This window comes from Ochotona princeps, chromosome 9 (assembly GCF_030435755.1).
Source record: "Ochotona princeps isolate mOchPri1 chromosome 9, mOchPri1.hap1, whole genome shotgun sequence".
Taxonomy (NCBI): domain Eukaryota; kingdom Metazoa; phylum Chordata; class Mammalia; order Lagomorpha; family Ochotonidae; genus Ochotona; species Ochotona princeps.
In genome coordinates this window covers 35,673,449-35,816,139 of record NC_080840.1, presented here as the reverse complement: position 1 = coordinate 35,816,139, position 142,691 = coordinate 35,673,449, and the positions used below count along the sequence as shown (strand labels likewise).

Genomic DNA, 142,691 nt, shown 5'->3' with positions numbered 1-142,691 from the left:
ATCACATTGTTCCTCTGCTCAAAGCCTTCCTCTGCTTTCTTATGCTCCTTAGAAGGAATATTTAGTCCCTTGCTGTACCTCTAGAGCTTGTCCTGCTTACCTGGGCCTTCTGCAAAAAAGGATCACGGCATTGGTGGTTTAATAATCAGAAATGTATTTGTTCCCAGAATCCAGCACTTCAAGTGTCATCAGGGTTGCACTCCGTTCTCAGATCTCCATGGCTGCTGCTGGCAATCCTTGACCACATCTCTCTGCTCCCCCTCCCACTGGCTTCGCCTTTGTCTTCCAAGGAAATATGTGACTGCACATAGGGCCTGCCTGGATTAACTAGTGCTTCATCTCAAGATCTTAACTAAGCTCCATGTTTGCCATATAAGGCATGCATACATACGTAAATACCGCAGATTCGGATATAGACACAAACACATTGGGACAAGCATCACTCAACCCACTTTAGGGGCCTACATAATCGGTGCATGTCACCGCCATGGCCTGCACCTGTGTTCTTTAACCCAGTTCTCACCCTTCCCCTCCTGCTGGCCTCCCTGCTGTGTGTGATGCAGATCTGGCGCATCCAGGCTTCACACTTTCTGTATCCTCTCCTACTGTGCTGGCTCCTTCGCTCTTTCTGGTCTGCACTCCAAGGTTACCCTCTCTGTGAGGTTTCCCCTGGTCACCCCACATGAATTTACCTCCAAGCATTTATTCTAACTTACTGCCTGCTTGCCTTTTTCTCCTTAACAGTCAGATGTCACCATGCTGTCTAGCTCATTACAGATTTTACCTAATTGTTTATTGTCTGTCTTCCCTGATACTCCCTGTCGTTCTGGTTCACAGGCACATAGGATAATGCCAGGCACAGGTTTCTCCAATAAATACTCATTGTAAGAATGAAGGTGTTGGACTTTCCATGGTAGCCTAGTGACTAAAGTCGTCTCCTTGCACGGGCCAAGATCCCATAGATGCCAGTTTGTGTCCTGGTGGCCCCACTTCCCTTCCAGCTCCCTGCTTGTGGCCTCGGAAAGCAGTCGAGGATGGCCCAAAGCCTTGGGACCGTACACCCATGTGGGAGACCTGGAAGAAGCTCCTGGCTCCTGGCTTCAGATCAGCTCAGCTTCAGCCATTGTGCCCACTTGGAAGGTGAATCATTGGATGAAAGATCTTCTCTGTGTCTCCTCCTCTCTGTAAATCTGACTTTACAATAAAAATAAATAATATTTTTAAAAAAAGAATGAAGGTGTTGAGCACTAATAACTTGCTAGTGATTGTGCTAAGGATCTCATATATATATATATATATATATATATATATATATATATATATATATATTTCATTTTTATTTGTCAACAAAACAAACTGGGGAAAAATCTATTTTAGAGAGGAGACACTGTGACTTCTGGACTTAGTCACCCCAGGTCACATAGCCAGCAAGAAGCCCAGCCAGGATCCCAACCCACCCGATCTGACCCCAAAGCCTGAGTGTGGTGGTTACAAATACTCCTGGATCCAGCTATCAGGGAGAAGCACAGATGGGCAGCTGACACCTCAAAAGTCTTTCCAGTATTCTGGAAGCTAAAAGCCCAAGATCAAGGTGGTCAGCAAGATGTGGATGATGGTCCTTTCTTCACGCATGTCTTCACACAGTTCTCAATCTCTCTCTCACTCTCTCTCTCTCTCTCTCTGCGTCTTCATATCATAAGGACACCAGCTATTTTGATTTTGTCCCAACCAGATGATTCTACCTTAATCACATTTTTCAAGCTTCATTTTTCAAAATAGGATCCTGGGCCCGGGGCGGTAGCCTAGTGGCTAAAGTCCTTGCCTTGCATGCCTCAGGCATCCTATATGGGCACTGGTTTGCTCTACTCCCCTTCCAGCTTCCAGTTTAGGGCCTAGGGAGGCAGTTGAGGATGACCCAAAGCCTTGGAACCCTGCACCCACATGGTAGACCCAGAAGAAGCTCCTGGCTCCTGGATTCAGATGGGCTCAACTCCGGCCATTACAGCCAGTTGGGGATGAACTAGCAGAAGGAAGATCTTTCTCTCTCTCTCTCTCCTTCTCTCTGTACATCTGACTTTCCAATAAAAAGATAAATAAATCTTTTTTTTAAAAAACAGTGTCCCTTTTTGGAGGATGAAGGGATTGGATCCCAACATGGGACTTTGGAAGACACACACTTGGCCCATAGCTCATCCTCTCCATCAGCAGCTGATGGAAGACGCAAAGGACCCGCCTTATTTTGAATCCTTCACGCATGATTCATCTCCCTTGCTCTTCAAATATTCCTGTCTTGATTGACACCTGCTCTTCAGTGCACAAATAAAATGTTCCAATTACAAAAACCCCTTCAGTGTCCTTCCCTCCAGGTTTGTACCTTGTCTCCTCTTCACTGCTGACCATCACCAGAATCTACCAGGTCCTCATCTCAACATCTGGAAGGTTCCTCCTCCTCCCAAACTTTCTGCCCTTCTTTTTGCAAAAATTACCAAGTCCACTCTTGTGGCTTCAATGCAATGTTATTTCTCACCACAATCCACCCTTTGCCATACTTTCTCAGTCCGTAGCATGTGCTTAGCTCCAATGACTCTAACTGCTCTTCAGTTGGAAAAGGGGGAAAGGAGCCAGGGGTGGGGTAATTCTTGATTGTTGGGATAGAACAGAGATCTCTCCTTAGTGCTTGTCCTACTTAGGCTTACCATTTAGCACTGTTAGATAAAATGTAGGATGCTGTGCAGTATTTTGGACAAAACTATGCTAGAAACTATTCATTGCCTGCCTGGTATTCAAATGTAACTGAATATCTGGTTTCTTTTTTTAAAGATTTATTTTATTTTTACTGGAAAGTCAGATTTACAGAGAACAGGAGAGACAGAGAGGAAGATCTTCTGTCCAATGGTTCACTCCCCAAGTGACTGCAACAGCCAGTGAGGCGTTGATCTGAAGCCAGGAGCCAGGAGCTCTTCTGGGCCTCCCACATGGATGCAGGGTCCCAAGGCTTTGGGCCGTCCTCGACTGCTTTCCCAGGCCACAAGCAAGGAGCTGGAAGGGAAGTGGAGCCGCCTAGACATGAACTGTCACCCATATAGGATCTTGGGCATGCAAGGTAAGGATTTAGCCACCAGGCTACCACACCAGGTCCGTAATTGAGAATCTTACATTTTAACTTGCTTAACCTGGCAATTCTACTGCTATTTAATATTGACAAAACCCTATACCTGCAGTAAAGTTTATGTTTCACAGTCGGTTGTCATTTGAGGAACAAAAGACCAAGGTAGTGTCTTTTTTTTTTTAAGATTTACTATTCTATTTTTTATTTATTTATTTATTTTAAAGATTTTATTATTATTGGAAAGCCGGATACACAGAGAGGAGGAGAGACAGAGAGGAAGATCTTCCATCTGATGTTTCACTCCCCAAGTGAGCCGCAACGGGCCGGTGCGCGCCAATCCGATGCCGGGAACCTGGAACCTCTTCCGGGTCTCCCACGCGGGTGCAGGGTCCCAATGCATTGGGCCGTCCTTGACTGCTTTCCCAGGCCACAAGCAGGGAGCTGGATGGGAAGTGGAGCTGCTGGGATCAGAACCGGCGCCCATATGGGATCCCGGGGCTTTCAAGGCGAGGACTTTAGCTGCTAGGCCACGCCGCCGGGCCCAAGATTTACTATTCTATTTTTTATTGGAAAGTCAGATCCACAGAGAGAAAGAGAGACAAAGATCCTGCATCCACTGCTTCACTCTGCCAAGTGGCCACAATGACTGGAGCTGAGCCAGTTTGAAGCCAAGAGCCAGGAGCTTCCTTCAGGTCTCCCATGAGGGTGCAGGGTCCTAAGGCCTTGGACTGATAAGACTACCTTCTCAGGCCACAGGCAGGGAGCTGAATGGGAAGAGGAGCAGCCTGGACATGAACTGGCGCCCACATGGGATTCTGGTACATGCAAGATGAGAATTTTATCCACTAGGCTATTGTGCCGTGTCCCAAGATAGTGTCTTGAAAAGGCCAGGGTCTGAAAGTGGGAGAACAATCCAGGAGAGACTGCAGATTCAGAGAAAGCAATTGGTTTGGGAGAGGTAATCCCACACACGTACTCTAAGAGATCTACACTCCCTTGAGAGATAGCTAAGAACTGATCTCATGGGAATAGAGAGTAGATGTGGTTACCAGAGGGTTACTTTCAGGGGGATTCACCAGCATTAGTTACAAGAGATGCTGATGCCATCTTAGAATATTGTTAGAGCTGCTTCAAGATAACTTTTCATCCAAGTACTGTTGGAGAGGGAGAGCTAGGGCTTCAGGAATCACAAGAAAACATGAATGGAGGCCTTCTGTGGCACTGCCAATAAATGTTTGGCATTATTTCCTGGAAAGCTATGGGTTTTTTCCATTCAAAGATATGAAAGTACTTTAAAAAGTACATGCTTGATGATCAGAAAGCAACAGTATGACCCATGTACAGAACTCAGTATGTGACTGCATCAAGGATATCTTTTTTAAAAAAGATTTATTTATTTATTTTTATTGGAAAGGCAGATCAGATTTACAGAGAGAAGGAGAGACAAAGAGAAAGACCTTCTAATGCTGGTTCACTCCCCAGATGACCACAATGGCCAGAGCTGAGCCAACCAGAAGCCTGGAGCTTCTTCCAGGTCTCCCACATAGCTACAGAGTCCCAAGGCTTTGAGCCACTCTCTGCTGCTTTTCCAGGCCATAAGCAGGGAGCTGGGTGGGAAGTAGAGCAGCCAGGACACGAATCGGTGCCCATATGGGATCCCAGCACTTGCACGGTGAGGATTTAGCCTTTGAGTCACCATGCCAGACCCTCAAGAATATTTTAAAGCACACAATCCTGTGACGTGGGACAGTTACCCACCTGCAGACCCTCACCCAGTGGCACAGATCTTGGTCTCAGATTTTTTCCCACTTGCAGATCATTGTCTTTATAGTTTGCCCTTGGTCTCCAGCACCAACAGTTTGTGAACTCAATATTGCAGATATGGAGCCTGGAGCAGTAGCTTATTGGCTAAATCCTCACCTTGCATGTGACAGGCATCCCCTATAGGCACTGGTTTGTATCCCAGTGGCTCCACTTCCCATCCAGCTCCTTACTTGTGGCCTAGGAAAGTAGAAGAAGAAGGCTCAAAGCCTTGGGACCCTGAAACCTCATGGGAGACCCAGAAGAAAGCTCCTGGATCCTGGCTTCAGATGGGCTCAGCTCCAGCCATGGGCAGTAAATCAGCAGACAGAAGATCTTTCCTGTTTCTTCTTCTCTCTGTGAATCTTACTTTCCAACAAAAATAAATCTTAAAAAAATAAGATCCCAGATATGGTCTGTTCTGCTCTTTATAAAGTCACACTTTCGTTTTTTACCAACTCCCTGCAGCACCTGGCCACAACGAAGTGAGCCATCTGCCAAGTCTGCCTTCCATACCATCTCTTTCCCTTCAACATTCACACACAATCTCTGCTCCAATGATTTTGATGATCATTCCTTCATGGATTTCTCCAATTTAATGATGCTAGTTTCCTCCCAAGAGCCAGAACCGTCCCTTTCATCCCACCTTAGCTGCATCATGACATCTCCCACACAGCTATCCTCTCCCAAGTCTCCATTTATCAGACAGTAGTGGGTGTAAGTTGTCGTGAATAGGAAAATACAGCTTTTTGAGGGTCTAATGAAGATTATGAAGTTGGGTTGTGAATGTCATGCCATGCTGTCCAATACAAAATCATCATCCCCAAACTTGTTCCTTTTTTTTTTCCAGATAAACACATCACCATCTCACCAGACTTCTAATTCCAAGGTCGTGTCTATTTCTTCTTTCTTCCTTCATCCTCCCCAGTTCATTTTTACCTTCTTATCCTTGACCTGGTTCAGGTACCAATTGCCAGGCAACAGCATAGCAATATAATTGCAAGAAAGTTTTGCTGGGTTGGATTGAATTTGGTTACAATCCCTAAGTCTCCACTTTTTAGCACCATGGCATTTTATTAAGCAATCTTTTATTAGATGATCTTTAACATAAATTATTGTATTCAAAGAACTATATTTTGTGTTTTTTGACATTGTCATTTGTCTTATGTCTTTAAAACATTAGTCTTCACCAATGCTCCCATTTTGGGGATAAAGTTTCTACAACTTCCAAAAGCCTGAAGACCTCACCGTCTGGGAGACCCACACAAGCCGATGCACGGGGTCTGGTTTTTGAAGGCCAGATCTGAAGTAGGCAAAGAAATATCTTTGCTGCTTAGAAAGATGCTGATGGTGCTATTCAGGAGACTCTAAGCATTCCAGTTTTAAACAAACTCTAATAACAAAACGCTCCCAGCCAAAGGAGAAAGTTGATCTCCTGACATAAATGGTGCCAGCAATACCACCTTCCTGCCTTCAGCTGCGCTGCTGACGCTCAATGACGCATCTTCCACCCCATTTGCAAGAGAGCCAATCAGTTCGTTTTGAATGAAATCTTTATTCAGATGTTTCGACACCCCAGGGGAGGGGAGGGAGAGGACAGGAAGGTATTTCACAAACAAACGGGGACCCACAGGCCAAGTTTCTGTTCTTGTTACTGCTCAGGTTTTGGCTCAGGGAAGATAGTCTCAATTCCATGTTTTTCGTTCAACTGGTTTGTTTGGCAAACGTGAATGATAAATACAACACTCTTGAGGTCAGTCTCACCTTACTCAGAAAGCCACAGCTGGGGAGCTCAGCTTACTGTGGTTGGGAAACTCTGGAAGCCACTGATCTTCCATTGACAACAGGAGGCGAAGATATGGGCCAGATAGCTTTTGTATTACACACGTACAAATCTAGGACTTGCCCCCTGAAAAAATCCAGTGTGCAAGCTAAGCTTTGTGGACCCTTCAGTGTCAGCGTGAGGCAGAGAAGGCAGAGTGGCTGTTAGGATGGAGTGACTGTGTGCTGTAACCAGGCACAGCCAGGGTCTGCCCTTCTGTTGTTTATAAGCCAATGTAACAGACATTTGTCCCACTTGACCTAACCCGAGACTCACAGGCAGCCACTGTCCTCAAAGGGAGGCAGGGCCTGCTTGTTCCTCAGTCCAGCTGACACTGGCTTCCAGGGATGCATATCTGCTTTCCCAGTACTGCTCTGTCAGTCACATTTCCCTACACCTGCTTTCCTCCAAGTGGGTAAAATTAGTCCTTTTCCCCTTTCTCCTATTATTATTTCCCCTAAGGCAGAAATGAATGAATGTGAATGTAAAAGGGAATCTGCTAGGCCCAGTGCAGTAGTCCAGTGGCTAAAGTCCTCACCTTACATCTACTGGGATCACATCTGGATGCTGGTTCTAATCCCAACGGCCCTGTTTCCCATCCAGTTCCCTGCTTGTGGCAGTCGAGGACAGCCCAAAGTCTTATGACCCTGCACCTGCATGGGAGACCTGGAAGAGGATCCAGGCTCCTGACTTTGGATCCGCTCAGCTCTTGCCATTGTGGCCGCTTGGGGGAGTGAATCAGCGGACTTAAGAGCCTCTCTGTCTCTCCTTCTCTCTGCAAATCTGCCTTTCCAATAAAAATAAATCAATCTTAAAAAGAGAGAGAGAGAATCTGCTTCAAGGCTGGAAAGATTAAGGTCAAGATAACTGTTTCATTGTGTGTCACAGTCTGTGAGGCTATAAGGGGAGACATGAGTTAGTCTTACTAAGTACCAGGCAACATAATCCCTCGTGGGTATTTACAGATGACAGGAGAGACAGCCATAGCACACAGGTGACTAATCTAATGACACACGGAATACAGACAGTAGAGCTGATATTTGACAACAGGCAGAAGATTAGCCTGCAATGCAATGGTGCTGTCCCCTCTATGAACTTTTTTTATTTTTTAAGGAGTCTTTATTAACCAAACGTAGTGATAACAAGACCCATTAGAAATAGCAAATCACAAGTCCCTATAGCAATCCAGTCAATCAAAACCCCACAAGGAAGAAACGGTCATTACCCTGAAGTCCATTAAACTGAAGACCTATGTCCCAGCTTCCCAAACAACGTAAATTATCCTAAGAGACATGCAACTAATAACCTGGCACACTTATAAAGCTGCAGACATTCACCTGGCTTCTCTGCCTAACCCTCCATGAAATTTTGTTTTTAAGATTTTTTTTTTAAAGATTTATTTGTTTTTATTGGAAAGGCAGATATACAGAGAGGAGGAGAGACAGAGAGGAAGATCTTCTGTCCAATGGTTCACTCCCCAAGTGACTGCAACGGCCAGTGCTGCGTCGATCCGAAGCCAGGAGCCAGGAGCTCTTCTAGGCCTCCCACATGGATGCAGGGTCCTAAGGCTTTGGGCCATCCTAGACTGTTTTTCCAGGCCACAAGCAGGGAGCTGGATGGGAAGAAGGGCCATTGGGATTAGAACCGGTGCCCATATGGGATCCCGGTGCATGCAAGGCAAGGATTTTAACCACTATGCTATTGCGCCGGGCCCACCCTCCCTGAACTTTTAAAGGCATTTTTGTATTCCCAGTGTTCCATTGCTCTGAGGTACTCAGAGTTATGGAATTAAATTACTCAGACGATCTCATTTTTTCATGCAATCAAGGCGGTCTATCTTCTTCCTGAAACATTCGGTGCATCCAGTGCAGCCTTGGAGTCTGGCTGGACTAAGCTACCTATGTCAACTCACAGCAGAAATGACTGTAATTTGTGGTTACTGCCAGTATTTTCATAGTTAAAGAAAATGCATTTCTGGGTTAAGATTAACTTAACTATTTTCCAAGCTATCAGAGAGAAACCTAAAAACACAGTAATTCTACTTTTGTTTAACTTGGATATAATACTTCAATTTAAAAACAAAATTGTCAAACAAAAAAATGTGGATAACTACCTTTAATAACTCCTCTACTCTCAAACCCTTATCTTAGATTTCTGAATAAAATTCCATAAACATTTTCCTCCCAGAATAAAGCAAGTGACAGAATCCAGGATATAAACTCAATCAAGCCTCAGGACCAAGTTACAAGTTCAATTGTCAAGGTCTAAAATGTTGATATTTTGTTTTTTAAACTACCAAGTCATAATTAGAAACAGTTGTTCATCAGCAGATCAATTTTTCTTTTTCCTGATCCTCAGATAATTGTCCCACTAATGAAAGAATTAAAATGTGGGTCCCTCATCAGGTAAGTCCTGTATTTAGGAATCAGTTTGCAAGATAGCTGGCAAAAGCATAACTCCATTTCAGTGTGGATTAGTAAGAAAAGCAATCTGGAAAGGAAAAAAAAAGAAGAAACATTGCCCCTAATTACTGTTTTCTCTCTGGGTCCACTCACTCATTGTCATTTAATGTTGATCCAATGGGTAAGAGAAGGCTTAAAGCCCTGCACAACTCCAGAGGCTAGCAAATTACCCAGCTATCTTTACTTTCTTGATCAATTTTCAGGAGGAAGCACTCCCTACTTTGGTAAAAATATCTGATATGTCTGCTTTTATACCAGTTTCAATCACCAAGTTAAGTAATTAATTTGATAATTTTTCAACTAAGGACATTAAGGCTTGACCCTTACTCTGAAGGGCTATATTAGCACATACTGGTTATGTTGTCAACAAACTGCTCCCAGATCTCCCAAGGGAGCCACTGTCTGATAACTGGGTGCTTCATGTCACATTTAAATGCTGGCAGAATAGCAATGAGTCTGTAGTTGACAAGCTTTTTTGAGAGTCCAAAAGGTTTTATTGATGGTGACAATTACACCACGCATGGTAAAAGGTGAACAGTTTCCATGATATAGGTTGACAGAATAGTGCTTGTAGCAAGATGCATGTCGTTAAGAAGCAGAAAGGGAGATGGACATTGGGTGCAGTGGTTACGATCCCACTTTGGATGCTCACTTTCCATATCAGAGTGCTTGGGTTTGAGTTTTAGCCCCACTAGCAACTCCAGCTTCCAGCTAATCCCACCCTGGGAGACAGCAGATAATGGCTCAAGTACATGGATTCCTGATACCCAAATGGAATGCCCAGATTTAGTTTTGGGCTCTTGTCTGCAGCCTGGCCCAACCCTGGTTGTTGCGGAGGCTGCTGGTCTGCAGGATATGCTGGGGAGCATGAGAGGCAGGGCTTGGGGTGGACCAGTGTGGGCAAGGTTGCAGCACTTGTTAGCATGTGTGTGGGCTGGGTCTAGGGTCAGGCTGTACTGGGCCACGTCATTGCACCTGTTGGTATGTGTGACAGCCAGGATGGGATGTAGGCTGGGCCAGGCTGGGTAGGGTTGCAACAACTGCTGGTGATAGCTGAGACGGTATTGGCCATACCAGGCTGGATTAAAGTACCTGCCAGCACATGCTAGATCTGAGCCAGGAACGGACCTGGGAGGGGAACTTTGGGAACTCCCTTGCTGGACTCCTGCTCCCATAGTTGAGTGCAAGAGCTAGGGCTAGGAACAGAGAAGACTAGGCAAGGCTACAGTACCTATAAGCATGTGTGTGTGCTGGGTTTGGGGGCAGATTGGGCTGAGCTAGGCTGCAACACATAGGGGTGTACATGAGAACCAGAAGGGATGCAGGTTAGGCTGCCTAGGCCAGTATGTATAAAAATCAGAACTGGGGGCAGGTCTGGTGGGGGTTATTGATCACCCCAACTAGGCTGCAGCACCAGCCAGTGTGCTTGAGGACTGGGCCTCTGATGGCCAGGTCTGGGCCACAGCTCCCATTGGTTCAAATGAAAGGTGGAGCTTTCATCCACCAATGTGTATTTGGCTGGTGCAGGTGAAAGACCAACCTAACACCACATTAGCTGGTGCACCCAAAAGTCAAATCTGAGGTCACACCAGGTGACGTTTCTCGAGCAACTCCTCAACCAGATCACTTAACTCAAACTCCCACCACAGGGAAAATCACAATATATGTGGTCCGATCTTGGAATGCACGTACTAGGGATGGGCTTCCTCAGTTGGTGGTGCCTATGCAGTGGACTGTATGCCCAGATGCATATGGGGGACATTACAACCAACTCGTGTAGGCCATCAGTTGATATAGACTGCCTCGTCAGGATGGAAAGCAGAACAGGTTGAACAATTCTCTTGGCCAAGCTTTGCAACAAATGTCTGGCTCTGTGGATACACTAAGCCAATAGACTTTGAACAGTTTTCTCAGTCGTAGTGCAATGAAGCTGACCATGTGTCAGAACTATTGAAACCATTCAAGTAACACCACTGAAACATTTTTCCCTACATGAGGGTCTTTAAGGCATCATCAAATGGCCATCTCCCACCTCCAGGTACTGATCATACAGTAAGGCATCAAACCCTGCCCTTTCCCGCCCAGTGGGATGGAGAAAAAAAAAGAACAGAACTGAAACGTTTGTCCTATCCACCTTCCTCCATACCTTGACACTCTCCGATCTAATCAGAGTCCCGCATGGTTATGCATCCCTTTTAAATATAAAAACAATATTGAAATAAAAATTTAAAAAAATTTTTAGGAGACTCTCTGTTTTCAGATAATGGATTATATTTTTAAATATGGTAGACTGGCGCCATAGCTTAGTGGCTAAAGTCCTTGCTCGCACCTTGCACGCACCAGAATCCCATTTGGATGCTGATTGTAATCCTGGCAGCCCTGCTTCCCATCCAGCTCCCTGCTTGTGGCCTGGAAAAACAGTCAAGGACAGCACAAAGCCTCGGGACACTACACCTGCATGGGAGACCCAGAAGAAGCTCCTGATTCCTGGCTTCGGGTCTCCTTAGCTCCAGCCATTGCTGCCACTTGGGGAGTAAAGCATCGGGTGAAAGATCTCCCTCTCAGTCTCCTTCTCTCTGTACAGTGATTTTCCAATAAAAATAAATAAGTCTTCAAAAAAAGAAAAAAGAAGAAGAAGGTAGATCTTATGATGGGATTTTTACAAGTTGACTGAACTAAACATACAATATGTTGGCGAAATCACTTGGATAAACCTGGAAGCAGAGTTAATGTAATCTAGTAGTTAATGTAGTTTAGGATGCTATGAGAAATTAAAGGGAAATGAAATGTCTGTTTCAGAAAGCTGGGTGTTCTCTCACAGTTCAGTGTTAGTGTAGGACCCTCCAGTGACTGGTTGCAACATCTTGATGCTCCACTAATCCTGTCTTCATCCTGCTAATGTAGAGCACACATTTGAGACACTTGAGCTTAAGAGATCTCTCTCTCTCTCTTGCGTTACTGGGAGACATTACAGAGAGACTTAAATTTTTGTTTTTCTGCCATACCAGCATTATACCCTGTCTAAATTTTTTAAGGTTTTGGACTCTGTCCTCAAAAAACAAACAAACAAACAAACAAGCCACAAGCGCAGGTGCACGAGGATGCTCGTATACTCATAACAGCTCTTTTTGTAATAGCATTTGAATGGAAGTCACCCAAATGCCAAATAACAGGAGAGTGGTTGAATAAATTCCAGAATCTCCATAATCTAGAGGGTTATGCATTCCTTAAAAAGAATGAAGCAGTTTTGTACATACAACTTGCTTTATCATATATCCCCATTGGCTCAGGGCTCTCCAAGACTGCCCGTTGCTGTTCGGTAAAGTTCAGGCTCCTTCCCCTCATCTCAGTGACCCTTGGGGGGTAGCCGTTCCTATCTTGCTGGTCCCAGGGCCTCTGCAGTCTCTCTTCCTCCACTTGGATTCCACACAGCAACTTTCTGTCAGCCCTCTGTGGCCACCTCAGCTCATGGCTGTTCCAGGTCCTTTGTACTTGCTGTTCTCTTAGCTACAAATGTCCTTTCCTCAACATTCCTCCACCTTAATTGTACGTTAAAGCCATGTGCATGCAGAACCAGCTCAGAATTTCACAGGCAGCCAGTGATTTGGGGTTTGGTCCCCTGTTTATCTTAGGTTCCCCAGGTGATTCTCTGTGTAGCATGCTTGGAGAACCAGGGTGGCTTCACATGGTAGCTTCTCTCCAACATGCAATGCAGAGTTCAGAAGTCATCTCCCTGGAGAAAGTACTGCTGTAAAGACTGAAGATCTCATTTAATGGCTAGCATCTGGAAGAAAACTGTGAGCAAAAGATGAATGCAAAGTGAAATGAATTTGCAAATGTAAATGTGATTGGCATGGGCCAGCCAATTGAAAAGACAATATTAAATAAATATTTTATTGAAAAGACAATATTAAAATAAACCCCAAATAATGCAACTAAGGGAGGGGGGGCGCTAAGGCTCTGAGTAAATTTTGAAGACATGCAAGTGGCCCACAGGTAGAGACTGAGCATTCCTAAGCTGAAATCCAAAATGCTCCCAAACTTGAAACTTGTTAAGTGTCACATGACACCATTCATGGAAAATTCCACTGTGAAGCTTGGTTCCAATCACAGAATCATTTAAAAATTGTACAAATCAGAGCTGGTGCTGTGGAGCATCAGGTTAAAGCATGTAGTGCAGGTGTCCTATATGGGCACTTGATCAAGTCTGAGCTACTCCCCTTCTGATCCAGCTTTCTGCTAATGCACCTGGGAAAGCTGCGAGGTAGCCCAAGTGCTTGGGTCTCTGCACCCACGTGGGACACCAGGAGAGAAGCTCCTGGCTCCTGGCTCCTGATCAGCCCAGCCCAGGAGAAGCGGTCACCTAGGGAATGAACTAGCGATGGAAGATCTCTCTGTGTCTCTCCTTATCTTTCTGCAATTCTACCTTTCAGATAATAACCTTAAAATGTTTATATGAAAAAAATATATTTTAAAAACACATCAGTTGCCTTCAGGTTATGTGCATGAGGTATATATAAGGCATAACTGAGTTTTGTACTTGGGCTTGGGCCCCATGCTCAAGAGATCTCATGAATATAGATTTGGATTTTCCAAATTCCAAAACATTTCTGGTCTTAAGCATTTTTTTGTATCATGGGTAATCAATCCATCTATAAGAAGCTACCCATCACTAATGGCCATGAGAATGTATATCAAAAATTACTATGTGGATGTCACTCTTTTATTTCTAAAGATTTAGTTTTATTTTTATTGGAAAGTCAGATATACAGAGAGGATGTGAGGCAGAGAGGAAGATCCTTTGTCCATTGATTCACTCCCCACGCAGCTGCAATGGCAGGAGCTGCACCGATTTGAAGCCAGGAGCCTGGAGCCTCTTCTGGGTCTCCCGCATAGGTGCAGGGTCCCAAGGCTTTGGGCCATTCTCAACTGCTTTCCCAGACCACCAGCAGGGAGCTGGATGAGAAGTGGGGCCATCAGGATTAGAACTGGCTCTCATATGTGATCCCAGTGCATGCAAGGCAAGGACTTTAGCCGCTAGGCTACTGCCCTGGGCCCTGGATGTCACTCTTAGGAAGCCTTTGCAGAAAAGGCAAGAGAAGGCAATAATGATGAGGGAGTAGAGAAAAGAGAACCTAGTCTACTGCTGGTGGGTACATGAGTTGGTAAAGTCATTACAAAAAATGATACTGAGGTTGCGCCCAAAAGCAGAATTATCATGTGATCCTGTCTATGGCCATACCACTCTGAATGCACCCAATCTCATCTGATTTCGGAAGCTAAGCAGGGTCGGGCTCAGTGAGTACTTGGATGGGAGACCACTTGATCCAGCAATCTCATTTCTGGTCTTAAGCCAAAAGAAATTAAACCACCACCCTGTAAAGATACACTGTGGTGCTGTTCATGACAGCCAGGATATGGAAACAACCAGTGCTCCTTCAAGTGATGAACAGATAAGGATTTGTAGTGTAACGATGCAATGGCAGCCTTAAAAAGGATTGAGATAGTTCCATTTGTGAGAAAATGGATAAATTCAGTAGACATTGTGGTGGAATGAGATAAGCCAGTCATAGAAGGAAAACTGCCTTATGATCTCACGTAAGTGAGCTCTAAACGAACTTCGACATACAGGGACTGAGCGTAGAAAGGTGGTGACCAAACAAGGAGAAGGAAAAGGAGAAGCAGACCAAAGGAATAAAGTGATAATTACGCGTAGAAGTTTGCTGTACACATGAGGATTATTACACATTGGCAATTTGTTAAGCGAGTAGATCTTCAGTGCTCTTACACCCATAGAAAGAAAGTGTGGCGAAACATCTTTTAATTTGCTTGATTACAGTAATCATTTCACAACACCTGTGTGTATTAAAACATCACATTACACATCTTAAATTACACAAAGGAAACAGCAATTTCAGGAGATGGAATTTAAACTTTAATTTGCTTGCTTGCTAACTATGACCTTGGGCCAGTGACCTGATAGCTCTGAGTTCACCTTAGAGAATTTTAAAAAGAGAAATATATGAAACCGCAAATGACACACAGTGAACACTTGGTCCATTATGTTCATGACTGCTAAGTAACACGTGATGGATTGAAGCAGTCAGTGTTTCAGAAATTCCAAGAAAATAGAAGTATCAGCTACTTGGGGGCCAGAGAGAGTTTCTCCAGGAGAGTAGCATTACATTTTCATCTTAAAGTAGAGCTAGAATTCGGGCAAGCAGGGACAGTGGTGAGGGCTGTAGGCGGCACGGCAGGTGATGGGAACAGATGTCAGAAGAACGTGGCTGAGCGTGTTGGTGAAGAGGGAGTTAAACAAGAGGGACACTGTCCAGGAAGACCATGCTGCCATGTCAACATGGATGAGACTGCTGTTTTCCATCACATGGCATCTTTTTATCACTGCTATTTACCAGCACAAGTTGTGCATTAGGGCAAATCTCCGATTGGAAGCAGATCTGTGGTGGGCAGAGGCAGACAGGTGGGGGTTGGTAAGAAGCAGGCTCCGGAAAAGCTGTTCTCTTTCACGGTGTATCCTAGAGATGGACTCAGGGCCAGAAGTGAGCTTACAGGGTTTTCTAGGGACAGATGACAAACCAGTGCCAAGAAGTAGTTCTTGGTGGTCCCCCGAAAGATGTCAACCACTCCTGGCAGGAGCCCAGATCTGTTAGTGTGAGTCAAGATCCTGGCAGGAGATGGAAGCACACCCATTCAGGCCACCGAGGAATGCCCAATAAAGGGCCTGTTAATAGGGCCAGGTAAGGTCAAGGGGAGCGAGCTGCAGGGGGCAGCAAATGGCCGCAGGGGGCACGAGGAGGGGCTGTCTGATGGGAGCCATGGCTTTCGGTAGAAATGTAAGCAGTGACAAGCCATGACCAAGCAGGGAGGAATCTGGGGAATAAAGACCCCTGGCTTTCTCTTGTCTGTCTGCTCCTGCTGGTGAACTGTCTGCTTTGCCAAGCCGAAGCAAGGTTGTTCACTGATGCAGTCCACATAGGCCAGCCTCCCAGGAGTGCCAGGGTGGGTGGGGAAGGGCAGACAGCAGGTCTGATTACCCAGCACATACAGTCTAATGTAATGACCAGACACTGAAGGGGCCGGCCACCAGCTCGCACCCCCTCAGCAATTCCCCTCTTAGTATACCCCCTCCTCACTCCTTTTTCCCTAGCCCCACCTTCTGCACCTCTAATTGGTCATCTAGCCTTGCCAGCTGACCTCCTTGTATCTCTCCAACACTACACCCTGATCACAGCTGGAACTCCTTGTATCTCTCCAACACTACACCCTGATCACAGCTGGACCTCCTTGTATCTCTCCAACACTACACCCTGATCACACCCTACACCTTAATGATTTGTTTTTATTGTTCACAGTTACAAGCACTGGATGAAAACCTCACTGGGTATTTGTGCAACCTTGGAGTGAATGGAAAAATTCTCACAGACAGACCTGGACAGTAAAACCACACAGAATAAGGTTGACAGTTTGTAGACAACATAAAAATGGGAGACTTCCATTTGACAAAACCCGACTATGAACAAAAAGGAAAAGGAATAAAAATAACAGAAATAGCACTCAAGTAGCGAATAAGAAAAATAACATTTTAGCAGATTTAGGTAAAAGAGATACTATTAAAACATATAAAGGTCTTATACAAAGTGATAAAAATTGGCCCAAATTTGAAGGTGAGCCAGCTAAGAGGAAAACAAAAAGTAGTGGAAATAAAAAGACACCTAGGCAAAGGACATAAAATTGATGAAAAAGGCAAAATCACTTGATAACGGCATATGAAAAAGGTCCTGGCTACTCATTCCAAGAAATGCAGTTTTAAAGAAGAAACTCTTCTCCAAATTCCCAAGGATAATTTGTAACAAGAGCACTCTGAATGGTAGCCTAGCAGCTAAAGTCCTTGCCTTGCATGCACAGGGATCCCATATGGGCACCAGTTTGTGTCCCGGCCTCTCTGCTTCCCACCTAGCTCCCTGCCTGTGGCCTGGGAAAGCAAAGATGGCCCAAAGCCTTGGGACACTGCATCCGCATGTTGGAGACCTGAAGAAGCTCCTGGCTCTGGATTAGATCAGTTCTGGCCGTTGCAGCCACTTGGGGAGTGAACCGGTGGATGGGAGATCTTTTTCTCTGTATCTCCTCCTCTCTGTATATCTGCCTTTCCAATAAAAACAAACAAATCTTAAAAAAAAAAAAAAAAAAAAGGACGTACATCATAATGTTGAGAAAGGCGATCAGGCAGCTAAGCATTGGAAAACCATCAGTATCCACCTCCCCAGACCCAACACTCTCGCTTCCCAGGATCTACCCACAGGCTCTGCTGCTCACAGATGAAGCACAAACATCCCAACACAGCACAGACCTCTTTCAGATCGTCTCACCAGGGGACAGTTGTCACCTCTGTCACTTGCAGCATTTGCTGTTCGTTTCCTTCGCCTGAAAAACCCACAGCACCTAGGCTTGGTTGACTTCGCTCATTTTTCTTGAATCAGCTATATTGTCAGGTTTTCCTTAGTCAGTATCCCTTCTCCGTGTGTCCGCAGGGCCCATACATTTTATTACAATATACTAATTTATTTGTGGTCATTTACATAGTCATACAGCTAACTACATGTCTGTCTCCACCATCTTGGTTTCTATCACCTACATTGTTGGTGTTCAACTAGGGCCAATTTGGCTTCCCCAGAAAACACTGGACAAGGTCTAGAAATTTTGGATAGACACATCTGGGGATAAAGGGTGCTACTGGTACAGTCCCCACACAATGAGTTGTGTAGCCCCAAATTGCAACAGTGCTGAAGTTGGGAAACTAATCTACACTGACTTCTATTTGGTCTACGGAACTAGGGTAGAGTGATTTTTCAAAAAAGATGTATTTATTTGAAAGGCAGAGTTACAGAAAAGGGCAGGGGCGGGGGAGACTGAGGAGAGGGGTCTTCCATCCTCTAGTTCATGCCTCAAATGGCCACAGTAGCCAGAACTGGGACAGTCAGAAGTCACAAGTTGGTTCTTTCAGGTCTCCCAGATGGGTCCAAGCACCTGTGCCATCTTCTGCTGCTTTCCCAGGCACATTAGCAGAGACCTGGCTTGCAAGCGGTATAGCTAGGACTTGAACTCACGGCCATATAGAATGCTGGTGCTGCAGGCTTTATCCACTATGTCATAGAACTGGCAGTCGTAAACTGCATTTTTAAAACCCAACTCCTTTCTGTAAACAATGAGCATAATGAAACTGACATCAGAGTTTACAGGGACCATTCAGAGACAACATATGAACAGTACCTGATACTACGTCGTATCCCAGTTACACAAGGGACTTTAAAAAGTGTGCCTACAAACAGATCTAAAACTTTATTTTGGTGTGAAAACGTTTTGAAGCTCGTGTACTTTTTTTTACTGTAGATTTCCAGTCATTTAAAAAATTTTAAAACTTTTTCATTTTTTGTTCAAGAGACAGAGAGGGAGGAGGAGAGACAGAAAGAGATCTTCCATCTCCTTATTCACTTCCCCAAAGCCCACAACAGCCAGGGCTGGGCCAGGCCCACGCCAGGAACCTGCAACAGTGTAGAGCTGCCGCGTGGGAGACCAGGGAGTCACCTACTTGAACCATCACCTGCTATCTCCAGGGTGTGTGTGAGTGAAAGCTGGTTAGGAAATGGTGAGCAGCCAGGACTCAAAGACGCATTCAGTTGTGGGCTACGGGCACTCGGAGAGCAGCTAAGCTACCATGCCAAACTCCTGCCTTTCCATGAACTTTCCGAAGTGACTTTGGACTAGTACATCCCTGCAATAACACATGTGGATCAAACCATGAGCTCAGCTCTTGAGCGCTGAAATGAGTTGTAAAGGCTGTGTGGTCAAATCCCATCATTCTTTTTTTAAGATTTATTTATTTTTATTGGAAAGTCAGACATATCTAGAGGAGAGACAGAAAGGAAGATCTTCTGTCCAATGATTCACTCCTCAAGTGGTCGCAATGGCCAGAATTGAGCTGATCTGAAGCCGGAAACCTAGAGCCTCCCCCTGGTCTCCCACGCAAGTGCAGAGTCCTAAAGCTTTGGGCCGTCCTCGACTGCTTTCCCAGGCCAAAAGCAGGGAGCTGGATGGGAAGTGGGGTTGCCAGGATTAGAACCAGTGCCCATATGGGATCCTGGAGCGTGCAAGGTGAGGACTTTAACTGCCAGGCTACTAGGCTGGGCCCAAATCTCTTAAATTTTCAAAAGAGTTACTTTGTTGGAAAGGCAGAGAAAAGCAGAGAGACAGATGGGCTGATTTTCTACCTGCTGAATCACTCAAACGTTTGCAACAGCTGGAACTGGACACCTGGGCTTTCCCAAGGTATATTAGATCAGAAGTGGAGCAGCCAGGACTTGAACTGGCAATCAGAAGAAACTGGCATTGGGGGCAGTGGTTTAATACACTGTCCCCCAAATCCTTCATATGACAACCGAGGAACCCCAATCTACAGAGGTTAATGACTCACCAAACCCTTGACTTCAGATTGAGCATCCAGCTTAGTGGCAAACCACACTTCAAATGCATGCATTGGAATGAAGGGGCAAGTGCTTTTATTAAACATATCATTATCTCTTTTGGTTTGCTTTATAAACACAATTTTCATAGATATGTTCAAAAGTTTTCTTAAAAACAGAATACTAATAACAGAACACTGGTCTAATTCAATAATGTCATCAAAAGTTTCACAAGGGTTTATTTTAAAATGACATTTTTGGCATTTATGCAAAAATCAGCAAATTTATTAAAATACAAAGTTAAACAAATAATGCACTCTTCCTAATGTAGGAGACACAGCTGGAATTCAGAATGACAATTTAAAAGGTTTGTCACAAGCCTCTAATATTAACAGGCTTTCTGGCACCTATGCTGGAGATTAACTACCTTGTAGGATTCAATTCTTCTTCCTTGCTTAACTGCTAATACATACAATCAAATTTCTCAGCAAAACATAACTTAGGGGAACCATCCAATCTTAGATCTCAGATTCTAACATGTTACAGCTTTAATATGAACACTCATATAACTAGAATTTAAACAAATTATGGCAAATAAATTAAAGCATTTGGATTTTAACATCTATGGACTTTATTAGGTGTTCCTTATGTAGTCATCTGGTATGCTTAAAAATGGAGCAATCAAATAAAAGGAAATATGGTCATAACTGATTGAAGTAATAAAATCCTGAAACTAAATAACATCTCATAACTCATTGCACAGCCTATATTAGATTTCATTACATCAGTATATAGCTTAGTAGTAAATTCTCCTGATGGCCATAAACCTCTAAGGTGTTGTCATCCTAAAAAATGAAGGGGAGGCAGTTGGGGCCAGTACAGAATGGATAAAACTTCCACCATGTGCGCTGCCTTGGGGTGGTAATGTTGTGGTGCGGCGCCATCTAGTGGCAGAAGTTTGGGCCTTGTTCTAGTTCACGCGGCTCAAGTATTTCCTCCATCTTCTCACTGCTCTGCAGCTGCAGCTTTTCTAAAACAGGTACTGCCCATGCAGCGCACACACATCTGCTCTCCATCTGCCGTGATGTTGAAGACCTGATCATGACAGTTCTTACGTTCGCCTAACTTTTAAAAATTCCAAGTACTTCAGCTATTTCCAAAGCCACACATAGGATGTTTGTATCTTTAAAAAAAAAAAAATGCCATCCTGATTGTGAATTTGGAAGGATTATCACAGGTACAGGGCCGTTAAACTCTGGTCTTGTTTTTATTCTTATTACTGAAGGTCTTGGCAAATCAGCATTAGTGTGGAGCTAATGCTTTAAAAGGGTGTCCTTAAGTGATATGAAGTCCTATAACTGTAAGAAGCAATTTTTAAAACCTACACTTGGAGTTTATTGACATTCTGGAATTTAAAACAGGTAAATGATTCACTAACATTTTAGTACCACTGATTGAACATAATAGGTGGGAAGACTCAAAAGTTTCATGGAGAGTAGAATTGAGAGTTTATTTTGGTGGAAAACATTTGAAATCATTACATACAAGGCATCTTAAAAAATTTATGAAATTGCATATTATGAAAACACTGCATATACAATTTAAAATTTATTTACACCAAAATAAACATATTTATTCCTATTTCCCCATGAATCTTTTGAAGTATACATAATTATTCAGGCTACGGGAGCTCACCTGCTGAATCACTCAGATATTTCAGTGCATGTGAAATTAGAATCAGAGTCAGCATTTGGGGAGCTGAGTCCCCACCAGCTCTCACCTGCCTCCCACATAGTGACGCCATGAAGGCTGAGTGACACTGTGTAGTGCGCTCCAACTATGAACGTAAGCCGGTGTTCCTTCTTCTGGGTGGAATTGAAAAATACATAAAACAAACAGGGACATGGACCAACTCAGTCAACAAATCTGCTTTGCGTTGAGATCTAGGGAGGCCACATATTCCAAATCCAGACCAGTCTCAAACCCCAGATGAGAAAAATGGCTATCAGATATGCCAAGCCATACAAAGAAAATGGGCAGGATTCACAATGTTTAAAACATGACTCATTTTAAAAGGCAAAAGGAGGAGATGGCAAAATCTTAGTCTGGCTCTGCACTAACCCAGGCTGTCGTAGAGCCAGTTCCTCAATTTGTGTTGGGTCATGGGTCAAGGTCAGACATCCAAAGCAAGGACATAGGCCAGGCGTAAGACAGGATTCAACCTTAGCTACCTGTCACCCACGCACAAAAAGCAGCTCACCGTCCTTCTGCCACGCCTCCTGCTGAACTTTTTTCAAATGGCTCAGTAAGTGTCCCAATAGCCTATCTTTGACATTCAATTAAAAAAAGACACTACCCTGAAATCATGCAGTTTCTTTTGTCCCAGACAGCTAGACCTTCATTTGATATGGCTTTATACGTGACAAATGCATTTTTCTTTAATCGTCTAAACTTTTGATTGGACAAATTAACTTGAATTATAGTTTTAACAGTATTACAAATCAGAATAAAGTGTTAAGAGCCTGGCACAGTAGCCTAGTGACTAAAGTCCATGCCTTGCATGTATTGGGATCCCATATGGGTGCCTGTTTGTATTCTAGCTGCTCCATTTCCAACCCAGCTCCCTGCTTGTGGCCTGGGAAAGCAGTAGAGGATGGCCCAAAGCCTTGGGACCCTGTACCTGCGTGGGAGACCCAGAAGAGGCTCCTGGCTCCTGGTTTTGGATCACTCAGCTCTGGCCCTTGTGGCCACCTGCGGCGTGAAATAGTGGACAGATCTTTCGGTCTCTCTCTCTGTAAATCTGCCTTTCCAATAAAATAAAAAAATTTTCTGATATTTACTGAAGGTCACTTAGTAATACATTTCTATCAAACCTAGTTCTATATAACCAAAGGAGAAAATTTTCAATCAAGAGTCACCCAGAAATTCAGTGCTCTAATTACTTTCCCCTCAGAACCTTTTCAAATCAATCTGAATCCCACACAATGCTAATGGTTGTTATATTCACGTAGTTGGAAAATATTTTGGCAAAACTTCAAAAATTCATGACAAACTGGAATTCAAAGGTAAGTTATCTGGTGTAAAAGCAGTCTTGAAAGGTTCCTGGCTCTTGGCTCAGTGCTTCGCAGCTGTAGCCATCTGGGGGTGAAGCAGCAGACGCATGGCCTCCATCTCTCCCTCTCCATAACTCTGCCTTTCAAACACACAAACCTCTTATAAATGTTGAAATTCAGTTTTTCACAGTATGTATTTTCAGTGAACTACCTGAAGACCCCTATCCTAATGCTCACACAGCAGTGTTCAGGCTACTTCTTTTTATACAGGATGCAAAGTCAAATCCACCTGGAGAGCAGTGGTGAACAGGCTGCTTCCTGATCCTAGCAGATTACGGGGTGAATTGCCTTTATTTAGTAAAACATTAAAAATATCTAAGAAGTTTAGAAAGAACTCAGATAACTGAATTCAGCAGCTACTCACAATAAAGTCTACAATTAAAAAACTGGGCCCGGCAGCGTGGCCTAGCAGCTAAAGTCCTCGCTTTGAATGCCCCGGGATCCCATATGGGTGCCAGTTCTAATCCCGGCAGCTCCACTTCCCATCCAGCTCCCTGCTTGTGGCCTGGGAAAGCAGTCGGGGACGGCCCAAAGCTTTGGGACACTGCACCCGCATGGGAGACCCGGAAGAGGTTCCAGGTTCCTGGCTTTGGATCGGCGCGCATCGGCCCGTTGCGGCTCACTTGGGGAGTGAAACATCGGATGGAAGATCTTCCTCTCTGTCTCTCCTCCTCTCTGTATATCTGGCTGTAATAAAATGAATAAAATCTTCAAAAAAAAAAAAAAAAAATTCAGAAACTTCAGCAATGATTATAGTAGACATTTATTTAAAGTAACACATCCTTCTTGTGTTTCACATTTAACCAACATGGTAAAATGCTCCAGGACAGCTGCACCTACAGATGTCAACTATACAATTATTTCTTTCCCCATTCTTCTCTCTCTTTTCTTTCCCGAATAACCTCTTTCAGATATGGTTCAAGGTAGAATTTATCCTAAGGAAGAAATAAAAAGAAAAGTATTATATCCTACCATCACATAGCAATATTTTTCAAACATTTAATATGTCTCAAAGAAGCTCATGAAAGTGAACTGCTTTTTATTTGCAACTTTTTTTTTTTAAAGATTTATTTTTATTGCAAAGTCAGATATACAGAGAGCAGAAGAGGCAGAAGGAAGATCTTCTGTCCGATGATTCACTCCCCAAGTGACTGCAACAGCCGGTGCTGCGCCAATCCAAAGCTGGGAACCTGGAACCTCTTCCAGGTCTCCCACATGGGCGCAGGGTCCCATAGCTTTGGGCCGTCCTCCACTGCTTTCCCAGGCCACAAGCAGGGAGCTGGATGGGAAGAGGAGCTGCTGGGATTAGAACCGGCACCCATATGGGATCCCAGGGCGTTCAAGGCGAGGACTTTAGCCACTAGGCCATGCTGCCGGGCGCTTTTTATTTACAACTTTAGAATATATATTCCAAACCCAACTAAGAACTGTCTACTTCTTAAAATATAAAACTATAGAACAAAAATAAAGTTAAAATACAGAGAGAGAAAGAGAAAAACTATACAAAGATATTATAGTCAGTTGCCTTGAAAGGTACTGGGAGAGAAGTTTCTTGGGACAGAAAAGAACATGAGTGTCACAGGCTTTGGAGTAGTTTCAACACAAGTTCACTGTTTGCTTCATAGACGTTTTTCTTTCTTTCTGAGGGGGTGGGCACACAGCAGGCTGATCATATAAACACCAAAATCTCTTCATCCTAGCAGCAAAAGGGGTATGGCCTTGGCTGGCAGGATACTTATTTGACACTACTTGGAGCAAGCATCACACATGTAAACACAGTTCTCTTGTTTCTAACACTCATTGGCTGACACTGTCAGATACATTAGAGCTACTTTACCTCTTCATATTTTGTCCACTGCTCCTTAGGCAAGATCTGGTGCCTCAAGGTCAGGTCCAGTGCCCTCTTGATGCGAAACATCCTGTCATTATAAAGGTTCTCAGGGAGCCTCCTGATGGCTTCTTTCACATCTTCATCCTCGTATATTGTATCATCTCGCATTAAACCTAAGGCAGAAAACAAGAGTTAGATCAAATGTGCACTTTCAATACCTGGGATGTCATGCTACAGTGGGTAACACTGCTACCCTGACACCAGCAATCCCATAAGGGTGCTGGTTCATGTTCCAGCTGCTTCACTTCCAATCTAGTTTCCTGCTAATGGCCTAGAAAAACCTGCAAAGGGGACCAGCGGCATGGCCTAGTGGCTTAAGTCCTCGCCTTGAACGCCCCGGGATCCCATATGGGCGCTGGTTCTGATCCCGGCAGCTCCACTTCCCATCCAGCTCCCTGCTTGTGGCCTGGGAAAGCAGTCGAGGACAGCCCAAAGCTTTGGGACCCTGCACCCGCGTGGGAGACCTGGAAGAGGTTCCAGGTTCCAGGTTCCCGGCTTTGGATCGGCACAGCACCGGCTGTTGCACTTACTTGGGGTGTGAATCATCGGACGGAAGATCTTCCTCTCTGCCTCTCCTCCTCTCTGTATATCTGACTTTGTAATAAAATAAATAAATCTTAAAAAAAAAAAAAGAAAAAGAAAAACCAGCATAGGATGGCCCAAGTATTTTGGGCCCTGCCACCCACATGGAAGACCGGGATGGCTCCCGGATTAGTGTACCTCAGCACTGGCCATTTTGGCCATCTGGGAAGTCAACTAGTGGATGAAAGGTATCTCTTTACTCAGTCTCTCCTTCTCTGTGACCTTCAAAAACCAAGGATTTTAAAACATGAGCAAGATGCCTTGATTACCTAACTTAAAATGTGGGTAAAACATCAAGAGCACAGATCAACAGATATGAGGAAAACCCAATATGTTTCACAAATATAACAGATTATGTATTTCCAAATCATTATTTTAATTAATTTGAAAGGCACATAGGGAGAACCAAAACTTCTTTTACTCACTAGTTGATTTTCCAAATGCCTACAACAGTGAGAACTGGGTCAGGTTAAAGCTGGAGCTGGGAACTCAGTTCAGGACTCACGTGGGGGCAGGGATCCAGCTACTTGAGCCAGAACGTGCTGCTCTGCAGACTACACAGCACAGGAAGCTGGGATGGAGGGCGGAACTACCCAGGCACTTCAATACAACATGCAAGTATCCTGAGAGGCAACTTACAATGTGCCCAATGCCTACCCTGGGTTATTTCTTGAAACAATGTGAGCTCCTAAAAACTACAACAAAAATTCATATTTGTTCTAACTTAATGTTTACCTAGTTCTACACACTCACCAATAAACCACTCCTCTACTTTCTTGTATTTCAAATCTGAGATCAAAGTATGAAAGAATCTCAAAAATGATACTAAGGAACCGGTAGCATCTGATGATATTTCTACCAAGAAAAGGTGAAGTTCAGCTGGAGGAAAAACTGAAGCATTTATCTCACCCATCTTCCCCCCTTTACCCTAACTGGACACCCACATGGATCTGTGACTCCCTTACCTTTGTGATGAACATCAAAGAGAAAAAAAAAAAAAAAAAAGTCCATGGCAAATTGTAAAGTTCTTAAAAAGTGCAGGAATTATGTAATTGTAAAGTTATGCAGAAATTTTCATATTTGAAAAATCTCCATATAGTCTGTGTTAAAAGAACTTAAATTTTAGAATTTTAAGTGGAAGACTTGGGAGTAAGTACAACAAGGAAAATGTCCTGGCACCACAAACCATTCCCACACATTCTGAAGATTTCATCCCTCTCTTCTCAAAATAAATTTTTAAAAAACTGAAGTGGATTTAACATGACAATAAGATGCTGTCTGAACTCTAAAATTTTCTGATGTAACTGGAACAACTACTGTTTGGAATCCATAAAATTCTTATAAAAGCACTATTCTCAGAAAAAGCAAGAAAAGGGAAAGTGAAGAGAATCCCCTGACAGCTCACCCAGCTTGTTGAATCCCGCAGCATTGTAATACCACTTCCGAATGCCCTCCAGCCACCGGCCTGAAGCTGCAACTAAGAATTGTCACCAGTTAGTTTCTGTAAGTCACTTGTTTGAATACAGAGCTAGCAAGTAAGGGACATTTTTATTGCTATCTTGTTGGAAGGTAACACAAGCATAAAACAAAATTTCATTTTAAAATTTTTATATAGTAGATAAAAATTGCTTATTTATCTATACACAAAAGTATATGTAGGTAAAAAATAGGTAGCAAACCTAATGAGAGAGGAAGTGAAGTCAAGCACCTAAGGATTAAAGTGTCCACAGGTACAGTCCCGGTCACTCCCGCCTCTCCCGGTCAATCCCCCATGCCCTATGCCCCATCACCATCAGAACTGAAGGGTGGAGAATGGGAAAGGGATTCGCAAACATCTCTATCACACAGAGCTTCAGAAACAGATGACAGGAAATGACTTGCAGAATTCCCCCCACCCCAGCAGGAGCTAGAATTGTGTGAAAAGAGGGTAACAATGCAGGACAGGCTGGCAGGTCCTTCCTAAAATGGTTATTCTTCACTGTCATTATTGCACTCGGCCATCCTCTTTAAAAAACAGATCTGGCAGTCCTGAAACCATGAGTTAGTCAGTTAAACATTCATAAGGTAATGGTAAAGGAAGTTTATCTTCCTCTTCCCCCCAGGTAGCTCTTTTTATCAGCAAGAGGACAGATGCTCAAAAGTGAATGGGTAAAAAACAGGTCATGAAAAACTCTGGGAACTAGGCTGAGCCTGACAGGTAATTCAGTAGGGGCTAAGGAGAGCATAGTTCTGGGGAGATGGGGTGCTACAGAAGAGAAGGCCACAGCAAGCTCAACTCTTCTTTAAAACCGCTTCTGGAAAACAAACAAAAACCCGAGTTTCCAAGAGCGATCTCAACACGCTGTAGTACACAGCTTGTGGACACACTCGCCAGCGGTCACGGCCAGGTTCAGCTTGGTGTATTTACAACACTCCTGCCCCGCATGAAGAGGAAGCAGGATCCCACCCCGGCGTGAGAGCTAGCTAGTGGGTTGGGATCAGGTGTGCGTGGGGCCCGAAAAAAACACACGGCAGCGGGAATCCTGCAATGTAGTCCGCTTCCTTCGCCACCTGTCAGATTAGCAAGAAATTCTCAAAGGTCTTGGCCAAACCAGCGAAGCTCATGTCACACAGGGGAAGACATCTCCTTGGCACCTGTCTCCTACCGGCCTCACGGTGGGATGGGAAGGGAACGCATCGGGCTAGGAAGGTGACCGGGACAGGCTGGCCGTCGTCCTTCAACTCGGCTAAGGCCGCCCGGGACAAGGCTGCAGAGTGCCGCAGCTGGAACGAGAGCCCCCCGGACTCCTAACCCCGCAGCCCACCCACGTCCCAAGCCTCCAGGTAAATCCCGTCAGGGGTCAGCCATGGGGGCGCTCAGAGCATTAGCACGCCCTTCAGGCTGGACTGGAGCTGCCACCTCCCCTCACGCCGCACGCGCCTGCCATTTAGAGAGAGCAAAGGAAGGGGAGCAAGCTGTTTCGAGAACAAAAGGTTGAACGCAGCGACACTCACCAAGTGAGACCCCCCCGCAAGCCAGTCACTTACCAGCAGGTCGCCCCGCCATGTTGACCCGAGAGCAGAGGACGCGCGCGGGGGCCCGTGCGCAGGCGCGTTACGTCACAGCGCGCGGTGCGGGGACTTCGCGCAGGCGCAGCTCTGGCGTCTGCCGCGGGCTCTTCCCACCCGGTGAGGCGGGTGCATCTCTCCCTGTGACTTCATGGCCGGGAATTAGGAGCCCGGGGCCTGAGTCCACGTCCTGTTATTGCTAACTGTGAGTCCTTGGGAGCCAGGCAACGCGCTGCTTTTTTTAAAAGGGAATATTTTTTCCCCCTTTTTCTTTCCTTTTAATTGCAAAGTCAGATACAGAGAGGAGAGACAGAGAGGAAGATCTCTGTCCACTGATTCACTCCCCAAGTGAACGCAACGGCCGGTACTACACCAATCCGAAGCCAGGAGCCAGGAACCTCCTCCAGGTCTCCCTTGCGGGTGCAGGGTCCCAAGGCCTTGGGCCATCCTCGATTGTTTTCCCAGGGCACAAGCAGGGAGCTGGATGGGAAGCGGGGCTGCCAGGATTAGAACCAGTGTCCATATGGGATCACAGTGTATTCAAGGTGAGGACTTTAGCCGTTAGGCTACAGCACTGGGTGCAATGATTCCTTTACAGAGTTTTACATAAAATCTGTTACAAAAGTAAATCTAGAGTCATAAACTACAGTGGTAATCCAGAAAAACGAACCATTAAACCTCTCTGGTGGTCATTGTCTCTAACTGAACATACATCTAGCTATTTCAGTGGAAGAAAGACATTTAAGACATGATGGGGAGGGCATTTGGCATAGCCGTTGGGAACCCTCACACCGTGTCCCGGTGCCTGGGTTGGTTGCAGCTCCAGTTCTGAGCTCCGCTTGCAATTCCACCTTCCTCCTAATGCCCACCCCAGTCCCTGCCATCCATGTAGGCGACCCTTGTCTGCTGCAGGCTTTTGGAGAGTGAACCAGTAGACTGAGGATTTGTCTGTATTCCCCTGCCTGTCAAACATTTTTGAAAGGAAGTAGAACTTTAAAAGACATGAGTTTTAAAAATTACATTAAAGATGTAATTTTTAAAGAACTGGCACACAATTTTAAAAGAAGCACATGGGTTTACTGAATTTCAATGTCTCAGCCCCAATGTGTGAAATCCGGGGCATTAGAATGTAGGGATAATTGGGGGAGTTAGTATAACAGTGAGCTCCCAGCATCCTCCAACAGTCTCCTCGTTCTGAAGCAGAGACCTGACAGTAAACAACACTGTTGCTGAAATTAGAAATGTTAGATTTCATGGTGTTAGTCATGTACCAGTTCTAAAAAGTCCTGCCTTTCCCCATTCCCTCCTGTGTGTGCTGCCACAATTCCTTCACTGCATGGCTCTGCAGGCAGGTTCTCCCATTCCCACAGGGCAGTCTGAAGCCATGAAGAAATGTGGCACATTTATACAAAGGACAGGGACTCCATACATCCTGCTCTCCTTACCCTTCCAACAGTCAGCAAGAGGAAGACTGCGCTGTCCAGGAATGCTACCGAGGACTGTCACACAATCCACTTCCAACTGGTGTTTAGCCTGTAGAGCCTGGATGTTTTCTGGAAATCCTTGATGCAGACTCTATAGTTATTTTTGGTTTAGTTCCCTCCTGGCATAGGCTAGAATTGGCACTTTCTGCCCCTTTAAAATTAAGCATGACTGGGCCAGTACAATGGCCCCAGTAGCTAAATCCTCTCCTTGCAAGTTCCAAGGTCCCATTTGGGTGCCGGTTTGTGTCCGGGCTGCTCCACTTCCCATCCACCTCCCTGCTGGTGGTCTGGAAGAGCAGTAGAGGATGGCCCAAAACTTGGGGACCCCACACCTGCGTGGGAGACCTTGAGGAAGTTCCTGGCTCCTGGTTTCAAATTGGCTCAGTTCTGGCTGTTACGGTTGCTTGACAAGTGAACCCTTGGATGGAGGATCTTTCTATCTCTCCTTTCTGTAAACCTGCTTTTCCAAATAAATAAATCTTTTAATTTTTATTTTTGATGATGTTTGCATAGCTGAAGAGGTGGGGAAGGATCAAGGGTTAGGGAAAAGTGGATGTGATCATTGTTACCAAAGTTTCTTTCTTCCTGTTTCTGGAGGAAGAGGGGAAGGTAACGGGAGAGGCATACCCAGCCTCCCAACTGTCCCAGTACCTGGGAATGGGAAATGGCTAATGGATATCAACCCAGAGTCCCAGTGTGGTGCACGCTCTGAGGGTTCTGCCCAAGTGGTTTAGACAGTTCTGAAATGCTGTCAATCTCGCTGATCCAAGTTTAAAAAAAAATTAAGCATGTCTATGTCAAAAATGTTTGAAGAGCAGTTTGCCACAGTCCTTTCCCTTCAGTGACTGGCACATTGCAGCTGGGGTGGAGACCTACTACAGAATACAGCGACCCGTACCTCTAAAAGTGGCATGGAACAGACCCTTTTGGGGACATGTAGGAGATAAGCTTTGGAGGCCTTACAACATTGGAGCGCTTAGGATTGTTAGCAGTACCCTGGCCTGTTCTGTCATGAGTGCGTGTTATAAAAGGCAAGCAGAGCTCCAGTACCTTAGGAAGATCAGGCCGGGTGCTTCTAGGCCTCACCTCCCAGCTGCACCTTTCTCCTTGTTCTCTGTGAAAGCATGTATGTATGCCATACTCACAGTGTTCTAGAACTCAAATGCCAAATGAATAAAATCTCTCACAGCAAGATGACTGGCCCCCGCCGTGACCAATTGCAAAGTTAATTCCCATAAAATGTCTTATACGAAACCACTAACCTGTGTGACACAAGCTACCCTTGATTTTACTGGTTTAAGGCACTTTATTTCTCCTGATTTTGAGTCTGCTGGGTTGTTCTTTCCATCTATTTGTAGAGGCTGGAATATTCAGAATTGCTCTTCTGCCTCCATGGGGTGTTCAGTTAGCACGGCTGATAGCTGGAGTTTGGGCAGCCATCTCTTTTGCCACCGCGTGTCTCCAGTAGGGTCACCAGACTTCTTTACGGAGTGGCTTGGGTGCCAAGGGGACAAGCCCTGAAGTGCAAGTGCTTTTCAAGCTCCTGCTTGACAGTGCTCCATGGGCCGATTCACACTGGCCCAGTGTGTATGTGTGTGTGTGTGTGTGTGTGTGTTGGGGTACTTCTCAAGAGTGCAGATACCAGGTGGGCTTTGATGGGAGACATCCATGTTAACAGTCTATCCAATCTGGGGATTGCCAAGGCAGGTAACTGAGGTCATGATGCATCATTTTAAATTCAGAGACTGAATTATTTACCAAGATAGTATATGATGAGGAAAGAGTCGTCAATTCCCGTTAGGAGCCTATGCTTCTTGGCTGTAAGTCAAAAGGTTACATACTTTTAGTCTAACTCCTTCTACTTATCCTCAAGCTACTTTTCTCGCTTCATTCCTGACGCTTAGCATCACTGTGGACAATTCTGAATATCTGAGCCTCAAGTAAACCAGCTCTTGTTTCCTGAGTTTGCTAAATTTCTAGCTCTCTCCTTAATGGTTCAAACAAGAATCAAGTTACTAGGAATTTGTATAGGAAGTCCACCAGTGTGTATACCCAAGTATCCAGAAATTGATTTCCAGGGCTGATCTTGTGGCTCAGCAAGTGAAGCCCCACCACTTGTGAGGCTAAGCATTCCATACTGCAATGCTACCATAATCATTCAGGGAATGAACCAGCAGATGGAAGAGCTCTTTCCTCTCTGTGTCCCTCCTTCTCTGTTTTGCTTTTTTGAATGAATGAATGAGTGAATAAATAAATAAATAACTCTTTAAAACATTTCAAATATCAACTGAAACATGAAGCATTTGTTTAAAAACACATTAATTTACTTATATGTATATTTGCTAATGCTACAAAATTACATTTTAACATTCACCAAAAACTAAAGAGTTTTTAAGAATTTGTTGAAGTCCTGTATTGAGGCTCTGGCAATCTCTTTACAAAATATTTCATCAGGAATAGATACTAATTTGTCCAAAGAGATATAGTTAGGTTTTGCTGGATCATACTGAGCTCTTCCTAAATAGGCAAGAAACAAATGTCTTTCTTTGACTTTAAACAACTTTGTATTAAATACCTAGAAAAGAAAAAAAAAAGTTATTTAAAAAATTATTGCACACTGAATGATAAAAAACTAAAGCAGTTACCTACCTAAATATTTTAGTACCTAAACAGAAACAAAGTATTGATTACATGCTCAGTAAACATGATAAATGCCACAGGGTTTGAAGTCAAGAACCTAAGAAATTCATGATGAAAAGGGGATTTAAAACAGGGTAGAATGTGTAAGAAAAGCAAATCCTCAGGTCTTTCCCCAAAACTAGACCATAAGAAATTGTAAAAGTAGGACCCAAAAGTGATTTTTTTAAACAAGTCTCCAGATGATTCTAATGGCTTCTAAGTTAGAGAAAGAATGTTCTAGATCAAGATCTATGTCATTGAAAAAACTGGCTTTAAGATTTCATTCTAGAGTACTCTCTTTGTTGTTCACAGCCTGCTGCTCCCCAAAGAGAATAAAAAATGAAATAAATATTACCTCTTTGGTCAGCAGTTAGGGGAAAGTATGTTTTATTTGTGTGGATTAAAACTCCTAAGAAGTCTACTGACTGGCACCAACTTAAAAAAAGAACTGGTAATAGGCAATGTCCTTATAACCTGCTCCAGAAAAGAAGGGGGAGCTGGGAAACGTCGCTGCACCCGCCCAAGGACCCTGAAACCAGAGAGATCTGGGAGACCACTCCCATTCTTCCTTTGGCTATCTGTATTAGACACACTGGAAAATCTGGTCTCAGAGCACAAAATCTTACATGTCTTTTCCTGCTTTTACATGTAAAGGAAATAATAGATAGCTTGGAAAGAACACCGTGAGAAACAAGTACTTTGAAATAGTGACCCCCAAAAAGTAGGGGGTGCTGAGTCAAAATGCGACTAGTGGGCCTGACATGGTAGCCTAATAGCTAAAGTCCTTGCCTTGCTTGCACCGGAATCCATTATGGGCACCAATTTGGATTCAAGCTGGTCCACTTCCCTTCCAACACCCTGCTTGTGGCCTGAGAAAGCAGTACAGGATGGCTCAAAGCCTTGGGACCCTGTACCCACATGGGAGACCAGGAAGAGGCTCCTGGCTTTGGATGGGCTCAGCTCCAGCTGTTGTGGCCACATGGGGAGTGAACCAACAGACTGAAGATCTTTCTCTCTCTTTCCCTCTCTCTGTAAATCTGCCTTTCAATAAAAATAAATAAATCTAAAGAACAACAAAAAGAGAGAGATGTGGCTGGTTTGTCTTTGGACAAACCATCTTTGGATAAAACATTTTTCTGTCTCCGTCAAAGCAAATTAAATGCTATTCTATCTCTCTTTGGTAACTCCCATGACCATATTACCACTGCTAGTGAAGCTTTTAGGTGTTTTCTTGAAGTATGATTCCTATGCAGTGACTCTTGGCTGAAAAAAATACCAAATAACATAGACAAAATCACAAATGAATGCAAAGTTCCCAAACTTCTTCAATTCCTAAATATTTTGAAACATTTCTACAGCTCTGAGCATTTTTCAGTAGCGCGTGACTTTATTATAAGCTGTGTGCTTTTTCAAGTCCAAAGATTACAGCTTACAGTTTACAGACTACAGTTTTTTCTTTTCTTTTTTAAGGAGGAAAGGGGCTTGTGGACTCTCAGGGGCCACTCTGCCATCGTCACCAAAATTTCATCCTGTGAACACACCTTTAAATTCTCAAGGATTAAAAATAAACAGACCTCCATGTCACCCCCTAGCCTGAGCAAGTAGGATCTTTTACTCTACAGAAGTAAACTAAATAAAAAATAAAAAATTTTAAAGAGAGAAAAGAACCACTAGACCAAATGCCTGCCCCTAAACTTACCTTTTAATTCCATTTCCCCCAAATTTCTGAAGAACACTTGTGCGCTGAACCCACTCACAAAAGAGGTAAATGAGCATCACTATATGTGAAGGAACACGAGTTGTATTAAGGTTATATATATATATTTGCTCATGTTCACAAAAATAGGAACATATCAGCAAATAGAGTACTTCAGTGAAACTCTACCTGCCAGTCATCCAGTAGTACTTACTTAGTACTTATTCACATGGCAAGCTGGAATGAATGATAATTTTGATGAAATCTGATCATTCAAGTTGTTCAACAAATACTTAAGTGCCAGGGATAGTTGTAAGCACTGCAGACTTGGCAGTGTTCAAAGAGTTAGTATTCTTGTGAACAGCAGGTAATATAACTCATATAAGGTAAAGACCACCAAGGTGATTAGTTTAGCAAATACATAGCTTCGGTATAATGCCAAACTGGAACCATTCTATGCCTTAACAGGCAATCATTACTCTGGCTTGAGAATCCATGGATTTAGACAGACTGTGAATAAAATGTATGGGAACAGTGAAAGAACCTTCATGGGGAGTGAAATATTTTAAATTAAAAAAGAGAGGCTATGTTAGATCTGGGCTGCTTGAACCTAACAAGCCAGACAAGCAGGGGGCAGGAACTACAGGGTCACTGATTCATCACGTTTTTGTTCATCAGAAGTGGTAGATGTGTGTCCTGGAAGGGCACTGCCCCTGGAGGGCAGGTCTGCAGGTGGGGAATGGGGCTCTCCCAGACAGCTGCGAGCTGTATTACCTGTGGGAACTTGACAATGAGGTGGTGAGGAATGTTCATCACATTGTGCACATAATCGAAAGTCTCGGTAAGTTTCCTCTTATTGGCAGTTAACATCTTTGGGATTCTGGTGATCATGTGTTGAATTTCGTTATGTTTAAAACCAAATTCAAGACGATAAACCTAAAAGAAAGGAAATTTCCTAAGTCATGAACACACTTACTTTGGTTTTACGCCAGAGGGTATATTGATCATTTCATAATTTAAAATAATGACATTTAAAAATCTGGAGACAGCCACCTCAACGGCCCAGCTTCCTGTTTCTGGGGTGAATTCCAAACCCTTTTGTTGAGAATGAGCTTCCTACAGCAAGAGGATCGTGGTGCTGACCATTGGAACACTAGTGGACAAGGGAGGGCGAGTTGCTTAATAATTTTCAAATGTCTTTTGAGAATCTGTTCCCTAGTACACTCACAAGCATATTCCCTGAAAAATTTCATGTCAGATCCCATGTGGAGATGATATAACCAAAAACCCGAGCACGGATGAGGCCCTTTATACGTTTTCCTTATAGCCTATGCTCCCTCACTAAGCTGCTGATCTGACCACTGGTGAATTTTAACCCCCACAGGACTCTAGGCTCCAACAGGGCAGGGACCGTCTCAACAGAGCGCTCGGGTAGTTGCTCATAAGGATCCTTGCATGACCCTAATCCACTTCAGTGCCTCGGTAAATGAGCCTTACACAATGATTTCAAAGAGTCATGTGCCATTTACCAAAATGCAGTCAGTGACAGATGGTATATACATTGATGGCTAAACTACAGTCCAGGTGTGTAGTAGGCTATAACCACCTGGCCTGTGATGTTCATGTAACAATCCAAGGACTGATTCATGACTCCACCTCTTTTTTTTTTTTTTAAGATTTCTTTATTTTTATTGGAAAGTCAGATATACAGAGAGGAAGATCCTCCATCCGTCCGATGATTCACTCCCCAATGACCGCAATGGCCTATGCTGTGCCGATCCAAAGCCAGGAGCCAGGAACTTCCTCAGGGTCTCCCACGCGGGTGCAAGATCCCAAGACTTTGGGCCATCCTCAACTGCTTTCCCAGGCCACAAGCAGGGAGCTAGATGGGAAGAGGGGCTGCCGGGTATAGAACTGGCACCCTTATGGGATCCCGGCGTGGGCAAGATGAAGACTTTAGTTGCTAGGCCACCACGTTGGGCCCATGACTCCACTTCTACAGCATTATATACTAACCAATTAGTTGTTTTCAGCTTTATACTAACAAGGAAGGACAGTGAAGTGTTGGATGTACAGAGAGTTGGCATCAGTGCTAAGGAGAGCGATCTGCTGGCTGCCACTCCCCACTCCAAAGTCATCTGGGTCCACCCTCCTCTAATTGCTAAGATACAGATCTTTACACTGGCAAGAGAAGCAGCTGCCACAAGCCACTCGTGTGCTTATGTAATAAGGCCAGGGTTATGATTAGCAGCATCAACAAGGTGGTTTGCTCATATTACACCACCTTGTCAACGCGAGAGAAGCTCCTTAACTGAAATACACTACTTGTTAATGTTTGCTATATCATTTCAATTTCTCTATTTTTTTGAAAAAATTTCTTTTAAAATCTAGTTTTCTTTAAGATGATGGCATCTGCAGAAGAAAGAAAGAAGTTGATCTGGCAAAATCTCGAAGTTCCCCTACCTTCATATTTTCTTTCACAGGCTCCAGACTCCCTGTGAGTAGCCTTGGGAGACGAACTACCAGCTCTCTTGTCTGTTACATAAACAAAACAAATTATTATTACTATTTGTGCATACTTAATTACTTTGGAAAACTAAGAGAACACAGTTAAAATTTGAACATATGAGAAATGATACTAATCTCAGGTATACAGAAATTTAGTGCACACACTGTTTGAGGAAGAAAGAGATTGAAAACAAAATCCAAGGAACCAGTTTGCTGGAATGTTATAAAATGAACCCTTTATGTTTAACCTAACAGGTAACTCCTTTATGTATGGAAAATGCCTTAACTTTATTGGGCTTATACAGGCTGGCATCTGATAACAAGATATATCACAGTTACTAATTGTACATGACATGAAAATGTTCAAATTTCCCCTTTACCTTCTTGACACTCAGTTCAAGTTCTTTCTGAAAAAATCCCAATCTGTTATCCAGTCGTTCCACTGAAAAACTCAGTAAAAATGGTGCATTTCTGACCATTTGTGCAATATCTGCCTTAGTGAAATTTTTTGACTGAAGATAGGCCACTCTAGAGGAATAAAGACACATAAATGATGAACATGTACTACCATCGTGTTACTCTTGAAAATGACAACTGTTTTTAAACAGACCCCCATACAAAAACAAGGGGTGTTAATACAAATATATTGTAATAATGGCCTACATATGGTTAAAACATTTACTCAACTGTAGGATGGTGTCCATTTATGCCTGAAAACAGAACATAATTTTAAAACATAATAATAGATATATTCCTTACCAGATAATTTTAATTTATTATCTGGTAGGAAAAAAATGAAATGGCTTCTGTTTAAGTTTTTAATTTGTTTGCTTTTGTTAACAATGGCCAAAATACAAACTGGGAAAATAAAGGATTCAGAACTGTTTTTACAAGGAAAGAAACTTTAGGTTCTTTCCATGATTCTAGGAAGGTTTAGTTATATCAGTACATTTGTTAGCTATTTCCCTAAGTAATTTTTTAAAGAGATTTGTTTGTTGATTTTTTTTTGTTGGAAAGTTAGATTTACAGAGAAGGAGACAGAGGGAAAGATCTTCCATCCACTGGCTCACTCCCCAAATGGCTGTAACGGCTCGGCAACAGCTGAGCTGATCTGAAGCCAGGAACCAGGAGCTTCTTCTGGGTCTCCCATACGGGTGCAGGGTCCCAAGGCCTTGGGCCATTCTCAACTGCTTTCCCAGGCCACAAGCAGGGAGTTAAAAGTGAAGCGGTGCAGTCAGGATCTGAACTCGCTCCCATATGGGATGAATGCACATGCAAGGCGAGGATCTTAGCCATTAGGCTACTGTGTCAGGCCCAGTAATTTATTTTTAAGATTTTTATTTTATTTTTATTGGAAAGGCAGACATACAGAGAGGAGGGGAGACAGAGAGGAATATCCTCCGTGTGATGGTTCACACCCCAAGCGGACACAACAGCTGGAGCTGAGCCGGAACAAATCCAGGAGCCAAGAGCCTCCTCCAGGTCTCCCACGTGGGTGCAGGTCCCAAGGCTTTGGGCCATTCTCTGCTGCTTTCACGTGCCACAAGCAGGGAGCTGGATGGGAAGTGGGGTTTCTGGGATTAGAATCGGCACCCATATGGGATCCCGGCGCGTTCAAGACGAGGACCTCAGCTGCAAGGTTATAATGCCGGGCCCAGGCCCAGTTAATTTTTATAACAGTCTTTTAAACTGTATTTTATCAACAACTGAGAAATTCTCCTAAGTTTCAGGCAACCAAAATAGGGCAGTAAAACACAAGTTAATAACTGTGTTAGATCACAACCTAATTATCACCTGAGTAATTAATGATAAAACAGATTTGTACCCAAGCATGCCTGCAACTAAAGTTTATGATATGTCTACTTTGCTCCAGAGTTTGCATTACTCCTTTCAAGAAGTTCATTAAGGTCAGAAGAAGAAAACTTACCTACGTAAAAATATGACAAAAAAGTACTCTGAACAAAGTCAAAGGATGAGTGACCATCTGCAAAGTCTGTGTGTAACATGTCTCAGAGGAAGAACTAATTTGCTTATAGTCTTACGAAAGAATGCTCTTAAAAATTTATTAAAAAGTGTGCAGTTAAAAAGACAGCCAAAAGCACAAGATTTTCAAAAATGAAGATGAAAATAGAAATCCAGCATAAAAACTTGTTCTAAATAGCATTTAATATTCATGTCTATATGTTTTGTTGTTCACAGCCATGTTGCATCAATATTTTTCTTTTTTTAAAATTTTTTTGAAAAGATTTACTTATTTCTTTATTACAAAGTCAGATATACAGAGAGGAGGAGAGATAGAGAGGAAGATCTTCCGTCTGATGATTCACTCCCCAAGTGGCCGCAACGGCTGGTGATGTGCCAATCCAAAGCCAGGAGCCAGGAACTTCCTATAGGTCTCCCACGCGGGTGCAGGGTCCCAAGGCCTTGGGCTGTCCTCCACTGCTTTCCCAGGCCACAAGCACGGAGCTGGATGGGAAGTGGAGCAGCTGGGATTAGAACCAGTGCCCATATGGGATCCCGGCGTGTTCAAGGCGAGGACTTTAGCTAATAGGCCACCGTGCTGGGCCCAATATTTTTCTTTTTAAAATTTCTTTATTTGAAAGGCAGAGAGAGAAAACAGACAGAGATATTTTTTGTCCACTACTTCACTCTGCAAATGCCCACAATAATCAGCTATGAAGTGAACCATTATCGCTGCCTCCCAGGCCTGCACTAGCAGGAAGCTGGAGTCAGGAGCTGCAGTGGAGCTCCAGCTCAGGCACTGTTGCTAGGCAATGTGAGTGTCCCAACAGTGTTAAATGCAAAATCTCATGTCATGAACACCGATTTTTATTAGTTTTCTGCTATTTCAAACAAAAGGTATTTTATTATGACGGTTCAAGAAATTACAAAGCTCTGTGAACTAACAAGGCTCGGCATCTCTGCTAAGAACAGCTTGAGTATGGTTAGGCATTGGGTGCTGACATTAGGGGCTGGCTCAGCAGCAGACTACTAGAGTAACTTGTTATAAAAGATGGGAACCTAAGGCAGAAAGTTCACAGTAAAGGTTAAAAAAGTGCACTGACCGATTTGAGATGTGCGGGTGATGATGGGTTCAGAATGCTAGGATGCAGACTTGATCTGCTATTCTCCAGGTCAAAGAGCATTCACACCCCACAGACCAGCATTACCTCACTGTACTCAGACTCAGTTATCTTCTAACTATTGGAAGAAGGACTAAGATGTTTGTGAATGTGCTTTTTTTTAAAAAAAGATTTATTTATTTTTTTATTGCAAAGTCAGATATACAGAGAGGAGGAGAGACAGAGAGGAAGATCTTCCATCCGATGTTTCACTCCCCAAGTGACTGCAACGGCCTGTGTTGTGCCGATCCAAAGCCAGGAGCCAGGAATCTCCTCCAGGTCTCCCACACGGGTTCAGGGTCCCAAGGCTGTCCTCGACTGCTTTCCCAGGCCACAAGCAGGGAGCTGGATGGAAAGCAGAGCTGCCAGGATTAGAACCGGTGCCAGTATGGGATCCCGGCGTGTTCAAGGTGAGGACTTCAACCGCTAGGCCACTGCACCAGGACCAATGTGCTTTATAAAGAAGGAAAAAGTTCCAAAGATCAGGCTTTTCCTAACTTTAAGTCCTCTCCTAGATAATCTATTTGTTAATGGCTTTTTTTTTTCGAAAGAAAAAAACTTGCTCTGGTTTGTACTGCAGAGAAACCTTTAAATACTGACTCAGCAGTAAGCTGAAACATGAATGAAAGAAGAAAGGCATTAACAAGCGCAAACCACATTCTTGCTCACTATCTCAGGAGGTCCAGGTCAATCAACTAACACATGTGTTTCCCCCATGACCACTTGGTAGACTCTGTGTGAGCCATCCCCAACGCCCTGAATACCTGGTCTTCAGATTTTCAAGGTCTTCAGAGAAAATCGCATAGTTTTTTGTGATGAATCCTCCCAGCTGGTTGTCTTCTACACCCACATCCTTCAGAAACAGCAGTACTGGTGTAATGTCTTTCTCAAAATCCAGTCTCAGAAGGAGACTGGCTGCATCTGGATGTTTCTCTATTTTGGACAAATCCACTCCTGTAACAAATGATAAATGCTGGAAGACAATGTCTTAACTCAGCCGTTAAAGTTCTCACACATAAACACAAGAAATTACTGGAGATGAATGACCTATCAAAAGGAGAAAAGAGACCAATAGGTATTTTTTAGTGTTTTGAAATGGGTTGCAGAAAGAAAAACAAAACGAAATTGTTGTTATTTGTTTCAAAGCTAAGTGTAGAAGGAAACAGCACTTGGTGCTAAATTTCTCCTCAAAGATGAATTCATTGCCTTCCAAATAAATGAATAAAGTTTTAAAAAAATATACTGGGATACTTTCGAACCAAACTACAATTTCTCAATGTTATGGAAAAGTTAATTCCAAATATACTAAGATTCTAAATGTATATTCACTATGCTAGAAAAAAAGCCAGAATTTTAAAAATAGTATAGGTTTAGCTCTGGAAAGACATAAAACCAATGTATGGTTTCCCATATAACATAAATATACACAAGTATTTATGTTCCTGGAAAAAGAGAATTAAAAGATGAAATTTCTAGAAAACCTTTGAAACTCCCTCCCATCTTGGCAAGAAAGCTTGGGAAACTCTCAACAAACTGGTAACAGTGGCTACCACTGGGATGCGAAACGGGAGTGGAGACAAGAAAACGGACCTTTCCCTTCAAACAGCTGTACTTCTAACTAGATATGGTCCTCTTGCAATGTCAAAATTAGACAAATACAACCAATTATTAAATGGGTGAATAATTAAGATGGAAACTAGTTCCAAAAAAAAATCTGAGTGAACGGGGGAGCATGTACTTTGAAAGCACGTACAGGGCCCAGACTCCCCATGTGACTACATATGACAGCTCATGAGCAGAAGGGCCTTACTCGGCAGGAGCGCTCACACCCCGCCAGTGCGCCAAAGGAAAGGCCTGAGGAGCTAGTTTTCCCCAGCAACGGGAGGGCAAAATCTCATCAAGAGAGCTCACTGCTCCAAGTACAAAGCACTGGGGCTTGCTCACCATTTCATTAACTTGAACAGTCACTGAATGCCTGCTGTGGGCCCAGCACTTCTGCTAGGGAGCAGGGATGTAAAAATGAATAATATATGGTCGGGCCCGGCGGCGTGGCCTAGCGGCTTAAGTCCTCGCCTTGAACGCCCCGGGATCCCATATGGGCGCCAGTTCTGATCCCAGCAGCTCCACTTCCCATCCAGCTCCCTGCTTGTGGCCTGGGAAAGCAGCAGAGGACGGCCCAAAGCTTTGGGACCCTGCACCCGCGTGGGAGACCTGGAAGAGGTTCCTGGTTTCCGGCATCGGATCGGCGCGCACAGGTCCGTTGCGGCTCACTTGGGGAGTGAAACATCGGACGGAAGATCTTCCTCTCTGTCTCTCCTCCTCTGTATATCTGACTTTGTAATAAAGTGAATAAATCTTAAAAAAAAAACATATGGTCTAACCTGTCTGTGATCGATAGTTGGCCTTTATCTCATCAGGTTAATAACTACAAAGACCACCATTGTGTTTCATTATGGTTACACAGAGTTGATCAGTCAAGGTCTGGGAGGCAACAGAACCTGCCGTAGAAAAGTTCAGAATGAGAAGAATTTTATTGAAGGGACTCAACATGGTGGCATGAGCAGAATGGTAAAACAGGGGCTCTGAAAGCACTAGGAGACCACAGAGGGTAAGTGCTACCACGACGAGACAGGACCAGAGGGAGCTGGAAGCTATTAAGGCTGACTAGGAAGAGCCGTTGTCATGGAGCGAGCATTTACAGAGCTCAGACATGGCAGGGAACAGGAAAAATACCCCTACCTGGCACCTCTGTCCTCTGAGTTACTGGTGCCTCCCACTGGCTGGAGCTGCTCAGAAGTCAGCTGTTGGGGGAGCGCTAGTGCATAGGGGACTGGTCTCCAGAACACAGAGCAGAGACAGAAAACCAACATGCAAAGCAAACTGGGAAGAAAAGGACCAGGGTACTCAAAAACAGTGACTCCCAAAACAGGCATGCTTTCTCTAAAATACTGTCTAAAAAATAATGTTAAATTTATTTGCGAGGCAGACAGAGCTCTTGCCTCTGTGAAGCCAAGAGCTGGGAACTCAAGCTGGGTCTCTCTCGTGGATTGTTGAGCCATCACCTGCTACCTCCCAAGGCATGCATTAGTAGACAGCTGGCATCAGAAGCAGAGGCAGGGCTTGAACCCAGACACTCTGATTGCAGATGTACATGTCCCAAGAGGTGTCCTAACCACTGCTGTGCTCAAGCCTGCCCCAATATTTAAGTCACCCCTAAAACATCTGCTGAAGTATCAGCACATTGAAGAAGGAAGGGCTGAACAGAGCCACAGCTGTAAGTGCACTGTGAGTGGGAACTATGTGTTAAGGTTACCTTGTCTCACCCGCAGTGCCTGCCAGCCTAGGAAAGCTGTTCTTTAAGGAGGACTGGCTCACCTTCTTAAAGCAGACATGTTGAACTCACAGAACATGTTTTTAAAATGCCATGTGTTTATGGGTTTTGGCTGATGTTTTGATACATGAGTAGCTATACACATACACAAACTAAATCATGCTATCTGTCATTTCACATGATCACCAGATAGCTGACGTTACAAATATTAATCATTTGCTCTTGGTAAATTTTTAAGATTTACCTGTTTTTATTAGAAAGACGGATATACAGAGAAGAGGAGAGACGGAGATTAAGATTCATTTCCCCAAGTGACTGCAATGGGGAGAGCTAAGCTGATCTGAAGCCGGAAGCCTGGAGTTTTTTTCTGGGTCTCCCAAGTGGGTGCACGGTCTCAAGGCTTTGGGCCATCCTCGACAGCTTTTTCAGGCCACGAGCAAGGAGTTGGATGGGGAGCAAGGCTGCTGGAATTAGAACTGGCACCCATATGGGACCCTGGCGCAATCAAGGTGAGGACTTTAGCCGCTAGGCTACCACGCCAGGCCCACTCTTGGCAATTTTCAAGCATATGGTCCATTAATGTTACTCTGGTCACCAATATGCACAGTAATATACAGAATTTACTCTTTCTGCCTAATCTTCCCCTTCTCCCTAACCCCAGGTGACCACCATTCTACTCTCTGCTTTTATGTGTTTGTACTATCATTAGTGCTACCATGAAGTGAGCAAGGAATGAAGTGAGGGCCCAGAATTGGAAGACTACCAAACTGTGAGGCTCCAGCAATCTATTCAGATACAAAGCAGGATTCAAAGGGAGTGACTATAGAGAAGCAGATAGATTTCAGAGACACAGGAAAGGCCAAATCTACAGGACAAGGTGGAAATTAGATGGAAGGAGTGAGAGAAAAAGCATGAATTGAGACTAACCCTTAATGGTTTCCAGCAGAACTGAGGCTTTCCTCTGAAAAACAAAAAACAAAAACAAATCCATTCTCACCCCTAAATCTGTAGAATTAAAAACAAACGCTTTCAATTAAACAAGATTTATCTATGTCCTTAAAATACAATACAACAAATACAAGAGTGCTAACAAACTAATCAAAGAGCAGAGACTGAAATGCTTACAAATCAAGATTCTGACAGCAGTATGCTGATGGGGACAGGATCAGCATTCCTCATCTGAAAGCCTGAGATCTGAACTTCTGAAGCACCAAATCAGTGCTCAAAAAGTTTTGAATTTCAGGGGTCCGGAATGAATGGTCCAGTGCTAAATCCTTGCCTTGTACGTCCAGGATCCTGTATGGGCATTAGTTCAAGTTACGGTTGTTCCACTCCCCATCCAGCCTGTGGCCTGGGAAAGCAGTGGACAGTGCAAAGCTTTGGGACCCTGCATCTGCACGGGTGACCCAGAGGAAGCTCCTGGCTCCTGGCTCAGCTCCAGACGTTGCGAACACTTGGGGAGTGAACAGCAGATGGAAGATCTTTCTCTCAGTCTCTCTTTCTCTTTGTAAATCTGCCTTTCCAATAAAAATAAATAAATCTTAAAAAAAAGTTTTGAATTTCAGTGAATTTTAATTTCAGACTTTTACATTACAATGGCCAGCTGGTAAAACTGATGTAAATACATTCCAAAATCCCCCAAACTCTCTAATCCAAAACATTTTTGTTCCTGATGATTTCATATGCAGGGAAGTCAACTATGCCCCTCAAAACTCAAGCTTGGCGTCTCAGGAGATTGGAGGTGAGGCACATGCCGAATACAGGGAGACAGGACGATCAGACTCTGCTCCCTCAGCTATCCTCCTCCTCTCACTGGGTGTGGAAATCAAGGCAGACAAGCACCAAACCCAAATGTAATGGGAAAGCAAAAGGTTGCAAGAAGGTAGTAGAGTGAAAGCAGGAAGACTAAACGCAAGTTTAGAATGAGATCCTGGCTGCCTCTGAGTGTTCGGTTCCAAGCTCAGCTTCCTGGTCAATCGCTAAGATAGTTACAAAGCAGTTCCACAGGAAACAATCCAAACCACAACAGTGTACTCCAGGCGCAAGGTCAGGCCGGTGGATACAAGAAGCAGCAGTGCACCATGGAAAATGGAAGAATATCTCAGCTGATGGAACGCCAGAGAAAAAACTCATCCTGAGAAATTGCTGGAAGCTGTGGGAAAATTTAAACCCAGAAACAAAGAAACTTCATCAAATGAAAAACATGGCATTTGTGAACTCCAAAAAAATGAAATTATACAGGAAGGGAAAACAATAGCATACTCTGTATTGAGTAAGCAGCAGCATCTAGGATCACAATATAATCACTGACGAATAATTCATCTAAATACTGCAATATGGGTCCAGCTAAAGTCCTTGCCTTGAACGCGCCAGGATCCCATGAGTGCCGGTTCTAATCCTGGCAGCCCCACTTCCTAGCCATAAGCTCCCTGCTTATGGTTTGGGAAAGCAGTCGAGGACGGCCCAAAACCTTGGTACCCAGCACCAGTGTGGGAAACCCTGAAGCTCCAGGTTCCTGGCTTTGGATCGGCTCAACTTCAGCCATTGCAGTCTCTTGGGAAGTGAATCATCAGACAGAAGATCTTCCTCTCTGTCTCTCCTCCTCTGTATATTTGGCTTTGTAATAAAAATAAATAAATTAAAAAAAAAAAAAAAAGACTGGCCCCAGCACGATGGCTTAGTCGCTAAAATCCTCGACTTATGTGAGCTGGGAACCCATATGAGTGCTGGTTTCTTTCCCTGATGTTCCATTTCCAATCAAGCTCTCTGCTTGTGGCCTGGTAAAGCAGTTGAGCATGGCCCAAAGCCTTGGGACCCTACACCTGCAGTTCCTATACCCAGAAGTTCCTAGCTCCTAGTTTTAAATCAGTTCAGCTCTGGCTATTGCACCCATCTGGGGGAGTGAACCAGGAGATGGAGGATCTTTCTGTCTTTCCTTCTCTCTGTGAAATCTGCCTTTCCAATGAATATAAAATAAACCTTAAAAAAAAAGGGTATTGTGGAGGATTGCAAAAACAAACAAAAAAACCCAACCTGATGAACCATGGTAAGAAAGCCAAACATTGCATGTTCTCTCTCACATGTGGAAATAATAATAATAATAATAATAATAATAATAATAATAATAATAATAAAGGAGCTGGTATGGATGTAGAACAGTGATGACTGGATGCTGACGGGGAGACAGGCACAAAGCAGAGAGCTAGTGCTCTACAGCACAGTGGGTGACACTGAGAAGGAGTTCAAAGCTCCAAACACATGGAAATGCTATGCAGAGTATTTGATCTGTATATAAATTCTTGAAATATTATACTGTATCCCATAAAAACTTATAAATACTTATTGCCTGTTAGCCAAAACAAGTACAAAAACTTTTACGGAATGTAACAAAAAAAAGTTAAAATTTGAAACCAAACTGATGAAATAAGCAATAGTGCTGTAAACAACTGCTTGAAAAAGTGAAGTTGAACTCAAATATAGAGCAACATAAGTAAGTATGTATGGGGATGGGACGGAGCTCGGGAAGCATAAAGGCAGGACACTGCAGTCTTTCACTCGAAGTCTGCACAATATTGGATTTTTGCTCATGTGCATGTACTACTTTGAAAAAAAATGAAAACTTTAGAAAGATGAAAATTCAAATGAAGAGTACACTTAAGAAGTATCTGCCAGCTGTTCAGACTCACCCAGAAGCACTAACTTCTGCAGGGTTTCGGAATGGTCCACATAGTCTCTAAGCGTGAATGAAGCAGGGGGCAATGCCGGGTCTGCAACAATCTGAATGGCCTCCTCTTCGGAGATGGGCTGCAGTGGGGACCATGGGGGCAAGCCATCCAGTACTTTCACATCCGCCATGAGGAAGGAAAGAGGCAAGTTAGTGTTAGAGTATCCACACTTAACACAGTTTCTGCAAAATAAGCACTTCTTCTCGTTTGTTTCACTTGCTGCATCCTGGGATCGTTTCAGAATTAAATGTTTCAGGAATCCAAAAATATTTTCAGAAGTAAAGTTAACAATAGTTTAAAAATCAAAGTGCTGTTCAAAGACATGAAATTTTTTGGTTATGTGTCAAGGTACACATATTTTTTTCCTCTGCTTGTTTACTCATCAGGTAAAATGTTGAAGATCAACTTATGCTTAAGATTGGGATTGAGTCTACACACAGCTTGTTAAGTTGGCCAAAAGAAAGGCATATTCCCGTAGCCTTTATTCCATGGATCAAACTCATCACATCCCAAAAGTCTGTGTTCTGATCTCAAGCGACTTTTGTTTCTCCCACCTGTTGTCCTTTGCTTAACGGCACGACCCTGGCACAGCTTTGGCTTTGAGGTTTGGTTTTATTCTTTAAACTCAAACATGTATGAAAGATACTTGGAGTGCAGGAACCTACCATAAGCTAAGGAATTGGACCCTCGATCTCTTGTTATTTTTCTTTTTTTCACTCCTACCACTCACTGCCTTTTCTCATTTTTTAGGGTCAGCATCTCTTCCCAGCCTTACAGTCTACTTAGCTGTCAGCTCATTTCTGAAATACTCTATTCCTATGATAGGAACACAGAAAGCATGGGGGAACTTAATGTAGTGATACAACGGTTCCGTTCACACCCCAGACGAATTTTATGTGACAGAAACCATACCGTAATACAACTAGTGAATGAAGTCTTATACAAATTAACCTTCAATCTTTTTCTCTTAGTAAAATAAATGTGCAGTACAAGCAAATGAAGATAGTTGGCACTCTTCTTTTTCTTGCCTGGTACAAGACAGGTCCTGCACCAGGCCAGCAGAGTGTATAATACGTGGCTAACCCAAATGCAGGAAGTGAGGCGAGGGCGGAGGGGATGCTGTTCCAAAAGCTCAGAATTACCTTCAGAAGACAGCTCAGAACCAAAGTCTGGTAGCTTCTGTGTCTCCTGGGACGGCTGATTGCCGGCAGGAAGCAGAGCACAGTGGGCAGAATGATTCTCTTGCCCATTTGAGTTGCTAGCCCAGGAACTATTCCACAACGAGGAAGTCCTGTGAGTCTTAAGTCCCGGGTGGAGACAGTCAGGGGACATCAGATGCCGAGAAGAAAAGCCATGCAGCAACCTTTTTCCTGGTTTGGGGAAACATTCTGTGATTTGAGCAGCAGCAGCGAAACTACTCAGTTTAACTGAATTGAACCATCTGTGTAGCTGTTGGGCTAAGAGGGCCATTTTCCTTCCCGTGGTCTACAAAGGAAAAACATAACCATCAAAAGAAATTTACTTAGTAGTCTCAGTGACAAGCCATAGGAAAGAAACTTCTGAACTGGAAAAAATAAGGATATGCCATACAATAAAAATAAGCAAAATTACTGATGTAAGACAAACATTTAAAGCAACAAAAATTGCAAATATTCAAATTGCAGTGGAACTCAATTTGAATTTAAGCATTTGTAGAAAATATGGTGTGATGCAAAATGAATGTTCTTGAAAATTGGTTTGAAGGACATTTTAGAAGCAGACTGCAGTTCAAAATAACACTGAATTATTCATATACATCTTATGGATATAAATTAGTCAAAAATAAAAGATGAAACTCATTCTTAAATGAATCATCAAAATGTAATCTCTGCTCATGGAAGATGGAACTTCTTGCTTTATCCCCAGAGCTGAACACAATTATCTCATAAGTAAAGCTGTTCTTCAAAAGGGAATTGAACAAAATCAGCTTTGTCAATTATGGCTCACTGTAGGAAACAAGAAAAAGAAAAGCCTTCAAAAGGAAAAGGTCAAAACTAACAGCAAGATGAAGAGACAGAATGAAGCGAAAGAAATAAACAGGAACCAGCAATGGATACATGTATACCTTGACTTAAAGGGCAATTGCTTTCCATATTGTTTTAGTATATGTGCTGCCGAAGCGAGCACTCCATATTGTTTTATCAGCAAAGGTTGCCATTAAAGTCCAGTAATGAATTTTATAGCCAGATCACTGTATTAGCATTATTACTGTTATTGAACACACAGCTCAAAATGAGTGAATTCTGCGGAATCCACTGTTCAGTTCAACTTTCGGCTTTGCTTTCTACATGGTGAAATTCAGTCTTGGGTCCGGCGGCGAGGCCTAGCAGCTTAACTCCTCGCCTTGAACACTCCCCGGGATCCCATATGGGTGCCGGTTCTAATCCCGGCAGCCCTGCTTGCCATCCAGTTCCCTGCTTGTGGCCTGGGAAAGCAGTTGAGGATGGCCCAAAGATTTGGGAACCTGCACCCACGTGGGAGACCCGGAAGAGGTTCCTAGTTCCCAGCTTCGGATCGGCGCAGCACCGGCCGTTGCGGTCACTTGGGGAGTAAATCATTGGATGGAAGATCTTGCTCTCTGTCTCTCCTCCTCTCTGTATATCCGACTTTCCAATAAAAATAAATAAATCTCTTAAAAAAAATAAATTCAGTCTTGTCTTGAGTCTTCAATCAAGCCAAATGCTTGCAGTCTAATCTCTGAGTTTTAAGACATTTGTTCAAAGGGACTCACCCAACTGAAAGTATGACTTTCATTCTGAGCTAATTGTAGAGGCAGTACTTAGGATCACTGGGTGGGATGGCCGGCTTTTGTTAAACCCTGGTGGGACGAAGCCCCCAAGGCTGTACATTTCCCCTCAGCAGCCACAGGGTACCATCTAGAAGTCAAGGCTGTCAGCCTTGCCACCTTGCCACACCTGTGGAAACCAGCAAGGGCTCAGCCAGGGTTCTGCGGAGGATGTAGCTCCAGTGGAATTACAGAGCACAGCTCTTCCACCAGTGGATGCCCACATGGTTTCAAGGGCTAGGACTGCATGAAGGGGAAGCCAGGAACCTGGAACTCCGTTCCGGTCTTCCATACAGAGGCCCAACACTTGGGTCCTCCTGTGTTGCCTTCTGAAAGGCATGTTAGCAGGGGAGCTGGATCAAAGTGGCACATCAACGGGTGCTCACTCGGGATGCCAGTAGTTGCAGGCAGTGGCTTAAATCACAGCTATTGCCCCCATAACAGCTTTTGTTTGTTTTGTTTTGTTTTGTTTTTGGTGAAAGTTGGATATACAGAGGAAGACGTTCCGTCCGACAATTCACTCCCCAAGTGGTCACAATGGCCGCAGCTGAGCTGATCTGAAGCCAGGAGCCCGGAGCCTCCCCTGGGTCTCTCACGTGGGTGCAGGGTTTCAAGGCTTTGGGTCATCCTTGACTGCTTTTCCAGGTCACAAGCAGGGAGCTAGGTGGGAAGTAGGGCAGCCTAGATTAGAACTGGTGCTCATATGGGATGCCAGAGTGTACAAGGTGAGGAGTTTAGCTGCTAGGCTACCATGCCAGGCCCCCCATACCTGTTTTTTAAGATTCATGGAGGACACTAAAATCACTCTTAAGGTTCCTGCCAGCTCTAGTCTTTTACACTGCCAAGCTTATCTAAGCGCATCCCATTTTAAAGCAGACTGCCCCATCCCAAATTGAGGTGGAGTCTTTGCAGACTCAGTGGGCCCTTCCACACCAGGCCGTGACACTTGGGCAATGTTTCAGACACGAGAGGCCCCTTGCGCCTACAGCTAACACGCACCCTTCCACCATTATCTGCATAATCCCTTCACCACTTCAGGGCTGTGTGTACTGCTTCACAATCAGCCTGAACTGTGGGTTCACCACAGAGGGGGTTGGGTCTCACTTCCGGACCCACGCCCCCAGCCACTCTCTGCTCTCCACCAGCCCACAGCGGTGCACCCCTCCCCTACTGGCTGCAGAGAAATGCATCCATGCCAAGTGCAGGGTTCTAACCTGGGTGGTGCACTGGCAAACGCAGATAAAAGACCTGCTACACGTTAGCAAGGGGTTCGTCTCTCAGGATTCTTTCATCTGGAAGGTTGGGGGGGGCGGAAGCTCTCCAGGTACACTGACAGTTGATCCCAATATCACACCGTATTTCCCAACCGCGAGCTTGGTCCTTGGCTAGGAATGGGAATAGGCATGGCAAGCGACTGTCTTTCGAGGCTCCAGGATTTCTATCTCACAAACCAAATCAGGAAACGAAAGGGGGGGTTAAGGTGTGGCTTCGTAATAAAGAGCCTTTCCAACAATGGTGCCGCCCTCCCTGGGCCGAGCCAGTTTTAGTTCCCCAAACCCAACTTCCTGTCGGCACGTGGGACCCGCTTCTGGCTCCTTCGCAGAGCACGCTCATCCAGCTTGTGTTTTCTTTGCATCAGCGAGGGAAAACAAAAACAAAACAAAAACATAAAACAGACCCATACACCAGCAACCAAGCGGCCTCTACGCCCTGCAATAAGGCCTGGCTTTTACGGTGGTGGGGGGCGTGGACGTGGGGACCCAAAGCCCACCGGGCGCGCCCCTCGCGCTCTCGGAGACTTCAGCTTTACCTGTGGCGCGGGGCGTGTGCGTCGGCGTGCAGTCCTGCCCAGGCTGCAGCGCTTCGCCCGGCCGAGCGCACACTCCGATCCCAGGCCCCGCACGCCGCTCGTCCGCCGCCCAGGCCCGGCGCGGCGCCGCTGCCCGGCCCACGTGAGCTGCGGCAGGAGTGGGCGACACCATCTGCCGGCCGGCGCGGAGGGGGAGACGGCAGGCTGCGAGCCAGGGTAAGCCGGCCTCCAAGGGCCTCAGCTGCCCCGCTCGCGCCGCCACTTCCCTCGCGGCTCCGTGCCTTGGAGGTCCGCACGGCCCTCGGGGGAAGGGGGTCCAGAGATGCCTAGCCAGAGGGCCAGCGACGCGTCCGGCGTCCCCCCACCTCTCCGAGGCCGCGTCGCCGGCGCCGCGACCCCGCCCTCCCGCGCCTGTCCTTCCCTGCGCTCCCAGCCAGTGCTGGGCGCCAGACGCGGCCCCGCCGTCCGGCTGCTGGCCCGTGTTCCCGGCGGTCCCAGCCTCCGCGGGCCGGGACCGCGGCCCCCGCGGCAGGACGGGGAGGCGGGCCATGGCGTCCTGCGTGGGGAGCCGGACCCTGAGCAAGGATGATGTGAACTACAAGATGCATTTCCGGATGATCAACGAGCAGCAAGTGGAAGACATCACCATCGACTTCTTCTACCGGCCGCACACCATCACCCTGCTCAGCTTCACCATCGTCAGCCTCATGTACTTCGCCTTCACCAGGTGAGACGCGTGGAGCCTCGCGGGGCGCCGCGCCCGACGACGAGGGGAAGAGGCCGGGGTGGAGGAGGGGTGGGGGACGGGCGGGCGGTGGCGGGGAAGGGGCCCCTCTGGCATGGCTCTGGGGACAGGCAGCCGGCTGGCTGTGAGGCGCACACCCTCGCGGACTCGCCGCCCACGCGGCTCCTCCGCACGCCCAGCCCACCCTCTCAGCCCGTCGTTACCACCTTGCCCATGCTGCAGCGCTTCTGGCTGCACGAGGAACACGCCGGTCACCCAGCGCGGTTGCCTCACCCCACCCTACCCCACCCCATGAGGCACTCTACATTGCTCCTCACTCATCACCACCTAGGCTCCCTCTTCTTGGCGTCGCCTCCTAGCCCCGGTCCCTACCTAGCACGCGGCATGCATCATCCGGTATGCACCACTTTCAGCACACACCACTCCACATGTAAAACACTCCAGTCCACAGCGCCCTCAGGCACTACCCACAGGCCCAGGACACAGCCTGCCACGCTCAGAGGGTGCACTCCCATGGGCTTTTCTGTGTCATGAAACCGCATGCCTTGCATGTAGGCCGCCCAACACCACCCTGCCCCTAGCCTCAAGCAATACCAGCTATACCCCAACACACACTGTCTCTCTAGACACCCGTCATAGAAGAAGAGCTTTCTCTTCCTATCCAACCCAGTTCCCATCACCTGCTGGACACCCCGCTGCATAGCCACCGGCCCATCACGCATCACACAGTGTGATGTCACACACCCTGCGCGCTCATCACCTCACATACATGGGGAAAAGAGATTTTGTCACAAGTGGCCACGTTTCCCTGGGGCATGGGAAGTACATAGACCCCATATAGCATGGCACAACTCTTAGCCTGAAAACACACACAGGTGCTCAAAGCAATTTGTAATCCAAGTCCTGACAGCCACATGATACTCTGGCAGCCCAAGGGGTCGTCTTGGATATAACCCAGGGAACCTCTTTAGAGAAAGGGAAGTCGTGCTTACCCCATCATTATGGCTTAAGAGATTAACCCATATCAAGAAGTACAATTGTTGACATTTACTTCTCTCCCTGTAGTTTTACCTAACTATCATTAGTTTTCAATCAGGGCCTTATTTGGTGGTCACAGGACTTAGGAAATGTCTAGAAGGTAATGGGAAAAGAAATACTGGATGTATTGTGACCGATAGGACAGGATTGTGTGTCCATGTGCAGGCAAACACATGTGCACACACATGAATGCCAGTAAGCCATGTAGTTTTCATGAAGCTAATATCCTCTCACAGGAGATTTGCTCCTTATTTCCATAATCCACTTGACTCTTGGTTCTTCTTATGCAAGTGTTTGTTTACCTGAGTCTGCCTAAAGGCATGAGGCAGAGGTAACCATTGCTTCCTCTTGGAGGAATATTGTAACTAGTAGAGGTAAGGCTGATAATGTGTTACCCTTCTACAGTCTCTGGCCAGATTATAGAAACATGGAATTATAAGAGAAGTTTATTTTGGCACAAAAAATGTTTGAAATAATAGTGTAGATTATTTTCATCATAACTTTTTTTTCTTGGACTTTTTGAAGACCCTCCCTGTATTCCTTACATTGGAAGTGTAGAGCTTTCTCTACATCTTTACTTGATTCTACTGCTTGGTAGCTTTGTGGCCATTCCATTTTACCAAGCCTCAGTTTTTGTATTTGTAGGAAAGATGATAATGCCAGCACTAATACCTCATAGGGTTGTCTGTCATGAGAACTAAGCTTTTAAAAGAAGGCATGTTCAACTCAGTGCATGGCAAATGTTAATTGCTTAATAGTTATTGGTTGTTGTTCTGTGGTTTCATTGTATGCCAGCGCCTTCTAAGTTGCATTTGTTATTAAATGAGGATGTAGCGTGCTCTCTCATTGAGAAAAGTGATGAAAGCACAAGAAAAATACACATTTGATCACATACCTGCCTGTTAGCCATTCACTTCAGTTTAACTTCATCGTATGCTTAGATTTTTACAATGATGTAAAATGAGGGGGTTTTCTTCAGAAATTAAAAACGTGATTTTTTTAATAGAGAAGCAAAAGTGAACAATTTGTTTCAGCTTTATTCCCTTTAAAAATACAGCTTCTGTTCTAAAACAAAAAGTTATTTTCAATTGGAATTTCCCTTTTATACCACATTGTGCCAAGGCGGATGAGACACTGTAGAGTTAAAGGGTAAGGAATGAATATGAATTTTAACAACTTGTCAAGAATCATAGAACAAAATGATTGCAATTTTATTTCTTCAACTAATTTTCTGAAGAGACAGAAATTGCATTAAGAAGAACCAGAGAAGAACAAGTTTCACCTTACATAAAATTCTAAGCACCCTTTATGGAATTAATACTTACTGGATCTTGCTTCTTTTTTTATAATGATTTGTGACCCTTTTAAGTTGGATATCATAATGATAGCTCTATCTACTGACATAAAAGGGAAAAATAATGACTTCTTAAATGAAAATTTTTCATTCTGTGCACCTTCATAATGATTATCTCTAGGACCGTACACTTATTCTATAATTATTTTAGTTGGGTAACTGTTCAGTGCAAATCTTTCAGTAAAACTTTTAAAATACTTGTTTGGCTTCAATTTTGTTTAGCAAGGAAGCAGTTGTCTAACAGGGCATAAGTATTTTTTTGGGTGTCATATTACCAGCAAGTAAGAAACAGAACTGGGGGTAATGTCGCATTCTTCAGAGTCAGCAAGGATTTGCAACTGTGAGAGTTAGACACCTTGTGCTGAAGTCTGAGACAAGTTTGGATTTATCAAGTAGTTCTTTTGTTGGCAAGTAGGCCAACTCAGTGTTAAACCATACTTATTAAACTTTCTTTCCCTATCACTATTGTTAAAGCCAGATACTACCCAATTGTTTCCCAAGATTTGAGGAAGCTCATTTTGCCACATTTTTAGAAATATTTTTTCTAATGGAGATGCTTAGGTCTGTGTCTTGTAAGTTGGAACAGGAAAGTGGGACAAGAAAAAACCTTTGTCTCCAGTTCAGAGTCATCGTTACTGCAGTGCCCTCATCTTTACTCTGATGTCAGAGGATGGCAAACATGGGAATATTGGATGGGCTTGATTTCAAACGCTTGAGCTTAAGATGTAAAATTATTAAATTACACTTATGGAGGCCCACCTGTCCTGAAGAAACACCTGCATCGAATCCTGGTGTCTGTTTCAGCATTTGCCCAGCAAACACCAAAAACAAAACTAGAGAAGAATGCTTTCCTGCAGATATTGTAGCTATGTGATTACCTGTTTGTGTCTACTAGCTTTCTTCTTGATACAGCACAGAGAAGTGAACAAAGTTTTGATTGAGTGATTTTTACTTAGTAAGAATAGTTTTCACTTGATTTCCCCTTTGGTTTTGTAATGCCAATTCTTCATATCACTGAACCGTATTTCTGGTCTTTTGTACGGCTTGGCTCTTGGCTACTTGCCAGCTTTCCCTGTCCTTTTTGCTCTGACCACTTTTCCCGTTAGGGAACGTCTCCTGATGGCTGCTGACTCGGTTGCCTTGGTCCTGCTTCCTGCTGTGCATCATGTTCCTGCTCTCCCAGTAACAGAAGCCCTGGATATCCTTGTTCCCCGACTTCAACAATATCAAGCATCCAGAGACTGTGTGTTGGGATCAAACCAACATTGATCCATACCATTTCTCTTCCCCAATTACTACTTGAATTTTTATTGGATGAAAATAGGCATCTTTGATCTCTCTCTCTTTTTTTTGATGATCTTTATATAGTTGATTAGGGATCAAAGGGTCAAATCAAGGCTACAAGAAAGTGGATAAGACCATTGTTTCCACATTCTCTTTTTTCCTTCCTGTATCTTGAGCAAGGGGAGAGACAAAGGGAGAAGCCACGCCCAGCCTCCCAACCATCCCAGGGTCCCTTCTGGGGCATGCTCCGAGGGTCCTGCTCAAGTGGTTTTGATAGTTCAACAGTTCTGAATTGCTGCTGATCTCTACTCTGCAACCTCTACACTCCAACCATGATGAAATCCCTCCAGAATCCACTAGCTGACATAGTCCACCTTAGAGTCTCCGTTTGCCTAGATTTTCACTGCCAACGCTTGGCTGGGGTCATTGATCAATTTGTTCTGTCCTCCATTCACTGTTATGGTACCAGGTGTCCTCTGCAGGTTCTAATGTACTGTTGTATCCTTCATGGGCACCTGGCGATGCTGTCAACTATTGCGTCTGAGCCACTTAGGAGGCCTAGTTCTGACACAGGCACTCCATGATTCGACCATGGACCCTGCAATTCTCTCCATGCTTGGAGTTCTGAGTCCAGCAGTTCAGTTGGGGAATCCCAAAGAAACCTCATCTAAGATGAACCCAGACCTGATTCTTGTGTGTGCTTGCCAATATAGGAACTCTCTTCTTATGCTGACTTCTGGTATTTTGTGTCCCTAATAAGATTTTAAACCTGTTAAAGCCCAATTATTTCTTTGGGATCCTCTATAGTGAATAGGATTTTGGATGATTCACTTATCTATTTGAATGCAATGGTGCCTTACAGTCTCAAAGAAATTATATACCTAGGAATGGCTACCTCTCATATGCCTCTGGAGTATGTAAGTTGCTCTGTTTTAAATAATCTTTTGCATGTAGAGGTAGAATTTTGTCACTACACGTAAGATAATTTGTCTTGAGATAGAATGATCTGCCTCTGGTTTCTGTAAGGAAATTAGCAGTTTTTTCCCGGCCTCAGCTAATTCAGAAGGCAGGAGTAGCCCAGGGAGCTGTAACTTTTTCCTTGGCCCGGCACCTCATTTCTCGTTCAGCTCTACGTAGCTCAGGTCTCTGCCATCCCCAGGGTTCACCATCTGGTTTCTCTTCAATAGGTCTCCATGATTGCTTTCAGAGCTGTTCTCCTTTTTCCTTTTGCAAGCATCAGCCCAGCTCACCACAGCCCCTTGGGAGCATAGCATGCTCCCCTAATCCCTGCAGCCGCCACCGCCCCCCAACTGCTGCTTTCAGGATCCTATCTCTCTCTTACTTCCAGGCTCTCTCTGGATGCCTGTTAGCTGGAGGAAGAGGCTTGCTGGACCCTAAGAACTTTGGCCATAGAGCAGAACTACTTCTCCAGTTTTTCTCCTCTCCGAACTGTTCATAGCTCACCTAAGTAGGCCCTACTTGCTCCTGGCCCACACCCAGAGCTGCTGTCTCTATGACAGGAGACCACCCTATGCCCCACCCAGTGCCTCTTGTGCACCCACAAGACCATGGAATCTTTCACAGTGCACTTGGCTAGGGCCTATCCTATACCTCTTTGTTTCTATACCTACAAATACCTTTCACTATCATTTCTCCATTCCTTGTGGCCAAATTTCTTTTTCTTTTTCTTTTTTTTTTTTTTTTGCGGCCAAATATCTTAATCTTGCCAGGATAGGTACCCATTGGATGTTGAATAAATGGAATACTGAAACTGTTTATCCTGTAAGAACTTTTAAAACTATCAATTCTCTACTCTTTTTGTTGATACCTAGCTTGTAGTTCCTAATGAGCATTATACCTTACATTAACATGGAGTACATATGGTATTCAAGATAAAACTGAAACCAGTTAACATCTGTCTACTGGCAACCCAGGATTAAGTTTCCATTGGGAGAGAGGATCCTTAACAGTGACCTGTCTTCTAAGTTCCCCTGCCATTTTGTCTCTATTTCAAAGACCCCTATTAAAATTAATGAGGAAGATGGAAAGGGGAGGGACATTTAATCTCGTGGCTGAGGCGTGATGAAAGCTAGACATTCTTGTCTGCCTAGCCTCACAGAGAAGGCCTTAGCCAAAGACTGAGTACAGGTGAATGGAGCCTGTCTTGGCTTCTTGAAGTTCCCATACCTGCAGTGTGGCAGTAAACCAACATGAGATCGCTATGTAGCTTTGTAAAAAATTATTATTTTTTATGGATTTATTTATTTTTATTTGAAAGGCAGCGTTATAGAGAGAAAAGGAGAGATGAGAGAGATCTTCCATCCATTGGTTCATTCCCCATAGGGCTGCAATGACTGGGGCTGGACCGTTCTGAAGCTGGAACTTCTCTGGGTCTCCCTTGTGGGCACAGGGGCCCAAGCACTTGGGATATCCTCCACTGTTTTCCCAGGTACATTAGCAATGATCTGGTTTGGAAGTGGAGCAGCTAGGACTTGAACCAACACCCATATGTGATGCAAGTGCTGCAGGCGGGGGCTTAACTTGCTACACCCTGGTACCAGCACTCCATTTTGTTTTCAGTTTTTTTTAAACTCAGAATTTTTCATGTGTTTTTGCTGCTTGTAGGACATACTTCCCTTAGGTGCTTCCTATGCTACCTGAAACAGTGTTCCACAGAAGGAATTAAGAGTCTGAAACTTGATTTGGCTTATTGGTATCATAGTCTCAGAAGGTCTCCTAGGCTAACTTTGCAGAGGCAGAGGGAGACAGGAAAGTTGCTGTGAGTAGACCTTCTGACTTCTTATCCCTGTAACTGAGTGGCTTGACCACTGTGCCGTTTATTTCACTCATTCTTGTCACCCAATGTGCTGAGGATGCTTAGAGTATGTCAAGTGTGACGTTGGGCACCAGAGTTGTCTTAGGGGACCAAGGGTGGGATGTTTATCCTGGGGAGCTGCAGCCACAATCTTAATTTAAGCTGCACAATGGGTATTTTTGACCCTGTGTGGTCAGAGCTGCTCTGGCACAGGTGTACCTCCTGGGGTTAGCAGCAAGGGAAGTAGACTCTGTCTACTTCCGCCTGTGTGTTTGTGTGGTGCTTGATTCAAACCAGTGTTCAGAGATGCTGGCACCTGCTTCCTTCTGTCCATCCGTGTGTAGCTGTGAGCTTTGTTTGCATCCTCCAGGCACGGGTAATGCTCCCCCGCTGCATGTCCCACAGACCACTAGAACAGTCCAAAGACCAGCTATGGAAGTTCTTTGGCCCATTCAGAGCACTAGGGATATGGATGTCTTTTTGTTAATAGCTGCTATAGGCACAGGAAAGAGCCACAGACTGGCACACCATCACAATCAAAAGCCCAAATCTTTTCTTGTTATAAACTCAAGTCTAGTTGAGAAAAATCCTGAGGTCAGAAAAAGTCCAGATAAGGACCAGGCAGCCCTGGCCACGGGTGATGATCTTCCTGGGGAAATGAGATCCACATTGCCTCCTGGTGGAGCCAAAGGTCTCCAAGGCAAGGCACCACCAGTCACTTGCAGCCACCCTCAGTAGAAAGTCGATTTTTTGTTTGTTTGTTTTTTGACTTTTCAGGTTAATGAGAAACAGTTCTTATAAGGTGAAAAATAGCTTTTGGGGCAGGCATTTGGCACAGCTGGTAGAATTCTGCTTGGGAAAGCCACATCCGTTAGTGCCTGGGCGTGGCGCTCCACTTCTGTTTCCAGCTTCTTTGCTATGCACATTGTGCAAGCAGTGGTCATGACTCTAGCATGTGGGTCCAAACCAATGGAGAGCAGCTCTCTCTCTCTTTCTGTCTGTCTCTGTCTCTCTCTCTGTCTCTCTCTAGTATGTATATACTTACGGGTCATTTAGAATTTGGAGAGGGTGTGCTCACTCACAGCAGGCCTTATGAGGACTCACTAGACTTGGTGTATGCTCAGAGGATTCTGAGTTCAAGAATTGTCTGTCCGTTGCACATTCTGTTCTTTTGTGGCTTTACTACTAGACAGGGGGTTGATCTGTGTGCCAAAGCCACACCCTCTCTGCCAAGAACCTGTCTAGAATGTGAGGTGGAGGCATACAGAGTCTGACTGACTCACATTTTTAAATTCTCACCCACCCCTCAATCTTTGACTGCTTAGGGTTAATCTTTTTCTGCTGTGTATTATCAGTTTATCCGAAGACCTCGTTGTATCTGGAATCCATTTTGTTTCCTAATTAAGCATATGTAAAACTGCCAGTGTTTTGCATTCAGTTGTTATTTTTTTTATCTTTTCTCAGCTGATCTTTTTTCTTCTGATAATATACCATCCATTTGAGCCCTTCCTTCTAATACAATTACTCAACATTTAAAAAAATTTTTATTATATTATTCACAATCTTTACATAGTTAATTAGGGTAAAAAGGTTCAAGGGCTATAGGAAAGTGGGTAAGACTATTATTTCCATATTGTTGCTCAACATTTTTAAAATTGAAATTTCATTGGTTTTGCAGCCCTATTTCTTTCTTTCTTTAATTATATTTTTAAAGATTTATTTATTTTTGTTGGAAAGACAGATTTATAGAGAGAAGGAGAGACAGAAAAACCTTCCATCCACTGGTTCACTTCCCAAGTGGCCACAACAGCTACAGCTGAGCCAATCTGAAGCCAAGAGCCGTTTTCCAGGTCTCCCACGTGGGTGCTGGGTCCCAAGGTTTTGGGCCGTCCTCCACTGTTTTCTCAGACCACAAGCAGGGAGCTGGATGGGAGGTGGAGCAGCCAGGAGATGAACTGGCACCTGTATGGGATCTTGGCGGATGAAAGTGAGGATTTTAGCAACTAGGCTATCATGCCAGGTCTGTCCTTGTTTATTTTTAAAAAGAATTTATTTATTTATTTATATGAAGCACCGAGAAAGGAGAAAGAGACAAATCTTCCATATGCTGGTTCTCTCCGCAAATGTTCTCAGTGACTGGAGCCAAGCCCATCAGTAGCAAGGAGCTTCTTCCTGATCTTCCGTGAGGGTGCAGGGACCCACACTTGGATCATCTTCAGATGCTTTCCCATGTACATTAGCAGGGAGCTGCATTGGAAATGGAATAGCTGGAACTCGATCCGGCACCCATATGGAATGCTGGCTTTTGCAAGTAGCGGCTTTACTTGCTGAACTACAATGCCAGCCCACACATCCTTATTTATTACTGATCTCGAGTTCTTAGAAATTGACTGTTTCGGTGGGTACTGTGGTGCAGCTGGTGAAACCACAGCTTGGGTCTCCCGCCTCCCAAACTGGAGTGCCAATTCAAACCCTGACTATTCCACTTCTAACCCAGCCTCCTGCTCATGTATCTTACAAGGCAGCACATGGATGGCTCAAGTGCTTGGGCACCTGTCATTCATTTAGGAGACCCCGATGGAGTTCTGAGCCTCTGTTTGTTATACTGGCCCAGCTTTGGATGTTATGGCCATTTGGGGAGTAAGCCAGTAGGTAGAGGTATCTCTATTCTTGCTCTCGCCCTCACTCTGCCTTTCAAGTGGATAAAAATAAATTCAGTGTTGTGTGTTTTCAAGTATTTTGACTAGCATGTGATTTTAAAAACACTGATTTGCTGATTTACCATTAGCCATTCATTAAATAACACAGTAATTAATTACAAAAAATGACATCATATTTACATTGCTTGAAATCCAAGACATAAAAAAAAAAGTGTGTGATGAAAAAACTCCTTCTCATATTATCACCAGTCCTTTATTTCTTTGTTTTGATGAAAAGCACTGTCATGGTACAAATTATCACTTACAGAAGGATACTTTCAAAAGCTTGGTGGGGTTGATGCGGTGGCTCAACAAGCTAATTCTCCACCTTGCGTTGCTGGGTGTCAGTTCTGGTCCTGGCTGCTCTACTTCTCATCCCGCTCCCTGCTAATGCTCCTGAGAAAGTGCTGGAGAATGGTTCAAGTCCCTGGACCCCTTCCCCCACGTGGGAGACCTGGAGGAAACTCCTGGCTTTGGATCAGCTCAGTTCCTGCTATTATAGCTATTTGGGGAGTGAACCAGTGGATGGTTCATGCTCTCTGTAAATCTGCTTGTCAAAGAAATTAAATGGAATAAATCTTTTTTTTTTTAAGCTTATTGAAAATTAAATGTAAGTTTCTTTGGGAGGCCTAACCTACTGCCCTTGTGGCGCTGACCCCTGGAGCAAAAAATTTTTAAATCCATGCACATAAAGAGGTCTTCAATTCTATTTTTCATAAACTTTTGTTGTGCCTTCATGTGCCCATACCTATCTTCCCTTGTATGTAAAGTAGTTGCTAATTGTACCACTGTTGTACAATGTCTTATTTCTTGAAATATCTTAAGTTTTTCTGAATCAGTTAATTCATGAAGAGTTTCTTTAGTACTTTTTGTGGCTGCCTTGTTTTTCCTTGTAATGCTGGACTATAATTGAGTTTAAAAATGTTTTTAATGTTTATTTACTAATTTTTATCCACTTGAAAGACAGAGCAACAGAAATAGGGACCTACTATCTGTTGGTCTACTCTTTAGATGTGGGGCTGGTCCTGGTTGGAGCCAGGAGCCAAGAGTTCCATCTGGATGTCCCACATTGGCGCAGGGGTCTAAGCAGTGGGTCTGTAATCTGCTGCCTTCCCAGGTGCATAAACAAGAAGTTGGATTGGAAATGGAAGCGTCAGGTTCAAAGCCGCACTCTGATATGGAATGTGAAAGTTCCTAGAGGCAGCTTAACCTACTGCACCACAGCACTTGCCCCTGGACCAAAGTATTTTATCAGTCTCTTTGGTGAACATTTGGCTTGTTTCCAGTCTTCTACAAACACATTATGCTGCACTCAGCAACCTGACGCATATGTCATTTTCACGTAAATGAAAGTGGGTCTGAAAGACATTCCCAGAAGTGAAAGTGCTGAGTCACAGGACCTGATCTTCTGTGCATTTAGACTTGCCAAACTGCCTTTCATAAAGGTGGTTTCAGTGTATGCTGCACCAGCCATGTAGTGTATCTTCTGAAGGAGACTGTTGTGTAATGAATAAACCTGACAGTGTCAAACAGAGTAGTATCATCCACAGAAGCTCAGCCATTACATTTAACCTTTGTCAATAAGTTAGATTTAAACAGTAGTCTCACTCTGGTTGTTTTAGTTTATCTCTGGCCAGGAATGAGGGTGAGCGTTGTTTTTTGTTTGTTTGTTTGTTTGTTTGTTTTAAAGATTTTATTATTATTGGAAAGCCGGATACACAGAGAGGAAGATCTTCCATCTGATGTTTCACTCCCCAAGTGAGCCGCAATGGGCCGGTGCTGCGCCAATCCAAAGCCGGGACCAGGAACCTCTTCTGGGTCTCCCACGCGGGTGCAGGGTCCCAAAGCTTTGGGCCGTCCTCTCCTGCTTTCCCAGGCCACAAGCAGGGAGCTGGATGGGAAGTGGAGCTGCCGGGATTAGAACCGGCGCCCATATGGGATCCCGGGGATTTCAAGGTGAGGACTTAAGCTGCTAGGCCATGCCGCCAGGCCCTGTTTGTTTTTACAAGCCTGAGAACTGTTGGATTTGCTGACCTTTAAACAGTTTCTTCATTTCCTTTGCCTGCATTTTTGTCTATGTTTTCCAACTCAGCCTATGACTCCTCCTGTTAACTGATGTTGGAGAAGCACCTTGTGTATCAGAATTGATAACACTGTGAACACTTTTTTCAAGCTTATCACTTTTCCTTTGGTTTCCTTACTGGCTTACCAGGCAGATTTATTGAATTTCTCTCTAGTGACTTTCAGGCTCTGTATCTCAACTTGAGAAAGTTCCCCCCTACAGCCTCCCACCCCACACCAGCATTGAAATCAATAGCTTTTTTCGTTGTTGTTTCGTGTTTAATTCTTCTACCAATTGTAGTAATTTTCCTTCTTGTTTTCTTAACCTTTAATGCTTTGAGTCATCCATAATGTATTGTGGCATAAAGTATGGGTTCTGGAATCACCCTTTCTTTTTCCACACAATAGTTATTAATTTTAGCCTTGCTTTTAATTTGTCACTCCCATTTAGTGTACTTTATTGCAGTCTCTTGTATCCATGCTTTGCCTCTATCAGGAGTCAGACTGCCTGCCCGAGACTGTTGGAGTGGCGTCATCTTCTCATGAGGCAGCTTGGCACAGGGGAGAACTCTCGTCTTCAGGGTCTAAGTGACCTGGCTTTGAGTACCACTCTTGCAGCCTCTTGAACCTGCAGCTGCTCCACCCACGCAGCCTTTTGACAAATGCCTAATCTTCATGGATCTTTGCAACCCAGTGTGGTGGAAAATGTCCCATTGGGTAAATTGGTTGTGACAATCAGAGGTAATGTTAACCGCCTGCTGGATGCCTGGCACGTAGTGAATACTTGATAAGTAGGAGCTATTATTATTATTGTTATTGTTATTATTATTATTATTATCCCCTCCATGACCAGCATCAGCAGGGTGATGTTGGGCTCTCTGAGGACACTATGTTCCCCCACAGGCAACCATTATTTCTGGTGGTCCTCAAAACTGAGTGTGGCACTTTCTTGCCTGACCCAATGCAAGTGAAGGTGCCCTTGGTCAGGATCAAGCTGACAGTATAAGGGTCATGTTCAGAGCTTCTGGGCAGATATTCAATTGTTAGGTATCGATTGGCATGATATACCCTTGGTTGGAAGTCTGCTTGATTCTGAAGGGTGTTTTTGTTTTGTTTTGTTTTGTTTTGTTTTGTTGTTGTTAAAGATTTATTTACTTGAAAGGCAGAATTACAGAGACAGGAGAAGAGCAGGAGAGAGACCTGTGTGTTGGTTTACTCCCCAGTGTTTGGGTGGCCACAATGGCAAGTCGTGGGTCAGGGCAAACCCCATATCCTGGAAGTCCATCCCAGTCTCCCACATGGATGGCAAAGGACAATGTACTTGTGTCGTCTTCCTCTGCTTTTCCAGATGCATCAGCAGGGAGCTGGGTCAGAAGGGGAGCAGCCAGGACTTGAACCTGTGTGCTCCTATGAGGTGCCAGCATCCCATGCTGCACCTTAACCCACTGCGCCACAGCGTGGGCCCCTTGTATGTGGTTTGGTTTGTTAATCTGGTCTGTGAAATTAACAGCATTAATTTGTTAGTGCTATTTGACCATACACTGATGCAAAGAACATTGCATGATCTCTTTTTTCCAGAGCTTATGTTAAACTGTTACAGTCTGGAAATTGCTTAATTGAGTGCAGCAACTTAGCTGCCTAAGGGGTTTTTAAAGCAACACTGTAGGACTTCATCTTTGCCTAGGTATAACTCACTGTTGTCGCCTTTCACATCTTTGTATGTGGTTTAATGCTCTGGATTTCTTTTTTCTACATAAGCTTGGTTTATTAGTGAGATTTTTAAAAAACTCTTTTTCCTCAGTAAAACTTAATATTTGTGTTTCGGGGGCCAGTGTTGTGATGTATCAAGTTAAACTGCCATCTGCAATGCCAATATCCCATATGGGCACTGGTTCAAATATTGGCTGCTCCACTTCCAGTCCAGTTCCCTGCTACTATGCCTGGTAAAGCAACAGAGGAAGGAAGCTTAAGTGTTTGGACCTCTGCACCCATGTATGAGAGTTCTGGGCACCCAGCTTTGGCCTGACGCAGCTCTGGCTGTTACAGCCATGTGAAGAGTAAACCAGCAAATGAAAGACCTCTCTCTTTCCTTCTCTCTTTGAAGCTCTGCTTTTCAAATAAAATAAAATAAATCTTTTTTAAAATGTGTGTTTTAGAAACTCTTTCGCTGCAGTCTTTCTAAGAAAAACAGCCTCTTCTATGAATTTTAAATCTATCACTAAATTATTTGTACCTAAATTTGTACCTAAATTATTCATTTCCATAATGTTTTTCTGTCTAAACTTCCGTCTCTTAGACTTCTCAATAATTATCAATAATTCAAAAAGTCCTCACTGTCTTATATTTGTTTTGCTTTCCTTTGTTTCTCTAGAGTTCCACCTGTGTTGCTATACTCTTCTGTTTTTTTTTTTTTAAGATTTATTTATTTTTATTGCAAAGTCAGATATACAGAGAGTAGGAGAGACAGAGAGGAAGATCTTTGTCCGCTGATTCACTCCCAAGTGAATTCAACAGCCAGAGCTGAGCCGATCTGAAGCCAGGAGCCAGGAGTCTCCTCTGTGTCTCCCATGCGGGTGCAGGGTCCCAAGGCTTTGGGCCATCCTTGACTGCTTTCCCAGGCCACAAGCAGGGAGCTGGATGAGAAGCTGGGCCGCTGGAACTGAAACCGATGCCTGTATGGGATCCCGGGGCATGTTCAAGGCAAGGACTTTAGCTGCTAGGCTGTTGCGCCGGGCACTGCATTCTTAGTTATTTTCAAAACCAAACACCTCTCTAAACTAAACCTAAACTGTGCATTATTTAAAGAACAGCAGTTCTGAAGTGCCTGTCAAAGGAGAATGCATGTTTGTGTGCAAGGTTTGCGACTGTGATTCTTCCTAAGGATAGGACTTTCTTAGGAGACTTGAGGAAATGTCAGTATGTAGAAAGGCATATATATAATGACTTTGTTCTGCAAAATTAACGTTCCAGTCTTTGTGTGGCTCCTGTGCTCCTTGGGGTTTACTATGTGTATCTAAAAGTAAAAACTCAGTGTTGTTTTTCTCTTTTCCTCTTTTCAGGGATGACTCTGTTCCAGAGGACAACATCTGGAGGGGCATCCTCTCTGTTGTTTTCTTCTTTCTTATCATCAGCGTGTTGGCTTTCCCCAATGGTAAGTGATGTGATGATGTGTTCTTGGATTTTTTCCAGTACATTGTGCCCATTCTTGATTTTGAGATACAAATCAACTGGAAGAACATTCTGGAAGGCAGAATAACCAGAGGGGCAGGTGTTTAGCCTAGGGATGAAGATCGTCAAATCCAGGGCCAGTATTGTGGAGCAAAGGGTTAGGTCTTGGGATGCCTACCTCCCATGTTGGAGTGCTAGTTAGAGTGTCAATTCCTCTACTTCCTCTCTGATTTCCAGGCAATATACCTGAAAACAACAGAGGATGGCTCAGGTACTTGAGTCCCAACACCCGTATGTGAAATCCAGATATAATATTGGACTTCCTGACTTTGGCCTGGTTCAACCTTGGCTGCTTTGGCATTTGGGAAGTGAACCAACAGATAAGAGATCTTTCTTTGCTGTTTCTCCCTTCCTCTCTGTCACTCTTTCAAATAAAAAAAAAAAAATCTTAAAAAACAACAACAACAACAACAAAAAAAGGAGGTCTAATTTTTACAGTAGAATACCTAGGTTTGAGTCTCTCGACACGTGAATGCTGAGAAGGTAGTGGAAATGGCCTCTGCCACCCACATGGGAAAGCTGGCTGAAGTTCCTGGCTCCTAGTTTTGTTATAGCCAAGCACAAACTATTGCAGCCTTTTCGGGAACAAATTCTGGATGGGAATATTTGCTCTCTCTCCCCCACCCCTCTGTCCTGTCTCTCTGTCATCTCCTGCCTCTTTCTCTTTCCACCTCTCAAGTAAATACATAATTTTTTTTTAAGTGTTGAATGTTGTTCAGTGGTCAATGACACAAAGATGGCCTGCCCATTCTGTTACTTTCTAGCTCTGTGGCCCTCCGGAAGCATCCCCCTTGTTGTCCCCCATCCCCCGCACCAGCTCCCTAAGAGCACTTCCCTTCTTTCTTGTGGAGAGAGCAGACAAGTTCTGTTGTAAGGGTTAATGACATTGTTCCATATTAAATGCTGTGTATCAGTCTGTTTCCAGGGTGTAAGGAGATGTCCAAGGGTAAATACTTTTTTAGAAAACAGTTCTATGCCACTCATGATTTGGGAGGCTGAATGTCCGAACACTGTGATGCCGGCTCTCCTAGGTCCCTCTGGGCTACACCCAGTCAGGGCATATGACACTGTGGCCGGAGCACATGTCAGAGAGAAAGAGAGAGTGAGTGAGTGAACACACCATCCCATTGAGACATAGGAAGGCGGAGAGACTAAGGAGTGGCTAGTCGTGTTCCTTTACATTACTTCGTTCTGTGAGAGAGGCAGCAGGCCCTCCTGGGACCTCCCTCTAGGTCCCACTTCTTAAATGTTCTGTCATCACACCATCACCATGCCAAGGACCATACTAGCAGCACAAGCAAACCATGGCACTCATGAACAGTGATTAATGAAGTGGGAGCTCTCAGCCAGCGTCAGCCATTGTCCTTCCTGTGGCTGTTATTGTTACATCAGCTGAATCACAAAATACCCAATTATTGCTGAGTTACTACTCCCTTTTGCTAAGGGCATAGTCGATGCTATAATGAGTATTGCTTAAATTATTTGTCTTCCCCTGTGGCCTTTTAGTATGGCTAACTTTGCTGATGATGCATTGGGGAATATTTTCACCATTGGGGAAAAAAACTTAGCAGTTATTACTGTGAATTGACACCTCTCCCCCAGCTGTGGTGATTGTCCAGGGAGTGAGGCAAAGGTTTAATTTACAAATTTGAAATTCTGCCATGCTCAGGATTCCTTCCTCTCCTTTGGATTATCCTTTATCTAAGAATATATTCTTTCTTTCTTCTCCATGAATAACTAATGCCTTACTCTTTTTTTTAATTTGTTTTTAATGGAAAGGGAGATTTACAGAGAGAAGGAGAGAAAAAGAGAAAGATCTTCCATTTGCTGGTTCACTCCCCAAATGGCCATAACATCCAGAGCTGAGCCAATCTGAAGACCGGAGCTAGGAGCTTCTGGGTCTCCCATGCAGGTGAAGGGTCCCAAGTCTTTGGGCCATCCTCTGCTGCTTTTCCAGGTCACAAATAGGGAGCTGGGTTGGAAGTGAAGCAGCTGGGACATGAACCAGCACTCATATGGGATCCTGGCACATGCAAAGTGAGGATTTAGCCACTAGGCTATCACACTTAAGGATTAAAGACTTTCTCTTGTATTCATTTTTCACAAATAATATTTTGAAAAGGTTCAGTCTTTTCTTACAGGTTATGCCCCATGGACCCCACTCAGAAATATCACAAGATGTGTGTCCTCTGTGTTCTCCCTTGCTGTTCTGTAGAGTCAGATGTGTTATGTAGGAAGCTCGGTGTGGATGCCATTGGTTGCTACCCAGACATATTGCATGGGAAACCCTCCCGTCTTTCCAAGCTAGTGGCAGTGGAATTTCATTTTTTTATGTCTGTGTGTGATTCTCTCTTTCTTGTTGTATTCTTTGTTGTTACTATTTTCCATGATACAGTTTGGTAGGTATGATGATTTCCCAGTTCAGGATTCTCCCTGTATTGTTACAAAAGTAGAGTCCATCAGCAATTGTCACAAATCCAATATTCTGCTATTTAAGTGTGTCATGGCATTGTAGGTTTAGGCAATGGTAGAAAATCCAGTATCATATTGTCAAGGTATATTTAATAGTTTCATTGGGTGGGAGTCCTACTTTTATTTGGGAGTAGAGACGTGTACTGCAATGTATCTTCACTTCCTGGTATGAGAATGAGTGAGTGAACACACCGTCCCATTGAGACATAGGAAGGCGGAGAGACTAAGGAGTGGCTAGTTTTGTTCCTTTACATTACTTCCTTCTGTGAGAGAGGCAGCAGGCCTTCGTCTATGTGAATATATGTGTATACAAGTTTACTGTTTATCTATTTGTCTTATATTTTGCATGCGTGAATGGAATGTTGCCTTATATCAGAGAACGTATGATATTTGTCCTTTTGGAATTGGCTTATTTCAGTGAGGATAATGATTCATTTGGGACCATTTTGCTGCAAACAGTAGAATTTTGTGCTTTTTAATGGTGGAGTGGTATTCCATGGAGTAGATGCACCCTGGTTTCTTTATCCATTCCTCTTTGGACAGGCAACTGAGTTGTTTCCATGTCTTCAGTACTGTAGATTGTGCTGCTGTAAATAGGGTTGCAGGTCACTTTCTCATATGCAGACTTCATTTCCTTTGGCTATATCCCCAGTGGGATGGCTGGGTCATATGGTAAATCAATTTTCATTTGTTTAGTATTCTCCATACTGACTTCCATAGTGGCTGTACTAGCTACACTCCCACCAACATTGGAGTAGGGTACCTTTACCCCCACATCCATGCCAGTAGGTGTTGTTAGTAGAGTTCTGAATATAAGTCAGTCTCACTGGAGTTAGTTGGAATCTCAATGTGGTTTCCGTTTTTATTTCCCTAACAGCTAGGAAACCTGTGCATTTTTTCTGATGTCCAGTAGCCATTTGAATTTGTTCTTTTGAAAAACACTAGCTTATTTCCTTTGCTCATTTCTTAGCAGGTTTATTTATTTTGCTGCTGCTGAGTTTCTGAAGCTCTTTGTAAATCCTGGATATTAGTTCCCTATCTGTTGTGTTGTGAGCGAAGATTTTCTCCCATTCTGTTGGTTGCCTCTTCACTTAATTAGTTGCCATGCTTCTAAGAACATAATGGTGAAGAACATAATGGTTTTGTTGATAGTGTATAAAGCCAATTGAAACCATGTCCTTCTGAATGTCTTACAGAATGGATTATTTTGAAGAGCTACATTACTTTGGAGGTGAGTTTGACTCCCTCGCCACTCAAGATTTTAAATTAAGCACTGACAGCTTTTCAACATATGCAAACCTTCCAATCTTAGGAAGATATGACAGTTGTTTTTTCCGTGAGAACTGATGGTTCTGATCATGCTCAGCGATTGAGGTGTTCAGACAAGATGAACCATAGGTAATAAAGCCATGGCATGAATGGGCATTAACCCTGTTACGTAAGTCCCCAATATCAGGCAGCTTTTTCGGGAGTTGATATTTGGGCTGGTAGCTCGAACCTCTTAGGACACTGTTCTGTATTGAAGTATCTGGATTTGATGTCTAGCTCCAGCTTTTTCATTTTTAGAAAGATTTACTTATTTTATTTGAAAGACAAATAGGAAGATCTTCCATTGATTATTTTACTCCCCGCATGGTCACAACAGTCACAGCCGGACTAGTTTTAAACCAGGAGCTGGGAGCTTCTTCCATGTCTCCCATGTGGATGCAAGGGCTCAAGGACTTGGACCATCCTCTGATGCTTTCCCAGGTGCAAAAATAAGGAGCTAGATCTGAAGTAGGACAGGCAAAATTTGAACCTGTGCCTGTTTTGGAGATCAGCACCACAGGTTTAATGTCCTGCAGCACAACCCCGGCCCCTGGCTCTGGCTCTCGAGTCTAGCTTCCTACTAACATACACCCTGGCAGAGGCAGTGGTAATGACTCAAGTACTTGAATTTCTGTCACCCACTTGGGAAATCTAGGTTAAGTTCCAGCCTTTAGCTTCAGCCAACTGGCTAGTGGGACATTTTGGGAGTGAATCAGCAAATGGGAATACACACACAGTCTTTCTCTCATTCAAATAAATTAAACAAAAATTTTTAAAAGATTTTTTTCTGGGGGGTGCTATTTTCCAGCTTTCTTTTCCTTCCTATCACACAGAATCTTAGGATTTTAGGTTTAAAGGGAACTTGAACATTATGTAGCATACCTTCTCCAAGGATGCCATGTTATCTGCCATATGGGCCAAACTTGAATCACCTGCACATTCCCCAAACCTTTCCACACTAAGGGACTCTAAGGATGCAACTCTGAGTAAAGTCGAATGTGTTGCTTAACAGGAATCCACACACACCTAAATGCCACCTGAGCCCAGGGAGAGTCTGCAGCTTGGAAAGTGAGTTGGGACCATGCAGGTGGCAGTTCCTGTTTGCCATCCCTGCCCTCAGCCATTCTACCCTCTGAGGACCCTTTACTCCTGTGTCATCGCTAGATACCACGACCATCACTGGTCTGTGCCCTCTGTTCCTATTTCTCTGTTCTATTTTCCTCTGACCCTTGTTCTATGTCTCCTTTCCTCTCCCTGTTAGACAAGCAGAGGGTGGTACTCACAAATTTAGTCACCCAGTCTATTGAAGGCTTCATTTTCCTTGACTTTGGCACCGGTCGATTAATTCCCAGGGTTATTTTTGTGTGGCTTTAAAGATTTTTTTTTTTTTAGCTTGCTGTTCTAAGCCCAGAGCCATTCAGGAAGGAGGATAGGAATTCTCAGATTAGTGTCTGAGTAGCCCTGGTTTTACAGCTGGCTCATCAGTGAAGCATTAGCAGGATCTGAGGAGTGGGGCTCCATCACCTGATGCTGTTCTTAAGATGCCAAAGGCACTATCTGTTCAGTGTGATTCTGGCTGGTTTTCCCTGTATTCCCTAATGAAGTCCACTAATCTTCAGTTTCCTTACCTTGCTTGGGTTTTTTATTTGATCTTGGGAAGACGAAAGGGAAGCTTGGGTTGTACTTGTCTTTTCCTGGTCCTATGATCCTGGGCACTTCCCTCCCCAGGGTGGGGAGGGCCCACAGAGCTCTTGTGCGTCCCCCTGCTCAGTTTACGGGTGAGAAAGCTGAAACCCATATACCTTGGTTGTCCCTTGAGGTCACACAGCTACTTTGGTCAACCTCCTGTTAAGTCCCCAGCCCCTGCGGTTTCCTCCCTGGGTGGTGTTCTGATCCTGGCTTATATTAGGTTCCTCATCACTTGTCTGAGCCTTATCTTCCTGTGTAAGAAATTTCTGTCTCTTCCCATTTCCCTTCCTTTCTGCCAGCTTCCAGCTTTTTCCCCACCCCCCTGGAGTGGGGTTTCATTGGCTTGCGCCCAGTGAGCTCTGGATCCTGGAACCTGGTGGATGGGAGTCGAATCCTCATTCTTTTGTTGCCCAACTGAGCTTGGCAGAAGCTGGAAAATGATCGGTACCTTCCTAATCTCTGCTTTTCTTCCTCTAGTCTTGCCTTATCTAAACTTCCCTTCCACCTACTCATTCAGTAGTCAGAATATGTCAAAACTGAAGTTCCAGATAGCTACAGAAGAGGACCCTGGAAGGTTAGTATGCTAGTGGTGGGAATTTGGACAGCAATTAGGTATGTTAGTTCATTTTCTGTTGCTGTAAGAGAAATCCTGAAACTGGATCATTTCTAAAGAGAGGTGAGACTAGGAAGTCCAAGGCAGTGCTGTGACTCTAGTGTGGACCTCATTCTGTCTCACAATGTGTCCAAAGTCTGAAGGGCACATTGTGTATGAGAAGAGACACGGCGCAGAGGCTGCCTGGCTTCATCACTAACGATGAAGTTCAGGCCCAGGAGAGCCAGAAGTCTTTGTTTTCCTGGAAGATTAACCCAGTCACTGGGGAAGACATTCACAGCCTCTAGTATTGGGGCAGGAAGGTTCAGAACAAGTCTTTGGAAGCCCTGTGGCCATGGCAAACACATTATGTTAACCTGGTATTCTCCATATGAAAGAATGTTTTTGAACATTTCAAAGTTAGCGCAGGTTTCAGGAAGTGCCTGTTGGAGGTGATGGGAGTGCTGACAGGGCACCGTAGCACAGGGATATCCTGAGTCCTATGCTTCCCACCCAAGGCAGCAAGCAGAGCATAGGCCTGGGTGGGCCTCCCGATGCCACGTGGCAGCTTCTCCTACTAGTGGGCACAGACCTCTTGCTCCAATCTTGTGGCCATGTTTTCAACTCATCTATACCTGACCCAGTAAAGGCCTCCCTGCCAGCTTGCATTAATGCACAAGTTTGATCTGTGTGCCATGTCAGGTGTGGTGTCTCTGCTCACATGTGTAGGAAGGCCTCTGGGGTTCTTTCTGCAGAATCTAAGTAACAAAACAGGCTTCAACTTTGTCCATAGGGTTTTAGAACAGTAAGCAAGCTTGGGGCTACAAGGAAACGCATTCCAAAACGATTTAGCAATAAGGCACATGTGTCCTTCCTTATACAACAAGAAGTTCTTGAACATGGTGGCTCCCAAGCTGGCTGGTAGGAGCAACCCAGTGACCTGTGCAGGTCCAGGTCTCCCTGTTTTGTCCTCTGCCACGTCTAGCGTGGTGAGCTTTGCTTGAGCCTCTCTGTGCTAATGACCTTGAGGCAGCACCACCAGCACGAAACAGGGAGTGGTGGCCTGTTTGCAGCAGGCAGAGGAGCCATTTCTTCCAGTGTATCTGCTGCCCAGAGTGGAAGGAACCTTTGTTAGAAGTGCCCAGCATTCCTTTCTGCATGTCTTAGGCTAGGACAGAGCCCTGCATCTCTTTTGCAGCCTGTCCCAAGGACCAGAACTCACAATGCTGAAGGAATACATGTCTAGTAGAGATGACTTATTGTCCAGAAGGCTAACAGGGCACTAGGATTACTTCAAATGCTCCAAAAATCACATGGAAAGGGAGTGGAGCCTCAGAATCCTGTCTGACGTGTGCAGAGTACGTGGCAGAATTAGGATCCCAGGTCCCTTCCTCCCATCCTGGAAACATTGAGGAGTTGCCTGGAGGGCTGAGCAGGGTAAGGTGAGGACGGAGAGGTCTACAGCAGCTTCCTCTCCATGCCATTGTCCTTCTCCTTTTCCATTCTTTTCTGGATCTCTTAGTTTGTATTTTCCCTTGATGCTACCCCTGTCCTGTTACAGCAACTGATCCTCAAATGTGAGTGTAATTTTAACTACCTCCTTCACATTCCTGCAGTAAAATTTAGAAACCTGTTTGAGCCTCCAGATGACTGAGATTTCTTTCAACAGGCAGCCCTTCTGGTATACTCTCTGGGGGCTCCCTGGCACCAGGCCTGCCCAGCCCAGCTTTGTCTTTCCCTCTAGTGCTTGGCCCACGGCAGCCTCTCAGGGAACATTAGTCTTCTTTATGTCATTGTCTGCATGAGAAAACCTGTTCAATAGCTTAAAAAATTTTTTTCTGTGCATTTGCTTGAAAGATGGAGTTTGACACAAAGAGAGGGAGGGAGGGAAGAAGGGAGGAGGAGGGGAGAGAGAGAGAGAGAGGAAGAAAATATTCCATGCATTTTTTCCCTCCTCCAAATGTCTGCAACAGCCAGGGCTGGACCACAGGAAGCCAGGAACCAGGATCTCCATGGTGATAGGGACGAAAGTACTTGGGCCATCACCCACTGTCTCCCAGGAGCATTAGCAGGAGCTTGTTTGGGAAGCAAAGGCAGGACCAGATCCTAGGCGCTCTAACACAGGCTGTGAGAATCGCAGGTGGCAGATGATCTGCTGCAGCACAGCACCCCATCCTCAGCAGTTCTTTAAGGTGTCAGGAGAAGAGAAATACCAGCACACTTTTCCTGAACTTTTTGTTGATGAACTTCTGTCTCCTGTTGCCTTCTCTGGGCCCAAGTAATGCTCCTCATATGTCCTTGATTTTAAAACCATTTCCAAACTAAACCATTTACAAATAAAAAAAAAATTCTTGTCTCCTGTTCTCTAGCCCTTGCTTCATTTCTACCTCCTGTTTCCTTCCTTCTTTCCTTTCTTCCTTCCTTCCTCTCTGTCTCTTTTAAAATTTTGTACTTATTTGAAAGGCAGAGTTACAGAGAGACAATCTTCCATCTGCTGGTTCACTCCCCACATGTTCACAATGGCTAATGCTGGGCAGGACCGAAGCCTAGAGCCAGGAAGTTCTTCCAGTTTTCTCATGTGAGTAACAGGGGTCCAAGCAATTGGGCCATGTTAGCTGCTTTTCCCAGGCCATTCACAGGGAGCTAGATCTCAAGTGGAGTAGTTAATACGCGAACCAGGTCTCATATGGGGTGCTGGCACCATAGGCGTTGGCTTTACAAGCTATGCCACAATGCCAGGGCCCCCATTTCTTTTTTGGGAGGACTTATTTGGAGATCATTTTGTTTTCACCTATCTAAGGTCTTCCTAGAAGAATTCAAACTTCCGTATTCATCAAGAGATGAAGCCAATAGAGAAGTTTGTCTGGGACCTCATACCTGTAAATATGAGTGGGTTGGACCTGTTGCACCCAGTCCCCATGTTTTTTCTAAGTTCAGCCCCTGAAACAATAATTCACAGAAATGACTTTCTTGTGAGCCTGGCAGTGATCTGCTAATACCCAAAGTCATTGTGTCAATGCTAGCTCTTCTGATGACAAAGGTGTTGCTTGTGAAGTCAAGCTTGCTCCTGGTATCTGATTGGAAATCTTGTGTTCTAGATGTAGGGACTGATAAAGGAAGTGAAAGATATAATCTTTAAATGTGCCCTACAAGGAAGCAACAATTCAGAAGAAATCAGCGTTTTGTTTCTGACACCTGCCCTGTTTCTCCTGTCTCATCAAGAACAAAAACACCAGGAATCTAATGCTGGTTCCATCATGCTTCGTGCAGCTCTAAATGAATAAACAAAAGCAGCTATTTTAATTTTTTTTTTAATTTGAGAGGCAGAGAGAACCAAACAGAACAGAGACCTCCCAATCATTAGTTTATTCCCCAAATGCCCAGGAGTTGGGAACTTGATGCAGGTCTCCTATTTGGGTCAAAGAGACCCAGATATCACACCTGTTACCTCCAAGGGTGTGCATGCTTTTGCAGGAAGCGGGAATCAGGAACAAGCCCAAGCATGCCGACATGGGAGGTGTGCCTCAGACACTGTCTTAGCCATTGCTCCAAAAGCCTGTCCCTCCACTCAGCTTTCATCATCTCAGAAACAAAGCGGAAATCTTTGTGGGAAGTCCATTCTAGAAGGAATCCTCCCAAGGATCCTGGGGCCCTAGCCATCTTCAGAGGGATCAAAGGAGATCCAGTGTTCTAACACCAATGGGGCGAATCAGCGTGGGGTGTGAGAAAGGAAGTGAGAACAGGGAATGTCCACAGGAAAACGTATGGATGGCTAATGTGTCAAGCAGGTGGATGCTGTGGGACATGGAACTGCTCCGTGACACTTCCTCATGCACTTTTAGCACCCTCACATGTGACACCAAGACTGGACTCACTATGTGTGGGTGACCCAGGGGACCTAGGTGTCAAGGCTCACGGTATAGGAGAAAAAAAAAAAGAAGTCGATCTCATCCTGGACTTAAAAAATATTTTCTTTTTTTTTTTTTAAGATTTATTTATTTTTATTGGAAAGTCAGAAATACAGAGAGGAGGAGAAACAGAGAGGAAGATCTTCCATCTGATGGTTCATTCCCCAAGCGGCTGCAATGGCTAGCGTTGAGCCAATCTAAAGCCAGGAGCCAGGAGCCAGGAGCCGGGAATTTCTTCTGGTTCTCCCATGTGGATACAGGGTCCCAAAGCTTTGGGACGTCCTCAACTGCTTTCCCAGGCCACAGGCAGGGAGCTGGATGGGAGGTGGGGCTCTCAGGATTAAAACCAGCGCCCATATGGGATCCCGGCACACTCAAGGCATTGACTTTAACCTCTATGCTATCGCGCTGGGCCCTAAAAAATATTTTCTTACCAACATTATTGTCTTTGGTAAAGATGGCCCTCTGAGTGAATAACACTCCTTCTTTAAGGTATCATGCTTCTAGAATATACTTCTTACATATGACATTAAAAAGTCCAGGGCTGTTCAGAAGGCAGTGTAGGTGGGCATTTATGATGCCTCCCCCCTTCGAGAAAGGCAGATTTGATGAGTGAAGTAAAGCCTTCATTGGCTTTTCAAAGCTTTTGTTTATCTTTTCTTTGGAGACAGAGAAGCAGAGAATGGGAGACAAAAGGAGAAATTTACCATCCACTGATTCACTTCCCAAATAACTACAACAGCCAGGGCTGGGCCAGGCAGGAGCCAGGAGTGTAGAACTCATGCTGGGTCTTCTACATGGGTGGCAGGGACCCAAGCATTTGATTCGTCAGTTGCTACCTCCCTAGCTGCACATCAGGAGGAAGTCAAAACTGGAAGCAGAACTAGGACTCAAACCCACACTCTGGATATGGGATTACCCGCAGTATTAACCACTGTGCCAAATGGCTCACTGCCTGGAGTTGATTTTGACTAGGGCTCTCCACTCCAGGGCTTCAGCTCATCTGTGGGCAAAACTCACCAACAATCCCCTCCTGCCTGGCTTCCTCTAGGTTTCCCACAGGTGTAGGGGCCCTCTCCACTGCTTTCTCAGTCCATAAACAGGTTGATGGATCAGAAGTGAAACAGCTGGTACAGGAACTGATGCCCATACGAGATGCTGGTGCTGCAGGAGGATTAACTGGCTGTGCCACTGCACCAGCTGCTCCACTTCTCATCCAGCTCCTGGGAGAACAATGGGAGACCAGGATGAAGCTTCTGGCTTTGGCCTGACCCAGCCCTAGCTGTGGTAACTATTTGGGAAGTGAACCAGTGGATGGATGCTATCTCTCTTTTTCTCTTTGTCCAACCCTTCCAACCCCAACTCTGCCTTTCAGTTAAATAAATCTGAAAAGCAGATAGATGATTTTTAAATGGATTTTCAGAGTAAAATTTATAATGTAATGTTGGCATCAGACCAGATTCAAGGTTACAGGCCACAGAAGCCAACTGCTCATTAAAGCACTTATTAAAGTTTGTGGGTGTGGTCCCCAGCCTCTGAGCAGGGCTGGGACATCAGGCCCCAGGCTGTGGCTCTGGGGATAGACACCAGTCCAGAGCTAGTCTAACAAGAAACTCCAGCCAGCACTGCTTGTACTCTGCTTAGCTGTCACTTCTGCCAGAACTCTAATGGGACTGCACTGCCACCACGCCAAGTGCCACCCTAGTTTAAGGATTTCCAGCACTGGGCCCTGCTGTTGTCCCTGCTGGTCAGGAAAGAGAGGCAAAGAAGGGAGATAGATGAAGAGAGCAGGGAGAGGGAGATGTAAAGGGAAGTGCTGCAGACTTCTGTGTACTGCCCTGCGTTCCAGGGGTTAAGTGTGGCACAGGTGCAACTGAAAACCGGGCCCTACCTGTAGAGGAGAGTGGGAAACAGGATACGGCATCTCTCTTAGGAATATGAGACTCCTAATGCAGGCACTTCCCCGAGTGCACAGGACTTGCAGTTCAAAAGGTACAGACAGCCCAAACAGGATATCCCCCAGCTGGGGATTCCATATTTGTATCTGGAACTTCAGTGACTAGTAAACTAGGTTAGTGTATCAAGGCCCAGCTTACTTTCTTCTTCTTTTAAACAGAGGATAAAATGTTGGTATATTCATTACGCTTAGGGTTAAGTTTGGTCTCAGGCTCCCTAGCTCCCTGAGCTGTCCATTGCCGCTGGGGCCCTGGTCTCACTGGGAGCTTTTGCTTGTGCAACTTACCATCTGTGTTACCTACCGCAGGCTGATGGTCCCACTCACTGTTACCACATTGTTTTCCCTGACAAATTGCTTTCTGAGTTGTAAAGAAAAAGCTTGGGGGCGGGAGGAGGAAGTATTGTGCAGTGTGGATACAGTGTGATTTCAACATTTTGACCTAGACTTTGGCATCCAGTGTTTATGTGGCCGAAATAGGGCCAGCTTCTTCTTGTTACCTCTTGACTTGTATGTAGTCTGCTCTGTCTGAAGCCAGCTCATTCTGACGATGTTATGTTTTCTGCCTGCAGGTCCATTTACTCGGCCCCACCCAGCTTTGTGGCGAATGGTTTTTGGTGAGTTTCCTTTAGATGTAAAAGTGTCGTCGGCTTCTTAACATTTCCGTGTATCATTATTGCAGTTTTGCTGTTGTACGGTTGAAGCTTGACAGCTTTTTTCCTAGTGGTTTCGTAATATAAGTCTATTCGCATGTTTGGACTGAAAATGGGGTACCAACAGTGACATACATTTTCATACATGGGAACTGTTTCTGCTCCACCTGCTGCCTTTCAACACTGTTGATCTTCACGTGCTGAGGATCATTGCTCATTTCCATTTGTGCACCTTCATGGTTCTGTTTGCAGTGCAAGTTTGTGTGTGTCCTCTGAGCATGTTGTCTGGTCTGCATCCAGGAGGGAACAGAAACCCAGCATGCCCCTTTGCCAATGGTGTGAATAGGAAAAAGAGTGGAAAAGAGAAGCCTTCTGGGCCTGACGCGATAGCCTAGTGGCCAAAGTCCTCACCTTGCATGTGTTAGGATCCCATATGGGTGCTGGTTTGTGTCGCTGACCTGCAGCGACACTACCGACGAGGCACACTCTTGCGGGTCAGGAACCACAACTGGACTCATAGCCAAAAGCGGCTGCTTTATACCCCTCTCTCCGCTGCTTTTCTCCCCGTAGTCTTAGCTTTTCTCCCCATATGTCTTAGCTTTTCTCCCTGTTTTTCTCCCAATAGGTCTTAGCTTTTCCTCCCTTTTTTCTCCTTAGCTTTTCTCCCCATTTTTCTCCCTATAGGTCTTACTGCTTTTGTACCCCTTTCTGCTGCCCCGTTCTTCTCCCAGTCGCTCTTATTGCTTTTAGCAGCTGCTTTTATGCCACTCTGCATCAATCACTTCTCCCCGTGGGTCCACTTGGCGCTACCTGATAGGGCAGTAGCAATGACATAATCGCAGCGAGGGCATCAGCCTATCCCTGTGGCTTCCTGTTTACCTGTTGGTGAGACCAACCCCGCCTCCTGGCCCTGGGCCAGCCACCATCCTGCGATGACCTTTATATTCATGGGGGCCACTCCGGTGTCCCACTCCCCACAGGTTTGAATCCCGGCAGCCCAACTTCTCCATCCAGCTTCCTGCTTATAGCCTGGGAAATCAGTCAAGGATGGCCCAAAGCCTTGGCACCCTGCACCCGCGTCGGAGACGGGAAAGAAGTCCCTAGCTCCTGGCTTTGGATTGGCTCAGGTCCAGCCACTGCAGCCACTTGGGGAGTGAATCATCGGACAATTTTTCTTTCAGCCTTTGGAGATCATAGATAGCTAGCTGTTCACCCCTTTGAATTTATTGGTGAACTTTTTGCTCAGTGGTCATGGAAAAGTGACAGTGGCTGCCCTGGACCCTGGGTCCAGGCCGTGGGTTGAGGCCTGGGTGAGAGAACAAGTATGCAGACAAGAGCCCACTCTGTGGACCCACTGTTCCATCAGGGGAGGGACAGTAATGTAGTGAATAAATAAATCACGCATCAGAACACACCTGCTATCACCTGATGTTGGCAGTGAGTTACAATCAGGTGAGGTCCCTGGCCTGGTGGCCAGGTGACTGGGTGACTTGGAGTGGTCAGGAGAAGCCTGAGGGTATGATGCTGACTGGAAATTCACAGACAAGGAGAGTTCCAAGCCTGTAGCACCTGAGCTGGGACCAGTAAGGTCAGAGGGAACCCTGTTCTTTCTTGATAAGGCCCCACAGCTCTAAAGAACTTGGCCTCCCATGGCAGTGCTGCCCAAGCACAGTGGGCCCAGGAAGAAGGGAGAAGACAGGCCTGGGGTGAGGCCCACAGAGAGTAACACAAAACTATGGACATGGTCAGGAGCTTGGGCCTGAGGGGCAGCAGGGAGTCACAGGAGTGGCATGATCACTCCTGTAATTAATAAGCAACTCTCTGCTGTGTTAGACTGTGTCACTGTATTCCATGACCTTGACATTACTGACTAACATTGCTAGTTACTTTCACCTAGTTGGGCCCATCCCAGGTTTTTTTTTTTTTCAAAGATTTTTTTTATTGATTTGCAAGACAAAGTTACAAAGAGTGAGAGAGGGAGAGACAGAGATCTTCCATCTGTGTGTGTGTGTTCCTCGATTGAGCTGAAACCAGGAGTTTCTTCTGGGTCTCCCACATGGGTGCAGCAGTAAAGCACTTGGGCTGTTCTTCATTGCCTTCACAGGCACAGTAGCAGGGAGCTGGATCGGAATCGAAGCATTGGGACTGGTATCAGTACCTATGTGGATTGCTGGCATTGCAATCCGTGTCTTCACCGTGCGGCCCCACAGTTTGGCTTCTTACCTGAGAATTTTTGGATACTCCTTCCCAGTACACACAGGTGTCCTCTCATATACATGTGCTCTGCAGAGCTTCACAGACTGGAAGGCTTCACTTTAAGGACCCGTGGTGCCAGAGACACTTGGTCTCGATCTTAAAGTTAGCAGATGACATTTAAAGTGAAAATTTCTTAATTGCAAGCCTAAAGCACATTATATACCAGTGTACCTAAAACTGTGTTCATTGGATTATCTTAGGCAGTTTGGGCGCAATTTGGGTAAGGCGTTATTCTGCTAGGCATTCACCCAGCTCCCCTGGCACTGAGCGAGGTCCAGCTGAAAGTGTAGTACTGTGGTGCTCACAGTGGACCTGTTCCAAGCCTGGACACTCCTCTGGAGTGATTCATGGCAGTGAGTGCTGACCTGAGTTTGGATGGGGTGCCATAGTCCAAGGACATTTGCTTTCCCGTGTCTGGATGTCTTTGGGAGACATTCTAATTCTAAGAGTTTCAACATCAGAGATGACACAGCCCCTGCTTGTTGGGGCTTCACATCTCTCTGTAATGTCACACAAGCTTTTTACCTCATGGACCACCTTATTGTCTTTTTTACACGACGTGGGGCGGTTATTAGGATAGCGATTAAAGTATGCTGTAAAGGCTACTTTGCAGTCTGACTCCCTAAGGCACTCTCACACTTCTCACCAGAAGTAAAAAAGCGACCTCTAGACTGGGTGGTCCAAAGCCGGCCTTTGTTCAGTTGGCTTCACAAAATATTACCTAGATGATCTTATTTCCTAGTTGAACTTAAGATAGCATTGGAAGTCTCTCTACGGGGGAAAAGGAGTGCCTTCAGAGGCCAAGAACTCTGAGGTCACCCACCCCCATTTGGACCTACAATGTGGGATGGAAGAAGCCCAATTCCTGCCTTGAAGGATCCAGGGTCATCGGAACGACAACCAGGATCCCTGAGCAGTCCGCAGAAACAGAAGAACAGTAAACTTCCTTCGGAACTAGGGAGAGGAGCTTTCTCTGGCCCTTGCCTGCTTCCAACTTTGGGTCCCCACCCTCTTTTGTAAGGACCATCAGGATTGCTCCAGAAACCCCTCACAACAAACAAACATGAACAAACAAATTAGAATAGATAGACAGAAAACAACTAGGAAAGTTTAGAAACAGACAGGAAGCGGCCAGCTGGGATGCACTTATAACTCACTGGGTGGGACACAAAGATCAGTTACTCCTCTCTGGGGTGTTGAAGATTTCTCTGCACACCCCTCCCAAAAACGTTCACCTAAACTGTTGACATTTGTCCTGTTAAAGTTATAGAGTTAGACTACCCGAAAAACAACCAGGTTCAGCAAAATCATGCTTCAATGCTATAAAATGCCAAATACTAACATTGAAATAGACAAGAGACAGCTGAATAGCAATATATAGCCATTTTAAGGTATATAGAACATGGTTAAATATAAACCAAAATTGAAATGTCCATGAGGAAGTCACAGGTTGTGGCCGAGAACATGCATTTCTCTAGTAACATATTGGTTAATCAATGCTACGTCAATTAATGCCATAATGTTGGAAATGGTTGTAAATATTATGTTGGGTTTTTTACTTGATTGGGATGATACTCTGTTGGTTCTACCTTCAGACCAGAGATGGTCTCACCAAGAAAACTTACCAGGACAATAAGATGCTGGACTTTATGATTGGTCAAAACCTCCAATGAAAGAATCTCAACTGAATTTGAACTATGGAAATGCAACAAGGTGGAGCAATCCACTGTGGGGGTGGGGGGAGGGTTTGGGGAGGGGCGGGGGGAATTCCAGTGCATAAAAACAAATGTGTCACATTATGCAATGAAATTAATAATTAAAAAAAAAAAGATGGCATTGGAAGTCTCTACTGTGACCTGCAAGCCCAACCTGTCATTTCAGCTCTGTCCCTCCCTGCCAGCCCTGCAGGGACATGTCAAGTGCTAGAGGTATTCTCCCTACCTGCCTGTTTCATGCTCCTCCCCAGGTCTGATAATACTGATTCCCCCTCCCCACCCAATCTGAATTAGGACTATAGTTCAGGCTACATGCTCAGATGCAACAGAGATCTCAACAGGCTGTGTGACCCTAGCTGGGTCTGATGTTCGCAGAAAGCTATTGGAGTCTGTAGGAGGATGAGTGTTTGACCGTTGGGTCTGTCCCCACCTTGAACCAGTGCTTGTCTCCCTCAGGGCTCAGCGTACTCTACTTCCTATTCCTGGTGTTCCTCCTCTTCCTGAATTTTGAGCAGGTGAAGTCCCTCATGTACTGGCTGGACCCGAACCTTCGCTACGCCACCAGGGAAGCCGATATCATGGTAGGTACTCTGTGGGAGAGTGGTGGGTGTCAAGTGTGAAGTGTCCTTTCCCCACTTTTGCTGTTGGAGATACCTAAGCCCCAGGTCTCCAGGCTAAGGCCCAGGCTTCTCCATGCCTCGCACACTCGGGATTCCCCAGGCTGGCAGCTGCTCCCACTCGATCAGCATCCTTCTCAAACACCTCAACCCTGATACTGTGATCTGATACTGTGATACTGTGATACTGTCCCTATTGGCCATGAAGAGGCCAACCCTTAAGATTTAGGCTGTTTTGCTTGCTACCTTTACTAAGCCTCCCAAACCTGATTTATTCTTGGTTAAAACTTCTGTGGTTTGAGTGTTTCCTGATGAGACTACTCACATGGAGAAAGCCAGCCAGCTGTTTGCCCCACACTCTCGGGAGTAACCAGGTGCATGGGATTTCTCTGCCCCAACTGTTGTCCAGCACTCCTGACAGCAACTGGGGGCCCGGCAGGGCTATTCTGTACTCACATTCACTCCTTGCAGGTAAGGCTGAATCCCAGAAGCACTCATCTTTCAGATCCCAGTCCCAAGTCCAGGTTATCATCTGTACTTCCTGCCCATGAGCTACAAACAGGCTCCCCACATCATTTTCCTTGGCCTCTGTTATGTGAAATTGCTTGTAGAATCCAAGGACATGCTCACTCTTGTCAGTGTATTAGAAGAGATGTGACCAAGGGCACAGGTGAACAGCAGGTGAACAGGTACACAAGATGGGCAAGGGGCCTTATTGCAGGAACTTCTGTCCTTGTGCAGTTGGGACATACATTTCTCCCTGCAGGTGGATGTGTTTGCCAACCAAAAGTACTCCAGACTCTGTAGTTTGGGGTTTGTTTTTTGGCTCATTTGTTAAGACTGATTTATTTATCTGAAAGGTAGAATGACAGAGCGGGAGGAGAGAAAGAAGAAATAGATTCCATCTGCTAGTTCACTCTCCAAATGACTTCAAAGGCCAGGGCCAATCCAGACCAAAGCCAGGAGCCAGGAACTCTGTTCATGTCTCCCAGTTGGGTGGCAGTGACCCCGATACCAGGGCCATTGTACCCTTCTTTCCCAGGCACATCAGCAAGGAGCTGATGGGAAGTGGAGAAGTGTTCTAATACAGGATGCTGACATTGCAAGTAGTAGATTGTCAGTGGTACCCCAAGATGGGGCCTTGTAGTTTAGGGTTTTTCATGGAGGCTTTCATCATGTAAGCATGATCTGTTATTAAATCATTTCTAGTCTCTCCCCTTTCCCAAAAATAAGGGGTGTGGGATTGAAAGCTCAGAGTCTCTAATTGTGGCTTGGTCATTGGGTTATCAGCCCCTAATCTAGGAGCCCATCCATCAAGAGTTGCTTCATGAAAGTAAAAGACACCCTCTTCCCCCCGAGAATTCCAAGGGATTTAGAGCTTTGTTTCAGGAGCTGCAGTCAGAGGTGAGATACTGGAACAGAAGAAGCACCTAATAACCCCTCCCTATATCAGGAAATCACAGGGCTTCTAGGTACTCCGGGCCAGGAGCTGGGATGAAGACTCAATGCTGCCTCTTCTGTAGATCACAGTGTCATAGGATTTTGCTGTGAAGTTGTTTTTTTCCAGTTTATTTTTATGCCCAACATTGGTCCAGGTGGAAGCACTCAGTGGTACTGAGGGAGAGCAAGCATGGAAGCTGTGGACAGATCAGCTCAGAGCATTAAGAATAACCATGGATGTTTGTCAGTCTCTTCTTGGAATTGTGTTCCTATTTATCTTTAGCTTTTTAGGGACACACTTAAAGCAGCAGGAGAATACTGAGAATGAGACATGTCGGGACAAATCTGCCTTGGGATCTCTCACTAAGAGGAAGAGAAGGCAGAGGTGATCCCCTCTTGTGAGCGTGATGAAGAACACCTGTAGTGAGGACTGTCGCAGGGACTGACTGTGGGCGCTCTGCTATGCCAGATGCCATGGGGCCCTCCGTGTCTGTTCCACATCAGTCTCACACATGCATGCCAGGTGTTTATGTCTTTTTTTTTTTTTTTAAGATTTATTCATTTTATTACAGCCAGATATACACAGAGGAGGAGAGACAGAGAGGAAGATCTTCCATCCGATGTTTCACTCCCCAAGTGAGCCTCAATGGGCCGGTGCGCGCCGATCCGAAGCCGGGAACCTGGAACCTCTTCCGGGTCTCCCAGGCAGGTGCAGTGTCCCAATGCATTGGGCCGTCCTCAACTGCTTTCCCAGGCCACAAGCAGGGAGCTGGATGGGAAGTGGAGCAGCTGGGATCAGAACCGGCGCCCATATGGGATCCTGGGGCTTTCAAGGCGAGGACTTTAGCCGCTAGGCCACGCCGCCGGGCCCAGGTGTTCATGTCTTACGGAGGAGTGGGGCTCAGCACCCCACTTCCAAGTATGAGCCAGTAGGTCTGTTGGTTTCCAAACTTGTTTCTCATGTGGATGGTAATGTGTGTGTTGATGCTCCCAGGGGCCTTCTATGGTACAAGTCTGGGAAACAATGTCCCAGAACCCATGCTTTCTGAGACAGCCATCTTGGCCTGTTGAGCAGGAGTAGCTGTGTTCTCAGGCCCAGTGACAGGTCCATGTGCTGCTGTGTCTGCAGAGCCACTTCTTACAACCAGAGGGAGGCAGTTCCATTGAGCATTCACACTCACCATCTGGCTTTCCTTAGGACATTAGAGGGACATTCAGATATCAAAACTAGGGTCCCAGAAAAGCTGAAACAGGCCCTTACAGTCTAGCCCTAAACTAGGGGCCAGTTGTTTCTGACTAAGCTGAGCACAGCCTGAGGCAGTTCTGCCATCTCTGTCCCTAATCACTTTTTCCTTCCTTAAAATAATCTTTGGCAATCTGGAGGAGACTCCAGAGGAACGCCTTTGGTGTCTGTGGGTGTGTGGGAAGGAGCTGTTGCTCTCTGCAGTGTGGTGATTCCCAGGGTTGCCGTCCCTCCCCGCTCTCCCCCTTCCTGTCACCACTGCCACCCCTTCCTAGACAAATCCAATCATAGACTAGTCCGTGCCTGGCAGCTTATACTGCAGCTTACACTCCCCTTAGATTTAATATTACAGGTTGGAATGGGTATGGCGGGGGGTGGGTGCTGAAATATTATTAGAGGCAGGTTTTTATATAATTGGGAAGTTTTAAAATATTTATTCAATTCAAAAATAGGTACGCTCTCTTATCCCGGCTCTTATCCCTCCCCCTCTTAGCCCGCTCTTCTCCCTCTCTTCTCCCTCTCTTCTCTCTCTCTCTTCTCTCTCTTGCTTTTCTTTGCTCTCCCCTTTTTCTCCTGGTTTTCACCACCTCTACCCGTTCCTGCCCCGTTGAAATAAACCTCCAAAAGATAAAAAAAAAAAAAAAAAAAAAAAAAAATAGGTACTCCCAGCCCTGGACAGACTCTGTGCACACACTTTCTTTGTAAGCAGGCTGTTTGAAGCAGCTGCCATCTGCTCCCTCTCCCTCCCCACTTCTACCTCTCCTCCTCTTCCTCTTTTCCTTCTCTTGCTTCTCCTCCTTCCTCTGCTCTTCCTCTTCTTCAATGGGTTATGATCTGACTGTCGCTGTGTGACAGCATGCTGGTGACAAGTGGGCTCAGGTGGAAACACCCCTCCTCTTGAAGCCTAGAGGCTATGAGAAGCAAACTTAAGATGTTTCCCTGTGGACTTTCAAATCCAAAGATCACTCCCCCAATTTTTTTCATTGTTATGGAAAATTACAAACATATACGGAGTAGAGAGAATCTATAACTCCCATGTACCCAACATCAATAATTACCAACACCTGCTCCATTCATAGTTCATCCTCCTCACCCCTCCCTGATAACTGGGGTTATTTTTGAAGCCGATTTTAAGACTTAAAATATATGAACTTCTTTATTTTTTAACAATAACCAGTTTATAATCGGCGGCTTGCAGCCAAAACTCATGTTGCCTTAGTTGCTTGATGATTGCTAGGATCTAGGCAAGGCCCACACTTTGCATTTGATGCCTCTTCTGAATCTCTTTTGATGGGTTGTAATTCCTTACCCCACCCCCTTTGTCCTTAATCTGTTGAATGAATTATTTATATTTTTTTTCTATAGTGTTCTCACATTTGGATTTTGTAACTCACATTTGCAGGTGCTAATGAAAGTATCTCTCTTCCTTCTACATTTCCTATAAACTGAAAATTGGTGTAGAGCTGGAGAAGATTCCAGATCCCACTTTAGTCTTTGCTGAGGAATTGCTTCCCAGGTGGCTCTTGATAACCCACAGAGCAAGCAGCTGCCCTTCTCTCTGTCTTCTTAAAAGACTTATTTACCTTCCTTTAGAAGGAACAGAGGACTTGCATTTGTTCTTTCACTCTCTAAATGGCCAAAAGCCATCTGAGCTGGGCCAGGCTGAATGCAGGGTTTAGGAACTCCATTGAGATGTTCCAATGTATTGGAGCTATCATCCACTGCTTCCCAGGCACATTAGCAGGGCCTGAACCTGCACTCCGGTAGAGGATGCAGACATCCCAGCAGATGTCTTTTCTTTTAAGATTTATTTACTTGTTTGAAACACAGAGTTGCCCAGTATGCCTCAGCGCCAGCCCTGCAAGGGGTGTCTTAAGGAGCTACCCACACAGCGTTCACTCCTGGTCTCAGTCTTACAACCTTAAGATTACTTGTGGGAGTGGGTATTTAGCCTCACAGTTCAGATGCTCACATCCCATATTAGCATGTGTGAGTTTGAGACCTGGTTGCAGCTTCCTGCAGAAGCAGAACCTGGGAGGTTATGGTAATAAAACATGTGATGAGGCTCCTACCGCAATGTGAGAGAATTAGATTGAGTTCTCAGGTCCCTGGCCCTGGCACCAGTTCAGCCCTGGCTGTTGAGGACATTTGAGGGATGAATGAGAGGGTGAAAGTTCCTTCATTCCCTTCTGTGCCTGGCAACTGAATAAAAAAGATAGTTGCTTAGTACAAATTATTGTACTATTTGAGGTACTATCAATTATTAGCTATAGACATATCTTTGGGGAAGGAATAGAAAAGGAAAATCTTTAAAGTGCCAAGCATTACAATATATTGAAATATTCATCCCAGTTCTCAAAATAATGCAGTGAGAACAACGCATGTTATAGAATCCAGAAAGTGTGATCATTTCATTTGAATGCAGCGCTATAGCGGAAAGAAGTGGGTGACATTAGAAATTCTCAGAGGAAGCCGCCACCCAGAACTGATGGTTAAGTTAACAACTGAGAAATGAGGGGGAGCAAGCCAGGCCAGGTGGAGGCTGGAAGTAGAGGCCACCAATCAGGTAGAAGGAACAGCCTGGTCGGGGGAGCTACTGTCAGTCATGAGCTAGAGATATGCCGGAAGCTGGGTCGTCCCAGAGGCTGGAGGTCCAAGCCAAGTGGCATGACAGTAATGTGAGTGAGTCAGTAATACCCCAGCCTCTAATCCTACTTCATAGTAGAAGCTGATTTCTTCCTGTCAAAGTTCAGTGGAGCAGGTGGCTTTAGCAAACCAGGTAGGCAAGCTTCTTTCACAAGATAGGGCCTAACCCACAAGTATTTTTATAGGGTTGAGGGGGCAGATGGAACCCTGTGCTGTCTGCAGGCAAATCATTTCCAAAGAGGATTCAAGAGAGACTCTGTACCTCCTCCCTTGCAAAGAGAGGCCTGAGAGAGCAGTGCCAGAGGCTTGGGCTGTGTGACCATGGAGATGAACCCCCTTTCCCAGCATACACAGGCACACGTATACCTGCAGATGCTATATAGGCACCATGCATGTGCACATGTGTGCATATATACTCTGTGCACATCCAGTATATGATCACTGAAATCCTTTTGTTTGTAGAGAATAGATTCTGGGAAGCAAAAATGGATAAGATCTTTTTAGTCTTAAATAGGTAGTACCAGTAACCCAGGAATGGTTCAGAGACTACCGGAGGGTATGTGTAGATTCTGTACCATTTTATGTAAGGGCTGGAGGACCTAGGAGTTTTGGTTACCATGGAGGTCCTGGAACCAATTTCCAGTGGTTGTTTCCAGGTCAGTGCCCCTCTGGTCTTTGGCCTGGAACCTTAGGGTCTTTCACAGGTGATACTTGGCAGATCTGCTCATTAATGATTATAATGCTGGGGTATGCCTTTGGTTCTTTGTGACTTTTAAATCACAAGGGGGCTTCAAAAAAATTCATGGGAAAATGGAATTAAAAGATAAGATGAATTTTCCATGAACTCTAAGTTCATCCCCTCTCTCCATATGTATCAAAACCTAGAAATAATTTCACAGGATTCAGAGGCCTCCGAATCCCCCACAGCCTTGGTGACATCAAGAACAGCTGTTTGGAAACAGGCCTTGCCCTGAGCAGAGTAAGGGGGCAGGCTGCGTGAGGAATTCAGGGCTGATGGGGGGGCCCATACTGCCATGGAGACTCTAATGGACAACCTGCTCGATCCCAGGGCTGCCCCTGCCACCAGCCTGGGCTTCTGTACAGCAAGAAACACAGATTGCATAGTCGAGGGGGAGGATTTTCATCTCATTGTGGGGAAGCTTGGTATTTTTTTTTTAAGCTTTATCTTGACTTAGCCCTATTGGATTTTTTTTTTTAAAGATTTTATTCATTTTATTACAGCCAGATATACACAGAGGAGGAGAGACAGAGAGGAAGATCTTCCGTCCGATGATTGACTCCCCAAGTGAGCCGCAATGGGCTGATGCGCGCCGATCCGAAGCCGGGAACCTGGAACCTCTTCCGGGTCTCCCACGCGGGTGCGGGGTCCCAAGGCCACAAGCAGGGAGCTGGATGGGAAGTGGAGCTGCCGGGATTAGAACCGGCGCCCACATGGGATCCCGGGGCTTTCAAGGCAAGGACTTTAGCCGCTAGGCCACGCCACCGGGCCCAGCCCTATTGGATTTTATCCCCCTTATCCAGATCTCTGACTTCCTGTCGCATCACATCATACCACTGCTTAGAGTAGATTTCTGAAACAGATGTCCTTCCAGCTTTGTGCCTCTGTATCTGAGATAGCAATCTGTTGTGCTAGATTTTTGGGAGAGGAAACCTGGAGCTGCTCTTTTGCTCTCAGCATCATTTCCAGAACTTGTAATGATTATAGTTGATGGGGCATTTCTGGTCGGTTGATGACAGAGGGTTATTTCCTAAGAAAGGATGTGAAGTGTAGACGTTCTTGAGCAGTGTTACATCATCAGAGCCATGATAGCTGTTCTCATAGTACTTAAATAAAAGATTTAGAAACTCCTGTATATCCCATTTTTAACAATTAGAAATGGAACCAAGCTTCTTAAAAACGTTTATTAGATATTAACAGTTAAATTATGTATTATCCATAAATTATGTAGGCCTATAAATTACTTTAAGAAGTTTGTGTAGGGTACTGGCATGATGGCTCAACTGGCTAGCCCTCAGTCTATTGGGCTCCTATATGGGTGTCAGTTTGTGTCCCAGCTGCTCCACTTCCCATTCATATTCCTGATAATGGCCTGGGAAAACAGTAGAGGATGGCCCAAAGCCTCGGGACCCTGCACCTGCATGAGAATCCTGGAAGAAGCTCCTGGCTCCTGGCTTTGGATCAGCTCAGCTCTGGTCATTGCGACCATTTGAGGAGCGTACCAATAGACAGAATATCTTTCTCTTTTTTCTTTTCTGTGTCTCTGCCTTTCCAGTAAAAATAAATAAATCTTTTAAAAATGATTTATTTTTTTTTTACTTGGAAAGGCAGAGACACAAAGAGGAGGAGAGAGGAAGATCTTCCGTCTGCTTATTTACTCTCCAAGCGGCCACACCGGCTGGAGCTGAGCCAATCAGGAGCCGGGAGCCAGGGGCTTCTTCCGGGTCTCCCACACGGGTGCAGGATCCTAAGGCTTTGGCCTTTCCTTGACTGCTTTCCCAGCCCACAAACAGGGAGCTGGACAAACAGTGGGTTCGCTGGGATTAGAACAAGCGCCCATATGGGATCCTGGCACATTCAAAGCAAATACTAGCCATTATGCTATTGCGCCGGGCCCAATAAATCTTTTTAAAAAGTTTGTGGAAAATAGGGTTAAAAGATAGCTTAGTTTAATGCAAAAATTTTAAATGTGTGCATTCAAGGAGAGGAGTCTTCATTAGTGATTAATAAATGCATACAATGAAAAAATTACACATGGATTGAAAAATTTTTTGCATCAAAATGAATTTTTAATTCAAAATTTCCACTAAAATTTTTTTAGAATACTGTTGTATTTTTGGAGAGGGAGTTACTCTGCTTTTTTTTTTTTTCCAGCTTGTAAACTTGTTTTGTTTTCTGTGTGGGCTGTGCAATTTCTTCTAAATTCTGCTTACTTCTGTCAGTTTTAGATATATTGTACATTTATTGTCATCACTCAGTTCTTCAAACATTTTTCTATTATGACTTCTTTAACCTGTATGATGGAACTGTGTTTTAATCTCTCTCTTTTTTTTTTTTTCCATCCCTGGCTTTTACTCAGTTACTCTGTGACCAGAGGTTATGGGCTAGTGTGATGCAACCTCACAAGATGTGTTGTGCCTTTGTAAAATTGTTTCTCATCTTAACGCAGCATTTGCAATTCACAGCAAGGCAGTTCTGATTCATGAACTCTAATACCTGTCCTTCTACTTCAAGAACCTTAAGTTGTTGCAACTTTGTTTTGTTTGTTTTTAATTAAGCAAGACACATGGCAGTTGTCAGGGTCCAACCACTCCTTTTCATTCACGGTCAGAGACCTTCACGGATGTCGTCACTGATTTCATTTTCTGTGAAATAGGAGTACGCCGTGAATTGCCATGTCATCACCTGGGAGCGCATCGTCAGCCACTTCGACATCTTTGCGTTTGGGCACTTCTGGGGCTGGGCCATGAAGGCCCTGTTGATCCGCAGCTACGGTCTGTGCTGGACAATCAGCATCACCTGGGAGCTGACAGAGGTATGCAGTGTGGTGAGAGGGGCTACCTGGACGATGCGTGGCTCACATGCAGCAACAGGGTGGGCTGCCTGGGAGCAGTTCATCCATTCTGCAGCATGGAAACACAAAATGTATTTCCCATCTTGTGAGAATATTGTGTATCCTTGTTAAGAAAACAGAAGCACACCCTCTGTATTAACTTCATAAATTGTGCTTCCTTGCCCCAAGTCTTGATGAGAAACAAATGAAACCAAACTGAAGAATGAAGTCCCAAGTGATACAAAAGATGGTAGAGAGGAAACTCACTTGGAAGGTGATAAGCTAATTTCCTCCCCAGCTTCCAATCTGAGAAAAATAGAATTGGTGGAGGAATTCCAAGGGCATCCAAGTTATTTTGTCCTGAGAACTAATACGGCCCCTCAAGCTCAGAGATCCAAAGTGGGGAGTGTGGAATGAATGTGCTCTTGGACAATACCAGCAAGATGAACTGCAGAGAACTAATGCATTATTTTTCAAGCATCTTTTTATTATTATTGAAAAATCTATTTGCTTGAAAGAGTTCCAGAGAGAAAGAGAGAGAGAAAGAAAGAGGTCTTCCATCCCCTGGCTCACTCTCTGCTGCAATGGCTGGAGCTGCAACAGTCTGAAGCCAAGAGCCAGGAGCTTCTTCCAGGTCTCCCACGTGGGTTAGGGACTCAAGAACTTAGGCCATTTTCCACTGCTTTCCCAGATGCAATAGCAAGGAGCTGGGTTGGAAGAGGAGCCACCAGGACTGGAACAGTTGCCCACACAGGATGCTGGTGCTGTAAGCAGTGGCTTTATCTGATATGCCACAGTGCCAGCCTTTAATTATGTTATTTGTGGGACTTGGGTCAGCAGTCTGATGTGGGCTGTAGGTATCTCCAGTACTGGTGTAACCCCGTACACACAAACATCTACCCCAGCAATCTGTTCCTTGATGCCAGTCATCGTCCTGACCATACCCTGGAGTGGCGTGCCATTTGGGAAAAGCATCTATTGAAGTGCCCCTGAAGCCCAGGTGCCAGCAGCTTTGGTGTCTTCTAGGGACTGTTTTGCAGACTGCCCCAGACCTCTCTCTGATCTCCTGGTCTACCCGCAGCCTTTCGTTTTACCTAAGCTCCCTCTTCACTTGGCCCTCTCCTGGTGTGGGTGTCTGAGTCTTCACAGTATGCTTTTTAGTAGGCCTCCAGTCAGATTGGGTCAGGAGCTTGTTCCACTCTGACATCATCTTAACTAATTACTTCTGCAATGTTTCTGCTTCTGAATCGATCCACACTCCGAGGTTCTGGAGGCTAGGACTTCCATGTGTGAATGTTGAAGGTGCTCAGCTTTCATCCATGCACACCTGTGTCGTCTCCACCCTCCCCATAAATCAGGAAAGGCCATGCAGCACATTCCCATAGTGCTGCTGAGGGGGTCAGAGCTCAGCGCCTTGCTTCCTTGGATGAGCTGGCACAGGGTTCCCGAAGTGCAGCCCATCCCACATTCATCTCCCTGACCCATCCGCCACCTGACCTTGTGCAAGGCACCTGGCCTTTTTCCTCCTCCCTCGCCCTGCAGGCGGGGCTTTTTGCTGTTGTCCCTTCTCTCCAGCCCCTGGTGTCCTATACTGCCCAGTGCTGTAGACTGTCCAGTGAGAGTGTGCATGTGGTGGGCCATCACAATGGTTTCACACTCCTGTTCCCGTTGTGTCTCTCCCACTGGCACCTCACTCCTAAAGCACTGGGCTCTTCCCCTCACACTATCCTTTGCCAGAGACTTCTCATACCTCCCCCAGGTCAAGTCCTTTTCCTTCTGAAACCTCTTCAGTACTTGTTGATTGCTCTTCAAACAGAAGCCAGACTTCTGAGCCAGCCGTAAGTGGACTGGCCCCACCGCTGCAGCCTCTCTCCATCTTGACCCTCTCTGCTCTAGCCATCTTCACTTTTTACAGACTTCATGTTCTTCCCACCAGGAGCCTTCCACCCAGCTCTTTGGTCTTCTCCTGGGCTCGGCCCCTTAAAGCCTGCCCCAACCCTCCTCTGGGATGTTCCATGTTCAGGCGCCTGGAAATGGAGCACCTGTCCGCTCTCTGCTTTGAGATGTGTACTGCATTAAAGATACTTGATAAATAGCTATTTTCTGTTATCTGCCATCCTTCCAGGGGGCAGGGCCACGTCTTCATGGTCTCCAACCCATGTATTCTACCTTCCACATGGCAGAGGCCCCATAGATCCCTAGAGAATGGAGAGACTCAGGAGATGGCCCCCTCGTGCACTGTTTGGCTTCTGCAGATGTCCTTGCCTCAGGCTGGTATGATTGTCTTTCTGTCCAAGGGCAAGAGCAAAGTCCGTCTCGCAACCTTGAGTCCGAGGATGTGGGTGTATTCCAGGGCAGTGCCACACCTGCCTTGGGGGAGAGCGGCCAGGAGCCAGCCGCCGTAGCAGCTGACCTGTGGCTTCCCCACAGCACAGCCCATCGCACAAATGCCTCATGTTTGTGTATGAGTTTGTAGCTGATCATTGTAGCTTTGGCAGTGTTTGTCACAGATCGTCAGGGGTTTGTCACTGGCAGGCTCTGTTTCCAGAGGACTCCTTGGCATTGCCTTTATGTTTTCACTTTCTCAAAATGACCTTCACACATCAGAACATGATGCTCTGGACGGACATGGTGATGCACCCTTTGTTTAAGTAGAATGTTCTAGGGAGACTTTGCTTCCAATCTGTGTCTCATTATTTCCCCTTTCCTCATCTATGTCAGCCTCTCATTCCCACTCAGATGTGTCATCCTTCTAGAAGCTTTCATCAGTTGTTCTCAGGAAAAACAAAAACAAAAAATCCGCTTTGTCCCTGCCACACTCCACTTAGGTCATCTTGGAATGTTCCCATCTAGCCTACTCTGGCTCTGAGAATCCAGATAAAGATCTGACTCCTTGGGCTTGAAGCCATAATCTAGTGACTAAATCCTTGCCTTGCGTGCACTGGAATCCCATGTGGGCACCAGTTTGTGTCCTGGCTGCTTCACTTCTGAATCGGCTCCCTGCTTGTGGTCTGGGAAAGTAGTCGGAGACAGCCCAAAGCCTGGGGATCCTGTATCCGTGTGGGAAACCAAAAGAGGCTCCTGGCTTAGGATAGGCTCAGCTCTGGCCATTGTGACCACTTTGGGAAGTGAACCAGCAGAGGGAAGATCTTTCTGTCTGTCTTTTTCCTTCTTTCTGTATATCTGGCTTTTCAATAAAAATGAGGAAATCTTAGAAACACACACACACACACGCATACACGCACGCATTGATCTGACTCCTCCCCTTGAAATCAGCACCCTTGATTTCAGTGCCCATCAGGAGCCCTGTTGTCTTTATGTGACTCAGCTAGTCTGAGAGTTCTTCTGCAGCCATTGGTAGCCTGCATCTAGTCATCCTGGGCTGCCTTTTCAGCAGTTAGGACTTCCTCATTGTTTGACCAAGATATCTCGGAAACACTTCCCAAAGGCACAACTTGAATCCTCAGGCAGCTTGTTTTCAGAATTGGCCAGTGCAATGTCATCAGTTATGTAAACTTTCCTCAGGTCCCCCTGCCTACATTCTTGTCTTAGAGCCAAGGCAATTCATGGCTATTTCCTAAAGAAGGGCCATCTTTTCTTTAAAGCTGCATGTCAACAGAAGAGGAGCTATTTGGATGAGTGTTGTTTGCAAAGCATCTTAGGACAGTAAGGAAAAATAAGAACAAAGGGTGGGTGTTTATCCCAGTGGTTAAGTTTGCTTAGAGGTCCTGTCCCACATCAGAGCTCCTGGGTTCAATTGCCTTCCGGCTCCCAACTTCAGCCCGACTTCATTGTGGCCATTTGGGGAGTAGGTGGTAGCTCTGTGTCTTTCTGCCTCAAATAAATTTTAAAAAATTTTAAATAGAACCAGATAATCACCCCCATTACTGTTTTTTTTTAATTATCTTATTTTATTGCATTGCATTTGACGGGGGGCGGGGAGGGAAGGCGGGGAATAGTGTCGGTTCTAAATCAGTGTACATGTGCTATGGATGGAAGTGTCTTTGCCCACATGGCACCCAGCTTTGGTCTCTTGTATTCCTCAGCTTTTCTTCATGCATCTCCTGCCCAACTTCGCGGAGTGCTGGTGGGATCAGGTCATCCTGGACATCCTGCTGTGTAATGGCGGTGGCATCTGGCTGGGCATGGTGGTCTGCCGGTTCCTGGAGATGCGCACATACCACTGGGCAAGCTTCAAGTGAGTTGTGCTCCTGTGGACCTGGCCACAGCACGGGGAAGTATACATCTGTGTGTTCCTGGCACAAATTCTATGTTAGCTATTGGAAGAAACAATAGCTATCAGCCGAATTTCAAACATTCCTCCAAAAAATACTAACTCTGCTACAGTTTTCTCTTTTTCATTTCCTATATTCAGAGGGTCCTCCGACCCTCTTGATCAAAAAGTTATGTCTTAGGGCCAGTGTTGTGGCATAGCAACTTGAGTCACTATCTGCAGTGCCAGCATTCCATATGGTTACTGGTTCAAGTCCTGTCTGCTCCACTTTCGATCTGGCTCCCTCTAGTGTGCCTGGGAAAGCAGAAAGGATGGCCCAGTTGCTTGGGCCCCTGTACCCAATAGGAGACCAGGAAGAAGAGCTTGGCTCCTGGGTTAGGCCTAGCACAGCCCCGGCTGTCGCAACAACTTGGGAAATAAAATAGCAGGTGGAAAATTTTTCTCTTTCAGGAACTGAAACAGCAGATGGAAGATCTGTGTATGTGTGTATATGTGTAACTTTCTTTGAAAAAAATTTTTAAGAGATTTATTTATTTTTGTTGGAAAGGCAGATTTACAAAGAGAAGGGAAGAGAGAGAGAGAGAGAGTGAGAGAGAGGTCTTCCATCCCCCAGTTTACTGCCCAAATGGTCATAATGGCCAGAGCTGAGCCAATTCAAAACCAGGAGCCAGGAGCTTCTTCTGGGGTCTCCCATGTGGGTGCAGGGGGTCAAAGGTTTTGTGCCATCCTCCACTGCTTTCTGAGACCCCAGGCAGGGAGCTGGGTCGGAAGTAGAGTGGCTGGGACAAGAAACCAGTGCCCACGTGGGATCCTGGTGATTGCGGGTGGAGAATATATACAGTCGATGTGTGCATATATATATTTAAATAATTTTTAAAATAAAAATATGTATTTTATTTAAATATATTTTAATATATTTTAAATTTTTAAAAATTATAGATTTTTTACAGAAAGTATTTCTCAGTCCTACCCCTGTTTACCTCAGCTGCTTCAGCCTGCATTTAGGTTTCCATCACTGGGTTAGTTAATTTGTCTGCTGTCCCCAGTCACGTATATTCCAGCCTTTGTCCCACCACTGCTTGAGTGGTCTGTTCACGAGCGTCAGTTCATTCTGTCACACCGCTGTGGTGCTTCTCCTGGTCTTCAGGATAAGTGTCCTCTATGGGAGGTCCCCCCTCCACCCTCACGCAGGTCCCGATGCACACGCTTGGTTCCGTTGACCTGTGCTTGGACCCGTGTTCCATCGCCCGGCTGCTCATCCTTTTCTTGCTGACTCAGCTCATCTGTTCACCTCTCCCATCTGCAGCCCACTGGTGTCATTGGCACTCCCTTCCCTTCTTCCTGTTTCCCTAGGGGACCACTCATGTCGCCATCACTGCTTCACTGCCTAGTCTCTGCTGTTTCCCCATTTGCAGTCAGAAGCATGCCTTTTACGGGAGCAAATGAACAATGGTAGAAATAGTGAAAGCAACAGGTGTTTTCAAAACAAAATTTGAGTGTTTTCCTACATCATTAGGTATTAGCATTTTAAAGGGCATTTTTTTAAAAAGATTTTTTAAAAAATTTATTTGAAAAGCAGAGTTGTAGAAACAGAGAGAGAATGAGAGATATCTTTCCTCTGCTGATTCACTCCTCAAACGGCTTGAACAGCAGGGACTGTACCAGGGAGAAGGCACAAGCCAGGAGCTTCTTCAGGTCTCCGGCCTGGGTGCAGGGACCCAAGGACTTGAGTCACCTTCAGCAGCATTAGCAGTAAGCCAAGTGGGGAGTGCAGTAGCCAGGACCCAAACCTGCACTGGCGGAATGTCGATGCCACACGTGATAGTTGTTTCTGCCATGCCACAACACTGGCCCATAAAGGGCCTTTTTATATCCCAGCATACAGATAAGTCATACATTATTTAAATATTTATTTTTAATTTAGTTTAATAGTGAGAATGAACATTCTTGGGTACGCATCTTGGGCATTATTATTTTTTGAAAGTTTTATTTACTTATTTAGTTTTTATTTGAAAGGCAAAGTTAGAGAGAGAGAAGGAAAAACAGCTCTTCCATCCACTGGTTCACTCCCTAGATGCCTGCCATGTCCTGAGAGGAGCTAGGTCAGGAGCTTCCTCCAGGTCTCCCACATGGGTGCTGGGGCACAGCACTTGGGTCTCCCTCCACTGCTTTCCCAGGCCATTAGCAGGGACCTGGATCAGAAGTGGAGCTCCCGGGCTTCACACCAGCACCCACGTGGGGTACTGGCATCGCAGGCACAGGTCTGCCTTGCTAAGCCATGGTGTCCGCTCCTGTCGTTATTATTTATGTATTTATATTTGCAAATGCATTGTTGGAAACTGAGTACCCCAGTTTGTACTCTCATCTGTAATGTTTGTGTCCGTTCTCCATTGTGGGGTGGAAGTTGAAGCACAGATGTATGAACATAGGGTGGCTTTGACAGTGTAGAAGGGCTGGACGTGCTGGGTTCTAGTTCAGCTGTTTGCTAGGAAACACTTAAGCTCAGGGATCGCAGCCCAGGACTCCCACCTGGGTCCCCAGAATCTGCTTTGAGCCATCAGTGCTGCCTTGCATCCTAACTGGTAAGCCAAAGGCCTGCCTCATGTCTTTACAAGATGCAAACCTTGTTCTTGATCATATGGCATCTCCATTTCTTCCCATCTTCCTTTAGATCTGTATATAAACTTCTCTGCCGTTTCGAAACTATAGGCCTCTCCTGGTTCTTGTTTCTCTTTGGGCAGCCTCTGTGTTTCTTGCCGTTGTGCTGCCACCAGACAGGATGCCCTGCTAACAGGTGAACACAGGACCTGGCCAGCTTTCCTATCCTGTCGTTGCCCCTTGCTGCCCCCAGAGCACAAGGCCTGCAATGACACTGCAGCTGAGACATGGGGTCCTTAATGCAAGTGTTTGTTAGGTTAAAGTCTCTTGGGTTTCCATTCTGTACTAGTCCGAGAGGGCTGGAGTGCCCAGCAGGTTCTGAGGCTGGAGCCAAAGGACTTGGGCAGCAAGCATCCGCCTGGTCAGCACCGCCTGGTCTTCTCTCTGAGATGAAGTGTTCTCGTGTGTCTCATGTGGGGCTCAGGCATCTGTAACTTCTGAGTGATTTAGAGCATTAAAACTAGGAAAGGCTAACTATCACTGCTCCTTAGTCTACACTTCTTTTTTCTTTGGTAAAGAGGTTATGTGAGGGACCCCAGTATGCGCTGTTTGCTTTACCCTGGATTCCCCGGGAGGCTGGGGGTGGGGGGTGTAGATGGGGATGGCGCCCCCTGCTGGCGGTCAGGTTCTGCTGGGCTGATTTCAAGCTGCAGTTGAAGACATCTCTGTGCTTCCGTCACCGGATCCGTAGGCTGAGAGCTCTCCCAGCTCTGCAGTGGGACAACGCTGCACCTGTTCAGAAGCCTTGTTAGGTCTGTGCCGCCATACCCTCACTGTGAACAGAGGCACCTCAGCTTGAGATGTTTCCAATACAAAGCAGTACTCCTGTTCCGAACATTTCGTTATGCAGTCAGCATTGTCCCTGTTTTCCCCCGGTGTTACAGCCCCGTTCTCATCTCTTTGGAATTTTCATGGAGCCATTCTCTCCTTCCAGGGACATTCACACCACCACTGGCAAGATCAAACGAGCCGTGCTCCAGTTCACGCCTGCCAGCTGGACCTACGTGAGATGGTTTGACCCCAAGTCTTCCTTCCAGAGAGTGGCCGGAATCTACCTGTTCATGATCATCTGGCAGGTATTCTCAGAGGCCCAGAGCTGGAGTGAAAAGTAAACAAAGCTAAAAAATAAGAGCCTTCCAGGAATTTAGAATTAATGTTAGTTCTTACTGCTTACCAACTAGACACTTGGCTGGATAGAATCTTAAGCCATGGGTCCATGGAACTGTTCAGCCGAATGATGTTATTTTGCCTAAGGTCTTGCTCTATCCATGAAGACATGCTAAGTTATGGATTTTGGCATTACAAATTAGAAACAGCTTCAATTCCCTGAAAACAGTCATAGTTAGCATCTCCCATGGTGTGATTAAGGCTTTCCGTTGCTCTTTAGGGCAACAGTACCTAAGTGTGTGTTGGTGACAGGTGTGTCCAGCTGTTACCACTTTGGGCAGTTCCTCAAGCACTAAGCCAGCTCTCTGCTGCTACTGGAACTGGAGCTGTTTTAAGCTGTGTGTCCCAGCAGGCATTGTCCTCCCTGGACAGAGGTCACTGGTACATCAGCCCATGGTGGATGTAATGGAGATAGCGAAAGGACTGTCCGCTCACACCACTCCATCCTCTAGACCCAGCCTTCCTGTTGTTCTCCTGGCCCCTGCTGGTTTCCCAAATCTGGCAGTCTTGCCAAGGAAATCAGTTTTGGTTTCAAGGGCCTTTCAGAATCATCAAAAGTTATATGCTAGACACATGGGGTGCCAAAATACTCCCAACATAAGGAAAAGATCAGCAGATGTTGCCCTAATGACAAGCAGTCTTCCTTGACCATACATAGAGAGTAATAATACCCACTTTAATTCAAAAGTGTAGGTAAATTGTTTCCTAACCCCTGTAGTCTTCAGAAGTCACCAAAATCAGCCCTCTGTATCTGCCAATTCCATCCCATGGATTGAGCCAACAACATATTGAAAGTATAAATAAATAAATATATTTTTTAAAGATTTTATTATTATTGGAAAGCCGGATATACAGAGAGGAGGAGAGACAGAGAGGAAGATCTTCCATCCGATGTTTCACTCCCCAAGTGAGCCACAACGGGCCGGTGCTGCGCCAATCCGATGCCAGGAATCAGGAACCTCTTCCGGGTCTCCCACGCGGGTGCAGGGTCCCAAAGCTTTGGGATTTCCCAGGCCACAAGCAGGGAACTGGATGGGAAGTGGAACTTCCAGGATTAGAACCGGCGCCCATATGGGATCCCAGGGCGTTCAAGGTGAGGACTTTAGCCGCTAGGCCATGCCGCCGGGCCCAATAAATAAATATTTTAAGATTTATTTTTTATTGTAAATTCAGATTTACAGAAAAAAGAGACAAAGAGGAAGCTCTTCATCTGCTGGTTCACTCCCCAAGTAGCTGCAATGGCCAGAATGAGCCAATCCCGAGCCAGGAGCTTCTGGGTCTCCCAAGTGGATGCAGGGTCCCAAGGCTTTGGGCCGTCCTCTACTGTTTTCCCGGGCCACAAGCACGGAACTGGAAGGGAAGTGGAGCAGCCAGGGTTAGAACTGACACCCATATGGGATCCCGGTGCATGTAAGGGGAGAACTTTAGCCTCTAGGCTATCATGCCGGGCCCAAATATATATTTCCAAAGTTGTACCTATACATAAAATATATGGGAGTTTTTGCTTGTCCATGTTCCCTAAACGCTACACATTTGCATTCAGTACAATAAATAATGCAGACATGATTTGAAGTATATAGGAAGGAGCACACATGTGTGCAAATACTGCACCATTTTACAGGAGGGTCCTAAGCATTTGTGACTTTTGGTATCTGCGTGGTATCCTGGAACCAGTTCCCCATATATAGCAAAGGACAAGTATGTTTATAAGGATGAGGCTGTAAGCGGATTGGGATTAAGCTTTGCTTTATCAGGGCAAATGTCAAGGAAGGTTTAAGTGTTCTTTTATTAGGTGAGTGGATGATTGACTTTATCAGGGAGAGACGTCATCATGTTTCTATAAAGGGACCTGCTGGCCTTGTGTGGAGCACGCCTTTCCCGTGGCTCTGAGCCCTGGACCAAGATCAGCTATTCCTGTCTGGTGTTAGCACACGGACTGGGATCAGCTATTCCCATCTGGTATTAGTACATGGACTGGTTAGGTTTTTTTTTTAATCCCTGAGGGCAACACTGTGGTTAATGATACACATTTTACATCATCGAAGCGGACCTATCAGTGCGTTCGATGTGTTTTCAAGCCTCAAGCACAGTGAGTGTTTCGTGGTCTGTATCCCTTGTTTGAGACCCGGAGCCGGGCTCTGGGCAGAGGGTAGCCAGAATCTCTTGTGGCTGCCAAGGACTCTGTGACACACCAGCCTCAGAGAGCTCTGCCACCACCCCTAGGTGAAGTGCGGGCCAAGCCTTCACCCTCACTTTTTAGAGCTGCCTTTGTTTGAGTGTCTCCCCCCTCCCACGCTTGTGCTACAAGCATGAACAGCCATTTCTCTGAGATGTATTCTCAGCTTCGTTGAGGGTAGTTGAGTTTCCATGGTCCACAGTTAGATTTCTTTAGACCTGGCCTTGTTTTTCTAAGGTTGCGAGAGTGTTCTATGTTTTTTGGCTCCTCTAGCTGTCCCACTGATCCCACGCAAGTCAAATCAATGTCATGTAGACCAGTAAACATGACAAGAGTTGGTACATAAAATCCTCAGGGACCCCTCTTGTCACCCCCTGTACCACCTATTAATTCATACTCATGTTGTGCTAGCTGTTACTCATTAAATTAGCAAGTTTTGGAGAATAGCATGTGTTTTCTAATGATGTTTGGCACATAACAATTACATTTAGTTGTGGAATGTCTATTTAAGGAATATGATTATGGCTTAGCATGAGGTCCTAGGTTGACTCATTTCTCCTTGTTTTCCAGCTGACCGAGTTGAATACCTTCTTCCTGAAACATATCTTTGTGTTCCAAGCCAGCCATCCGTTAAGCTGGTGTAGGATTCTCTTTATTGGCTGCATCACGGCTCCCACAGTGAGGTAAGTAGACAAGCTCGACTGTCACCTGAGCACATTAACCGGCTGGGCAGAAGGGAAGCCACACCCACGGGCAGATTTTCCATGAAAACACCATTCCAAAGAATCGTGCGTCCTGAACATCTTCAATATGAAGATGTCTTACTGTGAGACCTCAGTGACATTATCGGGGCTTTAAGAGAGAAAACGAGTAACCCACACCACAGTTTATGTGCTGTTTTTTTCTGACCCCCTTATTAGTTTTCCACCCCTGATCATTTCTCTCACTGCTCACGTCCTATAAAAAACAAGTAGCCAAACACTCCTGAGGGTTGTTTTTTTTGTGTGTGTGTGAGATCATTGGAAAGTACAAAAACTTATGGTAGAGTTCAAGTCATAAATTATATTATTTTTGTAAGTGGCATTGTAGTATTTCTCCAGACCCAGACAAGCTGATTTCCTCTTGAAAGTGTCCTTGCTGTGGTGTAGTTCTGCGTGGGAACTGAGATGGACCTGGGAGTTCAGGCCCTGTCTCTCCTGGGATCCTGTGAAGTGTTATTTATTTATTTATTCATTTACTTACTTATTTATTTATTATAAAGATTTATTTATTTTTATTACAAAGTCAGATATGCAGAGAGGAAGAGAGACAAAGAGGAAGATCTTCCGTCTGATGATTCACTCCCCAAGTGAGCCGCAACGGCCAGTGCTGTGCCAATCAGAAGCCAGGAGCCAGGAACCTCCTCCAGGTCTCCCACAAGGGTGCAGGGTCCCAAAGCTTTGGGCCGTCCTCGACTACTTTCCCAGGCCACAAGCAGGGAGCTGGATGGGAAGTGGAGCTGCCGGGATTAGAACCGGAGCCCATATGGGATCCCGGGGCGTTCAAGGCGAGGACTTTAGCTGCTAGAGACAACCCCTCAGGGAGACTGAGCCGACAAAGTTCAAGGCAAACTCTTCTCATTTATTTCGTTCTCCCCATTTAGCGATAGCACTTGGGTTTGCCCACGAAAACAGAATTGCAGCATTGATCAGAGCTGCCCAAGATACACCACGTCAACAGAGCAGTTAAGAGAGTCAGGTTTACCGAAACTGCAGGAACACTCAGGTCACCACTTGCCATGCGCTCACGAAGCAGACAAGCAGAGGACTTCTGTTGCCAAGGAGAGTAGATCCGCACCGTGGCGAGACAGGCCCCGGCCAGCTCCTTCTCCTGTTCGCATTCAGTGTCACACACACACATTAGAGTTATACACACATACATAGACATGTTTTCCTAGACCCTGAGTTGAACAAATCAAGCATGACACCTGTGAATCTCATGGAAGTAAAAACTGTATCTTCTTTTTTTCTTAGTAACCGAATAGGTAAGAGCAGCTGGGGAGGCAGCAACCCTTTGAAACTGCAAAGGCCACTGGCTTGTTAAAACCATTCTCTCCTAAATGCCATTGTTTCCTTTGAGGGTTTTGTGGGCCCCACCCTCATTTAAGGTGTACCTGGACCTTCACAGTTATGTTCAAGAAAGATTAACAGCAGCTCTTTTGTAAAACTAGAAATGAACAACAAAGTAAGAGGGGAAAGAAGTGTCTTTGTATAAAACTAGCAAATCAGATGGGATATATCTTGAAATTTTCATTTATTTTATTCAACAAAAACTAGAGACCAAAGAAATCCAACATTTTGAAACTCTTGAGAGTGTCTCGGAGTTTTTACCAGACCCTGCAAATTTTTTGCACACTTGTTCTCCCTTTGGAAATGAGCCATCCATGGGGCTCCTGCACCGCTTGAGACAGTCTCTATGAGAAGCTGTGCTGGCAGGTTCTGTTGCAAGGTGGACCTGGTCCTGTGGATTTCACACAGCCAACCCTGTGAGTGAAGACCAGCCCCTCATGAGAAGAGCTTATGGGCTTAGAGAGTGCCTCACGTGCACCCTGTCTCCATTTGTTTGTTTGTTTGTTTGTTTGTTTTATGAGACTTTCTTCTGAACCTGCTACTTTCAAAAGATTGTTGAGTGAACATCTCTTTCTGATAATTGTCAAGTGTAGGGAAAAGGCGTGGATGCAGGGAGAGAGTAATAACTGAACTGGTGAAATCATGAGGTGAGGAAAATGTGAAGTAACCATGCGTTGTTTTGAGCTAGAGTGCTTGCCTGGCGTCCTGGGATGAGGAGGTGCTGGTCATTGATGAGCCTTAGCACAGCATCATTCATGTGTGTGTGTGTCTGCACCGTCACCATAGCTTTATCAAGTCCTCTGGGGAGTCTGGGACTCAAGAGCTGGATGCAGCTTTGGGGGTGCTCACGAGGCTCTAAACCACACTGCCCTCACCACATGTGACTGTGGAGCACTGCAGAAGTGGTTTCTTCACAGCGACATGTGCTGAGTGTGGAAACCACACACGCCCCAGAGAGAGTCAGTCCAGATTCCACACACCAGGCCTCATGACGGTATCTTCCTGCACTATCTAAATCTTGGTTCAAGTAACTAAGGCATCATTAAAAAGAATTTTATAACCACCCCCTGTGCTTTTGGCTGTGACTACTGGAAAGATGGAAGTGGTATCTGCGGCTCAAGTTTGATTACATGCCACAGTGCTGCCCTGTCTGCATTCCATGCCATTGCCTCTCTGTTTCCAACTTGGTTATATCCAAAGTCAGTGGCCGTCAGTGACCCTGAAGTGCAGCTGAGATCCCATTCCAGCTTCTGAAAGCCAAAAACAAACAACAACCTCTCTGTCATGGGAGTGCCAGGGGAGGCCATTCATGAGCCACCTCTGCCATCCTCTGCTTGGAACCTGCGCCTGGGCTGTCCTGGCTTGGGGGCTGAGGGAGTCTGTGGTTCAATCAGGAACGCCTGTGCCGACTGTCTGGTTCTCCACACTGCACTCCCCTCCCTCCAACTTAAAGCCTGTGCTGAATCTGCCTGGAATGCTTCTACAGGTGCTGTCTTGGAATTCCCTTGAATATGACTGGCCCAGGTAGGTCGCGTCTAGGGACCAAGAGAATACATTTTCTCTGCTCACTCTGTCAAAGGGATTTAATTCTGCCTCGCCTTGTGGGCCTAGCAGAAGCTCTCAGTGAGCTCCCGCTTTGTTCTTTCAGGCAGTACTACGCTTACCTCACGGACACACAGTGCAAACGCGTGGGAACACAGTGCTGGGTGTTTGGGTGAGTATCTGTTACTGGGGAAGGCTCAGAGTCGATTACGCCTCTGAATTTCTTTGGGTGTTTCTTGGCTATGTGTTAAGGACCTTTCAATGTAATTCTCCTGTGAAGATAAGTGGATAAATTTACTGTTTTTATTTTTAGCCTTTTACTGTTACTATTTTTTAATTATGTGTTTGAAATGTAGAGAGAGAGAAGGAGAGAGAGAGAGAGAGATCTGCCATCTATCTGCTGTTGCACTTTCCAAATGCCCCCAACAGCTAGGGCTGGGCCAGGCTGATCCCAAGAACCTAGAAGTCATTCCAGTTCTCTCATGTAGGTAGAAAGAACCAAGGACTTGAGCTGTCATCTGCCACCTTCCAGAGTGCACATTAGCAGGAAGCTGGAGGGGAAGCCAAGTTGGAACTCAAACCCATGCCCTTCAACATGAGATACAGGCATTCCAAGTCACATTGTAACCACCCTGCCAGATAATGAACCCAACATGTTTCTGACATTCCTTTTTCTAAGAGTCGTTATTTAACAAGTGACCAAAAGAAGGCATAGAAACTATTTAACAAGAAAAGTTTGGGGGTGTGGTAGGAAGTGGCACTGTGGCATAGGTAGGCCTCCATCTGCAGTTACAGCACCTTAAATGAGCACTGGTTTGAGTCCTGCATGCTCCACTTCTGATCTAGCTCCCTGCGATTGACCTTGGAAAGCAGAAGAAGATGGTCTGGGTTCTTGGGCCCCTGCATCCTCATGGAAGACCCAGTAGAAGCTCTAGACTCCTGGCTTTGGACCAGCCCAGCTTCGGCCATTGTTTCCATTTGGGGAGTGAACCAGTGGATTGAAGATCTCTATGTATAATTCTGCCTTTCAATAAAAATAAACAGATCTTAAAAAGAAATAGGAAATCAGAAGATATTTCCCACATAGAACTCAGAGACCTTTTTGTGTAAAATAAATTAGGCAGAAAATGGATAGACCATATTTCCTATATACTTTCCCTAGAGTTTGAGATGAGGGCCTCTTGTACGTTTGCCCAGAATTCTTGCTACTTTTATACCAAAACGACCTTTGAAATAACGCCTTGCTCTGTGCTGGCCTGATTTTATCATTTCTAAGAAAAGTAACACATGGTCATATAGTCACAGCTTACTGTCTTGTTCCAGATTTAAATGCTCCATCTTAATTTACTATTGTGCAACTTTGATTTGAAAGGGACCATTGATTCTCTAGTTTAAGGCTCCCTCCCCTTAAATGTGAAATGTGAGACCCTCTTCAGTTTCTCAGGTGAGTGGCTTTTCTGCTGAAACATTGATCTGTAGTTTATCATTACGAAGCTGAAGTTCTAGGCCTGCCACCAAATATGTACAAGTTCAGTTATTAGGCTTGATCCAAATTCTGGATTGATTTTGCCTGTACAAAGAAAATGCAAGGAAAAGGCACAGTAGAAAAGAAATAATTACTTTCAGTTTTTAAAAGAGAATCACTTTCCCCATTTAAAAAGTACTACGCCCATGGATTAAAAACTCACCAAAGAATTTAATTGAGATAGGTCCTCCAAAAAAGTCAGTCATTCAGGGACCTTGTTTTGATGTCATTCTTTCCCAGATTTCCTGCGTGTGTGGGAGTTGCGAATGCGCATGTCCATGTTCAGCTCCCGTTCCAGACTCCAACAGGTTGCCGATAGTTTCAGAGGATTTAAGTGCAGACCCTCAGATGTGATTTAGCAGGTGTCTTTGCATCCCAGAAGACAAGGACCACTGTCCTTTGTTCCCCCTCAATTTAGAAGCATAAACTGATCTCCCTCCTCGTGGGGACTGCAGCCAAAGGGGTGATGGGACAGCTTGGGTTTCATATGTTCATTGATGCCCAGGAGGGGAAAGCCACACGTCCACCAAGGTTTTGGATGGGCTCAGCCAGGAAGCCATGCCACCTCCCATGCTAGCTGACCTTCCTCAGCCAGGAATGAAGTAGCATGTCCTGTCTTTGGATTCTCCTTTCTCTCTTATATCACCCCCTTCCTCGTGCAGCTTTTTCATCACTGGTTAAAAGCTACCCCACTGCCCCGCCATGTTCCTGTGGCTCCCTGGAGTAGCTCTCACCCATGGCCTAAGGGGGTTGGGAAAGAAGGTGCTGTTGACCTGAGTGGAGAGGCAGCCACAAAGTGGCAGAAATCTCTTGCCTCAGAATCCTGCTTTGTGGGCAGGGATGGAAAGAATGGAAATGGGAAGACAAGGTGACTTCCAGTTCCTTAGTGTGCTCTGTTGATAACTGGAAACTCCCAGAACATCCTCGCTGAGACGAATGACTCATGCGAACCAGCCGGCAGCGCTGGAAAAACAAAAAAGTACTAACTAATCCCTGTTGGTCAGTCACGCTGGTGTGCCCAGCCCCAAAGCCAGTATGAGTGAGAGCCTGTGCCCCCTGCATAGGGCATGTGTCTATACTGCCTGTCTACACTCTGCTTTTCTCTGAGTGCTTTCTGCCTCCCACCACTCCTGCACCACCCCCAGCCAGGTCAGTTCTCATTCCCGCTCCCCTCCCAGTTTCCCTGTGACCCTGATTGCCCATGTCCTTTGCCAGCTAGCAGATATTGCCCAGCTGTCCAGCACTGATAGCTCAGCAGCCTCTGCGCAGCTTGCATCCCTCTTGATCAAGAGTAAGCCCAGCATGGTGTAGATACAGGAGAGGGAACAGAAGTGCCTGCAGCATAGCCAAGGTGGGCCCTTGGGTGGGCTCTCCCAAGGTGGGAGAGGGCAAAGCAAAGGTCACAGTCGATTTCCCTGCACCTTTTCTCATCTTTCTGTCTTGGGGAGGGGGTCAGGCATGCACTTTGCCCCTGAGGGCTTGTATGAAGTGCTTGCTGATGTAGTTCAGTACTGCCTTACTTTCCTCTCTCCTGCCCTTGAACCGCAGAGCTGGGCTGTTAGTTGTTTCATATCCCTAGCCGTATTGCACACAGCAGAGCCCCTTCCCCCTGCCTCGTTTGTGCCCATCTGTCCGTCCTCGCTAGCACCTCTACCAGCATCACAAACACCCTGGTAGTACCTGCACAATCTTCTTTGTGAGTCCCTTTCCCCAGATGACCTTGACAGACAGAATGAGTGTCCCTTACCTTGGGTCCACAAGTGTTTCTGAAGAGTGTATGATGTGAGATTTTTAAAAAGATTTATTTCTGTTGGAAAGTCAGAGTTGTAGAGAGAAGGAAAGACAGAAAGAAAGATCTTCCATCTGCTGATTCACTCCCCAAGTGGCCGCAATGCTGGAGCTGAGCCAATCTGAAACCAGGATCTAGGAGCTTCTTCTGGGTCTCTCACGCAGGTACAGGGTCCCAAGGCTTTGGGCTGTCCTTGACTGCTTTCTCAGGCCACAGGCAGGGAGCTGGAAAGGAAGTGGAACAGCCAGGAAATGAACCAGCACCCATGTGGGATGCCTGGTGCTTGCAAGGTGAGAATTTAACCATTGAACCATTGCGCTGAGCCCATGATATGGGATTTTTTTAAGTGGGTGTTGGAATATGTGCCTATAGGTAATGAGTTATCTTGAATTAGGACCCAAGTATTAAACGTCTGTATCTATCTATCTATATCTATATCTACATCTATATCTATATATTTAATATTTATTTTATTTTTATTGCAAAGTCAGATATATAGAGAGGAGGAGAGACAGAGAGGAAGATCTTCTGTCCAATGATTCACTCCCCAAGTGACCACAATGGCTGGTGCTGCGCCTATCCAAAGCCAGGAGCCAGGAACTTCTTCCAGGTCTTCCACGTGGGTACAGGGTCCCAAGGCTTTGGGCCGTCCTCGACTACTTTCCCAGGCCACAAGCAGGGAGCTGGATGGGAAGTGGAGCTTCCGGAATTAGAACCGGTATCCATATGGGATCCTGGCGCGTTCAAGGCTAGGACTTTAGCCTCTAGACCACTGCGCTGGGCCCTTAAACATCTGTATTTTGTGTGCACCTGATATAAACAGCCTGAAGTGAATGTTATATACTCTGTTTACTAAGTTTGTACATAGAAGAAGGTTTCATGGTATGGAATTTATCACCTGTGGCGTCTTAGGAGAATGTTCCCACTGGAGGCACTGTGGGATCGTCAGTACGCCTCACGCCCATTTCCACTCTCCCAGCCCTTCCCCGGTCTGTCTGGAAGGCAGGGAATATCCTGGGGCTTGGTATCGCTTTGTCAAGACCCAGACAGACTCTCTGCTTCTAACAGGGTCCCTTTCCTCCCCCTAACTGAGAGCCTCACTCTGTAACTTGAGGAACATCTCCTGGCCTCCCGGGTGACTGAGTAATTGTTGCATTTGATGGATCCATGTCTTCTTCCCACTTGAGGAGCCAGCTCTGAGCTGGTAGGAGAAGGGCCCTCCTGGCTCCGGGCCACCCCGGGATTGAGTTCTCAGGCAGCTGCAGAACCGGCTGACAGGTGGCCTCCCACCCTGCACCCTGGTACAGTCCTTAGCACCCAAGAGCAAGGCTCTGTCTGCTTCTCAAGCTTGGCTCACGCACCCAGCTTGCACACGCGGACTTGGAATCCTTGTGCCCCCTACTCCACGCCCTTTCTGTAAATGACCTGCTTACGGTCTTGTTCATTCACCGAGGAACTCCGCAGCCCTGGCTGTGCAGGGTATCATACTTTTTTCCTATCCTATGGAGTTGGCTCCAAAGAGAGGAGAAGCCAAGCCTGTGTGAGTGAGCGGATCTGGAGCTTCCAATGCCAAAGCCAGCCCCTCGCCAGCCCCTCGCTAGCCCCAGTGTTTGTGTGCCCTGTAACCTGCAACGTTGAGACAAGGATGGCTGCAGACATCAGAGGGAGTCTTGGTGCTGGCTGAATTCCAGCAAAGAGCAGTTTGGGTACCTCACCAGCCTGGGAAAGGTCAGACAGATTTGAACTTGAACCGAGTAAAGGGAATGAGGAAATAGAAGGAGGTTGGTGAGGTGGAGCCTAAACCAGGCACAGTTTGCTCTCTATAAAAGTCAGGCCAGCCTTCTAAATGGTGCTGCTTGTTAGTTAGGGTCCCCCTAGGGTGGGCCAGGATAAGAGTGAAAGCAGTGGCCAGAGGCTAAAGGAGTCCATGTGATGACGGGCTTCTTGCCTCCCACTTCCCACTGCTTCTTGTCATCCCCACAGCTGCTCTGCAGGAGGGCCCGACACCCAGCTTGCAGCAGTAGCCTCCAGGCTTCCCTCTGCTCTTGCTGTCTCCCAGCAGTGGTGGCAGTGCTGCAAAGATGGACATCAGAATATAAACCCAATTGTGTCCAACACTCTGCTCCAAACTCTGGCAGTTTCCCTCAGACTAAAAGCCAAGTTCTAGAGTGGTCCTCGAATTACTCTGTGTTGCTCTGACTTCAACCCATCTCATTCCTTTACTCCCAGCCCTTCCAGAGCCTTTCCAATACCCAGACTTCAGCCTGGGACACTTTTTGCCAATAATCTCACAGCGGCCCCCTCCTCTCTTCTTTTCTCTCCTTTTTTTTTGTAAAAATGTATTATGTATTTTATTTATTTGAGATCTAGACAAGTAGTGAGGACTCCCATCCAAAGGTTCATTTCCCCACATGTCTGCAGTGCCTGGGGCTGGGCCAAGCCAAAGTCAGGAGAACTGACTTCAGGTCTCATGTGGGCAGCAGAGGCCCAAGGATTTGAGCCATCATCTGCTGCTATTTAAGGTCACGTGAGTAGGAAGCTGGAATCAAGAATGGAGCCAGCTCTCATGACCCCTGGCACTCTGCTATGGAATGTGAACATGTCAACCAGCTTCTTAACCACTGGGCTAAACACCCACCTTATTCTGTTCCGTTTCTTGCTTGGCTATCACCTTCCCAGGAAGAAATGTCCTTACATGGGAGTGAACTCTGTCCGGAAGTTTCTGAATCAAAAACATTGGTCCTTAGAATAAACCTCAGCATGCTGTGAGGTCAGTAGAGTGGACCTTGACCAGCACTTGGTGAAAATAAGAGAGAGTAGAAACAGCTTAGTAAGGGTCAAAGGACAGAATAACAATTTAAAGTTCATCAGCTTCAGTTTTGTTTGTTTAAGATTTAATTTATTTGAAAGGCAGAATTAGGGAGCAGGAGAGAGAGAGAGAGAACTTCTATCTACTGATTCATTCCCCAAATGACCACAATGGCCAGAGTTGAGCAAGGCTAAAGACAGGAGCCAGGAGTTTCTTCCAGGTTTCCCAAGTGAATGCAGGAGCCCAGGCACTTGGAGTATCCCCTGTTGACTTCCCAGACCATCAGCAGGGAGCTGGATTAGAAGTGAAATAGCCAGACACAAAATAATACCTATATGGATGCCAGCCCCCTTAGACATCACTTTTAACCACAGATCCCGGCAACACTTCATTCCACAAAGTAAGTGTTCCAGTGAATTGAGCAGAGTAGGTTTTCCAGATATGGAAGGGCTGATGGACGCAGGAACAGACAAAAGGCGGATTATAAAGTCGTGGGGAATGGAGCAGTGGAGGTGTCACTGGCTGTTGAACACCAGGTTACTTCAGGTTATCTTTTTGAGGGTAAGGATTAAGGAGAGGGAACTTGGTGATCATGCCAATTGAAACTGACCTGCTTGTATTCCAAACAGGCTGTTAACTCTCTAATCATGATTTTTTTTTATGTCAAAGAAATGACCTAGTTTCTGATTGGTGATGTTGAATGTTGGCATGAGTGATTCTATTGCTTTTTAGCCCGGCCCCCTTGGGGACATAGTACAGGAGCTTTAGTCCCAGAGTGTGACCTCCTGTGATGTTTATTTAACAAAGGGTACGCATGCTTCTGGGAGACTTGCTTCTCTCTCTCTCTCTGTGTGTGTGTATGTGTGTGTGTGTGTGTGTATGTACTGAGTTGTAATAGAACACATGACCAGCCCAGCTCTAGTCTGTTGATCACAGTGCTTTTTTTCAAAGGGGCCTCAGATCCACTTGAATATCCAGAATTCTTTCCTAACAAATTCAGGAGGTCTTTGTGGTCTGGGGGTCAGTGGTCACCCCTCTGCCCCAGCCCCAGCACTTCCTGGTAGTATTTCCTTGGCAAATCTCAGCCACAAGTGAAGTCACACTTTGTAGGTGCAGGTGGAATGCAATGAGAGTTCACCTGCCACCTCGTGCTGGGCTGCAAGCGTGACCTCCAGGTTAGAGTGCAGAAAGCCTCAAGTCTTGGGGTTCCTCGTCTACCATGACATTTTCTCTCCCACGTGCCATGCTTGGTCAGTGGGCAGGGGCAGTGGTCTGTGAAGAGTCCAGCCAAGCCCACCTGGATCTGATTTAGCAGGTGCTTTGAAGGGAGATTTTTCCAAACCTTGTGAAGAGGCCTGCAGGAAGCTATTGATTTTCATGCTCTGCAGAGGTAAATCTAGCTGCAGGCATTCGGTTTTCCAGAGGCTTCCCCACGCCCTTTGATGCTGGTGATGACCTTGTGTTTGAGTGGACAAGGGGTGGGGCCTGCAGTCTTGGCCAGGAATGCTTGTGAGAGTCTACCATTCCCTGAGTGTTCAGGTCCCACAGCAAGGCCCCTGAGGGCGGTGCTGTCTGAAGTTTGTATTTCCACCATGTCTTTGGGACCTCACAGCCATTATCTGTCCATGTCTGCCTTCAAGAGCTGAACCTGAATGGAGGCCTCATCTTTAGTAACCATAAGTGAAGCCATGGGACAGAAGAGTAGATGTTTCTTTTAATATTTTAATCGAAGGGGTGAAAACATGAAAAAGAGTGAGTGCTTGAATTTTAACATTTTTTGTGTGTGTGTTTAGCAAAAAGTGCTTGCAGATCAAGAAAGGATAAAGGATTTATGTTGTCAGCAAAAATGGAATATTTAATCTAGACATTTTTGCAAGACTGACAGGAAATCTAATTACTACCTTTGAGTGTTTTTTTTTTAGAAGCTTTGTTTATTTATGAAAGGCAGTGACAGCAAAAAGGGGAGGGAGAAACAGAGGGATCCATCTTCCACTTACTGGGGCCAGGCTCAGGCCAGGAGACGGGAACTCCATCGGGTCATCCAATGTGGGTGTCAGGGTCCCAGGGACCTGGACTGGGCGTGGTCTGCTACTTATCCAGGTACATTACCAGGGAGCAGCCAGGACTTGAATCTGCACTCTCACGTCCCAAGCATCAACTGAACCCACTGTGCTGCCATGCCAGCCCAGGATAGCCAGGGTTTGCCCTGCCAAGGTGCCAGTTGTCTGGGCTGGTGGGCACAATGCAGGTGGAAGTGAGGGTTCCATGTCAGGTGAGCTCTGCTCCCATTGGCGGTTGACATCATCAGTGGAGATCAGCCCTGAGAGGAAGTCAGGTGTGAAAACTGTCCCGTTGTTTCAGAAGAAACTCCAGCGAGTGAGGACAGTGCCATGCTGGTGGATACCTCCAGCTGGGGTTAGGGATAGAAATCTTGGGACAAGTTGAACTTCTGATTCAATCGTGCATGCTCAGGTGGGATGAGTATGTGACCTGTTGCTCTTGGTCTAACAGGGTCATTGGTTTCCTGGAAGCTATCGTTTGCATAAAATTCGGACAAGATCTCTTCTCGAAAACCCAAATACTCTACGTTGTACTTTGGCTTCTTTGTGTGGTAAGTGTTTCTTTCCTTTCTTTCTTTTTTTTTTTTTAACCCAGAGATGCTGATTAAATTCCCATAGTGTCTGTTTAAAACACACACACACACACACACACACACACACAGAGTACACCAAGGTTCCTTAGAAATCCTCAGAGATGATCTAATTGTAATAACCTGAGACTGGCTCTCAGGCTAAGGTTCAAGAACAAAGCACAGAGGACCACATGGCATCTGACTTGGGTCACCTTGGCAGGTTCCTGACAAGCACCTTCAGCAGGTGCACCACATGTCCGCTGATGTCACCTATGGGACTTTGTCTACGTGTGCTGAGCATTCAAGGACTGTCATGGGCGGGGGCAAGGACAGTTACAGAGCCAGCCCCTGCATATCATTATTCTGCTTTATGCATTTACACACACACACAGCGCTGTGCATGGGTTTATGTACAAAAGTGTAGATTGTGGCTTATCGGCAATAAAGGATGTTTTGGAAGGGAATTCTGCCGCAGAGGCCAACTTGCCCGCCCCCTCCTGGGTAGGATGTGCTTTCCTCTGAAGGAAGGGAAGAAGAGGGGGAATTGTCCGGGGCCTCCCTCTGAGTTATCTCAGGACTTCTCCCTCGGTTGTTAAATGAAATCAGATCTGACACAGCTTAAACACCCTGGCTGTTCTTCTTAGCTTAATCGTTTGAAGCTGTTGTCTTGGGAAAAAAAAGTCCTAGTTTTACATTTATGTTTAAGATTTTTCATTTGGGCCTTTTGAAAATTTCTTGTGTGTGTTTGTGTGTGTGTGAGTATTTTAAGATTTAGTTGCTTATTTGAAAGACACAGTTACAGGATGGGGAGCGAGGAGTGAGAGAGAGGGAGAGAGAGAGAGAGAGATCTTAGATCCCTTGATTCACTCCCCAAATGGCCACAATGGCTGGAGCTGGACTAATCTGAAGCCTAAAGCCAGGTGCTTCTTCTGGGTGTCCCACATAGGCGCAGGGGCCCAAGCACCTGGGTGAACTTCTGCTTTGTCAGGTTTGTCATCAGGGGAGCCGGATCAGAAGTAGAGCAGCTGGAACTGGAGCTCACTACCCAAGGGGCTATCTGCGGCACAGGCGCTGGCTTCACTCACCACGCCGCAACCACAGAGAATGTCCAGCACGTTTGCCGCTGGAATAGAAGACCCCTCAAGTGCCCCTCGTCCCGTCAAAGCACTGCAGACTTGGGCAGTCTTGTTTGCTTTTGTGCCCCACTGCTGCCTCATTCTGCATTATTTCAGGAAGTATTTCTTAAGATAAGAATGCGTTTTGTTTTTTGTTTTGTTTTGTTTTGTTTTTTGGTTGAATGCAATTACTGCGTCTGACAAAGATTCAGCAATAAGTCCTCAATATTACCTAAATTATCTAAATAATGACTTTTTTCCCCTTAAATTTTACATTTTTTAGCAATATATTGCAGTCAGCATCCACTCCTTGTGGTTGGCTGGCTTGCTTTTCAGGTCTCTGAGTCCCTGGAGTTTCCTGCTGTCTAGCTCCAGGTCCATCTTCTTTGTGATGTGTTTGTTAAAGCAGCCCGTTCTTCTGTCCTGTGCACTCTCCCACAGTGTAGATTCCCCCATGTTCTTCCTGTCCTATACTCTAGCATACTTCCTTGTCTTTAACTGTTTTCTGTAAATCAATAGTTAGATCTAGAGGCTTAATCAGATTCCTGTCCTTTGCTTTTTTCTGGCAAGGTGAAACTTGATGGCTTCCAAGTCTTGATTGCATTCCCCAGTGTCTCATGTTTAGGGTGACTTATTAGAAATCCTTGCAGTGCGCCAGGATGCCTTGAGCCTGTTCTGTCCTGTCTCATCTTGAACAACGAAAGGGAAGAGCGATCTCCCTTGTCTGCTAACTGCAGAATCGATGCAACCAGGGCATGTACGAGTCCATGCCAGCGACAGTGCACGTCTGGCATCAGCCAGGGGAGGGCGTCCACTCTCAGGGGAAGTTTGCCCCGGCTCTTCTTGAATTTCCCCTGGCACATGCACCTCAGGTTGAATTATATCCTGGCCTGGCTACCCGGGGCACAGGTGGGTGCTGGCTTTCCCTGGCACCGGGAAGCCACATGTCACAAAGAGGGTCAGGTGACCCAAGCACCGTGAATGTGGCCGGTGGCCCTTCTTCCCACCCCATAAGCCCACTGCTACCCCTATGGCATCAGTGGACAGAAAGGTGTTCTCAGGCTGTAGATCCTAGATGCCCTCTTTGGCGAGCCAGCTTGGGGGCCCCTTCAGTGTCCCTCCGTCTAAGAGTCAGAAACTTTCTCTGTACTCTGATGCTAACTCTTACACGGTGCCTCTGTGTGTGGCTGAGTTGGGCTTTGCCTTCGTTTCTAGATGGTGAACTTGCTGAGGTCATGAACCATCCCCTGGACTCCGCCCTGCTGCCTCGTGCAGTCTGCCATTCATTTGTTCACAAAACACCTGCCCAGTGCACCTCATGGCTGCACCTGCTTACTGCAATGACACAAATGACGGAGAGGACTAGATGGATTGGGGCTCACTGCATCCCCGACCCCGAGCGAGGTCGCTTCACAAGTTGTAGTTTAGACCTTCAAGCTCTCGGGGCAGGTATTTTATTATCCCATGTTTATAGAGAAGGAAAGAAAGGAACAGAGAGGCTGCTTGTCCAACAGCAAGGAGGTCGATGGACCACAGGCTTCAACCCAGGCTCATCCAGCTGGCAAGCTCTCCCCACTTCATTACTGTCCTGATGAGGTGGGAAGGAGACTTAGGACAGCATCAGACCTGTGAGCATCAGGCTCAGGGTGCTAGAGGGAGCGGCAGACAAGCCAGGAAGCTGGGAAAGGGCCTGTGTGAGCAGGTCGTGGAAGCCACTAATAACCTGGTCCGTCACTCCCTGACCGCCACTGCTCTGGAAGGTCTGCTCACTCCGAGGTGAGCTGGGTCTGTCTCTCTCTCTCCATCCCTGCTGCCCCGAGCCTGTCCCAATCCCAGGGCCCCCTTTGTTTACTGTTGGGGCTCTCTAGATTTGTTTGGCACCCTGCTGCCAAAGTAACCTCCAAAATCCATACCCTAGGTACTTTCCCCCCACTTAGAGTCACCCCCTGTGGTTGGGGCCTTGGGCGAGCAAATAATAAACCTTTCCTCCCCTCCCCACCCTTGCCCCCATCTAATTGTAAGTGTAAGAAATAAATAGGGTGGAAGAAGGGTATGGCAGTCAGAGTAGCAACTGGATGCCAGAGGATGCACATTGGTTTTTTTCAGTATGTGCTGTAAGTGCAAGCGAGGGGCGTCCTGCCAGTGAACTCCAGACTTGAGCCACCCTCCGGCCCCAGGAAGAAGGCCTTCTCAATGTGTGTGTGTGTGTGTGTGTGTGTCTGTGAGCTAACATGCTTGTGCACATGTGTGCTGCTCCTGCACAGACAGCTTGGAAGAATGCCAACTTCCTTAGCTGTACGTCAACTGCCCAGGGAGGAGGGGACAAGTGGTGGGACCCCCTCTACCCGCAGGGGAAACGCCAAGAAGGAAGGTTCAGTCCCCACCATAAAACCGGCCAGCTGAAATGGGAAGTCTTGTTTAAGTGTTTAGGGCCTTGGTCTCCTGGGACACTCAAGACTCTACTCTTGGACCAAACCACTGACTTATCTAAACAAGTCATCCTTCCAGACATTGCTTGCGTTTGCTCATGGTGTGTCCTTTGCCCATGGTGTGTCCTTTGCTTGATCCAAAACTGCTTCCCGCCATCCCTGCCCAGAGACATTTACAGCCCAAGACCAAACATACACTCCTGTCCTTCACAAAAGCCCACCCTGCCTCCAAGGCAGGCAGTAACTCCTTCCCCTTGTCTGCATGACTCTGCTAGTCGAGACCCCAGGGGAACGAGTTGGTCGCTGTCTGTCTCAGCACGGCACTTCTTGCTCACCCTCGGTGGGTTGAAGTCATCCTTTTGCTTCCCACTGTCTTGAGTATAGTGTCTGGTGATAAGGAAACACTTTGCCAACAAACAGAATCAAGGAATGAATTCAGGAGACAACTGGTGTGTACAGATGTGAAGCCTTGAGGAGTGCAGCCTTTGGGGGCAGGGAGGAGGGGCGAGAGTGAAGAGAGCTTGGAACAGGAGCAGGGGGTGGGATAGTGGGATAGGTTCCCCTGCCCAGGAAGGGCTTAATAGGTGTATTTGCAGCCCCTTTGTCTCCTCCGGGGGCATCTGGCACATAGGTAGGGGGAGGGGTGCAGTAGGGGGTTTGCAGGTTGTGGATCCCCAGTAATGGGGGCTCAGCTGGGACACAGACACGGAGGGTGCTGAGAAAGGGCTGGGCCTGAGCACTGGTCGGCTCAGCAGGACATCACCGCCTGGTGACTCCACGGTCCCCCTGAGTGTTTGGAGGCATACAGGGAAGTCTCTGCAGGAAGGGACTTTGGGCTGGTTTCTGGGTGAGTGCAGCTTGCTCCTTCGGGCGCTCCAGGCCGTGTTGCTCCTCGGCAGGGATCTGAGACCACAGCTGCAAGTCCACGTGTGGGCGCGGTGCAACCTGCAGATCAGGTTCCCAGGACGAGGCGAGGCGTGCCTCAGGCAGGGTTCCATGGACCTAGTCATGTTGGGCTGGGCGATGGGGCCTAGGACAGCACCACTGGGTGGACACAAAGAATCCTCATGATTCGCACCAGGGATCACAGGTGGAGACAAGGCTGTCCCGAAGAAAAGCCACTGGCTGGGCAGGATTAGGTACAAACAGGTCCTGGCATCTCCTCCTCTTCCTCTCACACTCAGGAGTGAGATGAGCATTGTTTCAGGGCATGCGTCCCACACACAGAGGAACACAGGCCCCTAAGGGTCTCCCTTGCCAAGTGAGAGATCAGCACAGAACTTGAGATTAACATGGGAGCCAAGAGTCCAGGGTAATACAGCCACGCGTGCTCCTCACCATAAGGTGGAAGCCGAGCCAGGTCTCTGCCCTCCTCGCCACCACCCCCATGGTGGCCGTGGACCACCTGGCTCTTGTCCCATATCCATTTTTCTGTATGATCTGTACTATTTCCGTTCTCCATCAGGGCCCCCACGGGTGTGATGGTCTCCCCCTGAATGAGTGTGAAATGGGCTTCCATGCTCAGGTGCAGTGGGAGGCTTGGCAGCCACAGCAGGTGCTTTGTGTGAGGATGGCGATGATAAGCCACCTGCCAACGTCTGCCTAGCCCTGCAAAGCCTGCTCCGCCCGCTGCTGTGTGCTTCTGGAAGGCGCCCCCAGCGCTCCACCACCACCCTCCCAGGCTGAAGCTGGGCATGATAGAGCCCTGCGCCTGCCCTCTGGTGGTCAGAATTCACAGTGACAGTCTAGTGGCAGTGACCAGCCTCCCCTTGCCCATCCCGCCCCACAGCCACAGATTTGGGACTCAGACCCTCACCTTCCCAGGCCCGCAGTGTGAAATTCAGGGATGCCTCTTTTGCTCTTTGTAAGGAATTCAGTACAAGTGTCAGGCTCACACACTGCAGATCCCTTCTGCTGTTTTGCACTTTCCATGTCATGCAAGTGGCACTTTTTATGTAAGAAAATCTCTGCAAATAGAAAGAATATGTTAAAGGTCAAAAGCCATTTCCATTTTATAACTTTGTTCTTCACTACCAACAGATCTGGTGGGGAATCTGTGCTTTGCGAATCCCTGGTCTGTGGACGATATCTTTATTTGAAAGGCAGGATGGTGGGAGGGTGGGAAGAGAGAGAGAGAGAGAGAGAGAGAATCTTGCACCTAAAGTTTCACTCCCCAAATGACCCCAGCAGCCAAGTCTGGAACTCCATCTGGGTCTCCCGTGTGAGTGGCCCCTGAGCGTGTGTCCTGGTGTGAAGGAGCTGGGCTGAGCCGGAGCAGGCTGACGTGATGAGATTTCACAGCCCCCTTTTCTGTCTTTGCTCCACCTGTAGGATGGTGGGCTGTGCAGAGCAGGTGCAGCTCATATTGCCTTTTCCCATCATGCGTTTCTCCGATCATGGAGACATGAGGTTTTAGAGAAAGATGCAGGGATGTTAAGGCAGCTCCTGCAGGTGTCACTAGGCCTCCTGAGGCTGGTGGCATCCAGGCTGCAGCTCGCCACACGCTGGCCGGCTGCGTGACCAGGAGACAGCTGTTTGCCTGTCCGAGCTCTCAGTCCTCAACTGTCCAACAAGATGGGTCGCGATGAACCATTTCTGAAGTGACTCTTCTGGGTCTAAAGTTCCGGTTCTTGGAAAGAACTAAAATGATTAGGTCCCACTGCGATTTGGGGTGAGGTGACAGATAATGACAGGTGACCACAGGAAAGAGAGGGACAGCCAGGACAAGGCGGCCTGGTGGAGATGACCCATGAGAGCAGGCGGCTTTGGTCACCCTGCACACGTGGTCTGCATTGTTGCTGCATCATGTCTGGCATTACCCTGCTGTCTCACACCCCTCCCTCTCCCCAGGGTTCATAGGCTAAGCAGCTCAAGACATTTTTTTTTTTTTAAGATTTCTTTTTCTCCCACCAGCGGAGCCAGTAACGTGGACAGGGAGAGGGTCTGGGGATGAAGCACTGACAGGAGACCAGTGATGGTAGAAGTCTCTCACAAGTCTCCCTTTAATACTCCTTTACTTTATACTCTTCCCCCGCCCAGGTCCTTTAGTCAAACAATAGGATGCCGCTAAGTCTGATTAGTCCAGTTTAGCTGCTAGCCCATTTCCTGTTACTGCTCAGCTTAACAAGCGCTAATTAACTCCTTAGCCCACAACATGATTTATTTATTTATTTTATTGGAAAGGCAAATTTTCAGAGAGAAGGATATACAGAAACCTCTTCCATCTGCTGGTTCACTCCCCAAGTAGCTGCAATGACTGGAGCTGAGCTGATCTGAAGCCAGGAGGCAGGAGCCAGGAGCCTCTTCCAAGTCTCCCACGTGGGTGCAGGGTCCCAAGGCTTTCGACCATCCTCGACTGCTTTCCCAGGCCACAAGCAGGGAGCTGGATGGGAAGTGAAGCAACTGGGTACCAGCTGGTGCCCATATGTGATCCCAGAGCATGCAAGGCGAGGATTTAACCACTGAGCCATGGTTCTGGGCCCAGTATTTTTTTTTGACATGTTTTGAAACTTCATATTCTTATGCAGATGGCTCTCAACATAGCAGAGATCCAAACGCTGCTTTTGCCACTTAGCTGTAACAGTCTGAAAGGAACTGAGCTTGAATTTGAATCCTTTCCCAGGTCAGTGCTGTGCCAGTGTTGTTCTGTCGCCCCCTGCTGGGGAGCAGCCGCCAGCACAGGCCACCAGGGGAGCCTGCCAGCACACTACTGTGCTTGCTAAGCTGGGAGGTTTAGTGAGTGAGGGGTAAAAAACGCATTGCTGATGGGAAGGTAACCCCTTCCTGAGGGTGTTGTATCTGGGCATACTGGTAGTGCAGGTAGGCAGTGCAAACTAGAGGTCAGGGGTGCCCATGCCACACACCAGAGTGCTTATCCACCACGCCTTCCCATTCCCCCAGAATGTTTTCTCCTTCTCCTATTTGCTTGAACCAGAAGAACAGAAGCAGTAAGAACTGGCATCAGGACGGGTCCCCAAGCACACTGGTAGCATCGTCCCGCTGAGCTGTGACAGGCCACAGCAGCAGGCATACCCCAACCCCAGGGCTCAGACTGAAGCAGCCTGGTTTTCATTTGGAAATGCTGTTTGCTAAGCTGGGTCCCGACACAGCACTCTGCAGGACTGATGGCAGGGCGACGAGGATGAGGCGTTATCACACGGTCATTACAAAAGGGTGGCTTGCCGTGAGCCCCCACCCACACGGTGCGATCTGTGTTCTGATGACCGAGGCTCAGGCAGTGGCCCTCGATCCTGTGGCCTGGCCACCCTTGTCTGAGCTCCTGCCCTCACTCCGGCCCGGTTCAGGAGGACCCATGTCCTCCACACCCAGCCCTCTTGTCCCCGGCACTGCAGGAACATGTGGAGCTGGCTCAGATGCTTCCTCCCTGGAAATGCCAGCGCTGCGGAAGACGGCTTTTCTGGACGTAGTGACCTTGAGCTTGGTTATTCCTTGCAGGCCTTCACCACCTTCCTGTGTCTTTACGGCATGGTCTGGTATGCGGAGCACTATGGCCACCGGGAGAAGGTAGGCAAGCCAGAAGCAGGTGGAGGGTCTCAGAGGGTCAGCCCAGCGCCTGCCCACGTGGGAGTGGGGGCCGGCCATCCCACAGGGCCCCCCACCCCATGCCAGGACTCCTGCTCCGTCTGTGGTTGGCCCTGCTCATCCCCACTTGCAGCAGCCTGTCAGTGTCCGCTTTGTCATTATGGTCATTCATTCCAGCAGCAGAACCAAGCAGAGATGTCTGTGTCCTGCCGACTGGCTTCTTGAAGGCTGCACCAGCTGGGGCTGGGCCAGGCCCGAACATGCTCTCCCTCGTGGGTAGAAGGGACTCGAGCGCTCTAGCCACGGGCTGCTGTCTCCCAGGGTGCACCTGGCCAGGGAGCAGACCCAGGCACTCCACTAGGGGCGGCGGGGGTCCCTGCAGGCTCTCAACCGCCGCACCAGACGCCTGACTCCTTTTATAAAGGATTTTTGTTTAAATGTGAAAGGCCAAAGGGAGAACAGACAATAATTTTCTATTTGTTGTTGTTAGAAGATGATATTTCTTTCCTTCACAGTTAGTTACAGAGAGCTCTTGCATCTGCTGGCTCACTCCCCATCATGGCAGTAACAGCCAAGGCTAGGGCAGGCCGCAGCCAGGGGCCGGGGCCCAGACACCGCATAGTCTCCTGCTTTTCCCAGGACATACGCAGGGAGCAGGATGGGACGTGGAGCAGCTAGGACGTGAGCTGGCATATGGGATGCCAGTATTACACTGGCTTTACCCACTATGCCACAATGTCAGCTCTTTTTCTTTCTTTTTTAAAATTTATTTTTGTTAGAAAGGCAGATTTACAGAAAGAAGGAGATACAGAGGGAAAGATTTTCTGTCTTTTGGTTCACTCCCCAAGCAGCTACAGTGGCCAGAGCTGAGCTGATCTGAAGCCAGGAGCCAGGAGTGTCTTTCAGGTCCCCCACATGGGTGCAGGGTTCCAAGGCTTTGGGCCGTCCTCGACTGCTTTCCCAGGCCACAAGCAGGGAGCTGGATGGGAAGTGAAGCTGCTGGGACACGAACTAATGCCCATATGGGATCCTGGCCTGTGCAAGGACTCTAGCCACTGGGCCATCACGGGCCCTCCTTTGTTTTGTTTTTGAGATTTATTTACTTGAAAGAATTACTGAGACAGAGAAAGAGGTGTTCCATCTCTGACCTCAGGGGCCACGGTGGGCCAGGCCAAAGCCGCGAGCCTACAGCCTCCTCCCTGTCTCCTGTATGGATGCAGGCGCCCAGTGGCACATTAGCAAGGAGCTGGATCAGGAGTGCAGCAACAGGGACGTGAACTGGCATCCATGCGGCATGTTGGTGTTGAAGGCGGGGATTTACCTTGGTGCACCACAGTGCCAGCCCGTTCCCCCTCCCTTTGTCAGGGCTTTTACACAACTCCATTTCGTGCTGTGGATTTTGGTTCTCTAAGTTGGAAGCATACTCCAGGCTATTTTTCAGAAGGCCCCAGTCTGGTCACAGCCCTTGTAGTTGGTAGATCCCTCTGCACGGGTGCTAGCCCAGTGTGCCCACCTCTGGCCCACCCGAGCTACTCACCCCAGTGGCTCTGCCAAACAGGAGTTAAAGCAGAGAGCACCTGCCACGGTCATCTTCCCAAGCCATATTTTATTTAAGTCAAAATAACGCTCGTGTCCTTTCTTGGTGAGGAACTCAAAAGTTTCTGGAAGTCTGATTCCACCTCACCTGGCGGGAGAGCTTTGAGTTGCTGGCTGAAAAATACAAACTTGAGATTTTGTCTCCCATTGGTGAGACAAAATCACAGCCCGAGCTGGCCCTGCTGCCGGGTTGTCCCCAGAGTGACATGGTTAAACCTCTCTCTTTCTCTCTTTCTCTCTTTCTCTCTCCTCCTCCCTCTTCCAATACCAGACCTATTCAGAGTGTGAGGACAGCACTTACAGCCCTGACATCTCCTGGCATCACGGGAAAGGCGCAAAAGGTATCTGTTGTTTGCTCAGTTTTTTTTTTCTTTAGTGCTACTGCCTCCCCCCACCTGCTGCAGCCCACTGCTGAGGCCAGAACTGAGTGTTTATCCTCTAGAGTGTGCATCGTGTAGGCCTCGCAGGATCCCCGAGCCACTTGTCACCTGTCTGCTGTCGCTCATTATGAAACCTGCCTTTGTCAAGAGTGGGCCCTGACTTGGGCCCCGTGGAGGGAGCGTTCTTCCTCTGGGATCTTCATCACCAGCGAAGAGCGTTCGGTTCGAGGGAGTCGCTCACCAGATCGAAGCCCATTGCAAGAGGCAGATTGGTTTGGTGGCGTCTGTTCAATAGGCATCGCAGGGAGTGTGTTGGAAAGCTTGGGAAGTCATGTGTTTCTATTTTAAGGAGTTCAGCCTGCGTGTTGGTGACATTGAGGCGGGCCCTTTGGCCAGTGGCTGCTGATTGGTTCTTAGGAGCTGGGTGGGAAGCGTGGCCCGTGGCAGGGATGCGTCAGCCTGGAGGCCGAGGTGGGCCAGAGGTGCCTGCTGGGTTCTTTTGGGGTGAAGCTGACCGGCCTTCCCCACCAGGGGACACACCAGCCACCCTGTGAGGCTGGTTTCTCACCGTTCCAGGAGTGGGATGGGTGTCTCGCCATGGAATGCTGATGAGGGGTGAGGCACAAGGTTTTCTAGACTCACCTTAGATAAAATCAACCACTCCATGGCACCTGCATGTGCTCTGTGGAAAAGAGTTAAGCAGCTGGGGTTTTAGACTGATTCACTGCAACAGTCAAAAGAGGAAGGTAGTGGGGAAAGGAAGGGGAAAGAGCCATAGAATCTACTGGACTAAGGAGCAACTCTCAGGTGAAGATGTCTCATGGTAGCACTTTGAGGGCAGATTGCCCATTGGCTTAGCTGCTAGGCCAGGGCTTGGCTCCAATATAAGGACCAAGCCAGCCCCATGGTGCTGCTGTAGTGTGGCCCCAGGGCTGCGTGTTGGGGCTAGCAAGAGCCTGATTGGTCAGGATGGCTTAGACCAAAAGATAGGAACCCATGCACCCCTGTTAACTGTCCAAAGTTAACTTTCCAGTTTAGGGCTTAGGAACCCTGGTGTGTCACAGGTTGGGGTGAAGAAATCCAAGCAATGAATGCACACTTTGCAGATAGGAAGGAACCACTCCACCCCCACAACCCTACACCATCAGCGTAAGTTGTCCCTCGTTTTTGCCTTGCTTTCATTTGCTCTCCCACCTCTGGTCCTGATCACCGTCATTGCTCACCGGCCCACATGCTTTGTGGGGCTACTGCCACTAGAGGGCGTGCGTGTATCAGGGAAGAGTTTGTTGTGGGCTGGCAGGCCTAGGGCAGGCTGGACCGAGAGCCCACACCTGCCTAGCCCCAGGTGACCCTGTACTCTGATTTCCCTGTTCAGGTTCTGAAGACAGCCCACCCAAGCATTCGGGCAACAACGAAAGCCATTCTTCCAGAAGACGGAATCGACATTCCAAGTCCAAAGTCACCAATGGAGTGGGAAAGAAATGAAAGGCCCTCCCCCCTCTGCCCCCTGGCCAATCAAAGATGTCCCAGAGAGTGCCTAGAACCACGAAGAAAGGGAAGCAGAAAGTCGTTTAGACCTCCCCGTGAGGAGGTCAGAGCCCACAGAGCCAACGGAGAGGAGAGGGAACTTAGGGGGGAGAGATGGGGGTTACTGTGTGAAAGGTGTAAGCCTTGTTGCCCATAGACCTGACCGCAAGCAGGGGAATCTCGGCCAGTCTGGGGTCTGTCCTAACCTGAGCACTTGGCACACAATCGCTTGTGGCAGCGCGGTGTGCTGGATGGACCAGGGAGCTCTCTATGGCAGAGTTGCCCGGAGCCTCTGCGCGCTCGCCTGTGTTGTAGATGTGGTGGCATCAACCGCGTTCAGACAAGGCGTTGGCCCAGTCGTTGCACTGGTCGCCAGGTGTGATTCTTACGGACCTGTCTTTCCAGCTGATGGATGTGTTTATTAAGTTCAGGCCACCTTTCCATCTTTTGTTGTTTTTGTTTAAGTTTAGGATGCTTAAATGCCTTCAGAAGGCACTGTTGAAATTGAGGGAGGGCTTCTTTTCCTTGAATCTGGAGAGGAAAAGGGGCAGCACTGTGTGTGTTTCTGTATAGCATCCTCAGTTCCCCCCACGCTTTGAAGACTTCCCACCACGTGGCAGGTGCACTGCCCTCTGAGGAAGGGTCGGCCGCCTGCCTTGGAACCTGGGGCTCCACGTCTGAACCTGTTTTTGTCCCGTTGCAAATGTCCCTTGTCCAAACCGATCCAGCCACACTCCCAAAGCGAGCCTGTGACGGGGCGGTGAACACTGTGGCTACTGTGCCCCCTCCCCCAGGTGCCTTTGACATTGGCTTGGTTTTACCCGCCCTGGTGTGTTAGAGCTGACATTGTTGTCTTTAGTCCCATGTGAGGTGCTGGTGAGTGTTACCTTCCGTGTGTGCCATGCTGTAAAACATCCTCCCCGGTAGTTCACCGCGATGGATCTGTTTTCAATAAAACCCACGTGAAAGCCCATCAGAGGCGGGTCTCCATCGAATACTCATTTCTTTTGCAACTTCTGGGTGCCTTGCATTGCTTGTGAGCGGTTTCTGCCTTCCGCAGGTGAACTTTAGAGTAGCATGCTTGTGTGATTGTTTTGTGTAGTGAGGAGAAAGAGGAAACAAACAGGTGTTTGCGAGGTTTTTCAGCTGTATGTGTCCTACTTCCTAACCTGCCTGAATAGTTAAAGAATAACATGTTCATTGTTTTTTACTCTGATAATGGTTGCCAAGTGGGATTTTTTTCCCCCTCCAGTTGATGAGCTTGCAGATACAAACCCATTGAAAGTAATCCTTCTGTTCCCTGTTTCACAGAGCACAGAGGTGTTAATGTCTTTCCTCCTTTAAGGAAATCTTTAACCCTAGATGGGGTCCTGTGTTTTTATTTTTATTTGTTTATTCGACTGCTAAAGGAGTCTAAGGTGAGGAGATCTTTAAACAAATTGTGCTCTGGGCCACCACTTGGTGCTCAGTGGTCTCACACTAAGGCTTGCTCCCACAGGTGGGCACATTGTGGCAGAGATGCCACACAGTGGCCGTGCCAAAGTAACCTGACAAAGGGAATGGGCTGGGTTGGGCCGCAGTTCTGAGCTTTGCAATGTGGCCTAGTGACACACACACACACACACACACATACACCTGTGTGGATGAGGAAGGGAGGCAGAGAGGGGCGTAATGCAGACGCCTGCCTGCACTTCTTCAGCCCATCCGAGAGCCCTTTCTGAGACAGGGACATTGTTCATAACCATTCCCTTGCTTGGTAACTGGGTGTGTTCCATTTCCTTCTGTGTTCCATTCCTTCTGCTTTTCTAAGCATGCCTGCTCAGGTGCATGGGACGTGGCGTCTCCTTTCTCTCCCTGCCCCTGGCACACCATTGTTGCCAAGTTGTTTTCCAGGAGAGCTGGGCCCGGTGCTCTGACAAGTCCTTCCTCGAGAAGGCACCTGTTGGGCATATCAGGTGACTGTGCATATGTGATGGGCACAGTGTGAGGGTCACTGTTTTCCTTCCCAGCTTTGTAGGAGACAGCCAGGAACATCCTCAGATTGCTGTCCGCTCTCTTTCTTGGAGGTCAACATTTCTTTTCCCTTTTGAATAATTCTCTTGACTGTGATGACTATAAAACCAACCCCTCTTTAAAACTGTACCTCCAGACTTGGTCTGCTTTCCCCGCCAGTGTCCCATGGCTACTTTGGGGATGGCCCTTGCTGATGGATACAGAACCTGTGTTTCCAAGTGCTCATCCAGTAGCTGAATTATTAGATTATAAATTACCCATTTGCAAACCTCTCGTCTTAACAGACATCTTTGTTTTGGGAATGGGACAGGAGGTTTGTTCTGTGTGTCTTTCTCAAGAAGCTCTGAGTCGAATATTAGATGCTTGTCCTGTTCTGTCACTCTGGGTTTGCCAGGCCTGCTCATGCCCTCCTTGTGTCCACATCATTTGTAGAACACTTGGCCAGACCACTCACACAGTGGTGCTGAGACACTCCTTTGGCCACTTCAACAACTTGCTGCTCCCAGGTGGTCTACCAATGTCAGTCTTATTTCCACTAGGTGGGGGGCTTTCATAAGAAGCCCATGAATAAAGTGCTCACCCAGGAGAAAGAACACAGTGCCAAACATCTGAGGTTTAGCCCCAACCATCTTAACTCCAGAGGCACTGGCCGACAACATTCCCAGGGCCTACGGCTTTTTGTCAAGGTGTGGCCTTTCCAGGGGCTCTGGTGAGGAGAGTGCACCCAGTTCCCTTCGAGCTCACTGGAGAGACCCACAGGAGCCAGGCAGGAGGGAGCCCCATCAACACAGGACACGTGGCTTCCACACTCTGGCTCATGCTCTTGTTACTGCTGTCGAATTCCCGGACTCACTGCTGTCCTTACTGCTCACTGCTTTCTGTTGTTTTTTTAAAATCTTTTTTTTGTTTGTTTGGTTATGATAACTATGCATCTCATAGGTCAGCTAAGCCAGCTATCACCGTGCTGGATGTAGTTAGTTCCTGTTCACATGACCAAAGTCGAGACGTAAGGAGGACCAAGCCCTCTGTTTATCAGCACTTCCTTGCATCATGGAACCTCTGCCCTACGTGTGTGCACATCTCAAAGATTGTGTTTGAGACTGGTTCTTCACAAGAGCCAGTACTGGTCATGCTGACACCAACTGCTCTTGTTGGCAAACTGCAAAGAGATTTTTAAGACATTTTCCCTTACCACATCTGGACCTGATGGTGGAACTATCACAGGTAAAGAGTGTGATACATGTATATTTTTAAAGTTATACAGAGGGAAGGAGACAGAAAAAGAAAATCTTTCATCCACTGTTTCATTCCCCAAATGGCCCTAATGGCAAAAGCTGGACCCATACAAAGCCAGCAGCCAGAAAGCTTCGTGCAGGTGTTGTAACTCCCAACTCCTGCTTTCCTGGGTGCTCTACCAGGGAACTGAACTGAAAGTGGAGTCTTTGGAACTCGAACCTGATGAGATGTTGACACCAAAGGCAGAGGTTAGCCTGACATCATGGTGCCAGCCCCCAAACTGTGATTTTTTTAAAGTTTACCTCTTGTGTTTGACACAATAAATAAACATGGCTTTTCAATTTTGTTGTCTTTGAATTTGAAGGAATTGTTGGGCAGCTGTTTGGCCTCATGGTTGAGATACTGGTTTAGACACCCGCGTCCCATACAAGAGGGTCTGGGTTTGAAATTTGCCTCAAGCTCCTGATTCCAGCTTCCTGCTAATGCAGACCCTGGGGGTGCACAGGTGGTACCCTAAGTAGGGCACCTGCTCCCAGCTTTGGCTTCGGCCATTGCCATTATTTGGGGAGTTGAAACAGAGGTTGGGAACACACACTTTCTGCGTCTCTCATTAATTAGGGGATCTTTTTAAATTCCTTATAAAACGGAGAAAGGAATTGTTCATTGACGTCTACTGGAGAGAGGGAAAAGCGGCGAAAGTTTTTTAGCGTTTGAGAATACCAGATTATAAAACTCGTTATCTCTGCTATTTGTGCATCCCTGTCAGAGGTTTCCTCCATGACTTTGCCTTACTCTTCCCTTGTGATTGGGTGCAATTGTGAAGCTGCCTGGCCTAAGAGAAGGCTCCTCATTGATCTGGTACCTCCAAGGACTCACATGACTAAGCTTAGGTTCTACCCATGAAGACCTGTCCCTGTAGACAGCACCGCTGACTGGTCAGAGGAAGGTGGCAGGCAAGCTTCCTGCAAGCGGCACACCTAGGCGCCCGGCAGGCTCCTTCCTCTTAGCTCTTAGCTCTCAGAGGAAGGTGATGGATCCGTTCTGCTCTCAACCCCAGTGAGTACAGGAATTGAGAAAGTAAACTTTGAGCCTGGCACAATGGTTCAGTGGCTGAATTCTTACCTTGCATCTACCAGGATCCCATATAGCCACCAGTTTGTGTCCTGCCTGCCCTGCTTCCCATCCAGCTCCCTGCTTGTGCACTGGGAAAAGCAATAGAGGATGGCTCCAAACCTTGGGACCCTGCACCATGGGAAGAAGCTCTTGGCTACAGATCGACTCATCTTTAGCTGTTGCATCCACTTGGGGAATGAACCAGTGGACAGAAAATCTATCTCTTCCCTCTGTAAATCTGTCTTTCCAATTAGAAAGAGAGGAGGGTGGGCAGGAAGAGAAAAAACAGACTTTGCCCAAGGGTGTTGCTTTTGCAGCCAGTACCGCCTACCACCCAGCCCCTTCAACTAAGTCAGCCTCCTTCCTGGACATTGAGTCTGTTATGGTTTTGTTCTTTGTGACTGGGGTGCCAGGCGCCAGGCCCTGAAGCTGCCCTGTGGCTGCTGGAGGGTTTGCTAAGTGTGGCCTGACCCGTGTGCAAGGGTGGGGCTGGTCTCCCTTCGTGATGCTCAGTGAAGGGGACTGAGTGTTGCTTTACAAACAGGAAATGAGGTTTGCGTGACGTTCAAATAATTCTTAAATTTGAGACGAAAGAACCAAAGTATTGCATCCTCACATCTGATGTTTGCACACAATAGGCCTAATTACAAAGGGAAATTTCAGGCAGGGTTTGCGAAATACACTGGACTGGAAATCCAGCTGCCAAGCAGCCTAACTGCCTGGTTCCTGCCCTGCCAAGGGCTGCTGAGTGATCTGGCCAGTCAGTCCCACTGCATGCATCAGGCTGACCCTTCTACAGGACACCCTGCAAAGGCTGAAGGAGATCTGCTTCTAGAATGTTGTGTTTCCTCCACCTTCTGTGAGGATGAAGTGTCGACTAGGAGTGGAAGATGAGGATCAACATGGCCATGGCTCACAGGTCTCCCAGACTTGGGCTTTGTGGGGGTGGGACAGGGGGTGTGTGGCACCTCTGCAGCTTGCCCCTGAGTCTTCTTAAGTGTCTGCAGTAGCCTAGTCTTCTTCTGCTCCTGGGCTGGACAGTGGCCAATGCAGAGTGGGGCTGGATTTCTAGTTCCAGGGGAAGCGAGCCTTCCCATGGACAGTCCCTCACAGATGTGAGTATGGGTCCTGTGAGTCGGTAGTGTCTTCACCTGCTGCGAACAGGAAGCTGAGGAGAGGCTGAAGGTTCGAGCTCAGAGCACACAGACCGAGGCTGTGGGCCGATCAACTGAGATCCCAAGCTTTCTCCAAGCCAGGCCCCTTGTCTTGATTCTTACACTCAGCCAGGCTGCAACCCCCACAAACCTCCCTCTGGGCAGCCCCAGCAGCAGACCAGTGGGTGGGTGAGCTAGGTCCTGCAGGATGTCACACACTTTTGTCGCCCCTTCCCACCAGAAGGAGCCCCTGATCTCAGGTGCTGGTGCTGTTTGAAGTGGCCAAGGTCCAAGCCCCCGTGCAAATGTTGGCTCTGGGCATACATGCATGCAAGCGAGCTGGGAGGAAGCGGTGAGCTCTGCCAGCCTTGAGCGTGTCTCCTGTTTGCATGTGGGCAGACCCTAACATCCACAGCCCTGCTTGCTGGTGGCCTCAGAGGAGTTGAGGTGCAGTCCGCTGAAGGGGTGCCCATCCCCGTGTGGGTCCTTGTCCTAACGTTTGGAGGTGTTCTGCAAGCTGTCCAGAAGCAATGCCTCCGCCCCCAGGAATGTGATTTACAATCTGGCAAGGCCATAAACCTTGGCTGGTCACATCTGAAACACAGCGGAGTATGGGAAAGAATGTAAATTATAAATACCGAATTCCTCCGGTCAGCATTAGCGGAGTGGCCTGCGCGGGCTATTTATTTATTATTTATTTAAAATACAGGATGCATATGGCTTTAATTTCTAAGGGGCTCGGGTCCTCCCCACCCCGCATGCCACTACTGTATTTGTAAGGAGAATAGATAACAACAAAATGTCCTGGTGAGAGACTGTGTTTTTCCAGCACAAAAAATAGCATTTGCTCTGATGACTCATTGGCTACTCCTCCGAGGGTGGTGGGACACTAGATGACCATAAGATTCACACACACACCAGCCCAGACCCATTCCCAGTGTTCTTCCCTAGCGGGAACCCCAACCTGAACATTCCAGGAGGAAACTCCCTGGGACGAAATTGGAAATCCTCTTCCAGCTGCTCCTTATCAGCGGGGGTTTTGCTCACTAAGTAGGAGCAGAGCTGCTGTTGCTGGCTGCCAGAGGGTTATTCTAAAGACCCGAGGACAGCTCGGGCTCCAGGGGGCGGTCGGCCTCTGGCTTATCCTGGCGAGCAGTAGCAGCAGCCCCTTGCTGCATCCAGGTAGGAAGGAGCTGTGGTCGCTCTATGAATTCCACCCACTGCAACCCTCTGACCACAGAAGCCGATGGCTGGTATTGCGGTGCTGGGGTTCAGAATTTTTCCTCTTAAGCCCAGCCCCTTCCCAGCTCAAAATGATGGGTGCAAGCTGAAAAAACACCCAGGGCTCAGAGTTCCCAGGCTACTGTTCAAACAGCCTGAATCTGCCAGCGCATCTATTAAAGTCACCAGAGTGGTGTTTTTCTTGGTGTGGTCGGGAAAGTCTGCTGATGGAGGAGCTGCGTGCTTCGTGTGTGTGTGTGTGTGAGAACAGGATGCTTGGAATCAGAAACCTACCCACGCACAGAGACATGGCCTCTCGCATTCACCTATTCACTCACACACACTGCCCTCTCCAGCTCTTCCCGTCATTTTCTTTGGACCACATGTAATTTACAAAATGCCAGGCTCAGCTGGAGTGTGGATTAGCTCAGACCCACTTGAGCCTTAAAGCTAAGGCCATTGTGGAAACATCTGGCTGTGTATGCATATTTTAGTCACTCAGATAACCACATCTTCAGGTCAGTGAGTCAGTATTGGGCCTCAGCCCCAAGTTTCCTCTGCTGAATCTCTTAGGAACTTGAACAGAGGAGGGAAGCCCAGCAGCTGCAGCTGGAGACACCTGTATACATCAGTCTCATGGTTGCACTGAGGCTTGCAAGTGGAACATAAAGGGACATGACAAAGTCGGCGCCCTGGGATGGTGGATGCTCCAAAGGTGCTTGTGGCCATGGCAATTGAATTGACACTGGTTTTTCAGACAACGTGAACAGACTTGTCTTATGAACTTAGTACAATGATATAGGTGTAGCTTCAGCGCCTGTTGGCATTTCATGAACTCACCCTAAATGAGTGATGCGGTTGGCCCCCAGGGCAGAAACAAAAATCTACACTAAATATGAGATGTACCTGCATGAGCGTTCTCCACTTCCGTTTTGTGCCAGCCCTTGATTTTAAAACATCATTGCAAACTATTCAGTGTATCTTCTTTAGGAAAATGTTTTATTGTCCAGCAAGCTCCATTTGGGAGAGAGAAAAATAATATTATAAATTTATAAATACATTTCTTTAATACATGGATGTCCTCCAGTCTTTGAGTGGCTAATGTGACTGGCCAGTGAGGTTTTCTGCTGTACTTAACATAATACTATGAAAAAGCTGACACTGGAAGCTGATGTTGTGGCAGAAAGGGCAGACTTGCCACCTGCAATGCTGGCATCCCTCATGGGCACCAATTTTATGTCCTAGCTGCTCCACATCTGAGCTAGCTCCATGCTCATGGCCTGGGAAAAGCAGGGGAAGGTAAACCGAGTGCTTAAGTCCCTACTGCCCATGTGGGAGACCTAACAAAAGCTCCTGGCTCCTGGCTTTGGCCTGGCCCAGCCCCAGCTATTGCAGCAGATGGAAGATCTCTCTCTTTCTTGTAACTATGACTTTCTTTTTTTTTTTTTTTTTTTTTTTTTTTTTAAAGATTTATTCATTTTATTACAGCCAGATATACACAGAGGAGGAGAGACAGAGAGGAAGATCCTCCGTCCGATGATTCACTCCCCAAGTGAGCCACAACGGGCCGGTGCGCGCCGATCCGACGCCGGGAACCCGGAACCTCCTCCGGGTCTCCCACGCGGGTGCAGTGTCCCAAAGCATTGGGCCGTCCTCAACTGCCTTCCCAGGCCACAAGCAGGGAGCCGGATGGGAAGTGGAGCTGCCGGGATTAGAACCGGCGCCCATATGGGATCCCGGGGCTTTCAAGGCGAGGACTTTAGCCGCTAGACCACGCCGCCGGGCCCTGTAACTATGACTTTCAAACAGAATGATAAATAAATCTTTTTCTTTAAAAAAAAAAAAACTAGCACTTACTTCCTTTGTCAGTGGGCCAAGCACTTTCCATAGATTACCTGATTTACTCCTCACAAGATCCACGTTGCTATTGTCTCATTTCATAGATGGAATCATAAAAGGTTTGAGGAAGATAAGTGACTCTGGCAGCCTAAATCCAGCATGTGCATCTTGGCTCTGTACCTGAGAGGCAAGAGTGGAACCGTCCGGACTCATGCACCAGACTTTTCTCCCGGTTCAAATCCTGCTGCTGTCACTTACAAGCTGCTTGCTACTTCATCTCAGTGCGTTGGTTTCCTAAAGCCCTCCCCGTGGAGTTGTTAAGAAGACTGAATCAACACATTCCTTGAAATGTACATAGGATGATCTCTACCCTAACTCCAGCACTCATCAAGCCTATACAGTTGTCTGACTGAGCTGACTGCCTCACTTGAGGTAGGGAACCATTTAGGAAGTGATGGTGATGACGGAGGCAGGAGCTGGTGAGAACATGAGCTTAGGCAGAGGAGGGGCCAGACTGGAGAGAGACCTTACCAGGGAGAAGCAGGGAGGCTTGGTACCCAAGGAGAAAGCAACTTGCCATAAGCCCACACTCCCTGGCGTGTGATGATTGGATACAGCCCTGTGTTCGGTGTCATCTCCTGTTGACCCTCCCATCCTTGTCCTGAAACCCACAGCCCACCAAGTGTGCCACACTTTGAAGGTCTCTTGGCCGTGCCTGGACCACCCACACCTGGCATTCTGCCTGGCATGCCCCTCACCTTTCAAGGCTTAGGCTCTTCACTCTCGTTTGTGGTCTCTGAAGCCTATGGGCTTGCGGCTACCCTTAAACACTTTTGTTCACCTCATCAACAATGGTTACGTCACAGATCTCCTTGGCTAGGCAGCAGGGTCCTTAACCAGTCAGCTCTTGCACCCAGTCCACCTGAGGCACTCAGCAAATGGTCCTGGGTAGGACACTGCAGCGTGGGGCTGGCTCTGATTGCCGGGCAGGGCCCTTGGGAGTGGACCTGCTGTTGGGCTCTGCTGCCTCCACTTCCTCAATTGGCACACTTAACTTGTCGTGGGCCCACACTGGCACTCAGAGGGTGGCTTTGCTTCGGCTTTCCCTGTTCGACCTCCACCAACTGTAGAAATGAACAGCTCTTCCTTTGGAGTGTTATCAGGAAATACCACACTTCCAAGTTTCCTAGAACATCTGTTCTTTGAAGGTAATGACTGGGGACACTTTTTGATCATCCACACTTGGGCTGGGCAGGTGCCAAAGCAGCCAGTCCCCCCACCACCCCCTAGTGCCTGTTTGGCCAGATCCAAAGAAGGCAGTGATTTTGTTCTCTGGGTGCCATGTTACGGGTATAACCCAAAGCTTCTGATTTCTCTGGGAAAACACATACAGAAATCTCTTAGTTTTAAACTTCCATAAAAGTAAATGCCAAGTGGTCCCATGACTGGCTTACCTCCCCCGGTCTTGGAAATGGTCCATGCAGGAGAAGGGGACACAACAATGTGAGCTTCAACTTTGTGGAAAATCCATCTCTGACAGAGCCAGTAGAACTTGCTTCATTTGCTTGGAGTTCAAGAAAGGCACGTCTTTTGTTCTGTAAGTTGCTCAAAGGCTAGGACCAGCACTGTGGCATAGTGGGTCAAGCTGTTACCTGTGATCCCATATGGGCACCAGCTTGTGTCCCTGCTCCTTCACTTGCACTCAGCTCCCTGCTAATGTGCCTGGGAAAGTCGCAGAAGACAGTCTAAGTGCATGGACCTGCACCCACATTGGAGATCCAGTTGAAGCTTTTGGCTTCTGGGTTCAGCCTGGCCCAGCCCAGTCCTTGCAGCCTTGCAGCCATCTAGGGAATGAACTAGCAAATCGAATATTCTCCCATCCAAGTACTAACCAGGCCTGACTCTACTTAGCTTCCAAGATCAGATGAGATCGGGTGTGTTCAGGGTGGTATGGCTGTAGACAAATGCAAGATTCTCTCTCTGTAACTCTGATTTTGAAATAAATAAGCATTTAATAAAATCACTTCCACCCAGAAGGCCTTCCCCCACCACTGCCCCAGTGCTTCCCAAATTCTCTTAAGAATGTTCTGGATTTGTTGCGCCCATGGGGGTTAGGGTATTTGGGCAGTGCCACCAACCCGGAGTACTGTGATTCTAGCACTCTAGCCCAAAGGCTTAGTGCAGGGCAGTGGTCAGTGGCCTATGCCCTGACACTTGCTGTCAGTGCTATGTCCGGCTTGGATGATGAGATGGCACCAAGCACAGAGGACTGTGCCAGAAACATCGGGAGTTCAGGGACAGCCTGCTCCAGACCCAACCTTGAACCAGCTGGTGAGCGGGGCATCTCCATTCCTCTGGGTGAGCACATCTTCCTTTGAGGCCTTGGTATTCATCCTTACTGGGACCAACATGGCAATCCATGCAGGAAGTCCCACAAGGGTGGCTTCAGATGGTATCTTCAGTTCCCAGCCTCTGCTGTGGCCTCTGTGTATTTATCCTTCCCTCCCCAGAGCCACTTGCTAAGGCTGTATGGTAAGGGAGTCCCAGAAGCAGCACAGCAGGCTCTCTAGCTCTATGCTTCATGGGCCTTTCCCATCAGACACAGGCTGCCTCTGCTCTCTGGGCCCTGGCAACTCACAGAGCCGCTGAAAGCTGCTGCCTTCCTGATGGACCCAAAGTCCCTGTGGCTTTCAGATGGGGACAACAGCGTTTGTGCAGCTTTCCTGAGGCCTTGCCCCAGCCCCAAGCTCTGGGGGCCATGCGGGGAGGCATCTGCTCTGTGTCTGGTGAGGCCTGAGTACTGCTTTAATGAGAAAAGAGCCCCTAAAGAAAAGGCACTTCCACTGATGGCTCTCCCCAAACCGAACTAATTATCTTTCATCCCTGCTAACTCTCTCCTGCTGTGAGCGGTTTAAGTTGGGGGAACTATTTTCTGCTTTTGAACACAAATGTTCTTGCTCTTGCATCCGCTCCCTGCAAGCTCTTCAGAAAGGCGATGACGATGGACTGTTGAACGAAGTGTTTCATCCCTGAATAAAGGCACTTGTGGGTTTTTGGGCTTTCTTTTCTTAATGATGTGCTTGCTTGCGAAAGCCACCCCAGGGGCAATATCCTTCTTTCTGAGCAAATGTCTGTCTTCATCTGCTTTCTGTCTGGGGACAACTGAGGCAAACATGAATCACTCACTCAGCCCTCCTTTCTGCTACATGACAGTCCCGTCATCCGCCTACCAAGGACCGGACAGTAGAGGTGACCGAGGAAATGACACAGGAGAGCAAGCTTTCACCCGCTTTCCCATTCAGAGTCGCTCCCAGAGGCAGAATCTGCAGTCCAGCTTTTGACTTGCAAATGGTTCCAGAAGGAGGTTATGGGCCACATGGCCAAAGTCTGGTGTGACGTAGCTGTCACATAACAGATGCACATGCTGGCAGAAGAGGAACGAAGGGGAGTCTGGTGGGGCCGGGGAGTGCGAGTGGGAGTCAGCCTATAATTGTACCCCTGCATTTCACAGATGAAATCCTGAGGCCAGGGTAGGGAAATGACTCAGTCATGCCGCACCCCTGCCTATACCAGAAACAAAGATGAAGTCACCTCCAGTTTCCTACCCCTCGTTGGGTACCTGCCCTTGACAACATCCACCATGGGAGAAGTATTCTTCCCATTGATTTCCTTTTCTCTAACAGTGTGTAGTTCTCATCTTCAGACTCCAGCCTCACCCTCTAAAGACTTCCATCACCAAAGAATTTCCAAGTTTTTTATGGGACATGTGAAAGTCCATGGAAAATGTTTATTGTGAAAGAAAAATAAAAACTCCAAGGAGTTCAAAAAGTTTGACAACAAAATAAATTCATCTTTTAGTTCCATTTTCTAGGAACTTTCCAAAGTGTCCTCATACAAAAATAGTGTACACAGCCAAAGATGCTTATGGGAAAGTAGCAGAAACTCAGAAAAGTAGGATACAGGAGTGCCCAAACCTGGAGGTTTCGAAATATTTCCAAAGTGCCAGGGACTTTTTATGTATATATGAAGATAAGTATGTATATATTTGAGAGTCAGAGAGGCAAAAGGAGACAGAGAGAGCTCCCGTCCACTGATTCCCACCACACCCACGGCTGGACCCAGACTGGAACCAGGATCAGGGAATTCAACAGTCTCCCACAGGACTAACAAGAACTCAGTCTCTTGAGCCATTACTGCTGCCTCCCAGGGTTTGCAAAGCAGGAAACTGGAGTTAAGAGTGGAGTCCTAGGCACTGCTATGTGGGACATGGGTGACCTAACTGGCATTTTAACTTCTAAATTAAATGCCTGCCCAATGACAAATGTTTAAAAGAAAAGAGTTGGGGGGCGGGGGAAGGAGAGTTTGAAACCACATGTAGGACAAGAAGGAAAACCCTGAGAATGGGAGCCTGTTGCCTAGGGAGAGAGTTCAGTTTGGTGATGCACATGGCCGAGTCAGGTCCTTCTGTGGTTCTTGCTGGCACTTTGTCAAGTCCTGCCCTCTCTCATTGACTTTGTCCCCTCACCTTTGCCTTCCAGCCATGCTGGCCTGCTTTTGTGCCTTCAATATTTATCAAGCTCTTTCTCAACACAGCCTATCCAGTCTCCATTTGATCCCAGGTAATCTTGTCATCATCCCTTCATTCTCCATTGGAACAGCAATTCTACAGGAGATCTTCAGGTACACTCACTCAGGTTAGTGGGTCACACGCAAAGCATCTATGTCCTTTTGTGAGCAGCACAAAGACTAAGGTAGGATGTGTTAGGAAGCAGCTTTGACCATGAACCTGAGTGCTTTAGGTTTTAATCTCTATATTCTCCAAACAGAAAAATCCATTCAACTTTAAGGAGGCAGAACACATATGGGAAGAAGAGATCTGACGCCCAAGCAAGTCACTGCTGTGCTTACAATACCAAGCCTCTGCCTGCTCCTTGTGCAGTGAATCCCATGGTCCTGAATTCCAGAGTCATTGTGAATTAAGCCCTGAGAACCAGGGAAGTATCCCATCAAGAGCAAGGAGGGAAGAGATAGATTTTGGAAACTACTTATCAACAAACTTAATATTAATCCATAGGAGATTCTACTTTGGATTCTGGAAGAGTGGTCTGTGTTCTTACGGAAGAAAGGATCAACCACAGTACATTAGCAGGGTCACTAAGAGAAAACCATGCTAACTTAATGTGTCATTTTCCCCACACCTGAAGGCCCTCAAATTGAGAAATCAAAGAAATACCACAAGCATTTCTCAGAGCAGAAGCTCAATTTAAACTAAAAACCAAAAGCACCTACCTCAACTTTGAGAAACCCAGAATGCAATTATAACCCTTCTTGGAGCATCATCGTAGGGCACACTGAAGCATTGAAGGGCTCTGAAAAGCCATACCCCAAAGAAACCTGTCTACCATTATCCCACAGAACACATTTGTTAAAAGGATGTTTTAGACAAATTTCAACAAGGTGATTTGCAAAACCTGTTTTTATATAAACTGTGAAGGAGGCAGAAAAACATGGGATTAAAAATAGCTCATTAGAATCACACACAGGTAGGCAACTGTATCTTCGAATGTATGAATTAATTAATAGGCATTGTATGCTTTGCTGCTATTGGAGGGCCTAAAAGATTTTGCCCTTGGTTGTAGAAAATTCTTACCAGTGACATATATCACAACATTGAAAACCTACTTTTAAAATTTCCTGGTAACCTAAAGTCAGAAAGGCAGCTAATAGACCAAATAACAAATTGAAATACTCTTTTTTTGGATATATTCCCAGGAGTGGGATTGCTACATCATATGGTAGATGATCTTTCAGTTATCTGAGCTCTCTCCATACTGACTGCTATAGTGGCTGCACAAGTCTTCAATCCCCCCAGCAGAGGAGTAGGGTACCTTCCCCCTACATCCTCACCAGCAGGTGCTATTAGATTTCTATATGTAGGCTGTTCTCACCAGGGTTAAGTGGAACCTCAATGTAGTTTTTATTTGCATTTCCCTTATTGCTAGGGAACCTGAGGATTTTTTCTAAGTGTCTGTTAGCCATTTGAATTTTTTCTTTTGAAAAGCATCTGCTCATTTCCTTCACCCATTTCTTAACTGGTTTGTTTTGCTGTTGTGTTTCTGGAGCTCTTTGTGCATCCTGGATATTAGCTCCCTATCTGTTGTGTGGATTGCATTCTGTTGGTTGCTTCTTCATTTTATTAACCATTTCCTTTGCTGTACAGAAGCTTCTTAGTTTGATGTAGTCCCATTTGCTTATTTTGGCCTTGTCTGCCTGTGTTTTGACTGACTGTTCTAGGAAGTTTTTGCCTGTTCCTATATCTCGTACAGTGCTTCCTATGTTTTTGTTTTAATAGTTTGAAGGTTTCGCTGTGTAGGTTTAGTGTCTTTATCCATTTAGATTTGATCTTTGTAAATGGTGAAAGGTGGGAGGTCTTGTTTCTTAGCACTGCATGCAGTTATCCAATTGTCCCAATAACGTTTGTTGAAGAGACCAACATTTTTCCCTGGATTATTTTGTCTTCTTGTTTAAGATTAGTGGGCTGTACATGTGTGTGCTCTCTCCTGGGGTTTCCAGATGAATTTTTGTACCATTTTTTTCCAGTTCTGTGAAGAATGTTGTTGGGATTTTGATTGGGATAACGTTGAATCTGTGAGCCAGCAATCCTACTTCTGGGAATATATCCAAAAGAAGTGACACCTACCTATGAGAAAGCAACCTGCACCCCCATTTTCATAGCAGCAAAGACATGAAAGCGACCTAGATACACATCAAAAGAGAACTGGATAAAGAAACTATGGTACATTTACTCCATGGAATACTTATTCCACCACTAAAAAGAATGAAATTCTACCCTTTGCAACAAAGTGGTCCCAACTGGAGACCATTATGCTAGTGAAATAAGTCAGTCCCAATGGACAAACATCATATGTTCTCTTTTGATGTGAGACAGCTTTCATCCAAAATACAAAACAAAAAAAAGACATATAGACAAACAGGATATAGGTGTAATTTCATAAATGAATGGTGTAATGGAGACTAGAGTACTGGGAAACAAAGAGCTTCAGTATGTATCTCTACTTCCCAGTAATAGACGGTCCCCAGTAAAGCTGCTAA

The 142,691-nt window shown here is 46.3% G+C and overlaps 3 protein-coding genes across 4 annotated transcripts; 1 reads left to right on the top strand and 2 right to left on the bottom strand.

Annotated features, from left to right (window-relative positions):
• Positions 1–23,529: 23,529 nt before the first annotated feature.
• On the bottom strand, positions 23,530–28,376 carry LOC101517708 (cytochrome b-c1 complex subunit 7). The gene is made up of 4 exons (XM_004580616.3): positions 28,285–28,376; positions 26,663–26,734; positions 24,622–24,788; positions 23,530–23,719 (listed from the first exon to the last, which is right to left on the bottom strand). The coding sequence occupies exons 1-4, from the start codon at positions 28,301–28,303 to the stop codon at positions 23,642–23,644; spliced, it is 336 nt and encodes a 111-aa protein (XP_004580673.1). The 5' UTR covers positions 28,304–28,376; the 3' UTR covers positions 23,530–23,641.
• A 3,719-nt stretch (positions 28,377–32,095) lies between these two features.
• On the bottom strand, positions 32,096–51,598 carry MTERF3 (mitochondrial transcription termination factor 3). Its single transcript, XM_058668598.1, has 8 exons — positions 51,485–51,598; positions 47,993–48,335; positions 46,812–46,964; positions 40,559–40,748; positions 37,053–37,200; positions 36,628–36,699; positions 34,939–35,100; positions 32,096–32,364 (listed from the first exon to the last, which is right to left on the bottom strand). The coding sequence occupies exons 2-8, from the start codon at positions 48,318–48,320 to the stop codon at positions 32,170–32,172; spliced, it is 1,248 nt and encodes a 415-aa protein (XP_058524581.1). The 5' UTR covers positions 48,321–48,335; positions 51,485–51,598; the 3' UTR covers positions 32,096–32,169.
• A 251-nt stretch (positions 51,599–51,849) lies between these two features.
• Positions 51,850–127,975, top strand: PTDSS1 (phosphatidylserine synthase 1). 2 transcript variants are annotated; one of them, XR_009246066.1, is made up of 14 exons: positions 51,850–52,211; positions 66,540–66,631; positions 79,204–79,248; positions 83,712–83,836; positions 92,597–92,755; positions 96,820–96,971; positions 100,600–100,741; positions 103,579–103,691; positions 106,765–106,830; positions 115,293–115,392; positions 123,413–123,481; positions 125,367–125,436; positions 126,851–127,066; positions 127,576–127,975. XR_009246066.1 is itself a non-coding variant. In XM_004580617.4 (13 exons), the coding sequence occupies exons 1-13, from the start codon at positions 52,033–52,035 to the stop codon at positions 126,958–126,960; spliced, it is 1,422 nt and encodes a 473-aa protein (XP_004580674.1). In that variant the 5' UTR covers positions 51,850–52,032; the 3' UTR covers positions 126,961–127,283. The 2 variants fall into 2 exon arrangements, 1 of the variants encoding a protein (XP_004580674.1); XM_004580617.4 differs by lacking the exon at positions 127,576–127,975 and having other exon boundaries at positions 126,851–127,283.
• The last annotated feature ends 14,716 nt before the right edge of the window (positions 127,976–142,691 follow it).

Excerpts from the sequence above, each read along its gene's own strand:
- MTERF3 (XM_058668598.1), bottom strand. The coding sequence starts at position 48,320 with ATGGCCCTCTTAGCCCAACAGCTACACAGATGGTTCAATTCAGTTAAA. Across the intron at positions 40,749-46,811 it reads GCAGAAGTTAGTGCTTCTGG|GAGTGGATTTGTCCAAAATA; the intron begins GTGAGTCTGAAC and ends CATTTGTTACAG. Across the intron at positions 37,201-40,558 it reads CTTGAAAATCTGAAGACCAG|AGTGGCCTATCTTCAGTCAA; the intron begins GTATTCAGGGCG and ends TTATTCCTCTAG.
- PTDSS1 (XM_004580617.4), top strand. The coding sequence starts at position 52,033 with ATGGCGTCCTGCGTGGGGAGCCGGACCCTGAGCAAGGATGATGTGAAC. Across the intron at positions 100,742-103,578 it reads TGTTCATGATCATCTGGCAG|CTGACCGAGTTGAATACCTT; the intron begins GTATTCTCAGAG and ends CTTGTTTTCCAG. Across the intron at positions 125,437-126,850 it reads TCACGGGAAAGGCGCAAAAG|GTTCTGAAGACAGCCCACCC; the intron begins GTATCTGTTGTT and ends TTCCCTGTTCAG.
- LOC101517708 (XM_004580616.3), bottom strand. Across the intron at positions 24,789-26,662 it reads TGCGGGATTCAACAAGCTGG|GTTTAATGCGAGATGATACA; the intron begins GTGAGCTGTCAG and ends TTTCTGCCTTAG. Across the intron at positions 23,720-24,621 it reads AGTGGACAAAATATGAAGAG|GATAAATTCTACCTTGAACC; the intron begins GTAAAGTAGCTC and ends TTTCTTCCTTAG.